Source organism: Danaus plexippus (assembly GCF_018135715.1).
Source record: "Danaus plexippus chromosome 18 unlocalized genomic scaffold, MEX_DaPlex mxdp_20, whole genome shotgun sequence".
Lineage (NCBI taxonomy): Eukaryota > Metazoa > Arthropoda > Insecta > Lepidoptera > Nymphalidae > Danaus > Danaus plexippus.
The window spans coordinates 1,250,931-1,395,109 of NW_026869853.1; the positions used below are offsets into that span (position 1 = coordinate 1,250,931).

Here is a 144,179-nt window from a genome sequence, read left to right on the forward strand (position 1 = left end):
TTGTTAATTTATTACGAAAAAGTAAAATCAATATTGAAATCAAAGATATCAAATCTTATTTTAAACTTATTATTATTAAAATTTTTATTCATAACATCTTAAAACCTCGAACCTTCAGTAAATAAATAAATTTTACCCGTTTAGAATTTTCTGATACCAAGTCTAAACTACACATAGTCTTATTATGTAGCAATTAAAACTTTAGTAGTTAACGCAATTTTAAACTCGTTTTACCTTAACAAATAATTTGAGAACAGTTTTGGGTTTATCAGAACATTGTATTTTTCGTCATTAAAAATTTAAAACTTTTTCCGATTCAAGGTTTTTTAATAGATTTGAAAAATGTATATTATTTTCACAATAAGAAGTTAATACATAAATCACAAGTTTTGAACATGACAAACAATGTAGCGCATCGATCTTTTTATTTAAATAATTAAGGTTTAAAATATGAATGGCATACAAAAGCCAAATTGAATCCTGCAAATTACGCTATCATTCATTTTAACAATATAATAGTTATTTATAGCGAAGTCATATTAACAAGTATCGTATGAAGATTATTGGTAGATAAAACTGAAAGCTGAAAATTTATTATTCCACTTATAAAATTATAACACCTGCATTTGTTCAATATTCAGTAAGCGACATGAGATGTACTTGGGCTTTAGAGTTCATCATCGCAATGTCACTCCACTTTTATTTATGAACCAGTAAACTTGGAAATATATTTTCCTCGCTGGCGGCCGCGTCCATTTCAGGTTAAGCCCCTTGGGCCCAGCTAGACGAGTCAAGTGTCATAAATTAAAAAATTGTTTTGTGAATAAAAAAAAGCAATACAAATATTAGGGGCATCTATTTATTTTAGTATTTAATCACACACAATTATTAAAGGCCTCCTTTGGGCAACTAAATATTTGTGATTTTAAATTGAATATATGTGATATGTGAGTCAAAAATAAAGAAGACTAGTTGTTGCTAAAGAATAAATTTGTAGAATATGTATGGTATAAAACTCGGTATAATATATTTTATTACGATTGAGTTTAACTACTTATTGTGAGATATATCTATAAGTGACTGAGAAGAAATAAGTACGTTATTATAATTTATGTCAAGATCATAATTATTATCAGTGAAACTATAAATATCCCATTAAACGGGGAAATGTTTCAGGATAGGTATTATCCGAATGATGTACTAAAATACCTAATTTAATGTCACTTTGATAACTTTTATCGCAGGTTTTCGCTTGACTTGTCGCGTTTTCGAACCATTAGTTTTATGTGGATTGCCACTGAGGAATTGCTTATTTATTATTCGAAATTTTATAGATTTGTCCCAATATCTGCACCCAATGTAAATAAGATCATTACGATAACAAATTACCCACCGCTAATGAGCCATTCATTAAAATTTAAAAATACTTTTTTTAATAAAATGAAAATGATTTTAAGTGGGGAAAGTCATCGCTTAGTTTAATTAGCAACTTATGTGGAGCAAGTGCAGTATATTTTGTTCGGCGTAGCGTGTTCCGTATTACTGCAGTGAAGTACTCACTGCTCTTGTACGAAACCAGAACAGGATAATTTTAACACAAATTGTATAAGTTGAAACCATATTTTTGTAAAGCTGTATATAAAATAAAACTGATAATAAAGATAGTAAAAGAAAAAAAAAAAGAAGAAACTGATCTTTAATTAAATTAATTCAAATTAAGAACTAATAAACGAATAACGATATATTCAAATGGCATTACTCACAAATTCATTCATATTGTAAGTGAAAAATATTTCAAAACAATTTACAGAGAACAAAACCTAAATATATCATATTATTAAAAAAATATATATATATTTTGTATTTTATTTTTGTGTCTATTTCCAATACAGATACAATTTTTCCAACTGTTAAAACACCTGTAAATTTATAACAGATAAATTTGAACACTAGTTTTTTTAAATGTCATACAAAAACAATAACTCAAAGTATAGATAATATGTAAATAACTTTGTTAACTGGAATCTTTATGCGTAAAAGCATTTTAATATGTAAAAATATTATAAAGATTCCATATCTGAGTTCAAGATTTTTTTAAACACCTCCACAATTACTACTGAATCCTATCCTTCCTTTGAAAGTGCTCGTTAGGTTCTCTATATCGAATTACTTTTTGTTCGTGCTCCTTTATTTATATAACAATGGTGTTTAAATATTTATTATTTTTATATCTTATTATATTTTTCTATAAATAACAATTCTCTGCTCCTATTACACGGTTTTAAACGTTAGCAATGAAAATTGTAAATTTTTGCAGTACACAGCTAAATTATTGACAAAAATTAAACAAGCGATATCGTATATAATTAGAATTCAATAAAATTTTAATTTTAAATTTCTGGATTATCAGGATTAATGATGTCTTCACTATAAATTTAATTAAATAAAAATATTTTTTATTTAAAAAAAATATACAGACAGACAATATGTACATAGTTATAATTGTGTATTGTGATATTATATAACCTAAAAGTAACTACAAAACATACTGATTGCAGTTATTTTTCTAGTGTTTGATATATTAACAATGTATTATAATAATTACTAATTTTGTCATTCCAACAAAATTTGAAAAAAAAATATATATATTTCAGCTTTAAATATTCACAATTATAAAAAAATATTTTTGACTTCTAATGAAAATGAAACTATATAACGTCATTAATCCAAAAAAATCTGATAGGAGCTACAAAGCATGTCTTTGTGTATATGAAAAACATAATAACTTAAACGCTATTACACAAAAAGATAAGGCCCTTATTTTTATATAAAAAGGACACTGTTATCATAACAAAGTCCCATCCGAACCTTTGTGAAAAGCCTGGTATGTTGTTAAATGTCTTAAATACGATAGTCAAGAAGGATCCAGTAAATTTAGGAAAATTTACTTATTTAATATTATACATAATAGAATATATGGTTATTTAAAATATACTCACTGGAGTGCTTCTAATATTTCCTGAACAAATGGGTCTCTAAACTTGTATCGTGTGCGCAGATATTTAATATTTTCTCTTAAATATATTTGAAGCGAGGCGGGTGGGAGATAGCTGTGATGAATGACTGTTTTGATACCCCACACGATTGTTTAGATAAAAGTATACGCTTCGAAAATTCAATTTTCAACTTACACGCGGTTTAAAATGCAACTTTATTGATACCCAACTCGTTATAAACTTTACACATTACGGTTTATTAAATTCTGGCTCAAATAATTTTTTCCGTCTTTTTATCGATAATTAAATCGATACCTATTCCGTGTAAACCAAATTATTTACAGATTTAAAATGTAATAAAAATTTTACAATTTTTCGTAAAAGTATTTATATATTAAAATATTGCATATAAATTTATATGCAATTTTTCTTTATACTATGATTTTACAAAAAAATTTTAACCCCATTTTTTTAATATACAATAAACTACTTCAAACAGTATATCTTAGAATCTATTTAGCAACGTATATTGCACTAGCAACATCCGTCGTTGCAGAGCCATAAACGTCGAATCAGCGGGCTTTAATGTCGACAAACGACTTCGGCACTCGATTTAGTAAGAACAAAGGCACTGTCGTCTACTTTTCTTTTGTGGACGGACGACAGTTCTCACTCTATTATCGACCTATTTATTCGCTCTAATGAGCCGCTTAATTTATTGCTCTCTTATTAATCTGATCTTAAATCGGTTGACATTTAAATTTATATATATAAGAGAGAAGAAAACTATATCTATAAGAATATTAGTTTAAATTTCTTAGATGTTGAGATTTCAGTGATTTTATATCGATATACATAATTTAATTATAATGATTACATCCGTAACACAATATTAATTTCGAATAAACAATATAAAATTCCCCACAGCATTGGTAGAATATTTCATATCATGTTTACTCTCATTAAACCGAGACCTCCTTAATGGAATTACGGTGAGGTTAAAAATGACATAACTGATCTGATGTGACGCAACTGGGTTACCGCTCGTTACAAGCTTTTTAACTCGGTCGTGCAGGTGACCGTTATATAAATTAAATATAAATCAATATTATTTCATTTTAATAAAATGTATACCCATATTGGATTCAGCCAAATAAAAAAGTTAAATTTATTTAAGTAAGTATCATAAAGAATTAAAGTTATTGAAAATAAAACACTATTTCGTTTCATTAATTTGTTTTCTCGATATATTCTCATACCGGTTATCTGTTACAGGTTATAAAAGCATAAAACTGTATTTAATTTTACTTATACAAAAATCTCTTTGGTTATTAAATAAATCGGACGGTGTATTTTCAAGCCACAATAGCTACTATGTTATTTTAAAATCTCCAAGTAAATAATGTTTAAATCAGGACTCATTCTCTCATGTAATCTCTCGTGATGATGAAATTTACATATCTTTACCTGATTTTGTAATTATTATCATTAATTAATTATATGTCTATGAATAATGTAGCTGTCGTAAAACTATTATACATTTCAAATAAGCCCTATACGTAATTTTTGCCGATTAAACTCTTTTATAAATTTGTATTCCATGATCGTTATTAATATGTTAACGAAAGGTAATTTTCTTTAAACTAACACACACACACACACATTCACATGCAAACATAGAAAAAACGTACACACAGGCAAGCAAAGAGTAGTTTCGTACTTAAATAATCCTCATTACATCGTTATGACATACACATTAATAACGTGAATAATTTTGGAGTTTAATCTAAGTACAATTTAACGCCTTCATTAAAATTATTATTAAAGTTTTCAATATTATTTCCTTTATCCATAAAAATTATGAAGTGACATAATACAGAGTAACTTTTGTATCTACGTGAAAGCTTTCCGCTCTGCGACACTCGCCTTCTAACCTGATTTCAAGGGAGCACAGACGTGCAAAAATGACTTTACTAGTATTATTCTGAGTATTTCCAAGTAACGTTGTAAATAACAATTATTCAAACCTGTATTCACTTTAAAGGATCTACAGGAGTACTATGGGTTCTAATATTTCTTTACAATTTTGCAAGTCAACTAGCTACTACTCTGCGCTCTATTAAATTTCATAATATATGCAGGCTCCCTCAAGATGTTTCTCTTAACCGTCCAAGTATCAATATTCATATAACAAACATGCAATGTGCATACATACAGCGAGAGTAAATAGAGGGAGCAAAACTATACAATATTCTGAGGGAAATATCATTTTATATGTATTATATATTACTGTAAAACCATTTACTTGATTAATTTAATAAAACGCTTACTATAATTGCTTAATAATGACAAAAGTACTCAATTTTTTTTATTTTAATCTGTCTGGTCTCAACTCTGTGCTGGTCGTAATCTGATTTGCAGTGTTTAATGTTCTTAACAAGTATGTTTCTCTACCCGAAACTTCGCTTTTCAAAATTAGCTCGATTACAAGATGCTAAAGTTTACAAGAGGGACATTATTGTAAGTATTCAGATTTATTTTCAATCCTTTCTCATTTCGTACAATTGTCAATCGTTTAAAATTTAGAGGTTGATCCAAATAATTTTACATAACATTTATGATTTCGCTAAAAACAATATGATACAATAATATGAAACAAAATATAATTTTCTAAATACATATAAAAGTGTCCTTAATAACAAGAGCATTTTTGAATGGAATGCTTATAAAAAATTCATAGTAATAAAGCTTCTGCTGTATCGTAGAAATGTAGCATCATTTAAAAGCTTCCTGTCGACTAAAGTTCATAACAACAGTACACAACCATTGCGTACAAACAAAGTTCATGAGTCACTTTTAGCGAGTATATTATTAACACTGAAATTTGAAAACGAATAAATGCTATATAAAACATTTTGTAAATTGTTTACACTTGTTTCATTCGCTTCCTTAATTAAGTCATGTTTGTGAATTTGTTCCCAGTCAAATCTGTTTTCAAATTATTTTAAGCATTTAATACTCGATTAATGTTTCAAAGGATACTATAATTGTATACAGCTGGTATTAAACAAAAATCGAAATAAATAAGATGAAATGCATTTACAAATGAAATATTCTTAAAAACATCATCCGTTATAATTAGTAAGCTAAAGTCATGATGTCAACACTCCTCACTATTCGCGCTGATTCAATAGGACAGTGATAGATTGACTCTCATAATAAATCCGTCTCTGTCTGTAACATTAAAAAAACATATAACTGTCCCGTTTCCCCGCATTGCTAATTAGTCACCTGCATTCGTTCGAACCATAGAGCCAGTGAGACTTTATCTAGACGGCGTGTTAATGCCACAAGATTGATGAATATCAGATGATATCAGAAATCGCCCTTATAAGTTGGTTTCGCTTCAAGGTACACATTAGTATAATTTATTATGATATAAATTTAAGTTCGCTTTTTATAATCTTAATCATTACATAATATAAAATATGAAACAGACTTTTGTTTATAAAGTCATAAATATGTTGATTTTAAAAAGATAAAATAAAATTTAAATTTACAGTATACGAAGTCATTATATGGTTGTAAACCGTTTAGAGTCTAAGCCTGAGCTAAACATGCACATTGCGGTCAGACCATAAAAGCCCTCTGTAATCCGACAATCGTTATGTTACATACTTTTGGATTTAGAATGTGATATGTGCAAGTTTATATCTTAAAAAAATGTTTACATTATGTATTTTTTTTATAACTAACATGATACGGTTTAAAATGATAGATTATATTTTTTTTCGGGTGTCTTTTGGAACTTTTGTTACTTCATCTACCTTTGAAAGATCACATTCATTGAAAACTTCACGTAAAAGCTTTTTCACTTTTTACAGTATAATTTTCTTTTAGATATTATATTTAGTTAAATATAAATAAAATAATTAACCAATTTGAAGGCGAGGAGATGTATAACTCAAAGAAAAGTGTGCAAATCCACCTCAGCGAACAACACATTCATATATTTCATTTTATGAAGTTAGTACGCCTACAAGTAGGTATTATTACTGTAGATCAAGATATCCTGGGCTTTAGAGTTTAATGTCAAAGAAACCTCCATCGTATATAATGACTTTTAGGACGTGCCAAATCTCAAACATATATACAAACATATACTTAATGAGGATAACGTAAGTTTTATATTTTATTATTCAAATATTATAAATTACTATATTATTTGTTAGGAAAATAATGTATAATGAGACAGCATTTACAATTTAAATTGGACACGCAATTGAGTCACATAAAAGACTTGATTTTTCGTAAATACACAAGTGCGTCACTTTGAATGAAATCAAGCTTGACGATTACAGAAGGTGAAAATAAATATTTTAGTCACGTTATGCTCGGTAACACGTCTCGTTACGCAGACATAAATACCGGATCTAATAAATTCACATACTTTTTTATTTTCATAATAAATCATACGAAAGACGAATCGAGAATTGCTTAAACATAATTTATTATTATGTTCTCGTACACGTATTTCATAATTTTCATTAATTTTACATAAAATTTAAGAGATGTTCCGTGTGGGGCTTAAATATGTTTTTGAAATGATACGTATAATTTAATGGAGGGTTGAATATGACATTATTTCTAACATTCTTTCACACTTAAATACTCAAAATTAGATTAGCATCAACCACACTATCTACTAATAATACACTAAATCTAACGCTCATAATAAAATGCTTACAAAACGTTATAATATGTTGAACAATTTATAACTCAACATATTTATTACAAATAACCATTGCTATACAATAGACTAATAAACTTAAACAAACTTAAACTTTGATTAAACTATGGTAAAAAGTTAAACGATTTGACCTTTGAAATCCGGTTTAAGATATTTTATGTTATATCTTTAGGATATTAATTTGTTTTTATAAATAACTTGGAATTATTGTTTTGAAATATCGATAAATATTTATTTCTACTACGTAGCAACAAGACAGATACATCATAGGGCTTCTATATTGATAATCAAATTATGAGCATTGCAAGTATATATATATATATATATATATATATATATCTTATTGGTCAACCAGCCTTTTGGCCAAAATATTATCTTGCGATCACAATGCTGCCGATATTAATACAGCTTATACTCAATTTCCTTAAAAGAACAAAGCATCTATTCTTATTTAATTGTCATGTTCATTAAAATTGACAATACACTTCTAAAAGTAATGTTGTTTTTAAAATTGGCATAATGAGTGAAACAATTGTGAGCTAATTTCACTTTTCATAATTTTATTTAAAATTACAAAATAATAAAATTTATTTACCAGTTATTAGTTTTATTAAATACCGAACACATTAAATTATTAAATAATCTATGACAAATGAAAATATATATGATTAAAGATATATTAAAATTTAACTTAACTGTAACTTTTACGAATGAATTAACAAATAAATGTTAGGGACTTAAACCAGTATAGTAAGAATTATCCGTAATTACCCTTTTGACGTTTGTATTAAATTGGTTCTATATTTAATTTATAACTAAATTACATTTAAATGTCTAGTATAGTAACTTAGTGTAACAAAAAGGAAAACTTTAAACGATTGTCATGTCCAGAAATTATAGCCGAGAAAAGCACCTTAATTTTTGTATTAAACGAACACATTCAGGATTGCTTTGTAAAAGGCAGTTTTATAACCTTAACAATATTTCGTATAAAATAGTCGGATGTCATTAACGTTATTTATGTGTGAGTTGTGTCGTCGACGTAACGTCGTCGAAACGATTACGTGACTTCAATGCAGAACGAGTTATAACAGCCACTTGCTATTGTCACTGATTGCTTTTTAGGTTTCCGTGGTGGCATATAATTTCACTTTATAGACTACGAGTAGAATCAAATACAAATAATACACATATTTAAAAAGAATTTTTCAATAAAATTCTACATTCGACTGTTGTATTTTTAAAAGTTATGATTAAATGGCTCGATAAAATTAAAAAAAGAAGTAACTTGTTTTTTTTTTTACTATTTCGTAACTTATTTATCTATGCAATAAAAATCTAACTTTTTGATATATAAATTGCATCAATACAACAAGGGTGGTGTGAGAATTACTAAGACTACAGTAGTGAAACGGACAGTTCGGAAAAATTGGGATTTAGTTTTGAAATTAGCTTGAAGTCTAATTTCACAAATTTGGCCGTGGCGAAGGTGGAAGTGGGAGCCATTGCGAGGATGTGGAGATTAAGTAATTCTTACTTACCCTTATGTATCCGTTTCCTTAGCAATTCACTGTCTTTGAGGTACCCGATATCTCGGCTTTGTCAATCACATTCATTTTGTGATCAGCTGACACAAGATTATATGTACACCTTTGTATCTCTGTCGCAACTGTTTTCGTTTTACCTGACTACGATTCATCAAAACCAGACGGAGAAAAATCACGAAATACGTCACCCGATTGCTCTTTGATTCCAATGCGAGATTTTCCTTTCAAAAACAAGAATCGAATTATTGACTGATATTTCTCTTGTCACGTTTTTCTAAAATTCACTGACGATCTCGTCGGTTAAATTTACACACCATTCACAGCTTATAAAAAAAAATCATCTTAACTGGGATAAAATTAGTATTAGTAGTTGTTGATATTAGAAGTTGATCTCGTCTGCCCGTGATCACGGTTGCTGAAAAGTAAGCGAAACGTCGGGAGTATGTAGTTTTTTACAAAAATAAATCACGCGTAGTTTAACCGAAAAATATTAGTTTCATTTAAATAAATAAAAGTCGCCAAAATCTTAGATCTCATTAAGTCTCTAAAAATTCAAATTACTTCAGAAAAACACACGTGAAAGTTTATGAATTATGACACATTATTTGTATGGTAAGAATTCCTCTCATTGGTCAACAAAAATTATTGAAATTTCTTTATTGGTATAAAATTAAACCGTTTCATCTCTATAGTCAGTATCATTAACCTAGATATGGTTGTATCATGCTTGCATACTTATGTTACCATAGAAACAATACAATAAAGCATACTAAATATTTAGTGTCTGTTTATATTGTATTAGTAGTAGTGTATTAGAATTTTTAGTAATGTCCTTTGTATATTATATTTCAAATAAATTTAATATTTTCATGTTTGAGACGATCAAGAAAATTATTGTTTTTTCATACTGGTTGGTCCCCACATTTCAGTTGCTGGACTATAGTTGCTCTTTTTTGAGTATTGTAAAGTAAAGAGACAATGAGGCAGATAAAGAAAACGAAAAAAGCAAGTGCTTTAGGTAAACGGACAAGGAAAACAACAGCAACATTTTACTAACCATAATGATATTATAAGAGTTCCCTTTCTTAATTCAAGGAAGGGAATCTTATAACATATTTCCACTTTAATATATACTGCATTTTCAAAGTTAAAGTGAATACATACATTCTGTATATTTGATTGTATTTACGACAAAAACCCAACACATCACTAGACACCAACATAATCTTAATGTCACAAAGGAAATATATGGGTTTGCGTTCTGATATCATTCCGTTCGTGTATTATGTTACTCATATTCGATTAAACTATACTATTATATTTAATTTAATGAAATAAATTAGTAGTAGTAATTTCCTGTTAATGTAAGCATGTTAGAATAGAATATTAGTGAGATAACTTAATTACGATGAGCTCATGCCCATGGTTAATAAAAACGAAACATCAACGGAATACTCAAATATTATAAAAAAATATATATCTCAAACAATTGATTATTTTGAACTCGATATTTGACTAATTTATAACTACTCCTTGATTACATTTTTGAACATATTATAATAATCTTATCACTTTTACATTTACTAATATTTACTATCGGACGAAAAAAATTGTATTTATTAAATAATAATCTGCTAAATAAGAAAAACATTTAAATATTATGATTCTATAGACAATGCTTATTTATAGTGGATTTAAATCATACCGATTTTGTTTTTATTTGCATTCTGTTTTTACGTTTACATTAATTTTATTATAAAATGTTTATTTGTGAGTGGTATCGTATTTATATTTTTAATATACAAAAAATGAACGTGGTTACCATATCTTAAATAGACTCCTCAAAATGTATCATTTTCAAGCAGGTAAAGGAAGTCACTTTTAACTATTTGTCACGTAATATGAAGCTACAAAAATTCATGAAATTGTAGTAGCTCGAGAATTTTGTGCTATTTATAACTCACGAGGAAGCCAGCGTGGAAGGAAGGCCAACCGCCGGCAATTTCTTCGTAAAAATAAATTCAAGAACTTGCCGGCGGTGATGTTTAATCTAGGATTTTTCTTTGAATTATGTTGGCTACTTTATAGTTGCAATAAGAAGAAATTGCTCAGTTTTCTTAGTTTTAAACCTTAAAACTGCTCTAAAATATCATATTATATTCTGAACGATTGTCTAGAGTTAAGTATTTAAATAAAACTATCAAATATAACTCAATATTTTCATTTTTATTTTTAATCCTATATTTTGATTACTTTTCAATAACCACCGTCACGTAAAGTCGATATAAAAGTGTTTGTTAGTTTGCGTTACCCATTTTTATAACCTTTTAATGAATTTTCAAAATTATTGTGCATTGCTGTGAATGCACATAGAATTTGCTAACTCTACCTTGAAGTCTTGCATTGTGGTCACGGAGTCTATTTTGGATAATGTATCATTGGCAGTAACGGTAAGTCATTGAAGTCAGGTTGTTTTTTTTTTTTAATTTAATCTTACTGAGTTATTATGGAAACGGCTGCCATTATTGAGCTTATCTGTAGATATAGACATTCGATGTCATGACATACTCTAATGAGTATTCACATATCGCTGACTTCAAATCTGTACTGATTATTGTAACAATAATTCTCATAGATGTATAAAGTATGACTATCTCAATCAGACTCACCATGTATAAAACTGCTGCTGACCCGGAATTAACTAACTCGCTTAATTTTAAGGAAATGTTTTTTTAGAGATCTTGGGTATTGCCTCGCAGTTTCACTATATTGATACATTATAATGTTGAACATTCAATAAGAGTCCAGCATTTCAAAAATCTTTGAATCCTTTTAAAAAATGTTTTGATATTAGTGACTACGTATCTAAGAGTATTGTGATTTAAAAACAATGTTTAAATAAATTTATATTCAAATAATATATATGTTTAACATATATTATACCATGAATATTTGTTTATATATTATTTTAATGATTTTTTTTTTATCATGTAAGATGCTTTTGATAAATATGTCAATAACAGCTAAAAAAGTTTTTAATCTTGATGTAGTATTACACGAACTTAGGTGGTTAATAAAGGCAAGTATTTTATTTTTAAGTTATGTTGCAAAAATTAATATGTATGTACTATCTTTAGTTCTTGAGAGCAAGCCAGGCGTGTTTTGTGAGGAAGAGTCTGGAGCGAGAAGTTAGATAAGGTATGGTGGTACTTTAATTACCCTTGCCCAATCCAAGATAGCCGCTGACGGTTTGGATCTGACCCTGCTCATAGGAATGTAAGGAAGTCCTGCTAGCCAACTAGCAGAAGTCGCGTAGAATATGTTGACGACAACGTTTTTTGGAGAAGGTAATCGTGGAAAAGGCCATGAGAAAAGATAATACCCCGCCGCCCCACAGAACAAGCGCCTGTGACGCCCTCTGAGAAATGCTACAGCTATGAAAGGATTTATCACTGTTCTTTCATCAACACAACTTTTTCTGCCACGGATGATGGGTCTTTGGATGCTTTGCCTTCCTCTTTAAAAAAATCAATCTCACTAATTTTCTTCTCATAAGTATAATGTGATTTAATAAATTTTTTTCATTATTGTTAAATGTAAAAAATAATATATACAATAATGAATGCAAAGTTTAACGTTTTAAATAAGAACAGTGAAACCGATCGCATTGTTTAGCAGTAATGCTCTAAAAAGAATTTGTATCTGAAAAAAAAAGCGGATGTCATTAGTATTATTTATGGGCGCACCCTGCTCATACCCTGTAGCAAGCTAACGACTTTAGAATGAATACGTGATTTCGATCTTAAGTGATAATATAATTTGTAGATGTAATTGAAAAATTTAATCTCCAATGATTTTAAGTTGAGGTTACAGGTTTTAGAGATATAAATATACTATAGGTACAACAGGTTTCACTGTAACAAAATTCAAGTATCTTTTTTATTTTCATAAACTTATTTTTATTTAAAGTGTATTATTAATAAGCATACAAATCCTTCAAAAGAAATTAAATTGCTGTTTTGTTAGAAAGATGGAATAAGATGTAAATATATAATTAGTGAGATAAGACAGGAGGAAAAAAGAGAAGAGCCCGTCTATCACTGTCTTATTAGCTAATCCTGTAAAGCGAACTTAATAAATCCGCAAGAAAATTGATTTCATGACTTTTACTTTTAATTTAGATGGATCAGTGATAGTTAAAACAAGTATTAAATAGATATGAATGTATGCATCGGAAAAAGATAAGACTTTATTTTGTGAAAATAAGGCTTACCTATAAAGTGAATATGTTATTATTTATTTATTTGAAAATGAACAAATAAAACAATATACAACAATTACTTCGCTTTAGATAATAATTTTCCATGAAGGGATTATCTTTGAAATAAATGTAAAAAACGCTTGCTGTGGAAACGATAATGCATTACTTTATATTTGATTTTAATTAATTACGTTAAACAGTATTTTATAAAAAAATATACCTCGCGTTTTCGCAACCATGATGCTATGAGGAAGCCTGAACAAATGTGTACCATAAAAGCTATTCGCTATTGTAAACAAGGTAAGAACTCATTAACCCATGTTAAAGTCTGTACGTGACTCTTTAGTAAATGGAAACTTTATAAGGTTCAAGTTAATTTATTAAAGTATTTTAGCTACTCCTCATTTTAAAATAAATATTTACAAGCCTTTCATAAATTGTACACCAACTTTTACTCTTGCACATTAAAAATATTGTGATAGATCATGTTTATTTTGAAAAATATAAATAAAATTAAGCCTAAAAGTTAAAAAAAATATAATTTTTAATTCTTATTATCATTCTAATTATCGTTAAAATTGAATTTATTATAAACAAGGCCGTTTGTTAGTACTTCTAAAAGATAAACCGAGGTTGCTAGAAAACAATTAAAACTTTACCTTGGAACTAATTTTGTAAGTGTTTTCTAAGGAGAAATTATAAACGCAGAAAGAAATATGTTAGGCATTATTTTTAAAGGGAACCGCCTATCAAATCACTCACCTGGTAAATAGGACGGAGATTGATTAACTACTTCATACAATTAAGATAATGATATGCACTCGTCCAACAATTCAATGACTAAGTTAGAAATGTTGATGTAGAAGGGGTTCTCATATAACCATGGTAATGGAAAAAGTTTTCTGCTGAAGTTTTACTGCTTAGATTATGCAACTACCTTTCCCATTCCACTAAAATTGTCCTTAAACAAAGCGACCTCTTACTAATTCTTAATCAGATAGATACGTGTTATCTTGAGAATTTGAATTTTTTTTTAGCACAAATAAACATTTTTGATCAATTCATTCTTCCTTAATGTTCTACTTAATACATACACATACTCGATACTCTTTATTTTATTCTTTTCAATGAACCAAAACCCATAAGCAAAGTTTAATTTGTTTTTAATTCTATGAACACAATCTTAACTCTAAAATTACATTATGCTTAAAATATTAACTCACTCCCTTTCTCCATTGTGTAAGCCGTCAGCTGCCAGGGTAGACAGACATACTAGACAAAGCCAGCATTCTAGTTTAATAAGTAAAGCTACCGGAGGTTGCAGGTTTGAATCCTGCTCGTGCCATAAAATTTATCTTTCTTTTTTAAAAATTCATGTATTAGCTGAACATTGCTTTAAAGTAACAAAAATAAAAATAAGAAATTTACATTGTATATAATAAAGTTTTTAATGTGTGCAAAGTTATAAAATAAAGATTAGGATTTTCGTAACAAAACCGATATGTCACTTCTGTATCTAAATTAGTCATCTTATACATTTTATAAAATGTCTAACTCATCAATTCAAGTCAGGGCATAATAACTTAAGTAGTAAAACTACCAAAAAGCGTTATACTGAAGGTTGCAGTTTCGATTTTTGCTCCTTACCAAAAAAAAAATATTTCAATTTTAATTAAACGTTTACTTCACATTTTTCTTAAAAGGACACAAATCGGGAATACGAAGTTGATTCAATCTTTTTTCCGAAAGGTTTCCTTTTGCGTTTTGTAAACATTCTGGGATATCTTGTTTAATATTCTATCTCAATTATAATATGTATACAACAAAGGTAGAATAATTCCTTTTTTTTTGTAATTTACTTTATATAGCATACTTATGCGTATTTTACATTAAAGATTTTTTTTTTTTTGAAAGAATTTTCACTATCAGCATCATTGACACTGGTTTCGCTATTCCTGTAGTACATTATGACATAAATAAATATTATACATAGAAAAATTTTACTATTGCATAAAACAAAAGTTATCATAATAGAAATAAAGTTCAATGACTGCAAAGTCTAGTAAAGTAGTATAGATGCAAATCTAAATATGAATAGGAAATTTAAGAATATATTAACATAATTTTGGTATGCATTGTAAGATATCTTAGTTTAAAAATCAGTGAATTTTCATTGTATACATAATTGTAACATCATCTTACAATGTGACGATACTTACCCATTGTAATCTGTACAAGTAATAAAACGTATCCGACAGTAAAATCCAAATAGCTGAACTATGGGGATTAAAAGCAGCTCAGGACCATTACCAGATGCGTTAAATTTAGTGTTCGGTTTTATCCCGGAACCGGCTGCAAAGTGAGATTAGATTGTCAAATGGTTTCTAAAAAGCAACTGCAAAATAAGTTTTAACCGTGCTCTAATGTGAAATTTATATTGGTTAAATAAAGTACATTTTACTGGACTTGCTATATCATAAAAATTATATACGAATATTGAGAATAGATAGGGATGAATGTAGAGATGTTTGCTGGTCTTTTACGAAAACCTTTTAAAATATATTATTTATGAAATGCTTAACTAATTTATCTTCCAAGTGAAATTGTGAAGTAAAATGTTTACTGATTTATAGATATCGACTTTAATACTAAATTCTATCAACAGCGTTCCTTGGATATGTATGAAGGATAGAAGAAATGTTAAAAGACAAGAGATCATTTACTTAACAAAAAATACTTAAATTTATGTACGGACCATAATCATAAATTTAGGTACCTCTGTGATGACAACTATTATAGTTATATGCTATTAAAAACTGCCTTAAATTGATATATGTCAATAAGAGCTTGTGCGCAGTTTTTGATACTCAATAACTCATTCGACACTTTTAATTAATTGAAATATTCGGATGAATTTCATATCGTATTTTGTGTTTCTCATTAACAATGAATGAATGTGCGTCAGCAAGGTTTGAAAAATGTAGAGTTTTACTTATCTATACAATACTTGAAATAAAATCATTCGGCTAAATTAGCAAATGAACAGAAATTCATGAGACCATCCAAAGCTTTTTTTTTTTGGTTTTTTCGTTAAAATATTTGGTCTACCAAAGGGTAATAACATGGGGTTGCTTGATGATATTTGTGACTGTATTAAAACTTAAAGTCTCTTTATAAAAACAGTTTTTAAAATTTCATACAAATTAAACATATATGGCCATCGAGAAACTATAAAACAATTTAAAATCTAAATTACAGACATGAGACAAACTGTAAATCAAAACAGATTGCTATGTATCAATAAAATATCTCTGAGTTTTAGGTCGAGCTGACGCCAAAGTGATTAAAAATCGTAGTTTACAAAATGACATGAATTTTATTTATCGGGTTGCACGCTAGAATTATAAAAATATGATTTATGAAAGGTATGTTACAAAAAACAAATTATACCTACTTATTTAATTCATATCAGTTCTTGGCATCTCATAATTTTTCCGACATTCATATGTTGGAGCATTTTAAATACGTCGCAGATAGGTAATTTTTATTTTATTGAAGCCACTAGCAAATTGGGTAGGGATGGAACGTGGTCGTGTACAGACAGCCAATATTTTTCATTACTATGCTAATTTCATTGTACCAATAAACGAGACGACCCGCGTTGCCGCAAAGAGGTTAGCTTTCACGAGCATTTTTACTATGTCCACTGAAAAATTTGAATTCGCTTTTCAAAAGGTCAGACTGGTTAATTTGAAATGCAACTGGGCCTTTTTTAGATTATCGCTACCACACTAGTCCGTTTGAAAAGCTAGAAATGAAAAACATTAGGCTATTAAAGTTAAATCGTGTAAGAAATGCAAAGAAAGAAAATGTTTTAAAATGACAAGCCTAAAAAGTACCTAAGATTTTCTACTTATTATTTCAAGTGCAAACACTAGGTTATTATAAATTTTCAATGTCTACTAAGACTATTTCTTAGTTTTTCTATATGTGATTTTACTGCTATCATTTCTTAGCCAAATGTTTTGGTTGAGTAGTACGGATAGTAAAATGTGTCTGAGCGATGTTACAGATCTTTCTAAGCTTTGTAAATGTGGACCTTGCATGGAGTTCCATCTTTAGTGCTATCTAGTTGCTGTGATCCTTGTTTAAAATTATTAATATAACCTAAAATCATGTCTGAGATTTTTAACGAGTACCATGTATTTATTTGTTTTGTAATATTAATATAATATTTTTTGCTCACCTAGACTATAATATGTTAGGATTAGAGAAACACGATGTTCAATTTGTTTAAATGGTTAATCCTTAAATGGATTTGATTTATTTATTTCTATTCACACTACCAAGAATACTGACAAACGAACCCAATATGTCAGGGTGCCTGACAAAATTGAATAAAGCTGTTCTATAGATCAATGTTAGAACGGTCAACAAGCTGATCCGTGAACGATTTTTATAATTTCTTTTTACAAACCTTGTTTGTGTATGTTTTATTGAATTTTTTGTAGTAATCTACTGATAATTGTTGCTGCGTATTTTAAGTGTTTGATTTTACTAGTAACAAGATATGAATAATAATTTTTGTTTCTTTTTTGATTTTATTTCTACTTTAATTTAGGGACTTTCATCGTTTGCATGTAAATTAGTCCTCTAAATCAAAATCAGAGGCAATATTTTTTTTTAATGTTTATATTTTTCACACGTAAAATATACCAACTATCCAATACAGCTTAAAAATTATAGATTAGTACCAAATTTATTGGTAAGAGACGTTGATTTGACAAGTAGCAATATTTCTCACAATTGTGAATATAAATTAAACGTTATTGTTATAATTATTTTATTTCCCTGATAAATAAATTTTATAAATTTAAAAACAGATCGTCGTCGAAAACTTTTTGCTCTACAAAATAATGATTGGAAAATTCAAAACAACGTCCAAAAACTGTCATATTTATGTAACATGGTCTCAAAATCGATAGAGTATGGATACTGGAACCTATCTGGAACTGGTAGTAGTGTCACGTACGCACCTTCTCTGACCGTGTGGGCCCCGAATGTTTGCTGGACTTTTTAGAACATTTTGCTAAATTGACCCTTTTCAAAACCAATTTATAGTAACATAACGTTACAATTAGGAATGGCAGTTGTGTATAGGGCGAATATTTCTCTTGTTTTCTCTTATGCAATATCAAATAATACACAAATTTTGTTATAAGTGGCCAAAAAATAATAATTCAAGGGCTTGTTTGTTTTTTTTTTTTAATTTATAACTTTTACTTTAAAAACTACTGTAGATAGATCTCTTAGAGAATATCAACAGTAAAAGCCAAAAAAAGTTACAACCTAATGTTATATTACAATTCAAGTCGCGCGCCCCACAGGGAAACAAAATCAGTAGTTCTGTTTTAGCTAACTATTTGATTACTAACTTCTGCTTTAACTACTATACCACTTTAAGTGCATATCAGTAAATGTATCTGTCCAGGTAACTCGTGAGCTTTCTAATGATAAGTTCATAACTCGTGATTATTTCTGTTTTATGTGTAAAAACGAAAAAAATATATTAAATTTTATTTCTTTGCCTAAAAAATTCATATTATAATGATAATTTTGAATCTATTTGTATACGTTACAGAAACCAAATTATGTTTAAACGTTATTAATTATAATTCAATAATCAAACTCAAATATCACAATAACATAGATATTTTATAGTTGATATTCTATTCAAAAACATAAGTCATAACAATTCGAAATTCCAATCATTTCCAGACACAATTGCATAGCACGTTGATCAAGCAAATATCCATCTTTGCATTTTCGTTCTGTGGAATATTAGAAAAGTTTTTCGATCGCTTGAATGGTACGGGCTTCGTGAGACACAAATATTGCAACGAAGGCAGGGATAATCTCTTGGCATTGAGCCAGTTCACAATATGTAAGCGCAGTTTTCAATAGAGCCGTTTAGGTATAGAATGGACCATGCCTAGACAATTAAGAGGTGCTGTGATTATCACATATTCTAGCAGAATACTACCTTATATGTGGCACGTGCCCTATTCACGCTATCTATTGCTACTATAAGGCTATAACCGTGGCATACTGAATCAAGATGTTCGGTATTGGTTATAGGCGATAATTTTTAACAACGATACTTGGTAAATATTTCATTTTTACTTGAGCAAAGGTACGTAAGCTGAAAAGAAACATTTGAAGTTGGTGCAGCATTTTGTATATTCGTAGTAGGTAATTCATTTGAAGTCAGTATATTTTTTTTGTCATAAGTTTGTAATGATAATAAAAAGGTACTTCAATAAATTTAACAAATTATTAGGTAACAAAAATAAAAAAATAGCGAGGAATTGATAACCTCCTCCTTTTTAAAGTCGGTTGAAAATCATTTCATACGCCCACAGTTTCCTAAACTTTACAATTGTGTGACCGGCAATATACAGTTTATCAAGCCAAACTGGGCCTTATACATTAGAGTATAAGAATAAACTTTTGTACATTATCTTATTTTCACATAAACCGTGCTCCTCACGACTATTAATCCACAGACCTTAGCCTTCCTTGTCTTGACAAGATATACAGGAAGTCATGAATCATTGCCAAACATTGTCGCTGTTGCATGGATACCGGATGTCAGCAAAATGCTTCATCATTCAGCTCCGTTAGTTCCTGCGGATATGAAGCCTGTATCGTCTTCGTCACTCTAATGGCCTCTTAGTGGCGTTTTTAGGAATACCAATGATGACTTTGTAGTTTGAAGCTCACCAGTCTATGATTGATACAAGTAGGTTAAATGTTCTGTTACTTTGTTTTTCATTAATTACATGAATTTTATCGTCTGTATGGCGTTTTATAAACTTCATGGTTCAGAGATTTTAATAAAAAACGCACATTTAATAACATTTTCATATTTTGTTAAGGTTATTTAACTTCAATAATTCGTAGGTTTAATAACCTGCTAGAGAATATTTTTTCTTTTGCATTTAACTTTTTACCATACTATTAAGATAACAAAGATTGTTTTTTATCCGTATACAATATGTGAACATGTTTTGATAAGAAGTTGGAAACAAAAAAGTGTTTGCAAATATTAAACAAGACTAGTTCAAATAAATTGATCTATTTTTTAATGTAAATTCTTAATCACTACTTTCCGCCACAGTCTTTAAAATGATGTCCTTAGGTTTTTTTTTAATCAAAAGTCGGGTAAATATACATTTATTTGAGTTACATCTGTGCATATTTAATTAAAAAAGGGAACTTAGCATCTTGAAACTACTTGCAAGCAATACTTGTTTGGAAAGGGAGTGTTACAGTTTTTGTAAATGAACTTTTTTATACAAATTATTGTTTGGTATATAATACTTAAAATTTTTCATCTTTCATGATATGCCACAACTGTTTTGAAGTTTTATATGGAACCGACGATTTCGGAGTTCCAGTTAATAATATAATAAATATTTTATTTCTATTAACTTTCCATTTAATTATCACCATTTTGAAGAAAATATTGTAAAAATACATAAAAACTTAAGCTTTTTCTTTTTACTTATTTTTTTTTATATTTTAAATATTCTAATTTATTCAAAACAACTTAGAAGACATTAATTATTATGTTTTGTAACTTATTTAGTTTCTTTGTAGGAACACTTTAAAAATAATAAAAGATGAATAAATAGTCACTTAATAATCAATCATAAGGAACATTCTATAAATACTTTAATTGAAACGTAAAGCAAATTATTACAGCAACAAATGATTTTGCAAGAAATTAATCACGAAACGTTGACAAGGGTACAATCGGTATTTGGACTGACCGTAACCCGTACAAAGCTATGAAACGATGTTGAGTAGAGTCACCTCGTCTTTGGGTAAATAGGATTCAAAACAAACAATTGTTAATTCAACAACAACACAGCTATTGTTCTAAGTTGTTTCCGATATTTAAAGGATAGTTATATATACGACAAGGAAAATTTATTTAACCTGTTCATTATAGAAATCGAAAATGTAGATTTAAAGTAATCTTTGTTAGAATCTTCTTTTTTCATCCCGATACTTATTACTTTTGCACATATTAAAATAAATATTGGAATAATTTTAAAACATACTGAATAATGACAAAAAAAAAATAATTTAACAAAAACTTTTTAAAGAAACATTCGAATGGTGGTTATTAATCAGAATATCTTTGAATTAGGACTGTCATTAATTGCTATAGTAATTGTAAATATAGTTATAGTAAAAATCAATCTATTATGGATTATTATATGTATTGTTTATTAACCTCAATAAATATTTGTAACAATAAAATTGTGTTACATCTGTTGTATTATTTTTTGCGGATCAATTTAGTTTGCTTATTGTTTTAGCCAAAGGATTTTGAATATAGTGATCAAACAGAGTAATTTACTACGAATATATATATATATTTGTGTTTAATTAACCGAATGGAAAAAAAATATTTTAATTTAAATGAAACTAACACACCTGGGACCCCCTCTTTAAAAATATAAAATCCTATGTCCGTGACCACACCGCAGGACCTCGCGACAACATAAGCGCATTCTGCCGGCGTCCAGAGCGGTACGCCAGAAAATTAAGAAATCGATGGCGGTAGATGATAAATAACAAGGACCGACTCACAGACATTCACATCTCGTCTGCTCGTTATCACGGTTACTGAAAAGTAACCGAAACGTCGGGATTATGTAATTTTAAAATAAAAAAATCCGCGTACAACCGAAATATATTAGTTTCATTTAAATTAATAAAACTCGCGAAAGTCTTAGATCTCATTAAATATACTTTAATTTTAAGTATAGTACGGTTTTTTCTAAGGAAGTCACAAAGTTACCCAATAAGTGAAGATCTAAGAAATGATGTAAAGTATAAAGGCGACAATTCTAGGAACATTTACCATTTCAAACCAGAATACTCGTTATAATTTGAAATATTTTTTTGACATCTCTATTTCCATCAAGCTTATTCGTATTTCGTACGAAATTCCCATTTTGTGGAGATGAAATAATAGTAAATAAATAAGGCCCGTTAATGAAATAAAAACAAAAATGTTTAAATTCTTATTTTGGTACATTCTAGATATGTATAAATTATTAAACAGATTGATAAATATTTTTCTTAGTACGTACTAATTAATTCTAAAATGATTAGAAAAAGTATCTAACCATTAAACTATTTAAACCATTAAATATACATAAACACAAACTAACATAACGACCGAAAACATAATCACCATTAGGGATTTAATAAAACTAGGCTGTAACCTACTAAAAAGTCAAACATCACACGCCAATTATGAGCTAAAATCTAATTATGAGCAAAGTCGTGACCATAAACGTGTGATTCAGTATCCCAAATGAGAATTTTACAACTATTACCACAGTATAAATCGTTACAACAAACATATCATAGATACAACGTCCATTATGAAACAAGATATGCACATAAACTTACACTAATTATCCCAAAGACACGTCGGAACTATTAGTCACTGTCAATTCTATTATACCAGCTATAACATGTATTGGTCATCGTATAATATCCGTTTGGAAACCTCTGTCTTGAATGATGTTGACACATCCATTCCTCATATATCTTGTGTGACTCAAGTTTCTTTTATGTAGTAAGTGTTTGAAAGGCGAAAATATATTATATTTCGTATAGTATGCGTTTAGGGATACTGATATTATAATATATTCTTAACTAAAGAAAACCTAAGCTTAACATCTGAGTACCACGAATGCATTAACCAAGACTTTAAACATTTTTTGTTTATGTTTCTATCCTTCCACTTTTATTATATTAAATATTCACAAAGATTCTCCAACTTAAACTACTTCAATGTAAACACTTTTTTTTTCATTTTTGTATTCTACTAAAAGTATTTACAAGGATTATTTATAGCAAATATTGACGTATTCATCACATGCATGGACTAAGCAAAAATATTTAGATATTCGTTTCTAACATTGCGTAATTTTAATTGAATAAAATGTTATTGCCGTGTGCAATAACTATTTCATGAAACACATTTTATATAGTATCAACATGTATGGTCAATAACAATTACTGATGTTTAACTGGTACATTATATCAAATAACATATCAACATTACGTTTGTGGTATTTACAGCATAATTTAATGTCACCAAATGTATTAAAGCAGTCTGTGAGCTAGAAAAATAAGATCACATATTTTGTCTGTGTTTTTTAAACATCAAAAGAAACTTGAAGGTAAACGGATTGCCAATAATACAAGCAAAATTATAAAATTTGTCTATAAATAAGCTAGGAGTTTACTTCCTGACTCATAATTTATATTGAGAGTCAAAATGTGTTAAAACAATCTAGAAAAGTTTTTTTATGTACTTTTAGGTAGCCATGTCAAAATAACTAATTTAGTGTCTAATGAGTGTCTACAAAATATGTAAACAAATTTCAAGACTATTATATCAGTTTTGAAATTACAGGAAACATTTTTCCCCTTATGAGCACTATTAGCGAAAACTGCAAGCTCAACATTTAGCTACCATTGCACATTCTGCGATAGTACTAATGATGCTTAACAGCCTTAAATGTTAGCAATAATAATAATTACGCGCTCTTTGATCTACATAATAATTATAATAATAGATGGTGTTTTTTTACCAAAATTAATGTCACTTCATGTTTGATCAAACTTTTGAGCAGTTAAATTTTTTAAAGAATATTTGAGGTTCTTTATTTTGACTCCTCTAACCCGTTTTTTCCACATTTAGCACGTAATAATAATTTAATTTTTTCTAATTAAATTGATTTCCGTCTATTAGATGTGGTATAAATAAAGGTCATATTCGAAGATTTGATATAACTATAAAAATAAAACAATTTTTTTTTATGACATCTTATAAGCGAATAGCACGTTTAATCACAACACATGTATGGAAAGAAATCTATTATTCATTTATGAGTACTCATAGCCATTGAGGAGAAGTCAATTATTATTTTCCACATTAAGGGCTGTTAAACGTTAGTAATACCATAGATGACAGTCCAACGATATGTAAGCAATAAGCTGACAGTATTTTAAAATAGTTCTCAAAAATAAAAAAAGTCCTGCAATTTAAAAACAGGAAAAATAATCCTCGAAATTTGTCTGTATATAATGACAGCACTCAATGAGCACTAAATTATTAATGCTAACACTCAGTTCTTCACATTACAACTAGCAATACAATACTAGCTTTATTACAGACAGATTTTTATATTAAGAAATCCATAGCCGAAAAATTAACCTGTGATACTTTAATATATCTTAATAGCAGTTATGAGTACGAAATTTATTTAGGTTGTCACTTTTGTTTTTCACTATTAGTTTCATAGTATACTCATTGCTTTATTATAAACTAGTGATAATGGATTCCAAAATTTTTTTTATTATTTTGAGTTGCTTCACGCTACAGGCATGAAAACTAGCAGTCCACTGCTAGCTAAGTTATAAAATAAGAGTTTTATAATTCTTGATTATATTATTAGAGCACTAAAAGTATAAGTGATAAATTTAGTGAATCCATTTCATCCCTCCCATTTCAACTAGTTAACAAACGTGCATTAAAGTGCCATCGCGGAAGATGCGTCATATTAGATTAATCGTGAAATCTTAAATGTCTGTTATAGAAAAAATATAATACTTTGGACATATTGGGACGCTAAAACAAGGAATCTGTTTTGGTTCATCTGCCTTTTTGAATTAGGGTTAATTTTATTTGGAATTGGATGAAAATTTTTCATCACCTCTGAGTTGCTTAAAAATAACTGTGTCTAAAATCATTGAAAAATTTATTTTAACTTACAGACCTCTACGTACACTTTTAAAAAACAACTGCGCAAGTTGAAAGTTGCTATATATATTATGTTTTATTTGCAAGTTTTAAATTTTTTGCAGTAATCTTTTGGCTTTTATTAAGGAACTTACTTTCTCTTTAAATCTTCTTTACATGTATTTATGTTATAGACAATATACTATTATTTTGCAATTCTCTCATTATATTGCCTTTAAATAAAGCATTGCATTTTTAATTATTATTTTAGATTTTACCCCACAATGTACATAAATATTGAAGAAAAATGTTAGGGCATAAAAGAATATGAAAGTATCGTTTGACAATTATTTAAGAATAATTAAAACTTTATAAATTCACTGGCTTTCTAAGAAAATTTTAATAAAGAAAAAACATTGTTTAAAACTATTTTATGTAGCTCTTGTTTTAAAGTGTTTTGCACTTTAAAGAAATTATTTCAATGAATAGTAAAATTTTCAATAAAACCACTTTTGTTTGTTATACGCAAAAGGTTGACTCTATGTATTTTTTTTTTCAAGTTTTAAAAATTTGTACTAAAATGTTTGTAGCACTTAAACTCCGTCGAAATAAAGTTATGACATCTGAAATTACCCTCGTTGAAAGAGTGAAGATAATAAGAATTGTAACGAATAATGAATACATAAATTATGTAACAGTTTATTTACATATCATATATGTACCTATGTTGGAGCACCATGCCCTATTTGCTTTTGAAAAATTGTGACGTCAGCAATGTCGTTACTACCACTATTATCCCCAGTCGGGTTATCGATTTTACAAATAAAGCACTCACACTGACTTGCAATACTTTATTTCAGACTTAAAGTGCAATTGTAATTAGATAAGCTTCCACCTGGATAGCTTTCACACTGCTGTGTGTCCATAAACAACATTTTCGAATATACGTGTTTTTTATGAAGTCAACGCGTTTACAAAATTTATTTTAAATAATAGGTTACGACCTTATTCATTCAAATAACCACAAATCATATCATAACTTTTTATAATTAATTATTAAATCATCCAATCTTTACATTGGAACTGAATTTTTTATACATAATATGATTATTAACATTGAATACAAATTGGTTACGATTTAAGTTAACGTTTTTCCTACATTTACAAAATGATATATCTTCACATATTAAAAATCACGATTTATTGTTTTTGAATACAATTCATTTAATGATAAAGTAATAATATATTATAAACATCATACAACGATCCCCTATAAACGGTTATAAATGCTATGGCTCCGAAATATATACTTTAAATTATTTTATTATTTATGTTGGTGATAAAGTTACCATATGTAACGTAATTTAACTTATTACATTCTATTATTTAAAAAGAGGTTAAATTATGTTATATTATTCATCTTGGCACACGTAATAAAAAGTCATAATAAAATCCCTAACAACAAACAAAGAAAATGGCAGTCTTTTGTCGAAGTGTAATTGGTAGAGAAAGGTGCACAGAAACGTTTCTAAGAAATACTTGGAATGGAATAAGTAGAGTTTCACTTCATATATCAGCAAAGATCAAAGAAGAAAATATTAAAACACTCATAGCTACGTCACTTTGTTTGTCAAACAAGAAATTCATCTTTGAAGGTTTACCTCTATGTGAAATAAAACTGTGTGTGTTCAGAACATGTTTTCACATTACATCTGCGAGCTTAAGACTGGCTACGTTTTAAACGCGCGATTAGTCAATAGCATAAAAATGTTTTGATTTAATACAAAACTGTCAGACCATAGTTCCATATTGATATACCATTATTGTTGCATTCTTTTCATGCATTGATATATATTAAAAAGTTATCAGTGAAAACTATTTACTTGAAGCAAATTATGTTACTGGAAGTAAAATATGAATGTGAAGCATCTCTAATTTCGATAAGTCTGAACAAATATTACACTCTTGGCAACTATATCAACATATATTAGGGTAGATTTGGAAAAAAAAATGTATATTTGTAATAAGTTACTCCTTATTTGCTTTTGATACCCTTTCACACGTGACCTGTTAAGACCCTTTTTATTACATTCAGACATCTATGACACACATTTAGTGATCTTGGGATTAATATAGTGAAATACGAAAAAAGGATCCTTTTTCGTGGGATTTTTATTGCAGACTTAAACCAAATACTTTGTTTAAGTTTTACTTATTAACTTCTGTGGTTTAATTGGGATAGTATTTTTTTATGTTATAGTCATTTGTATGAATTTAATTGATAGGACAATCACAAAACAAAGTACGATACTCAAGATAAAGTATATACTAAAACTTAAACGGAAACTTTTATCAAATATAAATTTTGTTTAACATTTAAGTAAAAATAAAAATATAACAAAAGTTGAATAGAAACGGCAGATTTAAACATATTTAACGTATCTTAATTGTAAATTTATCAAAATAAAAAGTCACTAGCACATATTTTTATGTATCTTATTTAACAACAATTAAATATAAAATGTTGTGACTACGTCACAAATATCTTTGTGGGAAATATTTTAATGATATGATATAATTATATTAGTTTTTTTTTTAATACAAACATAATAGATAAACTATACCGGTAATAACAAAAGGAAGCACCATAAACGATAACAACATTGCCACAATTAATTCAAACTAACTACCAGGGTAACATCAGAAACTAACTGCACGCTGTGTGAACTTAGAGTAACGAGTAATATAATGCTAAATTATAATTAGCAAACGTTTCCACTTCGCTCCCTGGGACGAACCTATTAGTCTTGAGGTTTACGACTTCAGAACTCATGCACCGATTTTAATAAAACTTATCCAACTTTAATTGTAATTACTTTGAGATTTCGAACATTTAATGAGAAATTTAATAGACAGGTTTAATTTTAGCACAATATGTTCCTACGTGATAAATAAAATGTTCATTGTGTTGATTATTTTAATAAAAAGACGTTATATTTAATTGTTCTTATTGCTGTGAAGTGCAGACGAGTGGAAGCCATTATGATAGGGAGGATATTTTAAAAGGCTTTTTATAATTGATCAGCTTCCGGGAAATATTTTTATAGCGAAAACTAAATAAGGTTATCATCAGACAGCTTCATATATGGTTTATTTCACGTAACTCAAAACTTAATAGAATTGGGATGCAATGTCCCATGGGAACTTCACGGTATTATGGAATCAATTATGGGCTTTTATTTTTCTATATCATAAGGGTCTTTTTTTACACAGACTACACACAGTGAAGAAAGGTTTCCTTGATATGTATTTAGATATTTTAAAGCGGAAATTAACAAAAATGAGCCAAAAGGTTAGTAACAATCAAACATATATATAAAAATTTTAGAATTATATACCGGTAGAATGGTCATGTTTATGACTTTTTAACGGAACTGTTTAGCTGGTGACAACAAAAGTAAAAAAACTATAAATTTTCTTATATCTACTCATATTATTAGATTGTCTGTAATATAACTTTCGCAAAAAAAATCTTTCGTTTTAATTGTCAGTGCGTTTGATTGTTCTGTTTTATATTTTATTCAAAATTATACCTTGGCAATAAAGAAGCCAAGTCTTCGATGGTTTCGTAACTTTTGTAACCTCTTTGTAACCTCTTGAGAATTGAGATTAATCTTTTTTACTATTCGAGTTGTTTATTCCTTCTTTGGTCTGTACTTCAGACGTGTGTTTAATTAAAAGTTTTATTTGACGTTCATATGCATCTCTTTAAGTTAATATGTAAGATAAATATACTCATAAGATACTTGATTTTTAATTAATGAATTTAACATAATTTGTGTGCCTTTGTTTTAAAACCACTTTAAGGATTTTTCTTTTTTATCCTCAAAATTTATATTTTTTTAAGAAGAGTTATTTGAAGCCGTATTTACCTTTTTATTAATTTATATTTTATATTATAAAATTTTTCAATTGTGAAGCGTTTTTTTAATTTATGTTTATTTGGAATTATGGGGCCAGTATCCTTACGGCATCGATTAACATGCAAATATTTCAACCACTTTATAATTATTTAAACATAAAAATTTTATTTTTACCCTATCATACCTAAAGTAAGATTTATGATAGTGGATTATTTTACAGCTTTTTTGTATTAGTATACGTAATATAATGACTACTATCATTACGTATATTTCTTTGTATACATTTTTATTCATAGTCTATTCATAAAACATACACATGTTTTAAAAGACATTAACTGAACTCCAATACTGTGATTTGGAAAATAATTACAAGTGGATTACGTCAAGTTCGTACTTGATTTAATCCGTCCTTAATACTGTATGATGGTTTCTAATCGATATTTAATGGACAATGAGAATTGATAGGAATCTAAATATAAACATCTTTTATAAATGATAATATAAAAATAGTGAATATTTTTTCTATTTTAATCTTGTTATTATGTATGTTATATTTAAGGTGGAACTCCAAAGCCCTCAAGCTCTAAGTTCCACGGCTGAATGAGCAAATTCGACGCACTGCGACAGTAAGGTGTTTCCCAATATTGTAGTGTTTATATTTGGAACTTTGTAACCATAGTAGGAATTCATATTCTTCTTTACTATATTTTATTTTCATAGAATGAACGGTTGTATAACATGATCTTATACATACCCAGCTAAATATGGGTATATTATAATTAAGATTACAATAGATATTAAACCAATATCTTACTTAATCATGAATAATTTTTGTAAGAAAGTAAGTGACTTTGGCATAAAAATTTGATTCCATCACCTAAATTAGAAAAAGGAAGCGAGACTAGCAAGTTGGCGCGTATTTATGGTACCCAATTATCACCCTGGCATTGATCCAGTGCAATTTTGGAACAAAACATGGCTTATTCTATTCTAACCGTATGGTATTTTTAAGTAACCTTCCCTCTCCATCGTTGCTCATAAATTACTATTCGACTAATGGTGTAATAAATTACCTACATACTAAATTTAGGTCAGCGTAATGTGGCAACTTTGGCTATTAGTACGCCTTCTAGTCTAAATATTAGGCGTCTAAACTGAAATAAGTATAAGACTTGACGCTGACTGTATTTTTAAAAGTAGCTAATATAGCTTTTATGAGTGGAGGTATAAAATATAATTGATATAATAAATAAAAACTCATATCCCATCATTTAGTGCATTCTGTGGTCAAATGTCTTACTCACACATTTGTATAAATCTATTTATCTGATATGTAAGATGTTTCATTGTAAGCAATATTGCATATTACAACCTTTAGAACATCAAAAGGATTTTAGAACCTAAGAGAATCACAAAGCGTTGATTTTCAAATCAAATTCATTGTAACCCATCCAATTCCAAGTCCTAACAGAAAATGGATATAGGTGACCGCAGCGGAAATCCCAACGAATACGGCGGGGTGTCAGCCCGGTTAACTAATTGGGTGTAGCGGGTCGGATGTGCGAACAAGGCAAATGAAGATTTATCATTCCTGCTACTTCTCCGGTCACCGGACCATTATATTTTTTGATTTCTAATATAATTCTAAAATTGTATACCGTGAGCACATCAGTATAATTCAACAAACATTTTAAAATGGGAAGTATTTTCCGGTTGTACGGAACCATAAGTCATAGTTAAAAAGTATATTTGATCGAGTAATGTTATTCCGGAGTACAATTTCATTAATTGCTTATACTTTCATCGAGATCTTCGTTCTTTATATTTCAATAATCTTTAATACTAAAGATAATTTCCTTTCATGGCAATATAATTTCGATATATGTATAAAATATGTAATTAAACAAAACAAAACCACTAAAACATTATACCTGCAAAGGTACTTGGATCTGAACCAAATTCTAAATAAGATAGTTTCATAGTGACGACGCTTGACCTGTTTTGTAAGAACTCACCACAGTTCGGCTGCCAATTGAAGTACTCAAAACTCATTATTTTATACCAGTAATTTGATATGTTAGACTTCTGCTAATGATTGTAGAAAAAGTTAGGATTTCTTTAGAGAATAGTAATTCCATGGCATCGTAAAGAACTTATACAGAAATCATACATTTAAATGTAATTTAAAAACGACTTTAAAAGTTGATAACTAATTTTATGCCATACAACTGTTCTCGTTTATCACAATCATTGTCTAAAAGTAAAACATAAAGTACTATTATGCAATACAGAGCTGAATTCATTGGACCAAATAATGCAGACAAATAGCAGCTGATTTTGTACCAATTAAACTGTGAACGAGATTATTAGCCAGAGCAATGATCAACAACATCGTATGTGGAAGTAAATTTACTGGTATTTCAACATGTATCATAATGTTACAGTAATTATATAATTATTTGAGTAGATCTCTTCCTTTTATTTAATTTCCTCTCTCCCGTTTTATTTGCTCTTGAGATGATGATGGGATAATGTAACCTTCGCGTGTTTCAGTAACTAGTACACTGAATGCAATAAAATGTAATAAAATCCACGTTTCTTTAAAATAACTTATCTTTAATCCTTAAAATTCCGAGAAACAGTTATTAAAACGTTATCCCTAAGTTTCCATATGATTTCAGAACAGAAGGTTCAACAAGAAAATTCTGTAGAAGAGCGTTTCACGGGCCACAAAATTTCCCGTGAAAACAGTCGTAAAAGGTTTTTATTACGGAAACATTCACCATTGATTCACGGTCCAAAATAATAAAAATACTGACTCAATCAACCCACCAAACTTTATAGGCTTTGTTGTAGTAAATTTATTGCATGGATAATAAAATAATGTTTCATTTACACCTCAGTCAAGTCTCGTCCGTGCTTAATACTTTATGAGCACGGGCACCGCTTTATGGACAGTTTTATACTTATTTATTGCTGTCATACAATGTGGGCGTTGTGTGATGGGTAATATTAATATAGAGATACACTTCAATTTGTCTGTGGGTAAAATCAGGATAAATTATTTATTAATTGTTGACATGTTCGTGATAAAGTAAGTTTTTGAATTTTTCATATAGAAAAATTACGCTGTCAAAAATTTTCAAAGTATTATTTTATTTGTAAGTTTCTTTTATATAAAAATCTATAAAATCTTTTCTTAGCAGTGCAAGTAAAGATAAATAGTTATAATCCGATTGCAACTTTTTACTAATGTGCCATATACCTTCCTCAGGTATACCTGTCAATGATTTGCATATTCTCTTGTCTTTGTCCAGACGATAAAGAGAAACTTAATTGTAGGCCCTTCTGACTCAGGCTCAATGAAAAATTACGAGATAGACGGGAAAGCACGGGGGAATGCTACACTCATTCTCAGCGTTGAGAAAAATACTCAAGCGCGTACGAAGACGTCGTAAGTTTTAATAAATGTGGACTGACGAACCTATTTGTAAATTTAAGCATTGTAACAAAAGTAATTTTTCCTTATTCTTTCCACCTTAAGACCGTGCCCTTAATTCGTCATATATTTTATGATATCTTTTTATAAATAAGACTAAATCTCTATAGGAAACAATTAGAATTTTATGTCTTCGCTAACTTAAAATAATTCACGAAAATCATATCATATAAAATAAAATAAAAATAATGGACTAATTGCCAATTAATTTATAGGAAATTTAATCTTTTGGTTTTACGTAATTTATTTACAAAAAATACCAAAATCTGTATGATGTTCTTTAAATATGTCTTCCTATGTATCTTTAGTAGAAGTAAGCAAAAACTGCTTATATGTTTTGTATTTATTTTCATGTTTAACGCAAAATTCATGTAATGAAACCCAGAGGTATAGCTATAAAGATAATTTGACAGCTATTTTTAGTCATATATAGTTGGTTGATATAACATAATATGGAAAGCACAAACATCAATTTATCAGTGCCACCTGTTTTGTATCATTTAACTATTTTATTTAATATTCATTAAATAAATTGAAAGTTACGAAATTTTTACATAAACATTAAGTCAACATATATTTTTTTTTGGTAAAATATCTCAAATTCTTGTTATTATTTATAATTTTACCTACTAAAAACATAATTCCAGTGGGTATCTGCAAAAAATATTTAATACCTTTGAAGTGTAGTTAGTACATAATAATTAATTATGAGACAAAAACTGTATGAAATCAAAGAGATGTTACATTAAATCATAAATTTAAAAACCTTGAATCTAATTAATAAAAAAATCAACTAAATTTACTTTTGGAAAATGTGGTTTTCTGAAATAAAAAACCATACTTCTCCTCAAGTCGTTAATAGAATATTAGCTGAGAGCAATCCTAATTGTTTAACTGGCCTGAGCATTATAGGATTGCCGTTCATTATTGCGCTGTCGGGATTTCCCTCAAGACCTGCATAACTCATATAGGTGATTAACCTCACTACATTAAATACGTTTACGGTAAATAAAAAATTCAATGAGTTATAACATAACATATATTTAAAAAATAGAATAAATGTATATTCAGAAACAATATTTTTTATGCCGATGCTATAATTTTGCATGCAAAATATACAATGATAACGCCCGGTAGGGCATAGCAGTTTATATGCAAAGCAATAGCAGAGTAAACGTTTAAAAAGAAACGAGCAATAAGCCGCCCAGTTAATCGAGCCGGGAGCACAAAAAGACCAAAGTTTATTTAAGTCAAGTTGATGGATACAAATTGGAAAAACCTCCTACATAAGGGCCCAGTTTAATATGAGCAAAGAATTTTCATTGAGGTTTCACTGGTACTAAATTCAAGCAACACAGACGTTTTAATTAAATATTTCAGTGGTTAACAATTATGTCCTATATCTACATATGTATATATATGAGTTAAATAGAATTTGGCAATGTTTTTTTCATGATTTGTGAGGAAATATATATTTGATAAAAACCTTTACGAATGCCTTGGTTTAATAAAAAAGTTTTTTTAATTACTTTGTTCATTACATGACACCGAAATAAAGTTATGGATTTTTACACTACTATATTATAAAGAAATTAAGCTTGTTATTTCAAGTAATAAATAATAATGACTAAAATGTGATATTTCGTTTTCAGTGTAAAGAAGAACTTATGCTACGAAATGACCTCGACAGTTTTGATGGCACTATTAACTAAATTGCCTTCATTGATGATGCGTGAATTGTAATGAATCATATTATTGCTGTCATGTAATTATGTGGATCGGATTGCTTCCGTAAATGGATATCGATAGGTACATTTACATTTCAATATTATTTTAATTAAATTGTTTTATGTAATAAAATACTATATATACTAATTAAAACCACGCAAGTAGTATGTCACCACTAGTAAATCGTAATTTTCATGTTTTGTTTATAACAAAGGTAGAATTAAAAAACAAGTTTCTTAATTAAACTTGATTTATTTTCCTCTTTATTTATAATATTTACAGTTAGTTTATCACAATTTTCACAGTCAATAAATATAATAACAAAAAATTACAAATTTGCCTAATTATTTTATAACATTATACACAACTCTCTGGACCTGGTATTTCCTCAGCAATGAGATGTTCTCGTCTGCTGAGCGTTGAGGTACTTATAGTTACTAGTTTGTTTGCCATTGTGCTCGAGGATGTCGACTGCAAAAAAATGTAAAACTGATTCACAGAATTTTTTTAAAGGTACACAGATAACACATTGGTAGGCTGCCGTAGTCAGTACTAAAAAAAAATATTTATGTGAATAGAATTCTATAGCCAAAACTTTTAAAGTTAACTGTACCATTTTGTCGGATATACTCGCTTGCTCTCGCGAATCGCTCTCACTTGTATGAAAAGTCCCATTTTTGACAGCGTCCACTCCACAATCTAAAGAGTTCCCATCTAAAAAATATATATGTTTATATTTACAGTTTTACTAAAGGCTGGCTTTCAATATTTAAAGAATATGTTAAACGTACTTATTTGTGTACGAGTTTAATGGGATGTAAAGAGTTTTTACTTTTGACACTTATAATATGATATTAAATAAAATTACACAAGCAATTTATTGCATGTTATTTAATATGCTTCATATTTGATAATAAAGACGTCTGTATGTAACATTTTTGTTCGGATAAATATATATCCTAGTAACTCTTACCAGGTTGTGGGTTAAGAATATCTGGTTGCGCCTGTTTGGGTGGTTTTAACGTATATGCTACCACATATTGTCTGCCATCAGAGTTAAGTTGAAGTTCCTGCGTTTGTTGCTTAGACGTTGCTCGAGCCCTTTCATCATAAAATATTAATTGATAATTTAAATGATAATTATATATACTGTTTCTGTAACTCACCTCTTCTTCCTGATAAACAAAATTGTAACTAAAGCACAGCTGGTACAAAATAAAATTGTCAAGATGATAGTCCAAAACGCTGTGCTAGACATACCCGACATCAAGCTTTGGCTTCCATCTAAAATAGGAATATCTTTAGGACTTATATTTAAGATATAAATATATAATGTATTAAGTGGCAAAGTATATTTAACGAAATAATTAGCCGGCACGAAACTAAAGAATACCTGTCCGTCGCTCCGGGTCTTGATAAGACAGGGCTTGAATTACAATTCGATCTGAGGCTCCTTTGTCGTTTTTAGAATGAACGGTGAGGCGCAACGCTTTCCCTCCCGACCATAGTACCTCAAGTGGCACTAGGAATACTACAACTCCGTCTAATTTAAAATGAAATGAAATTTCATATTCTAAACTTTTAACAAAATATCTAAGGAACTCTAAGGAACTAAGGAAATTTTTTTCCCAGCATATTAAGATTTAACTAAACTACAAATAGAAATACAAACTATTAGTCCAAAAATAATAAAATTATCTGTATTACAATCATTATTTGAAATAGATTTCTATTTCAAGGGTTGAGGATTATTTATTGATAACATTTAAGGTCATCAAAGTAATTTATATAAAATACAATGACATTCACAAGTAGTCGGAGTAATTATTATTATTGTAATGACGTATGGTATAAAACTCAATTTTAATAAAAAGTGAATTCATGATAAATCGAAGCAACACGGTTTGGTTCCGGCCAGCTAACGATGTAATTACTGCTGTATAATTAATGTTATTCAAGAAATAGCGAACATTTTAGAATTCAATTACATTATGAGCAAAAGTAAGATTTTATTATGATGATTTTCAATTATATTCAACTATAACTTTACCTTGAATGATATTTTTAAAATCTTATTTGATGTAACTGTATTTATAGACGGCATTAAACAAATTCCATTACTGGTATTTATGGATATCTTGTAATTTCAATACGTAACTACTTACAGTATGGGTAAATATTTGATAGCGTAAGTGACGTGTTTGCTACGGTGAGGCATAGTGTTTATATACGTAAGGGTAAATACTAGTAAATAGATGCTCTTCTGGTATTTGCATATTTATTCGGAGCTAATGTAGAAATTTTGCGTTTCTTTTATAGCAAAGAGCGCTGAAAATAGCCTTTAAGTTTACCGGATTTTGTTTAAATATAACAAGAACAATAATAAAAAGACCAGAAACGAGATACGAGAAAAATAAAACAAAAATTACTCTACAAAAATAAATCTTAAACATTGTTAAATTGCTTCAGAAGCAAAAACTTACTCGTCTCATTAGCAGTAATATTCAACCTTAAAACGCCAGAATGAGAGTCCAAAGCTTCCAAAACGACAAGTTGTGGTAGACCCCCATCGTATCCCGCGACACATTTGACAACAAGATAGTCAATAGCTTCTTCAATAGAGTCTTCGATCCAATTTGAATTGTTTCCAGTTGAAACTGTACAGTTTCTTGGTGGAGATGGTCTTGCTAAGGTTATGTAAAATTCTATTATATATAAATAGTTTATATATTATCTCAATCCTTAATCTCTCAATTGTGATAACAGCTTATTAATTCATAAATCAGCAACAGTTCTATTATGTAATTATTGAGTTTCTTACTAAACTTCTTTTACAAAATAATGATATTTAAAAGTACATTTTTGGGTAATGACATTTTAACTACATACAATTATTTCTTTGAATTTATTGATACGATAAGAATACAAGCATTGTTTAAAACTTTTATATAAACTAAGACAACATATTCCAGCTCGATCTAAGCTCATTTACCTGCCGGTACAATCTGAAAGACACAAGGCTGTGCCTGTTGACCGACACTGTTTGTTCCTCGACACGTGAGGGCGCCGTAGTCTCTTTCGCTCGCGGGTGTGTACCTTAATTCGCTGGTGCTGCCATTCAACGTACCTTCGTAAACCATGTGAAATAATTAGAACTGCTTTTATATTTATTCATATAGATTTGTTAGTAGCAAAAAAAATGTGAAGAATTAAAATATTCCCTTTCGATCGGTTTATTCATGTTAATTTGAGAAATTAATAATATGCCATTTCATAGAGCCAATTGAATATTCATTTATGAGAATGTAAAATTCTCACTAGAGCAAGATTATACAGTATATCAGATATAAATGAAACTACTACTTTTCTGATTACTACGCGTATTTTTATTATGTTCATCATATTTCACATCTCGTCTGCCCGTGATCACGGTTGCTGCAAAGTAACCGAAACGTCGGGAGTATGTAGTTTTTAAAATAATAAAAAACGCGTAGTAGTCCTAAAAAAAATATTAGTTTAATTTAAATAAATACTCTTCGATCTCAGTATATCACAATACTCGTGTAGCTTATAAGTTTCAAGGTTTGAATTACCGCTAAGAGATTAACTTTAACAAATAATAAAATAAATTACCATATCTTGCCGGTGATACATTGAAACTCTCTCCACTATTGTTAAATTGCCAAAGGAATACGACATCAGCTGGGTCGGCATTCACAGAACAACGGACTTGAAGAGACTCATCCAAAGCAGCTCCAACCACCCTAGGTGATGACATCCCACAGACAGGTGCATCTGAACATTAATCTTATATAAAATTTTCTAAGAGTCGGAGTTCAATAGTAGTTAGAGAGCACGAGTGTTCTCGAGAAACATAAGACTCCCAAGAGTATAAAATTCTATTTAGACCAGTTAGTTTTCTTTATAGAATATTATCCACTTTGTGAAATAGATTTATTTTATAATATATTGACTTCAATAAAGAATTTGTTTATTTTAATTTTATTATGTCAAAACTTAAATAGATTTCTTTTTATTAAAAATGATGATACTGTTGACGATGATATTTATAAAACCTTAATTGAGGTTGATGATGATATTTATAAAGCCTTCACCAATGTTTTCTACAAATCCGTCAGTTAAGAAGTGCATGAATTCTTTATTCTTATTTAGACAGGATAGCGGGCATAGCAAAAAATTGTTTTTAAAAATCGATATATGTATATATATATCTATATTATGACAAATGTATTAAATCAAAATAAGATAATATTAAGGTGCACCACTGTGGTAACTAACAAGTTTCTAAAACTGATATCTGTCTGTCCAAGTCTAAAAGGAAACCTTACACAATTACTTTGAATTGATATAATATGTTTCTAGAACACGATATGAAATGTTACTGAATTCAAAAGGAAATTTATTCTGGGTTAGCGAACTGGAACAAAGCTCTATGAATTAAAGTGGAGCCACAAAACAGCAGATTGCAAAGGTTGCAGAGTCGTAGTAATATTGGGCAATAATTTCGATGATTTACTACAGTACCGCCTTCAGAGCCAATTACTATGCGGCCGGTCCGGAAGGAACCGGTACGTCGATCCCAACCGCAATCATTTGAATACCTACCCGCAGACACATCAGTATTTATAGCCCTGTAATTCATATTCCGTAGTGACATTTTATTGTTACATGTCGTATCCGACGTTTGTTAGGATATGTAAATTGTGTGATTATACGGGATGCGGACTATGTTTTATGAGATAACGATTAACAAGGAAAATGTAAATTTTGAAATGTAAAATACAACTCCATTAACATACGTAACCGCCTTTTTGTTGAAAGTAAAATGTTATGGGCGTTAAAGTCGTGATATTAAAGTCATAAATACGAAAACGCCCAGTCTATATTTCTATCGTTGATTACACAGATTGAAACAAATGTTATTTGTATAACAGTGTTCAGTTCCCGAAACGTCTATTGTGACTTTTATATAATACTGCCTGGTAATTAAACTTCCGAATTCATATGAAAAGGAAAAAAAAATAAATGTTTCAATTATATAGGTCATATAAAAATCAATCTTGTTTTTAATCCTAGGTTCTCGCACACATTTTAATATATAGTCTTTCTCTCTTACTCACTTTAATAGGATTTTAATTACAATTTAAGAGTAGCAAACAAATTTTTAATAACTTTCGGTAGCCATAAGACCTTTATAGGTCAGGTCAAGTTTGAAGTTAATATCACGATCAATTGTTAACGTATGAATGTACCTTCATAAAGATATTATACGTCGACTTGTAATTAATTACGGCAAACTACCCTAAGGACTGGTATTAATTTAATTACGTCGGACTTATTTTTATCAGCGCTATGTAATATTGTTATTTATTTCCTTGAGATATCTTATCTTTATTTAAGGAACACAGTAAAGTGATATCATAATTGCTTTTATATGAATTCAACATCTATAATGGTATGAAACAAGAACTTTTAAGTATTTTAATAAACGCTTTTGATTTGATTTAACTGACAGTTTACAAGTTAATATTTTTCTACTTTCTCACAAAGGTAAATTTCTTTTTTAATGAACTAACTCTTTGTGATATTCTGTATGATTGGATAAAATTGAAAACATAAAAAGCAATTATACATATTTATATATGTATAGTTTAAATTGTACATTGTTATATATACGAGTATCTATACATGATAGTATCTACTTAATAACGACGGAATTAAAACAGATTTTACGTCGCTATATATTTTGAAAGACTTATGATTGCATAAAAAAAATATTTTCAAGGTAAACAGATTACAAAATTATGGTTGGTAAACAAGATTACGTTCATCAACTAAACGTACAATAAGATTTAAAAAATATATCCTTAAATAAAAAACGTGAAATCATGAAAAGTGACACAGTTACAAGAAAATCAAATAAAAATGGTAATGGAGTATTTCAAACGACTAATAAATGTGTTAAGCTTTACTAATATGAAGTGCCTCACATTGCACCCTTAGTAACACTGTCTCGCTAGAAGTTTCCCCCCTCGCATTCGCAGCCCTGCATGAATATTGGCCGGCTTCCCGTCGCGTCACTCTTTGTAAAACCAGCGAACGGGTGCTCAGGATTATACCAGATGTCATGTTCTGTGTCACCTGTCTGTCCTATGTTGGAAATCATTATGAATTAATTATGAAAATTGCGTTTTCAATGACTGCGTTTGCTTTTTTATCATAGCATGATTCTTTTAAAAATTGTTTTGTTTCACATAATTAGCTAAGCTGGTTAAATTAACATGACAAGAATATAATACGTCATAATAAAGTACCTTCTATTAAATGCATATAATAAATTTGTCGCAGATTTAAACTTCGATTGTACCTTCGTTGCAAAAGTAAAAAAAAAATATTTTAATGTAATTAATTATTTTTTGTATTTTTTAGCTGTAAGGTTTGTGTTTCTAATTCTAATATAACTTCAACTGTTCTTAATAGCGCAAGTCCCTGATCAATACTCACATTGTGATACCATGTTATTCTATGCTCCCGCGGGTTTGCTTTTACATTACATTCAAAGTATACATCATCGCCCTCCTTGATGTCATGAGGATTTAGTGTGCTGCCGAGTGTCAAAGACACCAAAGGGCTGTCTGCAGAATAAGAGAGGATGTTCATACAATATAATTTATATTTTATAAAAAATAAAAAAATTACCGAGGCTGGAAAAACGTATACACGTAATGTTAAGAGATTTTATTGTGTGAAAGACAACACTCAAGGAAACAGAATGGTGGAATGATTAAAAAAAAAACGAAATTCTATTAAAATATTTTTTATACATAATATACATTTATATTTATTTAATAAGTTAATGAAAGTGAAAAAAAAATATTTTTTTTCTTCAAACAGAAACTGTTATCTGCTTTAGAATCGTACTTAATTAATTATAGAAGTTGACTGCGCAGCATCATACCATCAAATTCACAATGCTCTATTGGGCACAATTACATGGGTGATGGTAACCACGTTTGACGTTCCTCTCTTTGGTCATACCGATTGCAACTACTGACCCGGATAAATTGAATCTTACATAGCACTAGTTTCTAGTTGACTAGCAAATATTTTAAGTGACTTGAAGTAGATTTGGTGACGTTAACCTATTTGAAAATTACATTTAGCTGTGAATGAGTAAGTTGATCGTATTGAAAAATTTAATTTTATTGTAGTTCAAAATTTATCAGAACTTTTAAATGAAACTAATATTTTTTGGATATACTTCGGGACACCGTAACCGTATTGGGACACCTTCGGGACCTCGGGACCTCAGGACACCGTAAGCGCATTCTGCTTGCATCCAGAGCGGTACGCCAGAAAATTAAGAAATCAATGGCGGTAGATGATAAATAACAGGACCAACTGACAAACATTCACTTCTCGTCTGCCCGTGATCACGGTCGCTGAAAAGTAACCGAAACGTCGGGAGTATGTAGTTTTAACAAAAAATAAAGCGTAGTATATCCCAAAAAATATTAGTTTCATTTAAATGAATAAAACTCGCGAAAGTCTTAGATCTCATTATTTATCAGAAATTTTATAAAGTGATAAATTTTATTCAGTCTTGTGGTATATTGGTAATTAACACTTGTTTACCGAAATTTCAAATCACAGTGAAGGCATTCTGTAATATATATCACTGTAATAATATACACTTTTATTTCAATTAATTTTTTAGGGATAATAAATAAGTTCTCTATTTTATTTAGATTCATGAACAAAGCTTCTTTGAGCGTACTTATCGTACTTAGCTTAGGTATATATATATGTATAAACATATATATATGTATAAACATATATATATGTATAAACAGAAGAACTATCGCATTTAAAACATCAGAAAATATTTTATTTAAAAGTAAGAAGCTATAATTATATTATTTGAAAAATTAATACTAACATACAACATTCAGTTTAAGTTGGTCGTCAATCGATTTGCTGGGAAGCGCAACATTTACAGCCACACATTTCACGATCAAGCCGTGATCTTCCGGCGTGGGAGTGAATACTAGTGTACTGACTGTCCATGTTTCATTTGAATGATCACTAACCTAAAAATGCCAATATTTATTTAAAAAAACTGAATTTAAAAAATAAAAAAATTATTAGAATGTCAGATTAATGAAAAACCACCAATTTTAAAATATCTGTCACCACAGAAAAGTGTCTGTATAAAATCTAGTATATATAAGAAGATTTACATACATGTATTATAAATAAAATTAATTAAAATTAGATTACCTTAATGCTTCATTTATAATAGATATATGAGCCATTAATTAACCCACCATAGTGTTTCAAAAACAAGTTTTAATTTTCAAAAACAACCCATTGAATTCTAAATATTATACATTTTACATCTTACTTCATTCTTCTCGAAGCTTCTGTTATCCTTGTACCAAGTTACTTCTGCTGGCGGGCGACTGCCTTCCGCCACACAACGTAACGTTGTCGTTGCACCCGCTAGCAATTTCTGTGGCCGGTTTAAAAGTGATACCGACAGTGGTGCCACTAAAAGTCCAATAATAACGTAATATTATGTCATTTTATATAGAGTACTCTTTTTTGTACAGGTTACATTAAATGTAATATATTTGATGCAGATTAGTTATTTATTTTAGTAACGGCGAATAATTTAGATTTTTTAAAAAGAAAAATGCCTATGCATGGTATTTTATTGCCCAACAAATTGTATTGTACACGCGTTTTATTTGAAACTATTTTTAATTGTTCTCGTTGGAAGCAGCCACCGACACAATGGACAAAATCCACTAAAGCAAAGTTCTATGTACCTTAAATTACTGTGTGAGATATAAAACATTTACTATGGTGACTATTTCATTACATACTATGTTTGGAATACATTTGAATTATATTATGTTAAAATAACATTTATCCAATATTTAATTCACAAAAATTATGTTTCTTATTTTATATAGTTTGATAACAATTTTATCTTTTTTTAAGGATATCCAAAATTTGAATTCTCTGATTTCAGTTACAAATAACATGTTTGAAACGCACTCAAAAAAAGTATTAAATAATCCTGACTAAAATATATCTTAATAAAATAACTTTCTTCAATGTAAATACACATGTTTTTTTACGAACAAAGTAAAAGAGCAGATTCTTATATTTTCTAACCTACTATAATTGACTTCCAAACAAGGAAACTTCATATAAGTACCATTGTTTATTTTCTTATTTCCATACTTACAATTCATCTCCAGCCTAACCGCTTTCTCTTGTGGGGGCACAAGATGTGTGTTGCCTGCTCTACATTTAAAAGTTTTATTTAGGTCTCCTCTCCTCACGTGCTGAAGCTCCAATCTATTTACAACCACGTGTGTGTCTGTCTTTTCGCCAATATACTGTGTTGCTGGAGTACCGTCTATCAGCCAAGATACTACTGGTTCTGGTTTTCCTATAAAGAAATTTAAAATATACACATTGTAAACAAAGGACCATTCGTAAAGTTTTATACCAATTATCTTGCAAGTAGGGCCCTATCTGTATACGTAAGAGTCGCAAGGTTGGCAATGTTCCAGGTAGGCAATGAGCGACTTTAGTCATAAGATGGGCTATTTAATAAAAGTATCTGGAAGTGTTCCCAGAAATGAAAGCATTTACACCACTGTGCTAGGCAATAATGAAATTTATTCCATTATAAAATACATACATTCAAAAAAGACATTAATCAAAATACTGTTATTACTAATTCTAATAAAGTTTCAGCTCTGTATAAAACAGCAGATTTAACTTTTATATAATATTTAGAATTAACTGACTCTACAAAAAAATCACATCCTACATCAAATTACTACATTAATTACTATAACATTCACTGTTAATTCTTAAGCACACAATCAAAGATAATCCTTCCAGAGTACAGTTAACATTTGACACATAACATCATTAATTCTAACAACTTTTATTATAAGGATGAGAATTGAAAAACACTGTTATCCTTTAAAAGTGGCCTACTATACTGGCGAGCAGCCAGCCGTCCACACTGCGGACTTTTCAATGAACTCATCGAAATGAAATATCTCTTCCAATGTTTCCATTAAAGAGTCAAACGTTAAAAAACTAGATGTGTGTTAATTTCCATTATCATACTAGGTGGCATCAGAGACATTATGATTCTATTTTTTTCCTTAAACTCTGATAAAAGCAAATATGAATACTTATGATGGATGTTATATGTGGAATTGTGTAATCTATCTTGGGAACGATATGTCACTATATATTAGTTTTATAACAACAGTAGTTACATTATCAGATCGATCAATAGCTCAGTCGTTAAAGTTGTAACATATTAAGTCGTATTGTGCACATAAACAATATTTCAAACGTCAAAAAGGTAATAGAAAATTTGACGAATGATTATCGCACTATAGCCGCATGCACTATTGTTGATTGCATTGTTTGCGATGAAATATGAATAAATTAAAAATTCATAACAACAAAGCATCCAATTTTACAATATTACTTTAATGGCTCACTTAAAATCAAAAATACTTCGTATTGAATTTTCAAAGCGCTTATAACAGGGGATCTATATAAATATGACATTCTCAGGGGATCCCATATAGGTATTATATTTTTAAGACATAAAATAAATTGTATTCATTAATGCATTTAGTACATTACCTCCACGAACTTCACAGATAAGTACAAGAGCTGATCCTTCTTCCACGGGCCCGAACACGCCAGAAATGTCACCGCCAGATTTATCATACAACAACATTTGGTGCGGCGGTACTATAAAACATTTTAAAATTATTACATATATCATTCAAGGGAAAATTAAAAGATTTATCTAATATTACTTGAAATATAGCTCTGAAGCATAAGTTACTTTAAATAGATAAGAGATATCAATGAAATATCAACTATACACAGTATATGAAGAACGAACGAAAGGCTTTGAGAAATGTATTCGAAATTTCAATGACGAATAAAATTACTTATTATTTATCAAAAATTATCTTCCTTGAAGGTTACTGTCAAAGAAAATATGATTTCTAATCGGCTTATGAGATATGAATGACTCGGTATATGTACTTTGACCAAATTTCTCTTGGAGTAAATTATATCATAATATAATATGCGTATTTAGAATACTTGCTAAGGACCAAATATAATTTAATTAGGGTGCGAGACGATCCATTGAACGATAAAAGCCCTAACAGAATTATTTAAATTCAGTTATGAAATGTCAAAATTGTCAATAGAAGATATTTGTATGGAAGAAATGAGATTACGTTTAAATTCAAAACAAATACCTGAGGGAAGGTAGTACGATAATTAATTTCATAAAATTAAAATCAATAATAATTACCTAATAATAATATAATATGATGTTAGGAATTCGGGTGAAAATTTCATACTACTGGGCCAAAATTTCATTTACATATTTTGCTTAGTCTCTACAGACTGTTGTCAAGATTTTTATTACTTCAATAATTAAGATACTTAATTAAGATACATAATTTTACTAAATGTAACTATGTAGCTAAAAATAATAAAAGTTGACAAAAATTTATTCATAAGATTTCGATTGATTTATTTACAAAGATCTTAACATTTTTCTTCTTTATTTGTAAAAAAAAGTTATGAAAAGTAAAATTCATGATATATACTTATATACTTGTCTGATTTATTATGTTGGTAACACCTGATTACACGTTCATTGTAAACGCAGTTTCTTTGCCTACAAAAGATTGCAAGCAAATTGCTTCTTTGTAGTACAAGCTTAATGGATTTGAATGGAATTGCACATATGGTATGCTGACTTTAAACGCTTTGTTCTTTTAAACGAAATTCGCCTCCCTTACCCCTTTGTTTCTGTTTAATAGGGTAATTTGTTGAAAAAAAAATGTCACATTTCTAAGAAATAGGCTACTAGGTGTCAAATTTTTCTAAGAAATGTGTTCCCATTTCATGTGACTGCTATGATATATACGCTTCATAGTGACAATTCACTTATTTAATAGTAGATTGTATAAACGTATTGCATGATTTTACCATCAGCATTATATTGATTTAAATAAAATTTTACATGACATAACACTTTTTAAAATTATAATATATATTTAATTTCTAGCACAAAAATTTTGAAACCAATGACTTTTGTTTAATGGATTGCACATTCATATTATCAACGGTGCGAAATATTATAGAAATGGTTTAATGAGTTATAGCAACCATACGTACCTCAAGTCACAAACTACTGAAGAGTTATATTAAAAAGTTAATAAAATTTGTTATAATATGAAGTGAGATATAATACATTTCTTACTACCCTTAGTAGATAAAGTCTTTTGTTTAAATTATTGCTATATGGTGGGTAAGAGCATTCAAATTTAAATGATATTAACTATTCGTAGTCTGAAAAGTCCTTACGACGTATTCTTTACATTACTAAAAATACATTTACAGCTATTTATTGTTACAAATGATAAATTTATAGATAATAAACAACTAAAAAGAGAAAAAGTGTTTATCTATTTAAATCTAATTTCCTCTTATATTCAATCTGTCTTCACCAGATTTTATCTATGTCATCGTTGGCGGTTTTTATCAACGTGGAGCTTAGAACCCGGGACGACAGACCATAATTAAAATGTCCGCGAAACGTCATTACCCGCCTGCCATGCCCCCATTCATCCATAATGACTAAATTGATTTCGTCTCGATTTTTATATTCCAGAATAATATTTTGCATTATTTTACAGTATTTTTTTTAAATAGCCCCTTACTATAGATATTATTATATCAATTTTATCATAAAAAATTAAATATTTATATAATTTTATCAATTGAATTAAATTAAACTTAAAATATTTAAATTATGTTGGTTTAATAGGTTAATTTTATGTGTAACACGTTGATTTATAAGCCAACAAATAGATAAATAGTAAGCATTTCAAAATCTAAAAGATACTCACCTATGACGATGAGTCGTATTTGAAAATTCCTCGTGGGAGAATTTTTAAAGTCAACTCTACACCGGTAGGTGCCTTCATCGTCCAATTGAACGGAACTCAAAGTTAGAGCTGCAGGTCGTGCTACTGTCACAAAATATGCTCGAGGTCCAAAAGCACCAGGATCTGACCATTGAAGGGCTTTATTGAATGATCTGCCCCTCACATCAAAGCTGAAAAATTTTTATTCAAGCATATGCCAATTACATTCTACGATGTAACTAGCTCTGAAATTTACGCTTCGATCACTAATTATGTTTGTGAAAAAAAATGTATATGAATTTGCAATTTTTTTAATGACACAAGGGGAATATTTTCTGATGGCAAGAAAAGCAATGAAATGGTTTAGATAAGTTTCAACAATTGATTTCAACAAAATTTTATTAGAATAAAAAAAATAATCAAAAATTATATTTATGTTACTTTAATTACCTAATGATTCAAAATGAAAAGCAGAGACATCAAATTTTTTAATATTTTTTGGAAATATCCAAACAAAACATTTTTATGTAAATAAAAGAGGTTGCAAACACAGTCACGTAGCTGTACCAGTTTAATAAAAGTGCGTAAATTGGCACATGGTCCGTTCTTTAATTTATTTTGTCGGCAAAATTTTTGAATAATATAAGAAAAGGCGACAGTGAAGTTTTTCAATTTCCGGACAAGGTACCTTCGCATTATCCGACTTTCATTCTAATTTATATAGCAAGAATCTCTGAGATGATTTGATTATATACCCTGCTGTTCGCAGGTAAATTTAACAATTTAAGTAGGCTTTTTATGAAGGCATTATCCCCGCAAAACGTTCGTTCCGCCAGCCGTTATTGTCGCGTAGATGCTTATAATTGCAATTTCGTGTAATCGGTCCCTCGGTAAACAGCTACTGTGATTATTTCAATTTTATTTAAATATGGCGCTTCAGTGTCTTGTGGCTTGTCCTTTTATAATATTATTTATAGCAAATTATTATTTCAGGTAAATAATATTTTACAGTAACTGAATTTATTTATAATACACATGTATATACTAATGTAAATTTTTATTATAGTTTATTCTTGAGACAACCGCAGATATGAGAAAGATTTTTTTATTACGAAATTGAGATACTGGATTGTAAGTACAATAAACCCAACAAAAGCAATAAACAAAAATCTACTGTATATAAAAAAAAATTATAGTTTTTGTTATTTCGTGTAAATTAAAATTAAATAATTATGATGTTTTGGAACAATAAGCCGCTGTATCTCATCAAAAAGTTAACCATGGAGTAGGCCTTCCTTGAAAATTTCTCGGCAAGTTATGAATAAATAATATAAATGATTTATCGTCTGCTTAACTTGTATCTTCATTAATTTTTAACCTACTTTCCGCAATTTCTTTTTCGTTATATAAAGAAAAAAAACCTTATTATTTTTTTCAGATTTCAATTTTGAATCAATGTTGATTATTGAATATTTTTTCTTAGACTAATTAATTATTTTCAATGAGGGTTCCCTTTTAAAAACATCGGAAGCTATTAGTTTGTTTCTATAGATTCTTGAGAGACGGTTCTTTGATCGTAAACATTTTGAGCCTCCAACAAAAGATAAGGATTTTTTTTACACAAAGGCTAATGGAACTCCTAAGTGCTTTCATGGGCTAATTTGATGTTTACGATCGAATGACGCTGCCCTGTCGGAACTTGATGACAATAAAAACCCAGCAAAGCAAGTGTGATCGCTAACGAGCTCGCGTGAAACGTCTTAAGTGCGTTTCGTTGTAAGTGTATTTTCTGAAAGCTAATTGGATCGACTAGACTCGGCTTCTGTTCATCCGTTTAAGGTGACGCCAACGGTTCATTAACATCGCCGTAACTGGCTTAGTTATTTAGTGAGAATATCTTCGAGCAATAAATTTGTCGTGAATTTGCGTTGCTCTACTAACTCTTAACTTTTTATAAACGTACCTTAAGTGTATGTGTAGAAGTAATGAGTTGTAATGTATTTTACAGTTTTATGTAAAAATAGAAAATAATGGCGAGTGTTATGTATAAATTGCAAAAGAATTGCACAATTTTAAGTTGCTTTTCAGAAACATACCTATAAATTGGTTTACCACCGCTTTTTCTAAACCAAAGTACCATATAAACCCTGTCCTCGTTGGTATCTGGCGTGAGGTCACACGGCAGAGATGCCGTGCGACCCAGTACTGCATCCACCTCAACTGTTGACACTGAAGGACAAACAAAAGGCTTTTTTAAGATTATTATACACAGTAACTATTTTATATCCAACTACTATCTAGTTCCATTTCTGCATAGGTTTATACAAATGAAATGTTAACAACGGTAAATTTTTGTAATAGTAATTAGTTATTGGAGTTTAATACCTAAACAAATTTGAAGTAAATGCGGAAATTAGAAGCAATTTCTCGTCAAAAGATAAAAATGTAACTGTAAGTATAAGACAGCGACGAAATATAAAAGTAATCCCTAGAGTAATACATTTATTCATTACGTAAGTAATTTAATGTTAACGGCGCGGCTGTAGGTCAGGAGCTACCAACCACATGCACTATATAATTTTTATAATACTTTCGTTACATAATTGAATAGATTTGGTAGGGTTCATTATTGTAGAGAATAGAAATAAAAGTTACATTAATATTCATAAAATTAAGATAAATTTTCTATGGAACAAAAACAAATAGGAATTAATTTCCAAAAATGACAGTTTAAATAATATGATATGACATACGTAATACAGCAAAAATTTTAACATCAAAATTACATCCATTATTATTCAAAATTTTTGGCTCTTATAAAAACAAAAAATGAGTCTCTCTGTAATACGTTCATTTTAGTCTTAACATTTATCTCGGCTTAGTTAATTGGACTCCTCTGTTTGTTCTCTATACATAATTTATTAGTGTCTTGCTGCAAATTCTTAAAGCAGAATGAATATTTTGCAACTTCAGCCTCAAATGGTAGTCTTTTGTATAATAGACAAAAATATTAAAGAATCTTCAATTGAATTAAGGATTTGTAATTGTAAACTTGACTTTGTTCATAAAACATGATAATTTTACTGTGACAAAATCAAAATGTCATAAATGATGACATTTTCTTTAAATGCTTAAGAATTATTTAAGAATCTTACATACAATAAAATAAACTTCTTGTTAAGTGTAAAATCTCAATATATACATATGTATGTATTGAGATTTTACACTTAACAAGATATTATATATAGGTATTAAGTATTTGATTTGTGATAATTTCTTTAAAAGGAAAAACGAAATTTTGAAAACTTTAATAACCATAACCTCGAGTAACTATGTTTACGGAAAGGTTATGACTGATAAACAGGAGAACCATCCCAGCAAATTAAATTAAAACTAAAACTTCATAGCTTTGTTGCAAGTTTGGTTTTAATCAAATCGTGGTTATTAATGACACTTTTCACACGGGTCTCCTTGATGTTCCAATCCGTGATGTGACATTTAGCAATGTGTTTACAAATGTGACACCATTACTCGACACACCTATGTAGCTGTTCTTAATAGATATAAAGAATTTATCCTGAGGTAAACTGCTGTCTTTCCTTCCTGTAGGGTTAACAAATTTTGCTCTAGCTTAGACTTGGGATCAATAAATTTTTTGGGCAGTTGCCCAAAGTAAAGTATCGAGATTACCTTAATAACTAATACCAGTAGAAGATCGTCGCATTTCGAGGAAACTTATGTTCTTGCTTTGCAACCCATTTTATTCCTCTTACCCCAGAACTGGGTTTATGTTACCCCATAATTGTGCTGTCATTTCCATAACTACGAGCTTCCTCTAATATCAGGTTGTTGATGCCCGGCAAAAATAGTGCTGCAGATAAAAAGAACCAATAGGTTGTACGCCACTTGTACAGACAAACAACAATTAACAAGTCCTCGGAGACTTTGACATCTCAGGCAATCTAAAATCCAGGCTTCTTGTGGTAGCGGTTGCTACAAGGTTACCGAAACGTCGGGAGTATGTAGTTTTTAAAATAATAAAATATGCGTAGTAACCCGAAAATATTAGTTTCATTTAAATGAATACTTGTAAATTCTTAGATCTCATTATGATACAGACTAGATTATGAAGTTTTAGGTCAATTTTACATTTAAGCTTACTAAAGCCTAAATAAGTGGACGGTTAAGTGTTTGACTTTAAAAATTGTTACGTTATATTGTAATAGAAATTGTAACATTATGCTATTAGTAGACATTATAGAAATTTATGATGTGACACAATAAAAAACTAATTTCAAATATATTGGAGTCGGTACTCATCAATCACGTCACATTCAACTTGTTAAAATGTAACAACTTTCAAATTGAGGAAAGTGACATGAAATTGACAGGAAAATCTTCAATACACTTGAAAGCTTTGTTCTCGAACATGTCTGCTTACAAATCGTGTTACTTCGTTATTTGAAAAGAAATGTCATGATACGAGATGACTCAATGTCAATTATCTTGTCTCTTTAAAAGGGATTATGAATTAATAAAATGATTATTTATTAAACCTCTACATTACATAGCTGCTACAGAAGCACCATCTTGAATAAATTCTAATATTTCTAGACGTAGTAAAAATATGATTAGCACTATAGGTATATTATTATACCTTAGCACTATTTATACCTTATACAAATATCTAACCACTATAAAAAGTTCAACAATGTACCACACTAGTGCACCTTGAAAACATCTGTATAATAACAGAAATGAAGGTGTATGAATAATTCATAGCAAGCGATCAATATAATAGTACCCTTGCAGTTTGAACTTTAAAGCATTTATAGACATTCTACAGACTTTGACTAAATGATAGTTTCTTTGAAATATTGCTTTACCACGTTTATGTTAAAATTCTTTACTTACAGCTTTTTTAAACATAGTATCTCAGCATGTGTCGGGAAATGGCATTTAATGATAAAAACAAAGGAAAAGTTGTGAGACATAGTTGAAACAAAGGAAAAGTTGTGAGACATAGTTGAACAGAGGAAAAAAGTTGACATTCAGGATAAGAAAAAATAAAATATTACTTATATCAAAAACTAAACGTTCTAGTAGAAAATCAAAAATATACATATTACACAATTTGAAAATTTATAATAATTTTCACAATTTGAAATGCTTGCCTTTTCAATAAATCGAATTATTGTTCAAACTTATAAATATAATTAGCCAAGTTCGTCATACTCTCAACTCTATAGTATAAGTCAATTTTATTTTGGATTACACATTAGATTCCTCTTATAACGGTAACGTAAATATTTAAAAGAAAAACAATAATGGCAAATAATATTAAAAGTAATCTGCAATTTATTTAATTTCAATAAACTGTATTTTTCTTATAATAAGTTATATATAATCGTGATAATATTGTTTTAAATATTTAACATACATTCGTTTCATAACAACTTCTATTGATGTAAATAAAGCAAAGTTAGTAAATAGTAACCTAATAGACATCAAATATACAAAGGTGCTTATTATGAAATATGTTACTCGCATTATTGTGGCGAGTTGCGGCATCGTACCGGGCAGCTTGGAACTACTTTGATCACGCGATCGTCGATCGTTTAAAGGCCTAAAAGTGGTAAGAATAAAAAGACAAAAATATTTTTCACTTCCTTATAAATGTAATAGTATTAAAATTCTTTATTATATATATCGTATTATTAATTACTGTTTTCTATTGCTTTTATTTCTTTTTATTACAATCATTCATATATTTCAAGGTTGATATAAATTTTTGATAAAAAAGGCTTTAGAGTCAAAAAAATTTGGTAAATATTATTGTAAGTATACACACACAAAGGATTTCCTTAAGAAGTATTAAAATAATAAATATTTATGTATATTAATGTATACATGCATATATATTAATCCCAGCTATATATAATACAATTCATATTCATTTCATACATACACACCCATCTAATGAATAATTTAAACATTTATGAAATTACGGATTACTAATTAGAGCTTTGAAGATTTTCAGATTATAAGCTTTTGATAAGGTTGTTCCAAGGTTTGCTTTATGTAATATGAAAAAATTAGAGTAGGACACAGTACTATGAGAGGAAATATTTAATATGATACTCTCAGTGAGCGATAGGTTTAAATTACAATATTTATTATTATTTCAAAACACTAATAAAAATTAATAATTTTAGAACTAAGGTATAAAGAAGAATTACAACATACTATTATACATACATACAAACTTGAATGTATATATATTTTTTGTACAAAATAGGATAAAAAAATCTAAATCATGAATAGAAGGGTAATAATAAGATCTAAGACTTTCGAGTTTTATTCATTTAAATGAAACTAATATTTTTCGGATATACTAAGCTTTATTTTTTGTTAAAACTACATACTCCCGACCTTTTGGTTACTTTTTAGCAACCGTCATCACGGGCAGACGAGATGTGAATGTCTGTCAGTTGGTCCTGTTGTTTATCATCTACCGCCATCGATTTCTTAATTTTCTGGCGTACCGCTCTGGATGCTGGCAGAACCTATCCAGTTAGTTACCGTTTGCAAATCTTTGTTACAGAGAGTCCAACACCTTTGTGATGGTGACCACCGAAAGGCCGAGCTACAGCATGTAAGACATTCTCTCACCATCAACAAACTGCTCATGCCTCAATCGTTCACATCTCGTCTGCCCGTGATCACGGTTGCTGAAAAGTAACCGAAACGTCGGGGGTATGTAGTTTTTTACAAAAATAAAGCACGCGTAGTAAATCCGAAAATATTTATTTCATTTAAAGAAGGGTAATGTTTCTTCGACTCCATGTAGGTATGTATATTTCTTTCCTCCAAAACTGTAACGGCTTTATGTATTTAAGTATTTTTATATCGCGATATTTCTCAAGCAGGAATCAAAATCAACACAAAAACAAAATTAAGAATTTTTGGGGCAAAAAGTATTGGAATCAGAATAAAAATTTTTTATCAGTGTGTACGAATTAATATACTCGTACATTTCCTATTCCAACTGGACATATTATATGTTATAATATGTAATAAATCACAAAAAAAATAATTAAATATGTCTTTCTAACTTATTAGCGTTGCAATGAATTAATAAAAAGGACTAATATTTACGCTTTTGGGATTTTTATTTTGTTTTCACTACACGGTTATTTTTTCTGTTAGTGATTGGTTATCAATGTCAAAAAATTCATTACTTTTAACGTTAAAACTATAAATTAATTGGCTATGTATATTGCCTATTAATCTGTTATAATAATGAAATCTAAATAAGTATAAGGATGCACTAATCAAGGTAAGCAAAACCGAAAAAGCTGTCATGAAATTATATGATTTTCCATTTTATATAATTATTTTTTCCTATTATTTTTTTAATAAGTGTTCCAAAAAGTGTTAAGAAGAAGAGCGTGAAAGACGCTTTCGATGGAATTAATCAATGGAATAAGTATTACACCAATAATAATTTATTGAGCAAAGAATTCCATTAAAACTATTAATATTTTTAGATAATAAAACATTGAGTTCACTATATTTCGGAAATCTGTACCAATTTATTACAAATATTGCACGAAAATTTTAACTGTTCCATTTGATTTTTATATTATTTTATTCTTTTATAGTTTCCAAGAAGTGTTCAATTGAAACATTCGAGATTTTAATTTCCAAATTTACAGAAATTGAGAAAATGATATAATATTAATATTTACAAATTAATTAATATACATTTTTTAAATATATTTAAAGAAATTGAATCACTGATCATATTAATAGCTAATTCCAAATAACAATAGTAAAGAGAATATCAAAGGCTCGTCTGTTTATAAATTGCTCCAGCTTTCAATACGGTGATAACCAGACTGGCGTGACATCCGAAATCGATTACGATTCAAATCCATCTCACGGAATCGAAATCGGTTCGGCATCCGCGAGGGAACAGCACTCCCATTGGACACGTGACTTGCATTCAATCATCGAACAATATTTATATTTTGGCTATAATTGAACTACAAAGTTCAGTTTTATCATAAATCCGAGTATGCTATATGAGCTAATAATACAGTCCAATATACACTAATAGTTAATATAACGCAATATCCAACTAACAACTCATTAAACGGTAATTATTTATTAATTTAGTAAGGAAGCATTTATAATTGATTGGTAAATGTTTACACATGAGTAATTTTATCACGCTTAAGCGTAATAATCTAAAATTAACAATGCCATATCAAAATATCAAGGAAATACTGCCATTTTATATTAAGTAGCTGTATAAAAGCGGAGTTTTACAATAGGATTTATTTTATGAATAAACTATGATAATAATTCCTTAAATCTGATATTATTTCACAAGAAAAGGTATTAAGGTAGTAAATGCTCTTAACGTCTGAAGCTCTTAAGTTCGAAACAAGGCCTTACGTACAAAAGCATAGCGTGACTGGAGTTTATTCATAAAAATAGCATTACGTTTACAACAAAAGTTCTATTGAGTTACGAACTTGTTAGAGGTACTTTCTTTTTGCTATAAAAATAAGAAATTCTTCGTATGTTTCATGTATAATAAGATTGACGAAGTTCTAATATTGTTGTGTATTATTATTGTCGAATTTATAAAATTTTAAGAACATTAAACATCCTCGTCTGAAATAGTTTTATGTTCAGTGGGCGATAAATATTAAGTAAATAAAATCGACTAACAATATTTCAACAATATCAAACACTCAAATATAGATGAACAAAGGAGAAGAACAAGAGAAAAAAAATACTGGAGTAATATTACGATTCGTTTATAGAAATCAAATAAATACACTGTTATACTCAATTTGTTTTATCTTGACTGTTTTCAATGTTGCCTTTAATGGAAGTCCTCTTTGAAAAGGCTGTTTCTGTAATGATTTGGCCTCTTGAAAGGCGTAGAAGGATTTTTGAAATGTTTGAATCTTAAACCTTTCTAATCTAACATTAATTAAGGTACCGTATAAAGGTTTTATTACACACAAATTAACAGAGTAATGTAATGTTTAGTAGTAATGTAAAGAGATTATTTGCACATTAAAGCATTAAATACAAACAATCAATATTTCCTTAATTGAAATTAAACATTAACTTATTCATTTGCTTAATAACACGTGACGAATCGACATTTCATCTATACTCCATTAAGTCCTAGAGAAACTTATAGGTGTAGTTTCAGAGCTCGTTAAGAGCTGACAAGCTCAGGTAGAGCATGGTTCGTTAGTGATGTGACGCGAATAGTCGCCACCATATCGATCTTTCGAATTTGCTTGACTAAATTATGGGTTGCGAGGAAATTTATTAGGTAGGTAGTAAAAATCACATATTTTTTTAAAATTGGTTAATAATACTTTGTTCAATAACGCTATTTGTTCAAATCCTACAGTTGATAAGTGAATTAAAAAGTACCCAAACGATTTTAATATAAATAGTATTAATTTGTCTCTTTGGTTTTTAAAGGGAAAGATGACCACTTAAATATTAATTCACCAAAATGATTATTAAGTTAAGAAATAGTTAATTTGATGAAACTGCTAGCTCGGCCTCCCTTACAGAAATGATTGAAGTTTTAGAAGGAAAAATAATAAAATTAGAACTATAATTTAAGCTTGTTTTGTCTTTATGTCTATTGTAATGAAATATCGTAAATGTATACTATAATATCTATTATTAAATGTGCCCCAAACAAATGTTTGAACAGTCAAATTAGACGAAGACAAAGTCAGTGTGTCATTCACATGCTTATTACATTACTATTGTGTGCGAAGTTTATGAATGAAAAACACAAAACTGTTTGCTTTATTTGGCAATACAAATACTTGGTAACTCTTGGTGATATAAAGAGTAAAATTTTTGTGTCAGCTGACGGCATTCTTCATGTTATTGCACGGATTTTAAATGTACACATATTTTTTTACGCATCACAAAGCGTAAATTTTTACAGAATAGTCCAATTTCGATATCTGTTTTATTCAAAAAGTTACACTTCAAAATTTATCCCAAATAAATCTAACTTAAAAAAATTCATCTCGAATTGATGTAAAACAAGTCCTGAGTTACTGTTTAACTGCTGATTGCTGTGTATATTTAACCAAGCATAACTTTAAACCAAGTAGTCTTATTTAGATTTTTTTTTACTTCGAGGTATATCGAAAATTTGGAGCAATATAAATTTAGAAAAAAAAAAATCCGTTTTCGGGAAAAAAAATCGTTTTTTTTTAACTTATAGCACTTAGTAAATTAGTTTCAGAAGAATTAGAAATAAAAGCATACATGTAAAAAAATAACGAAACGAAAAATCAATTTTCGTTTCAATCTTCAAAATAAAGTATAAAAAAATAATTTAAGTAATTTTCACCTTATACTTATATATTAATGTTGATGTCAGTTAATATTGATTTCAAAGTATGTTTCGTATACTTTTTTTATCCTTAATCATGTTATCAGTCAGAACTTAAAGGTTTCCATGTATTAAGAAACAAAAAAATAAGCCACAATTTAAATTATCTCACTTGTGAATCAGATTGAAATTTTTTAAAAGAAATTAAGAGCGGATATTTCATATTATATGGGTATGTTAAATTATAAAAGTCATAAATAATAATTGATTAACATCATTATATATATAAAAACATAAGCATTTATAAAACCAAATATATGATGAATAACATTGGAAAATGTTTTCATTAAACCTATTTAAATTTTAACATTTCAAATTAAAACAGCAGTGCTCGACCATGTTAATTATTTTGTTCTCAATTTAAGAGCATAAATAATAAATAGGCTTGACCATATATTATTTGGTTACAAGTTTGGACCCTCGTCTGTCACGCTGATGTCATGCCTTTCACAATTAGGCGGTGTACTGCTTATGCGCTTAAACGGCTATTTAATTACTCGGTTGAATCTTTATAATTGTATTATTTAACTCTAAAATATTAGGATTACAATTTAATATATATTATTGGTATAATTGGCGGTCGTTTTTCAACTAACTGAAAACTAATTTCGTTGATAAAATATGATACATACATAAAATTATACTTCATATGATATTAATTGAAATAAAAGACATACAAATCCATAACATGCCATTCATAACCTTTCAACATAATTTAAGTAGCTCGAGATAAGTTGTAATAAGTGAAATATTCAATCCTAACATGAATTTGAATGAATATCACAATAAATAAATATTTAGATGAATAAAAAATAGTTTGGAGAATTTGAGAGATAATTCGTGTGATAATATGACTTACAATCTTTTTCTATTAACTTCATTTACATGGGCCTAAGTTACTTTTAACAAAACAACTATTATTCTTAGTTCCCTCGAGAATTACACCTCTACATTATTATGTTGTATACGCATCGTAAATATTAATTAAAACATTCAGTAAATAGCAGTAACAAACATTTTCCAGCCATCGACGATTACAAACCTTCGCGTTATATTTAAGTTGGCCATAAATAATAATATATGTCGGCGCAATAGTATTCATACTCGTTTATAAGGGATAGTTGTTGAATAGGAATTTCATTCATTTTAGAGGGTAGATGTGCTATAATCAATGTCATGGTGTACATGTTTTTTTTAACAATGCTATTTGTTGTGTGGATCGTTTAATGATTTGTATTAAAGAACTATAAATATTAATTTGTATCGTGATTTAAAAAATGTGAAGATAAGTCATTCTGTATGTTTTTGTAAAACTGGAATTTAAATAGTTATCAATTTGCAATCAATATTATTTAATCATATTTTTATAATCGCTTCAGTTGGAATAAATAGTTTGGGTGATTTAATAAATCATTACAAAAACCTATATTATGATTTGTAATTATTGAAATGACTCAGATTATTGATCGTAAGTTAAAATTTAGTAATAGAAAGAGTAAATGTATTGACTTCATAAAAAATATGTGTATTCGAAAATGTTGTTTATGGAGACACAGTAGTGTAAAAGCTATCCAGGTGGAAGTTATTTAATTATAAGTGCAAGTTAAGTCTGAAATAAAGTAGTGCAAGTGAGTGTGAGTGCTTTATTTTTATAATGGATAAGCCGACTGTTGAAAATAGTGATAGCAGCATTGCTGACGTCAGAGTACCAAAAACTCAAGCTGGACATGGTCCTTTGACATATATAAGGTATGTATTTTCATGAAATTCTATTATTTGAAATAACTTGCTTTTACGGAAATGTGAAAATTAGATAAAAAAACAACAGCAAAACAAATTAAAAATTAATTTCCTTTATTTTATATCAGCTGACTAAAAACTATTACAAACTAAAAAGGAAAAAACACAATGGAACGTCCGTGTGATACTTATTTATCATTATTTATTAAGTGAAATCTGCTGACGTTACCAGAAATATAATTGTAACTCTTAAATATTAAACAGAGATTTCCTTCACCTATCCACTCTCAGTTCCTTTCCATACAAAGCCCAAATTTGAAATTATGATTTCCGTTGCAAGCTACAATTTCCAATCTTAAAACATTTAAATTGATGCAAACCTGTCCTCATAATGCTTTTGAATTCAGGTTACCACAAGAGGAAAATACTGTCAGTGTTAAAAGTATGCATTGAAATTTTCATTCTGCTTAAATTATGTGGTAGCATTTTTTTTTAAATATGCAGTAATACTCGTACGTAATTCTCATATGAGTGACTTTAAAACATTTTTATTTCCAATCATAGTTGGCGGATGTGTTCCGGTAATTGGGAAAATAAAAGAAAATAGATATCGCTCTGATTTTGCATTGTTTCGTAGTTTATTGCTTTTGGTTTCAATGCTTTGGGAAAAATACCTTCATAATCGTTAAAAGCTTCAGTTGTTATAAACATGCGGGGTAAGGTAAATTTAAATAAAATTATCGTTTTTCTTCGCAAAGAAAGAGATCTACAGAAGAATGTTTTACTTTTGGTTGGTATTTTATATTTTTCAGATAATCTCAAATTTCATAGAAAAACTTGGTAACCGTGAAACAGAAATGGAATAAATATAAAATGAAATAATATTTAAATTTATAAAACGTATGTATGCTCTTAATTTTTTTCCATTAGTTTATGTTATGAATGCGTATTGGTAATAATATATGTATGCATTGTAACCTAAGATTAATTAGATAAAATTGATAATCCTGTCAATTGGATTTTTTGGTGCATTTCTAAAAAAAAAGAAAATGGAAATAAGAAATTTTTATTTGTAATTTAATGGATTAAAATTATAGAGGACTTAAAACACAATATGAATTTTAATAGATTTTCGTTTATTGGTATCAACATATATTACTTTACTAATTACGACGTTATCTATTTTTGAACTGATAATACCAGGTTGTAAACATATGTATGATATATATGTATACATATATTTGACAAATTATGAAATATATTGTCAATAATGTACAAATATAGTTTATTAATAACAATTGCAGTAATGATTAATAAAAATAATAATTAAGGTTAAGAATAAAAGTGATAAGAAAATATATGAAACATTAAAGCACTCTGACTAATACTCGTACTTCTTATTGATTAGGTACGTTAAATTTAAAAAAATATATTGAATTGAAAGTTTAAAGTTGATGATAAAAGTGAGAATAATTATATATAGTGTACCTAAATTTTTATTTCAAACATAATAAATACATTTTTATACGTAATTTCATATAAAAATACCTACGTTTCTTCGTATGTTTTTTCGAAAACTTAAACTCAAATAAATATTGTTACATTAATCTTTGCTTTGGATACAACGTTCATTTTAATTATAATCAAAACATAGTTACGGTGCCTTTCCCCACTATGTTCCGAGTAATTAATTTACGTGTTCTAAGACTTGGTAAATTGCAGCAAATGAAAATTAATACTGAATTAAATATGTATGGAAGGTTCAATTTCATTGTTTTATAACAAAGTTACTGTGATAAAAGTATTTGGATGTTTCAAAATGTTTTTTTTTTATTGCATTATTTATTTTATAAACAATTAATTATAATTTTAACAATACTGACTTCTAGAGACCTTTTAAATCCATATCATGTCAAACTAATGACCAATTTTTGATTCCATTATGTATTTATTTTAAGTATATAATGGAATCAAATATATATATCATATTGTGAATTGTTTGAATATTATATTATAATTATATTATCTCACTTAAAATAAATACATAATGGAATTAAAAATTGGTCATTATTATACATGCATATATATAATTATATGTATATATATATATATATATATATATATATGCAAATAACTCGAAAACTATAAGCCTCCTTTGTGGATTAGTCATACCTTCATAAGTTTTATGGATGTTTAACAATAATATTTTAATTTAATATTTTGCAAGACGTAATATTTTAGATATAAGCAACATAACTATACTAGTGTTTTGTAAACTTCTATTTGACAACCACTTAAATAGCGATATCGATATTATAAGACTTTTCCTTTCTCTTTAATATGTATTTCTTAAGACAAAATAATATTGTTGACATATTTTGTACCTTTTAGGGGACGCGGAACAGTTATGCTCACAAAAAAAAATATACTCAATGTGTTCTAAAATTATTTGAGAAACAAAAATTTGGTAGCAACATTATTTACGAATATGAAATCAGCATTCGAATGTGCCTTGATTTTAAAAACGGTCCGCGATAAAATTCACAAAAAGAGACGAAACACAAACAGTCATGTATGTACAGATGATTAAACCAATAAAAAATACAACGAATAAGTATTATATCGGTTGGACACGGGATGTGGATAAATGAATTCCCCCAGAGGTAATAAAAGCAATGTGGCTGTGTAAAAACTTGGACAAAAATAATTCTGTTCATATTGCATGTGACGTAGATTGATGTGATAATAAAAGGGATGGCTATATTCTCTTCTCTCTTTAACCACACCCAGTTTATATTTTAAAAAGTGAATTAATAATGGCATAAAATCCGACTATAAAATTTAGAATAGTTTTGTTTGGGGATGGATAAAATAACAATATTGTTGTTCATTTAATTTTATTATAATATTTTGTAATAATTATTATAAAATCGAGGAATTCATTGTTACCTTACATATTTAGTAAATGTCACTCGTTTATGTACAATTCGCGAAAGTTTTGTGGAAACTGGTCTGTAAATCCTGTTGTTTATGAGAACATTCTGCACTAGGATATCATACTTGTTGTGCCACCTGAGGCACGAGTTATGCACCTAATATATTATCTATCACACAGTAATGGTACACTATCAGTTTTTAAAAAGATCCACTTTAAGTTGTTACGTTATATTCTGCTATATTTTATAAGAACTTTTCCAAATTATATAAAGCTTGTTTTTGTGTATTCCGAATTGAAATAATATTAATATGTAAGAAATAACAAACTATTAATAGAGACTAAAGTTACTTAAATTTTTTAGTAACCTTGTTTTAAGTCTTTTTAATAAGTTTTGAATATAAAATCTTATGATTTTTAATTACACCTAGCCTAGTTTCATTACTAAGAACTGTGTAAAAATTTCATTTCTATTAACGCGAAAAAGTTAGATGATTTATATTGTCTGTAGTTCATGTCGCGAAGCGAAATTACAAAGTTTTGCGAGAAAATTTCTAAAATTCTAAAGCGCCGCCTTTCCGTCGCCTGTTTTCTCTACCGTTGTCTAAAACTGTTGAATTTGTGAAGCGAGTGTAACTTTGCACGGCCTTAAATTTCTCAACTTCGCCTTTCTTCAATAAAGTTACGGTGCTTTATCTTCTCTCAACAAGGTATTGTTGACAATGAAATATAAGTCAAACACGTAAGAAAATTATTTTTGAGTAAAAAACAACATATGATACGGTATCTAAAAAGCAGTAAATATTTTTTCACTTAAATACTCTTTTCTTACCTAGCGTATCTTATATTAAATTCCTAATAAATGAAAACCTCATCTTCTTTTGAAATCGATTAATAACAAGATTACATAATTTGTCTTCGGACATTGAAGATCAAACATAATACATCTTAAGTATTATCACTACTTAGTGTGTATTAAAATATGTACGTCTGATTGTGTTTTTGATTATGTATTTTTTTAATACAACATAGTGTATATTGTATAACAACCGACTTCCAAAAAGGAGGAAGTGATTAATCTGTCTGTATTTTTTATGTTTGTTACCTAATAACTTTCAACTGGGTTAAGCGATTAAATCCTTTTTATTTGATAGCTAGTGCTTTCCTTGTATTGCCATTTCGTTTTGATCTAGTTCAGACAATGACAACTATGAGAAAAACATATAAATCTAAAATTAGCATTTAGTATGTCTGCGACAAATGGCCGAGTAATTTCAATACATATATTTACCATTATGTATGCCTACAGATTTTAAGGATTTCCTCAATTGTCTCAGGATTCCATAATCAGGTCTTATTGTAATCATCATGGGACCATTTGAGAAGTCTACCCTTATAAATAAATAAATCGAAATCGGTTGGCGTTGAAGTTAATCTAGTTCACTGGACCAAGCTGGAATGGGACTACAAGGGAAGCACCAACTTTCAAATAAAAAAATAAAAAATAAAATCGCTTCACCCAGTCGAAATTTATTAGGTAACAAACATTAAAAAAATACAAACAAATTGATAACCTCCTTAATTTTTTGAAGTCGTTTGAAATAAAATGTACATTGTGATGTATTAAAAAGATAATAATCAAAAACACAAACAGACGTACATATTTTTCATACATTATCTCTAATAAGGTAAATAACCAAAATTTACATAATTCACAAGCTCGTTAGTTAAAACCAAAGCATTAATGGAACCATGCAAATTAGATAAGCATTAATAAGCATTTTCCTTTATAATAGAATGGAGTGTTCATACACTCGGAAATCCAATTAGTATTCGATACAAGCCATTCCGCGAAGTTTGACTTTAGTTTCACCAACAATTAGTTGCCGAGGCTGTGTTGGTTGCACAATTCAATGGGATGATGAATTGGTTAAAGCTATGGAACTAAGCTTCAGAACGATGTTTTGTTCACAAGTCTCTCGAAATACGTAATGAGGGGGCATCTGTGAAATGCAATGGCTTGGACTGAAAATGAGCTTTGACCTATTACATGTTACGTAATAAAGGGTTTTGTGTAGCAGGTTTAATAGACTTTAACGTAGTATACTATTACTTGATATGCTCACAATATCACAAATAACTTCGGCCCCTTTTTGATATTTTGAAATTAATTTTTCATTATATGCATGCATGTTTTACATACATATGTATATAATTTTCGATTTGAAACAAGATAAAAAACCTTTTTTAAAATATAGGTTTTTGTCATAAACACTGGAAATGTGATCAGAGACTGTCTCTTAATAAAAAAAAATGTATATGTAGTGTATTATATGCGACTATCATATAAAATAACAACAACAGTATATAAAATCAAAAGTGCTGATACATCGACAAAGTTAAATGAGAAATTCAGCTTAAAATGTATAATGTACTGTGTTTATTACTCATATTCGCTTTTTGCAAAATATTTCCCATTATTGGCTCACGTCCTAGGAATTTAATGTAACGTTTCATGGTGATGGTACATAGTTTCTCTTCATCTTAAGATTTATCAGATTGTATAATATCTATTAAGGAATTCCTTGCCTTGTATAAGAAAACCGGGGCAAGAGTAAATAGTTTAAAATACTTTAAAACGAGGCAAAGTTATAAACAAAAATATTATTAAATTGTAAATAATTAATTTTTTTATATTATTTTCAAAGGAAAGTAGGCAATGATTCTATAGTTTTTTTTTTTTTTTGTGATAATTTAACTTATAATAAAAAGAAATACATAAGTCTCAGTAATAATATTAAAAATTATTGGATAAATAAGTTGTTTCAAAATGTACGTTTATAATTGAAAGTCGAGCACGCAATATGTTTCGAAATGTTATACAAAAATTTGGTATCTGACTCGATTGCATAAGTTTACCTGATGGAGGTAGCACCGTCGTCCATGGACATCCACAACATAGATTTACGGATGGGTTGTGACCCTCGATTAGGGAAGTGGGGGAGGAAAAAGTGGGAAAGGGAGGGAAAAGGGAAGGGGCAGGAAAGGTTGGGAAAAGAGCAAAGGCAACCGTTTCTCTCACTTACCGGACGAAACACAGCCATAAAAAACTACTTCACGCCGATCTTCTGTGAGAGGGTGGTACTTCCCCGGTCGAGCCAGCCCATGTTCGAGCTGCAGTAACTTGACCACAGCTAGACTCTACCACCTACATACAGGTGACTAAACAACAAATAAAAACAAAATCTCTCCATCCCCGCAATTTTAATACTTGGATTGTTATAAAAAAACTACCTAACCTTTAGTTTAGACCCCTTTAGATTTTTTCACATGCTACAAGTTTTTTATTATTTGAAAACAATGTATACACACCCGACGTTAATATTGTTTTTTACATATTTACAATAATGTCGTGGGCTATATACATTCTAATAAAATAATTTGTTTTTATATAAAATTGTATAAAAATATTTCTTTTTTTTTTAATAGAATTATTTTTTATTTATACAATTAATGAATTATACACCATTGAAGTAAAGGGTTTAAAAAATAGAAATTAGAATTAAATGTTAGATTATTTAACAACTACAGACGATTCATCCTTTACAAACTAGAAAAAGCTTTTATAACACTTTAATCGTGGTCAATAAATCATTATTTTACTTTTAAAACTGAGTTACTCATGAAACTTATACATAGTAAAATATTAATATCTCATTTGTTCCCAAACTCAGCTTCTATAACAAACAACTTCAAAATTTAATCTTTTGCCTATCCACAATTTCACGTTAAGAATGTCGTTGCTCTACGACTGTATTTTGTTTTTTTTGGGTAAGTCAAATAATATTAAAGAGTCGTACTCGGAAGGCTCTAAATCCAAAAGAAGACCTTAAAACATACAGTTGTATGAATTTAATAAATGTTTTAATATTTAAGTTAAAGGACTATGGTTGTTTTTACCGCGTAGACATCTTTGAATTCTAAAGTGTTTCAGAACCTTAACTTTTGGTGATAGCAAGGTATTAGGTAGGTTATTTCACTTGAACTAAATATTTTTTCATTTCCCATAGACCCCGTGTCATAGTCCCAGACGACCCGCCGCTTTCTTTCATAAATCATTTTGGTAGCGCAAAATATTACTAAAATAATATATATGAACTTAAATTTTTGCATATACAATTACTTTTTATCTATATTTAATTCCTTTGCACTGATATTAATGAAGCTCTACAATAGTTTAATTCAAAAGAACGGCCCTTATAAAAAACTCTTGTTGATTACCAATTTGTGAGTAAACTTTTTTTGTAACACTCTTCGATAACTTTGTTACAAATTTAAAAACCTTACGTAAACAGTATACTTTGACACATAAAAAATATTACAAAAACACAACTTCACTGAAAAGTCCTCAATTCAAAACACACTGTAAACACTTCAAACAACTAACAAACAAGAAGGAAATACTCAAAAACCTAATCTACTGCAAACTGTCGTTAATAAAACTTCTTCAAACTTTCCTCAGGGTGAGATAATATTTTTCGTCGAAAAAACAAACATTTCGCTCAGGGAAACTTGAAACGCTTTGCACGCACCCAAGATCATAATACCTTGATAACTCTTGACAACCCTTGGTAATGTACTATGACGCATAAAAGTGTAAGCCCATTTGGCCTCGTAACAAAATTTACGCTAGTCTAGCATCACATGTTTTTAAGTTGATGTACTTCTCTTAGCACTCTGAAAAAGAGGCTTCTAATACAAGTTTATCGCTTGGACTGCTTCTTTAAAACTCACGTACGCCATATAAAGAGTTTTGAAACAGTGTGTAAAAGAATTGCATACTATATAAACATTCTTTTATTCGCAGGTATAACCGTGATTTGGGGTATACGTTAGTTTCTATAGAGCACTCAGCATGATAAGGCATATTGTGACTTGTAAATATTTAAAAATAAACAAAATTAAATGATTACAACCATTAAATTGAACAATTAAAAAAATATTTTTAATAAGTATTTTGTGATTGGAACTGTGATTTATAATTGCATGTAAAAATGTAACCACTTCTGCGATAATTAACATCAATGACTAGTTATGAAATCAAGCTTTTATATATTATGTTAATCTTGAATGAAGTCATTTGTAAAAAAAAAATATTACGAATATTATTTAAGGAAAGACATGTTAAAAGATTGAAATTTTTGGTGTACAATAAATAGAATTTTGAAAAATGCGTTATAGATACGATTCGATTAGAATTGATAAATAAGAATTGAAAAATAAGACATAATATAGATAAAATAATTTCAAGTAAGTAAAGATTAAAAAAATGAATACTTGTTATAACGCCAATTTCCAAAAATTTATCAAATCTCATAATAACGATCATTGGAAATATATTGGTAGGACTTTGAAGATCCGTGAAATAAAATCTGAAACCAGTTTCTAGCTAAAATTTATTGACTGTTACAACATTATAATTTTTAATAGTCACCCATGCCACTTGTGAAATTAAAACAATTCGTTGTTTTGCTGGATGTTATATAGTATAGTATAGTATATCTATAATATAAAAATGTATGTACTTAAAAATATGTGTAAAGTTATAAACAAATAAAAACTTGTTCATACATTTTATTACAATACCGCTGTCTGATACTCGTATGGAATACAAAGATATTCTATTTATTATGTGCTGCGGTAGCCTAACTTTATGCTTTTTGTTTCCTTCTTTGTGGAAGAAGTTGCATTTATTCCTTCTGATACTTTTGAAATTTACTTTGATTATATTCAGTACGCGTTCGAAAACTGCATAGCCTCGGTTCCTGTTCATATATATATGGACGTTTGATTTTGTATCCACACCAACTTGAACTAAAAAGCATTGCTTTCCCGGCTTCCCTCGAAAAACTCTGAATGACTCAGTACATTGAAGTAAAACAGTACAAAATTGTCAGCACGGTTATTAAAAAGTTTGTTGTATTGCTGTTATTAATTTCCTTAGAAAAAATGACAAAAGTTTTTCTATTATTTTTTTAAATATTTCACAAGTAGATATACATACATATGTATAAACATACTTCATAGTATATTTTTTAAATAGTAATTGTTCCTAAATGTAAAAAACAAAATAAACTAAAACAAGAAACATACATTTACAACTCTTGATTTTCATTAAACTCTCAATATAAAGTAATATGCGTGCCCGACTATTACGACATAGTTTAGTAGATTTTATTACAGCATATGCACTCCTTAATTATTCTCAGTTCTACCGTCAATTAAGATGAAAGGCTTTGAGCATTTGATGCAAGAGTGGCAGGTTCATAGGATGGGATATGCAATTAGGAGCTCGAAATACCTTTACAGTCCGTCCTTGATACTTGCCACCTGTGTCAGCTTAGGGTCATAAGGACCCTTCTGTTATACGGAACGTGTTGACAGCTCTATATTACAACAGCTTAGATAGATGACGTGCGCTGAAAGCGATTAAATCTATAATAATAAATTATTAGAAACATTTCTGTTACTATAATATTGACATTTATATCATATAAATATTTTGATTCTGATTTAAAAAATATGGCAAGAAAAAATATCACAAGCAACATTTTATGTTTATTTATTTATTTATTTATTATAAACTTAATTTTAATTTATCACAAAATCATAAATACGATTAGCTTTACTTTATAAACGTATCTAATAAAGACCAAAGCATGTTTTACTGATTGAAAATATAATGGTATTTGAATTGTATTTACAATCCATGTAAAAATTTCAAATAGATCTTGCCGATATCACAGAAAACATGATTGGACGTACGAGAGTAAACAATTTTACTATCGAAATTTCGAAGAGTCACTCAGTTTTTATTGATATCTTGAGCGTCCGTTTACTTTTCATTACAGATAGAAGTTTGTTTGCAAATATTTTCAGACGTTCACCAACACTTAACTACATATAACTACGACTCGATCAAAAGTTTTAAAAAGATATACAAGCCTGTAAATTCAAAGAAACCTGCAAAATTTAACAGTCAAATATTTTGTTACGAAATTCTTATATTTCAAAACTGCTTTAAGTTAAGCGTACTTCAAAAAAACACGGATCAAATATCTTTGTGATATATAAATTAGGAAACCAATTTCATCTTCCTTGAAAAAGATACACATCATGTCAAAAAATCCTGTAAAATATGTAATTTTTAAAGAAATAGATTTAAATATTACCATAAAAAATACAAAAATATTAAAAATATTTAAAGAAATGAGTCCTATTTTATTTTAATTAAAAGTATTTAAGTTTGTATAATATGAAACTAGTTTTAGACAGCGGTTCTATTCCCATGCTTGAAGTTTTAAATGACGCTGCCCTTTTTTTCAACGTTTAATAATATCTGGATACAACTTTTGAGTACCAAAATTTCATAAAAAGTAGCTCACTTTCTAAATAACACAAAGAGAACATTCCAACAGAGTCTCGTATTTATTGTTAGTAAAAAATGAATATCTGAAAAGCCCTTTAAAATTTATTACAATATTTATTATATAGTTATTTTATCACTAAGAAAATATGTATATTTTTTTGTTTCCAAATAAGTTAGAAAACTAAAAAAAGTATGATATTAAAATTTTAAGTTAAAAAAAAGTCCAAAGACCTATTATTTACCACGCAAAATACTGAAAATTGGGGGTGTAAGTCCAGTTCTTCTGCTTATTCTTGATAAAATTTCGTTGTGAAAGTTATTTGAGATAGTAACATTTGTTGGTATTTTTTGAACATAATAGTATTTTTAATATTATATATAGATTAAAACGTTTTACGGTCAATGATTATTGCTGTCTGATATATGTAAGAAAGTCAGGTGAATTTTGTGTGAGGTTAATTTTGTGACGTCATTCATAATGCAACAGAACGGTATATCCAATATCATTAGTTACCGTTACAATATTTCTACAATATAAATATGTAATAAAAGGGATTCCTAAGATTTGCTCGTCAACCATATCCATCAAATACTAACAAGTCTAAGTAAAGTAAAAATAGAAAACAATTACTGAATTTTAATACGACAAAAGTAAAATATTTTTTTCTTAATTTTTACTATCTTGCTACTACTAATACTTTTGTAAGCATTTGAATAAATTAAATAGCTATATGTTATTGATTTTAACTATTAAAATTTTGAAACAAAAAAAGTAAATACGAGTACTTAAAAGCAGCTTTTATATAGTTTATTTAATAATATTAAAAGGTTGTTTCTTAAAGAGGTGTTTAATTGGGTATCTGGAATAGATTTAAAAAAGGTACGCAAAGTTATATAATAGATATTATTTGGAGTGGCATCGGAAAAAAAACCTCTGAGGAATTGGAGTAGTGAATAAATAATTAAAATTTTTATTTATATATCACTCAGAACTCATTACGTATAAGTGCTATAAAGGTTTTATCCTGAAGAAAGGTTTTACTAAAATTTATATCATCAATATAGAAAAGACAATGAATAATTAATTGGCACCAAACTAATAACGGCTCTTTTGGAGGTTTAATAAAGGCTCATCAGAGTGTTCAGTCTTCTGTTAGTAATTGGAGACGCGTATGCCTTTTGAGGCTCGGAAAACTCAGTAAAACTACTTTAATACAGTTTAATTAAACAAAAATAACAAAAATGCTATTAATTGTATTATTTCACTGAAAACGTATATGCCCCGAGAATATTTAATTTTTCTCGACACACTTTTTAATAAAACAACGCCAATATAAAATGTATGTACCATGGATCCCTTACATTGGATGCCCTTATTATAATAAAATCCATTAGACAACTTTCCATTATGCTCTTGTTGCTTGGTCAGAATTTTATGACTAGGCGCAATGTCATCGTAACTTCTTATTAAACCGTCGGGGTCGCACCGTCTTACTCCTAATTGATATAGAGAGTTGCCATGCTAGTTCACTATTTTTGTTTTTGTGTAAAATACTTTGCTGCCCTTTGTATTATTGTGAGTAAAATTGTTGCCTTAAGCCAAAAATCGTGCGATAAGATAGTATTAGAAAAATGATAAATAAAATCAAATAGGGTAAAAAAAAATTACTGTGAACATTTATATACACAAAGAATGAAGTAAAAGTTATCAAGATTATTTTAAAATTATTTGATTTGTGAAATAATTATAAATTTTCTCTTCCTCTCGAAAAAATCTATTAAATTATTAGAAAATTACACGTGAAAAATTATGAAATAAATTTTTTAATTATGAACTCCAAAAACATAATATGGATAAAAGGATGAAAAGATAAATTAAGGGAAATCATAAAAATATAAAAGGGCAATCATTTTTCATCCAACTTTCGGTCTTATTCGTCAAAAGTAAAGTTCATATAACCGAGTGAATTTAATATAACGGCTTACCGCATAACGAAAGATCGCTTGAAACCAAGCAAAGCAGCAAAGCGACGGAAGAAAAATGAATGATTACAGCAAAAAGGGCTATCAAAACGAATGATAAACGAGCTTAATCTGAGCCCCATCCTTGTTTTATTACCGTTGGACGATTGTAAAAACGTATTAGTGGGCGGTTCTATTATGTAATCGGGATATCTAGGAGCTCTTTTTATACCCGGCTGGACATTTTGGTTAATTTATGAAACCATTATAGTTATAAACTAAATCGGCAGGAAAAGTTTTTGTCCTCATTTAAGTGCCTAATGATTTAGATGACCTTTCTATAAAAATTAATTAATAATTAATTAATCTTGTTCCGATATCGACAAAACGACTTATTTTATTTAGTTACTATAATCATAAGTTTCATTTGTGTAGTAGTATTGAAATAAAGTAACTTAAAATATTAAAAATTTAAGTTAAATGTAGACTTCATTTCTAAAAAAGAGCCTTTTTTAAAGTTAATTCTTTTTTATAACCATTTGTGAATATGTGAAGCTTTACATTTATTAGTGTTATTATAATTTAATTCACTATCTACACAAAACCAATGTTTGAAAATAATATTTAAGGCTCAGATTATGAAACATAAAAAAACTCTTCCGATAAATTGCTTGCACACTCTTAATATCCATTTTTGTTTCCTTAAGAACAGTTTTTTATTTTTTATAGCATGTTTATCAAAAAATAATAATTATTCATGTCCATTTTATTTACTATTTTCATAAAATGATAACATCAAAACAAGTTTTTAATCAACATTTAACTAAAACTTGCCGGACCTTACCGTCAAATTACTCGTTCCTATATATTTGCAGACTCATCAAATACGAACCAACTGTACCCTTTATACAACATGAGCATACTCACTAAAGCAACTGATGAATGTTTACCAAATTATAATCATATATTCATAAAGCGTTGTTTGTATTTAGTCTGGCGAGTTGTATTATATGAGAAATGAAGAAATATTATACGTTTATAACGTTTTTTTTTTTTACTGTAACAGAAATGTTTAGAGATGTTATAATTGAAATACCATAATATTATATTTTTCTATTCATTTTTCACTGACGAGAAGCTGACGGCTATTGAAAATGAAATGAATTAAATAAATATTTTGGAAAACGATTTGTGGGTAAAATGTCCTTATTTTATGACGAAAAAATTGTCTTCCTTTTACAATAATGTTTTTTTTATTCTTTTTCAAACCACTTTCCTGCATATAATTCTAGTATACTATAATTTGAGTATCGCTATTGAATCGAGAGCTCGTATGTATCACAAGAATCGGAGTAGGAAATATACAAGTCTCCTGTTTTATTGGATATCCAATGGGCATATGCCCCTATTTTAACATCACTGTGAAAAAATCAAGTTCAAAATATTTAAGCATAACCATTTATTATCGTATATTAGTATAGAATTTAAAAATTAATTTTAAATTAATAAGATTACCATAAAGTTAAAGTTTACATATCTATTATCGAATCTTATACAATCGTAATTTTAATAAAATATATTGATATATTTTAACTGGAGAAATTTACATAAAGTTATTTTACAGTTGAAACATTGTACTTAATATTAGTGAGTATATTTTAACTACATAGTTTTTATTAGCTGTAGATATGACTTCAGCTCTTTTGAATTTTATTAAATAATGAATGTCAAGAGATGTCAGAAAGGCGAGGTTAGCAGAAGGATCCCCTCATTAAAAGGTCTAGGGTTTCTTGCTCCCTTAAACTGGGAGACAAGAGGATTCAAGTGTCTTGACAGTCTGTAAGCAACAATAGGCTAGCTCTGTTTTATGTAAGCGAATTGAAATAGTGCCTTCTGAACGACTACTTTTATAGGTCCATCTGGACCTAATATATGGAAAAACATAATGCCTAAACTGTAACGTCTTTCAAATGTAAAGAATACTTTTTGCAATATATTATGTTAGACAAGATAACATTTCAGAATAAATTTCAATCATCAAATAAAGTTATCCATTTGATCGTCATCCTTTTGCGGGTAGGTACAATAATCATAACGAATAGTAAGACTGTTCCGACAGTCGTCCGCATGGTTGTGAGCAAGTATTGTGTAATTGATGGTGTTCAATATTGTACAATGGATGGTTTATTCATGCCAGGTTTGCGTGTGCGTCAGTCTAGTATCTGTCAAAAACGTTATTCCACATCGTCACATTGACATATCCGCTACTTTAATATTTTATATAATATATTTATGTTTGCATTATAATGCAAAATTAACAGAATCTTCCAACATTTATTACATTAGTAATGTATAAAAAGTAAATACTTTTTAACCTAAAATGTTAATTAATCATAGGCCTTTAAAGATTTAAAATATTAAAGGCTTAGATATTTTAAACATTAAAGAATCAGGTTTTGGTAGCAAATCCTTGTTAAATAAAATTTTCTTTATGGCTTCCGAGTCGAATATTTTAACTGGAATAATTTTATCGTTCCGCCTACATTTGCGAAAATCTCATTAAAGTTCTTCATTATAACCGCAGTTATTATTTGTATGACTTACAAAGTAAAATTTATGCAGCACAACAATTTGTTTGCGATTTCGTTTTCATAGAGATAAATATGTAAGGAGACGGTGTTTTTTGGGAAATCTTCATGTTTAGAGATTCTTTTATCTAATAGTCATGAATATTAATATTTTATAAAAAAAATCAAGCTGCAAAATAGGACAAATTTATAGTCTTTCATTTACAGAGTCAGAATTAAGAACTATATTTTGACAAGTGAGGCGTTGATACGAGAACCTTAGTTTACCGTCTGAAGAGAAGTGATTCCGCGTATATCTACAAAAGCGTTACATTAAAAAGCTTGGACTCGTTAAACAAAATATATTGACAAAGCCAATAAATAATAATAAATTCGCTAGATACAATGCTAGTTGTACAAAATAAATTGACTCTAAGGCGTTGTGGTACTCAATAGCCGACTAGTAGTCCTATTCTGAAACCAAACACAGGGACAAAGCACTCAGTGTGCACAGTCCTTTTCTGGATATCCTTATTCCTTTCATTTCCTTGACCTCCATTGACACTAAATAACCAACCGACCGGACACTTTTTGTCTTACTTTTGACTTCTATAGTGTTTAGGCTACGTAAAAGACAGTGATGAGATCATACATAATGAAAATAACAAGAGCTGCCATTATAGAGCCTCTTCACAATTTTGTTTATTATGTTAATTAATCAAATTTAGTTTGCTCTATTTTTTCACGTGTATTATACTGACGCATTGATTTCAATTACTGAATAAAAAACCAATTGAAAATATTTATATCAGCAAAAAAAATCTCGTTTGGTCTCGGTTCCCTACCGCCGGAATAATGTGGAGTGAAACGCTATTTGGCGAAGCTTGTCGTACTTAGAGTACTAGTTGCTTCGTTGCCAGCTGATTCGTACGTTGAGTCGACAATAATATAAATGTTGCTATTTTACACGTTGAGCTCATTAGGTTGCTTTTATATTTGTTTTTGTCAAATTTTCAATTGTAATTAAAACATTTCTTTGACGTTATACTTAGTTAAAAACTATTGAGTTCTTTAATTTATTGCCTGCGAGAATTGTTTGAAAGTGAAAATAAAATTCTTTTTGACTATGTAAACTAATTGGTTTTTGCATTGTTTTGTTAGAAACCTAATATTTTAATGAATCACAACAACATCTAATATTATATTTTGAATTTGATGCTCACATGATTTTCATTTCTTACAACGAAGCCCAATTTTTACCTATAGCTGGCCACTTACTTAATTAAAGGTAACTCCATCCTAGACCGTGCATTCAAAATCCACGATTATATAATTTAAGATTAATTCGTTCACTGTAATTCGGAAATCAAATCATAAAAAGTATTTCTTTTCAAGAGAAAACGGTTATTCAAACATAATATAACAGTAATATGTAAGGTTTAGCAGAAATGAAAAATAAATTTCGTAAATAGGCATGACACGTCCCATGAGCGTTGAGTGAAATGTTTTATAGTACATACCGCTACGTGGCGTTCGTGGCATCTGGACAGAAGTGCTCCCAATGATTTAGTGTTTTCATTTCAATACACTTTATTTAACAGTGCATTTGCGTTCAGTGACCGGATTTATATTTTATTGAGGTGTTTGATAACGTTTTAATATAATATTACGACATTAAAAGCATGCAATTATTTTCCAAGGATCGCTTATAATATGGTGAGAATTTTTTCTTCATAATAGTATAGTATAACTACTTAAAAAAACGAATGTTTTTAAAAAGTAGGTAGCCGTCCTTGGAAAGATTTATAAGATAAATTTCAAAGGAGTTTTGAAGCGCTATAAGCAAAATTAGGAAAAAATGTCTAATAATCATAATTTGTTAATATAACACCAGGTATAAATGATATAATATAAGAAAATAATACCTTTGGTCAAACGGAACAAAAATTTCTTTAAGTTGATGCTAGTTAAACAATAATACTAGACAGTTTTAAGATACGAAAAGAAACATTTGTTTTCTCTTTGATCCCTAAATTGAATTTATTTCCTGTGAAGAAAGTATTTAAACAACTTTTGCGGTCCTTGTTGCAATCTTATACTTAATAACTTTAATAATGTTATAAAAAAATCAGTAGCTTTACTTGATTTCAAAGACAGTTACAGTTCCTTGTAATAGATATATATATATATATATTAAATAATATAAATGTTATTTGATTTAAAATGTTATAAATAAATAGTTATATACATTTTTGTAATGTAAGAGTATTTACACGAAGCTGGAGTATTTTCTGGCACCTCACGATGTATCATTTCTTAAACATTTTGGACAAAAGATAGCGAGCTCGTTTATCAATCCAGTTTTCACGCTTCACTTCATAATAACGTACGTGTGTAGAATAAATACAATCAATAAACATGAACTTATCTTATAAGTGCCTACTTTTATTTATTTTCGTTCTATTCTAATTAAAGTGCTTTCAAAACTTTTGTAAACTATCTTAAAAAAAAAATATACACAAATTGTTCATAAACTTTACCTTTCCGTCAAAATAAACACATAAAATATAATACAACAAAAATATTTTCTAAACTCAATTTAATATAGCCATGCTAAGATAATATTTTTAAAAATAATATTCATAGAAATAATATTATTTGATGGTTATGATTAAATTTTCGTTTGCCCGACAATAATATACCAAATAGCCTCTATATTAATTATAATATAGAATGAGAGGGCTGAAGATCCTTACACTGAAACCTAGAATGTATTCTTATATAGCTAATGTTCAAATCACGTGCGAGTTAGCAGTTATCACTGATCATATGAACTAAGCTCAGTATGAGGTTAATTAAATAAATATTAACTGAAATGAAACACAACAACCTATTAGACGTTCCAAAGAACAGATCTAAGTACTTCTAGTACTTTAAACCACATAGAAACTAGAGCTGAAAAAATAAAAGAAAAGTATGTTTTACTTTTTATAAAATAAGCATACAAAATCTCCTTAGCAATAAAACAACTAATCCACAAACATTTTAAGGGTAAATAAGAAAATTGTTAACAAGTTGGGCGAATCACAAACATTATCTTTATTCCTTAAATCATCGCTGTTGTTATCAGCGTAATAAATAACCGAGCGGCGTATTATCTGAGAGTGTAATCGGTGATGTACGTTATTCCCTCGGTTAAATACAGTACCCTTAAAAATATTTGTTCTACTCTCCGCAAATAATGGACGCTGCCATGTTATTGTATGCAAAAAGGGTTATAAAATTAAAATTGCTAAGTGTTCTATATATCAATTCTATTGGTTTTTTATTGTCAATGCATTAGATATTTATAGTGTTAATTTGTCAATGCATTAGATATTTATAGTGTTAATTTCGAAGAGACCTTAGTATGAAGTACATATAATATATATTATATTAAAATTTAGTATATATAACATAAAACAGAAATTAAACATGTAATATCCATAAATTTTTATATACATTCTAAATATCTCTTTTATAATGTGTCTCCAAATGACCTGTTTTTGACAAGGCTTAAACGTTTCTAGTTTAGAACACATTTGATAAGCCGAGAAAAAACAAACAAACAAAAATGAATGTAAATATATTTGTCAATAAGAAACGGAGATCCGCATATTGATTTACTTAAAATTTACCACCATATTAACGAAATGTCAAATACCAATTTATATAAAATAAAAATATTTTCAACAACAACTTAAGGTTCCGTGAACTTAAAAATGTAAAGAATTGCTACGTATTACAATAATAACTTAAAAATTGTGTGATAAATGCATGTTATAAAAATATCCCAGTAGTTTCCATATCCGAGCAGTCTATGGCTCCGACCGCGAAGAAGAAGTTTAAGACTAAAATAATACATAATAATTCAAGGAAATGTGCGGTCGGTGAAATAATTATAAAAGTTAGTTAAAAAAGTATGAGATATGTGAACTCGTCCTTTAATTTCCACATTTATAATATTATTTGGATTAGAGGGATATGCAAAAACTAAAATATAAATTTTATCAAAATACGTATGAGATCTTTTTGATGACACACTGTTACGGATACAAAAACATTTAGACTTTTTATGCGTTCCGAATGATGCACGCACATCACCAATAAACGGAAATGATGGAATCGTAAAAGGGTTAGATATATTGATTCGTATTGACAATGTCTGTATTCAAAACACTTTATAGATGAGACACCCCTGAGCAAGGAACGTAAACAATTTACATAATATGATATTATCACCCACTGTCAAGATATTTGGTGTAACGTTTGCTCACAAATACTCGTATCTTAAAAATGTATTGGCGCCATGGGGAAACATGGCGCTATTCACGATATCAATTCCACAAAATTGAATCATCTCAGCATGCGTCGTGTATTTATTTTGAAGACTTGTATTTTCATTGTGATCAATTTTAGTTTTCATATACTTGTCTTACGAGTACGTTTATAATACAATTGATATGAATCATTTTTATAAAAAATAATTTAAAGAGTACAATAAAAACCGTTTCTATAAATGAAATCAATATAAAATTACTATTTTATATTGATTTCATAAGACATTCATTCATAAGACTTTGCTATAAGACTTTCATGTTTAACTTTACATCGAACCTTTTAAATTAAAAAAACAAACTCAAACTTTAAAAATCTCTAGAGCTATAATTATAAATAGTAAATGAAATGCGTTCTTAACTATAACCCTTAGTGGTCCAGAATATAATTATCAGCCTAAAGACTCTTCTATTCTAAATTTTTTCCTTACAAAAGAGCTTTGTCGTAACTTCACTTTGTTCTCGGCTGTCCGTCCGCACAAAGCGGGCGTTGCACAAATAATTATGTGCATACAATTATTTTCTAAGCGTTTGAACCACCATAATTTGAATATAATTAAAAATGTAGCCCTATATCAATAGCACACCTGGAATGTAAACATGAAGAATACATTTAATTTGCATTAATTAATTATTTACGTTATGTTGTTACCAGTATTGCAATTTCTACGCTTACCTCATTTCCTTTACACAGCCAAAGCTGCTATTTTTTAATGGAAAGTTGGGAATTCATGAGTTTATTACATTTATTTTTAGATAAACCATCGGACAGTGCACTTGCTAGTACCAGTCAGTGGATAAGGGAATACGGTCCGGATAGTATCAGACCAATTATATGTAATATCATTAAATGAAAAAATATTACAGATCCAAAAATTAAAGAATGGTATAAAAAGTTGATTGAGTAGTAAAAGCTAATTACTTTTTTGGTTGGATATACTGTTTCTAGGTTACAGCAATAATTTATAGAAGTCATAAAAACCAGAGGGCCTTGAGGTAACAAAATTGTTATTAATATACTAATAATCTTGAGGGTTCATCTATTCATCCATTTGTCTGAAGCAACACTTTAGAGTCAAACACGTACACGGACCATTATGGTATACCAACTCATTTACGTCTGACCGATTTATTGTTACAGATCTAGGTCAGGCTAAATTCAAAAAAAATTTCATATTACCCAATGTTATCTAGGGCACCTTACTGGTATTCGAAATCTCATGAAATTAATAATTTCTCACCTTCCTGTTCATATAAGCTAAAAATACATGATATAAATAATTCAAATTAATATAATTCGCTATTTACGAGGTAAAAATAATTTCATATATCATTCTCGACTAATGCCAATATCGGTAAAGTTCTTTAATATTAAGATTAATTTAAATATAGTTCTAGCAGTAAAAGTAAACAATTAAATTACTTCGGTTGTAAATAATTAAAAAAATTAATCACAGCCACTTCGACTCAATTATTACCCATTACACGAAAACAACTTTAAAGAAACGATCTTATCAGCTCCTTGTGAAAGTAAAATAGCGTAAAATATTTTTTCATAATGGGTTTATTAATTGTAAGGATTTTATTTGGATTTTTTTAAAGAATGATTTCATTTACTCACTATATTTTGCATTAACATGAAAATGCAGATATACAGAACATTTTTCATCATTGAACAATCAAGACGCAAATCAGCACTGATTTTTGTCAAAGCCAGCTCCTCGAACCCGTCTCTCATTGTGTTCTTGTATTAACGACCAACACACAAAAGAGCTCGCTCATATATCAAACTAACGTCACTCCAATGTCTTCCTTCCTCGACGTAACACCCGCAAGAAATTACTCTTTTTTATTGAGACCCACCCCTAGGAAAATTACGACGCGTAAGATTCATGATTGTATTCGGTCTTTTATTTCCTTACGTATGACTTATTTGTCATTTATAAATTTTATTTGTATGTATTATATTACCCATATCAAAAAATATTTGTGTCATATGAATAATTGTATAATCTTACAACCTATTTTGAATGAAGGAAAGGAAAATTAGTGTTTTGGAAATATAAATTATACTTTAAAAATACGAAACAAATGATTTAATACAAGACTTTTCTTTTAAGGTCGCACTATTTTTATGCTATTGTTGTAATTAATTGCAAACGCGGTGACAGATAACCTTCCATTAAGTGATTAAATAGTGCAGCGAGCAACAATTTTTATTTATAAAGTTAGAAATATCGTAGGAATTTTATTTAATTCATATTTATTGACAAAAAAATTAACGGATATCGAATTAACATCTAAAAGATTAAATTATTTCATTACTCTGAGTACAAAAATGTACTGTCAATAAAAAGTCAATCTTTGAGTAAAGCTAAAACAAATTGATTAGCTCCAGTGGACCAAACAAAGACGGAATGTTATTGTTTCTGCCATTTAAGAAATATTTCTTTCCCCTCTGGGTTAGAAAGTTTACTCAAAGTTCGCTAATGACTTCTTTTTGAAATCGAAATTTTCCGGGTTATTCGAGACTTTGCTATCAGTTTAACAGCAGTCAAGTCTTTTATTGTTTCGAAAACTTTTACGCTAATCGTTTTCGTGCGTCTAATATTAGAAATTTGTAAAATGATGGAACGACAAATTTCACCCTTTCACTGCATTATTATAGCGTCATTGTTTTCATTTCATTTACTTTACAGTAACCGTAACATTAGCAAGGCGAAACCAGAGTATTATTATTTTTTTATTTGAAATTATACAATCGCTGCCGAACTTAGAAAACCTTATTTATTTTTTAATAAGCTACATTAAAGTTGTATATGTCACTTATTCTTCTCTGATAGGTATATTATTTTATACGTGGTCCTTTCGAGAATTTAATACCAAATTTAATATAATCAATCAAACAAAAATCTTTTCTCTATAATTTTGTATTGTTATATTTCATATTTTAGGTAACAAAAACGTTTACGTTGTATATATATATATATATATATATCCTCTATTCTATCAATAATCACGTTAATGAGGCTTAGTTATTGATAAACTTAACAGTATTAATTTGCTCAATGTGGCTTCCTGTTATTTAACTTACATATTCCATACCGCCTGGTATGTAGTAATTTATTCATTATTCAATAATTCAGTACATTTCTTTATTACAATCAAGGAATTGTCTTGTTTTTAACTGTGTTGATGACTTAGATATAAATTTGAAGGATTTATTATCATCTTCAATGTAACAAGTAATCTCTTCGAAAATCAACGAGTATCATGGTTAGCAACAAAAAGAATTTCTATTTCAGACCCACATTAGGTGCCATCTAAACAGAGATTATCGAGGAGTCACAAAGGACACAAAAGGCAGTTTATCAAAGCACGTTTGACTGGATATCTTCCTTTCACAACTTCACCAACTGAGCTTTAACCAAACTTGGCCTACCGAAACCCCTACATGCTTTTGTACTGATCGCAACAAAAGCACAGAAGACGAAAAATATGTTTTGTTTTATAAAATGTTTTAAATAATTATAGTATTTGAGATAGCTTGTTTTTGAAGGTATATAACATAATTTTAAGCTACTTTTTGGAATTAACCAAATAAGATACAAAGCAAGGTCATAAACGACATCATTTGAATTGATTAGGCTTCAGCTCGAACATAAAATAAAAAGGTAAAAATTATTTTAGGCTGACTTCTAAAAACTATTAAAATATTCTTCAAATATGTACTTATGAAATATGTTAACTATTTACTTAACAGTAAAAACTAGTGAATGTATCAATAAATATTGTAAAATATCAAAGAGTTATTATTTATTAGAAAATCAGTTAATGACATTTAATTGCATGTCAATGATTGTTTGCATTGAGTTTTTAATTTACCAAAGCTTTCAAACATTTTAATTGGTTTTTCAAGTCTGATATCCAGTGAAATTGTATTGCATAATTGAGATGCAGATGGGTGGCGTCGACGAGATGAAATCGCTTCATGAATCCTCAAAGAGTACTTAATAAGGGTTTCAAGAAGAAATTAATGAGCTGAAACGAATAGACGATTCTCAGGTCATATCAATGTATTGTAAACTACGATAATTAAATTGATTTTTTAGTTTTATTACTTTATAAATTTTAAACTAATTTTGTTTATATGATTGCTTTTGTTACCTCTGATTTTCTTAATTTTATGTGAAAATTTGTCTTGTTGATATTCATATTTATAAAGAAAAAGATACACATTTTAATAGGAATAAATTTGTTACAAATACAAATTTTACATAAAACTGAAGTTTATGCCTTCGTTCGAACTTACCTAGAGGGGATTCATTTTCTTTGTTTTGATAGAATTTTATTCTTTATTATTATATATATATATATTTATATATTTTATCTAACCTCACATTTAACTTGACGTGGTTACATAATTCGACAAGAATAGAATAAAAACGATTTACGCAACGTTAAAAAAGTAACATCAAGTATCTCAATTAGTAATATTTGATCTCAAGTAGTATTTGATAGTAAGTAGTAAGTAATACTATCTTTTTAAAATACACAGTCAAGTCTAATATTTAAAGTATTATTTGCAAAAAACTTTTAAATAAAATTGCAAATTTGTTTCATATCAAATTTCAGATTTAATGATTTCAAATAAAAACACGTTGTAAAAGGGAACAGACTAACATTATTTTCAAAAACCTTTCGTTTTTTAGTACAGCATTAATTTAATTTTATGCGCTTTATTAAAAACAATTTCATATTTTTATAGTTTAGTCTAGACTCTAGGTAGTAATAACCTTATTTTAAAAACATTATTTTTTAAAAACCAACTTTTGAGGTTAAACGTTGATTGACTTAGCAAAACAGAACTAGTTTTTTATATTGTTAAAATATTGCTTCATAAAATGGATTAATAAAACTTAAGAGGAATGAATTAATTAAACTTAAAAGTTAAATACAAAAGTAACGAAAATAAAAAAGATTTATCGTATAATAATCCAACTGAAGAACATGTTTTCCACAAGAAAAAAACTTAACAAGTGAATCGCACCTGCGTAAGTGGGTTTCCTTCCGTACTTTTGAGTACTTTTTAATTTAGTAACATTCAAGGAGTCTTATTTTTGCATCTAATGAAGAACGAACAACGGAACACATAGTAAGAGGCAAACGTTACTTATACACATTATTCTGCTTTCATTTACGCTTTAGTTAATTTTGCCGCCTTAGGTACTGAAATATTAGAAAAAATTTCTGATCTCTAAAAGGTGCAACTGAATCTGTAGTAACAATCCATATGTTATATTCCTTTACTTCGAATCATTTTAAACATGCTGTATTATTAACATATATTTTATATTATAAGCATCTGTGTCTCAATGGCTTAAAGTTAAACATAACTATGAAAATTAATTTTCTTCATTGAAACACAATCGCATAAACATTTCAAAAATATAAAATATACTATTGTTTATGTTCTGTATCAAGCGCCAAGTATAAACATTCAATAAAGCCGATGTATAAAATTCCAGCTAGCCGGTTGGACCTCCCACAAACCGCATTGTAACTCCGTAGTGTATAATTTTGTGTGTATACTCCGTGTGAAATGTACTCGCGAATGGACAATTACGGTAAACGGTCCATTTCTCTCTGCTACATAGCGTGCATGTGTGATGCATCACATCCACGCATTTAACACACTTTTGGACTTTTTTATCTCCGTGAAATGGCGTGGACTGAAATTGCTTCACGGATTTCATCCCCGTAAATATGACTACAATGTATTTTGGCAACAACATCTACGAAAATATCATGTTTTTATGTATACTATAAATATGAAATATTCTACTATGTCTTCTGGTTTTGATACAATTTTTGATAAGTAAAAATTCACAAAATTTGATTACTTATACCTAGCAAAATAGGTTTAAGAACAACAACCAATGAATCTATTAAAACTTTTATCAAAAATATATCGCCTTAAGAAATATTAACAGAAGATAATAACATTTAAAATATTTAATTACAATGAACTATCCAATTACTTAATTTCGAAAACACAACTTCAAATCTCGGAGCTTTTATTCATTTATGACTTCTTGAGGGTGCTCTAGTACAACCCTCCGTCTCAAGAAAATACTCTCAAAATTTTAAGTCTACTAGCAGATTACGCTTTGAATTACCAATCAGCGAGAGGGTCAGGTCATTGATAGAATATTATTAAAACATTTATAGTAATAAAAATTTCTATTAATTTATTCAATGGGTTCAAAAGATTTAGCTTCTTATTATGATGCGAAACTACTTAATTACTTTCAAGGATTAAGAGTGTAAGCTATGTTAATCAAGCATTTTTTATGAATAATCCTTTGGAAACAACATGCATTCTTGTAATATTGATTGATAAGTCCAACATATGAATTTATGAGGGGGTACGTTAATTATTCCGTATAATTAAAATCATACATAGCTTGCATAGCACAAGTAATAAAACGATGTGAACAGGAATGACCACAAAGCTATAGTTCTGGACATGGCGGCTAAAAATCTAAAAGCACAATAAACAAAAAGTCAATTCTTAACTTTTATTGCGTTTCTTGTTCGGTTTTTATTATTTTATACCTCAAGTTTCTACTATTACAGTATTTTAATCACAAAATCCTTATAAATATTAAAAAAATATTAATTATGACCTCAAACGAAAAATATGTGTGATACGAAAAACGATGTCTAAAAAAATTTCAAACCGTTTCTTCAGTTCTATAACCGCACCAGTTTACAACCGGATACTATTTACAGAGTATTTGTAAAATATTCATAAAATTAACTTATATAAAGGGGAAATTAACAAAAGGGTATTAAGGAAAAATGTTCATGGTTTTAATGTATTAATTTTATTAAAAATTAAAAGTTTTTTAATGAAATCATCTACTGAAATGTCTAAATTAAACTCTTTTCAATCTTCGGAAATTGTATGTATATTGGAAGTCTATATTTAATTAAAAATTTTCCAAAGAAAATGTATTTAATAAATGTTTATATTTTATCAAGACAAGACGTAGAGATAAAACAATTAAGCTCATTATTTATGTAAATTTTATTTCAGAGCAACACATTTTGAAATAAGTGCTTATAATTAACATTTCAAAGCTAACAGAACCAAGGCAACCGAGAGCCCTTGAGCAAGTGACCGTATTTTTATTTACTAATTTAACTATTATGAGACTATCAGCTTGAGCAATGAAGATAAATTATAGAAAACCTCAGGGCAATGAATTCTAATATCAAGTTCACTGGAAAAGCTCAACGTAAAATACCTTAATATTTGTTCTTCCTTTAAATTTACACCTATGCTCATGCACGTTTTAAAAGTCATAAATAAAAATTTCTTGAACATTGTTGTGCGTGTATAACTAGATTTATCTCGCAGTTTCGCCCGCGTTGTTGAATTTTAATGTATAGCTCTCCCCTGTTTTTAAATTTATAGTAGAAAGAACAACTTACATATATATAAAATTCCACCACTGAAGCTACCTTAATAAATTCAATTCTAATTATATCAGAAATATTTTTTAAATAACAACCAGAAGTACAAGCGTTCACTTTATGATTATGAGTAAAAGTATAGGATGTCTCACAGAATTGTTTAATATGATTTTAGCTTACAAATGTGATCTTCTTTTTCTAAATTGTAAAAAAAAACTTCATACAGGGATAGTTTACTTTCTTTATTATTTACTTATAAATAAAAGCTTTACATTCATTTAACTTAAATTTTTTGGTATTCTTTTTAGAACGGGGCTTCTGAAATCAACGTTCGCAATAAAATGCGCTCTACTTAAAATACTTCGAGGACAAGGTTTCCACGTTTCTATGACTATAAAAGTAATGAATTCTATTTAATTATAGTTCGTTGCTTCTCTAATGATAATCCACGGAGTACATTTTAATTTAATTTTATTATAGTGCATTTTTGTTCATCGTTTTGTTTAATGTTTATTTCGTAACCCATCAATGACGGGCAATTTACTAGCCCATCTAAAGTTCAGAGGTTATAAGAGAGTCACTTTCTTGCTACTGCCCCTCAAATACCTGTTCTCTTTTCTGTTAAAAATGCCAATATTTTCTTTCGACAAAAACGTTAGCAGGGAGTTTATTCCATAGAGTTAGTGTTAGCAGGAAAAAAATCTTTGAACCGCGGTGTACTCCCATTGGGGAGCCAAGGTGTGTGATTGGACTACCTGTCCATGGCCAGCAATGTGATGATAAAAGGAAGCTATTGGAAGTATGTACACATGCGCGTTTACAGTTTGTAGGCGAAACAGACAGCCAAAACTTCTACTTTAACTTAATTATTAAGTACTGAGTGTGAGCTGAATTATTAAATATTCCTCTTATAATTATAAAAAATCAAATATTTTAATTTTCAATAATTGCTGTATAGCTTATCTTAAAATCTGTTGAATATTTATGTTACTAAGATAATTTATTTTATTCATAGGAAAAAAACACCTTTTGTCTAAGACGTCCAAATTCTTGAAGTAAAAAGCAATTTTTTTATTGTTCCTGATATTTTTGGGAACTTATACGTGAATGATAAAACGTCACGTTTTATTTAATCAAGAACCACTAACTAAATTTCAGTTTATTATTTATTTTGAATTAATCTTAAACGATTTAATAACTCTCTTAATGGTCAGCATTAATTAAGTTAAAAAAAAACTCTAAATTTAAAACAAACTTAACCTTAAAAATATTTAAAAGTTGAACACTTTTATTAAAAAAATGATAAAGAAATTTAAAGGCCAGCCACTGAGTTTTAATATAAATTCAAAATATCCACATAACGGAAAGCCGCTTGGAATAATTTGGTGTAGACTTTTTAATCACTTCAGTGCTGCTGGTTGATAAGTTATGGAGATTTATTTTCAACTAGCTTCCATCCGTAGCTTTACCAAGCCTTCAGATTTTTATTTACAAAATTTCTGAATCAGTAAAAAAGTGTGAGTACAAATTAGTATTGAATTAAGAACACCCAGTGCGGTTAATTCATTTATAACTCTTATAATTTAATTACAATTTTATAAACAAATAAAATATTTATAAAAAAAAAATCGTGCAGCTGTAAAAGAAGATATCTATTCTTATCCCTGTGTATCTATATTTTATTATTCGTTATTATTCATAACTTGATTTGAATGATTTTGATGATTCCAAGAAGTGTAGTAAAAAATTACATGAATTGGTAAGTTTTCTCCTAACTTAAAACTCTGCGCAATATTACGACACATCAAACAGGCCTCTGGAGTGACGGGTAACAAAACGCAGCGACCCCTATCGACACCGCAACATATTTCAAAAACCACCTCTGCCTCTATTTTGTCGCAGTGTCATTTATAACATAAAATAAAATGCTTAGCCGTTCACTCGCTAGCTACATTGTATGGAACACATTTTTGCCATGTTCCTATTTCTAAAAGCAATTTTGAGTGAGACTGTTTTAATGAGAGCCGAACTTGCTACCGTTAGAACAGAACTAAATTTGAAATATATTTTTATTGAATTTTTTTTATTGTTTTACAATATTTTTTTCTGTATTTACAACTATGAAAAAATGAATAAATAGAAATAATATTAATAAAAACATTGATTTTACGAGTATGTCATTCTTAGAATAAACAAATAGATATTTGAGTATTGGTTGATATTTCTAAGTACAATTAAAAGTATTTATCCATAACCGTTTATCTTGCGGTTAACTGGCACCTGACGTGTTCGATATTTAGTTATGTTCCCGAAACTTTCTTATCCTCTTTCTCTCAGTAACTTCTTAATAAACCTAATTGGTGACCTGTGGTGAGCCGTCACAGACGCACGCTGCTTAGTTGGAGAGTTATAGCATATTGCTATAGTAAAATCATAATCGTATATGTAGTGACTGCGTCCCAAAAATATACAAAAGTATTTTTTCATTCATTTCATGATCCAATTTAAATTTTTGGTATTGTGTTGTTTTAGTTAACCTATCTACCATTTTACAAGTAATATTAAGCTATCCTTCTAAATAATATATAATATCAACAACTTTACCAAAATTTTGCTTTTGATGAATTCAGCAATGTATTACCATATGGTAATGAGTATTTTTATGAATGCGACAATGACAATGAAGAGGGCGATACGTGAGCATCAGTTGGATGGTTGGTTCTGACCTTGACAATCGAGAATCTGACACATCTAATAAAAAATTCAATATTTATCGAAAGAACCACGACGTTTCGTCTAGTATATTTTAAATACTTATGGCACTTATGCAGAAAACCAAGCCCTATATACCCTTTACATATATAATGTGTGCAAGAATATAAAAAAATATTGCTTTTGTGTCTTAATATTAAGTTTACTAGCTTGGCTAACTTATGAATTACTGAATTTTGTTTTAACAAGTAGAAAAAATGCATGCATTGTAATTTTTTCGTCTGATATTCGAATGTTTGACACACCTATACCTATTACCAATACCTTCATTTAGTGAGCTAGACTTAAGTAATTATTTTTGAAATTAATATTAAAAAACTAGGTCATACCGACCGTTGGTGGTATGGACCATGTGATTATACTGAAGCAAATGTGTAATTAATTTACGCCGGTTAAGCTCACGTATTTTCAGCAAACAAATATGTGGTACTTAACCACAGCGAATCTATGCTGCCAACTTTATACAACTGCCACCGAAACTTGCAATATATTCAAAATAATCATTTGGGTTTTGCTCAGCGTTTGTTGGATTAATTTTTAATTAAGTCTTAAATTTTAATCAAAATTTGAACAGGTTCTGTAAATATTACGCAAGTTGTTTGGTGAATTAATTCTCCTTAAACATTAGCTTTTTTTGTATTGTGCGTGTAATTTTGAAAGGCGTGTTTATAAAACGTTTTAAAATATCAACACTTAATTGAAAATCTTTCTGGAAAACCTGGATAAATTTTCTCAAAAATAGATTCAAAAAGACCATTAGAACAAACTGTTTTGAATTTTTATAATTTTTTTTTTCTTATCAGTTTCTATAAAAGCTATAGGATTAAGACTTCTCCTAATAATATAGATAAACTGCGTGTAAACTTATGACCATAATTTATTTTATACTGCTTTAGCTTGAAATTTAGTTAAATAAAGTATATATATCTGAAGCCTTAGTTCAGCTAGAACTCATTTTATTTCATATCCTGAATATACTAGATCTGTTCTCAGTTGTTTACTTGAAGTGTCTGCAACCGATTTTTTCATGTAAAATTAATATTTTTTTTATTTCAACTTCATCTTTCTTAATAAATTGCGAGATAAAATATTCCTATTTGAGGAATTGTTTTTACTAACGCCATGCATCGTTATATCTTGTAAACACAACATTTTAAGTGTTTTAGTGAAAAATATTACCATTTGTTTATTGATTAGAGATAAATATAAATAAATGTTACATTATATTTAACATATTAGAGCTGTATTTTATATTTCTTAAAGCTGTAAGAGCACTTTAAGTTAATGATTAGTGTTAAAGATTTGACATCTTTTATCATAAAGTTTTAAATGTAATATATATGTCTTTATTTTTGATATCGTAGTTAAGTATGGTGTGTCATTTGATTTAAATGCTATTCTTATTATTTTTTATATGTTAAACTTTTATATAAATTGCTATGGTTATGCGTATGTTTGTCAGAAATACCTCCAATGATAAAAACGCCGTGGAAATAGCAATCAAAACGTACAAAAGTTGACAAGCAATATCCAGGAAGACAGAAACAGCAAAGAAAGTTTGAGACGTGACTACGAAGTTAAACTCCTTCCAAATATGTTATTAAAAAAGTTTATAATATCAGGTGACAGCCGATATAAATAGATTGATATTCACAACACGATTGCTACAATCTTGGTCATAACTATGAGTTCTCATAATGACTTGTCCGAGTAGACAACATCAGTTGCTCTCATAACCATTAGTCTAGATTTAAGAATTAAAATTTTGATAATATGTTTTGTTTTTACCCATTAGTGAAAAGATTAAAAATAATTACTTAAAAAGTATATATAAATATATTTTTTTCATGCAAGTCCAGAGCTAATCTTTAAGGCTGTGCTACTAACAATATTAAAATATGAGTCAAAGTAAGATATAAAAATGCTTCATGGTAAATATTAGGCAACAAAAGGAAAAGATTCATTTATATCTTTACTCGAGACAGAAAAGAGAAAAGGTATTCCGTAAAAACGAATTTTATGTTGATTCACAACAAAAATCCTGTTTGTAACTTTAGCGGCTACATCCAGTTACAGGAAAGATTTTTTCAAACTAAATAGAAATTAAAAGAAGACTCAAAAACAAATTTATTAAAGTCTATATCATTTTAAAATCATCCATGACTATTATGTTAACTTTAAAAAAAACTTAAAAATAGATAGTGATGAGAATTATATTCTTTTTGACTAGAGATGTCAATTAGGTAGATTTCTTTTTTTATAATCATTGAATTAACTTATATGCATTACGTTGTGGGCCTTGAAATACGTTTAGAAGCTTTGGTGTATCAATAATTCCCTGGATACAGACACTACCTCTCGTAGAATACCTTTTTCAGCTGTGAGAATAATTGGAATGCGTAAGATGTCTTTTCAGCCAGAGCGCCTGCTACAAACACAAAATTTCTATTGTCAAATCTTATTTACTCACCAAATACTCAATACTCTGGGTGCTGGTAGATACCAAGTTGAGTAAATGGTTTTTTCTGGGGGTTATTGATATGGACATGAATGACAACAAGAAAACCCGATAATTCAAATATATAAAAATTCCTTCTTCTGGGTATCAACTTTGATACTTCTCAACCCTGGTAGTTTTTCAAGGAAACTTTAATGCCTACTATTAAGTTTAGTGTTTAAGCTTAAACAGAATTTTGAGATGACTTTTAATGTCACCCAACGAGTAAAGGAAGCTACTATTGTCTAAATTTTTAATAGAAAACAGTTTCAACGAGTACTAAAAATTTGTTCATTGGCCATAATGACTACCTTCGAGCTTATTTTACCCAGCAAGATGCTTGAAAAGATAAAGCTCCGGATGTATAAAAAGAATAACTTTAACTATGAAAGAGAAATTTGATTTCAAATGCATTAACTGTTACGTCGCGGAACTATCTGCTACATTTTTTGGAAGTGAAATTTTTGATACCAAGCTAGATTTATCGAAAAAAATTTTTGCCAAGTGTCAATATTCAATCTGGCTAAATCTGGTGAGGTATCGAAATATTTCGTTTAGCCTCTTTCCACTCTAAAATACATGTCTTGGCCACAACCATCGCGTAGCAGTGATATTATCTAACTTTCTTAAGTTTCCTCTATGATAGTGGTCCTCTTTACTCATTCACAAAGACGTAGTAGTCTGGGAAGTCTTGAACGGACAAAGCTAGTAGACGGTATTTTTTTTCCTAATGGTATGCCAACCATAATATTAAGCGAAAGCTTTGGCTCCTATTTCAATTTTATTCTACTGCCACTCTCTCCAATGAGAAAAATTGGGCCTAAATCTTAAAAGCTGCCCGAAAGCACCTACTCCTGATTTAAAGAGGGAGCTGTGATTTTCCGCTCCTCATACAGAAATTTCAATGACATCTCTACTCTGTAAGGAATTAAAATGACACTTTATTTCAAACCTAAAAAACAACGATCTTCTCAGTTACTGAAAATATGGAATCTTCTAGTACAAGTCAGACATCCTTGTGGGAGAAAGTTCCGGTGAATAACGATAAAGTTCTCTCAATTTCATCTTACAATTTGAAAGATGTCCTTAGGGTCTGACGTGACAGCCTTTTTGGAATGGTTTTAAATTATGATGTGTTCTCTGTTCTGATTGAGAAATTAAATCTAGAATCTAATTGAGAAAGCAAATCTAGAATGATAAGGAGTCAAATGATAGTTAAACGCTATCTATAGGATAAAATATTCACTATAACGTTAGCCCTTCATCAGATTTATATCTTTAAAAGACAGTTAAACTTGCAGCAAATCCTCAGTGGGAACTAACTTTTACGGGGGCAGGAATAACAGGAAACAAATTCTCGCCATATTTGTAAAAAGCGAAAACAGTTACGTGTGATAATATGTATTTAAAATGTGTTTTTTTCGGGACTTACTTCGAAGTTGTCCAGTTGATTGGTGCAACATCAGCGTTACTAGGTTTTTATGAAACGACAACGATAACCGTTCAACTCAAGAACCAGTGAACTGAGATTATTCTAGACTGGAGATTACATAACGGGATACGAACCTCTTGTAAATACGATTTGCAAATATCCTTATACAAGCTAAAACAGACGAACTGATATGATATCTAACGAAAAATTATGAGAAGGATGCTGCTGGAGTGGTTATCGTTTGATATAGTATATTCAATCAGGTCTTCTCATCGGCCATGCTACAAAGATAGAAGACGAAAATTTTATACGTACGTACTAAACTATGTAACTTGTAACTATATATGTGTGTGTGTGTGGACTGTACGTACGTATTTATGTATTTAAACGTGGTTGCTTACAGTGAATCTTGTTCATTAGTTGGAATCCCTTCGAAGGAGAGATAGAAGAAAAAATTGAAAGACCAAGTTCAGTAGAATATAAGAGTGGCAGAGAGACTATTTTCAACAGTGAACTTATGGTGGCTGAAGTTACTTGGTCTTCAGTTGGCACTAGGCCAAATGATGACAATCTTTTCAAGAAGTTTGAATTCTTGGGAAAATGAACAATAATCCATTTTTAGGCTATATGCTATATACTATTTAGGCTATATGCTATGCTTTAAGTGCGACGACTGAATGTAGAAATTCCGTAACGAAAATAAACCTAACACCCCCACTTCGACCGCCATAGCGATGCGGCGTTGAAGGCCGAGCATCGTCTAACGTCGTTTCAGGCCGGTAGACTTCGGCACGGTGTTTGCACGATGTTTGTTGACGTATGCTTGTAGACTAGTTGCTTATTGCTTATGGCTGATTCCGTCTCTTTTAGATACAATGCTAGATAAGACAGCGTGCGTCTTGGTCGTATCCATGACTCAGATCACGACGAGTGGAACTTTAATGTGTTAATGGTGGTAAAATTTAAACCTGCTAACAGAATTGTGAATAAATAAAATAAATAAATAATTGTAATTGTAAAAGTAGATGAAAATGCTATGCAATAGCTCGCCCTTGGCAGTCATCGAGTCACACGCGTCTTTTTTTACACTTAAATGATGCAGTAGGACAGTGAAACCTTCGATATTTGATTGTTATTATCAGAAATTTTATTCATGACACAATTTTTTACTTGATAAATGATGAGCCTATTTGTTTCCACAGTTAAAATTAAAAAACATTTGGAGGTTAATTCAACAAATAAATTTATATGTACATTGACACTTGAAAAAGTCTTGGCAAGAGAAAGAATTTGGCGTAATGCCAGATAGGAAGCGGCACGATCAAGGATTGATCTCTTTTAAAACAGAAATGCAAAGTTTCGATGTTCGAAACCGATAGTAGCTCCCAAATGAAAATGTAAATTGTTCTACTGCTTCGTTGTACACAAACTTGTTTTTCAGTATTTCTGGCAAATATACAACTTTGAGCAGAATTACTTGTGGCATAAAAAACATTATATTTATTAGAAATAACGCTCCTAAGCTATATTAATTAGCAAACTGAAAATTAATGTAAATGTATCCTACATTATATGATCAATCCGTAAATAGATGTAATATAAACAACTAAACTATTTTAGAAATGTAGGTTGTCATTTATTTGCAATTAATTTAATTATCTTTATGCGATATCATAATAAGCCTAATATAATAGGCTTTACATATATATGTTACCATATTATAATGTAAAGTTAAATGATGTCACATAAAGATATTAATGTTTGTTTTTACTTATTTATTCTTGCATAAACCAAAAGCGCAAGTGTAAAGCACATGAATGTAATTAATGAAATGAAATATAATCAAGTAAGAATTTAAAGTCAAACCGAGCTCACCTGGAAGTGGTGCACAGCGTTGAATAATAAACGAGCTTCTTAAATATGTCCTCCCGGAATATTGTAGACATAAAGTTACGTTTAAAAAGAATTTAACTGAACTGGATACATATAAATCTGAATGTTTTTAAATACGAACGTATAAAATCTCTAGAGATATAAACAGATGTATGAAATACTTTAAAAAATATTTGTTATGAAATATTATAAAGGATATTGACAAGTTAAATCAAAATATCTGTTTTATTTAAATGGTTTCCATTTAATAAGACTTTTTTTATTGAAATCAATTTACTTTATAATATCAAATAACTTAGGTTTTATTTGTAATGTATATATAATTTCTATTCAAGTAACTTGTAACTAGTTGTTAAATTTTTTAAATTACTCACCTAAATCTTCAGCATCTTCACTCCACTCGCCGGTTCCAGATACAATCACTGCTGATATCACAATTAATATGATGTTTTTTATCACTAACTTCATTATCCAATTTTTTACTTTTGTCTCTTGTTGCCACATTATCGAAATTACTTTGCACTTTATTTCCTACATTACTTTTAACAACCCCATCAAATGACAAATTGTCTTTGATTCATTAATATTTGTAGCTCTTACTTAACTGTTGCTGTTGATATAATAACCTTATAAGTATCCACATAATCCAATATGTATCTGTATGTCCAGTTACTTTTATAATTTTCTAAGTTCCAGTAGAAGATTCCTTATCTATTGTTGATTTTTCCAGCTTCTTTTCATCGTGTTAAGTTTAATAATATTTTAGGTACAATAACATTATAAATAACTAAATAAATATTAAATAACTGATAACCTATATGTAAAGAGATTTGATGTATTTTATATTTAATCTTATATAGTATTGTTTCAACAATTCATTATTGCAAGATTAATTTAGATTTGAAATTACAAGTCAGTAGGTACTTCCCAGCATATATTCATAGATTTTGTCGTAATTTTTTACGATTCAGTGTGTAATGTTCATTTATTCATAAACGTTTTAGAATACAGGGCTTCACAAAGCATTGCTTTATAATGTTGTTATAAGTCAAAGAACTAAGACAGCGCTGTAATGTGTAGTAATACGCACGAGTGGTCCCGGTCTCAGTAAATATTCCGATGAATAATTCAGGACTCTTTTAGCTAGGACGCGTCGGACACCTGAAACAAAGTAAAGACCCTCGTTTATTTAAATATTTAGAATTGTCCCAATTATATGTATATATCTCTTTCGGTTTACGTTTAAACGAAAATAAACATAAAATTAAATTATTTAGTGATGACAAAACGTTGCTTTATATGATTGAACTTCCGTATATGACGTACAAATAAACCATTATAGAAGATCAGGGATTATGTAAATGAGCTATGAAGCGTTCACCCCGTTTTCTATTTTATTACGTTTCTATTATTTCTGAAGCATTTTATTTCAAATGTTTGTAATAACTACAGCAAAAACCTATCCACAGCTCCACAACAATGTAGGGGTTGTACAAGATCCCTTATTGCCCTGTGATAATAAAATACATTTTCCGTAATCGGTGTTTATATAAATTTAATACTTATGCTTTACATATGGAAAACCAATAGACAATAAATAGTATCGTCATAATAGCATTTTTCCTTAACCCTTATATCTTATATATCGTAAATATTTTTGTGAGAGTTGTAATTGTTAATCAATATAATTTTGCCTTACGCTCTCCTAGGAGTCAATAACCCCCCCCTTCCCCACCCAAACATAAAAGCAAATCATACGCTGCTGCTTTAAGTGTTCCTACTGTAAAAGGTTTTGTATGCTATAATTCACGAACAGACAAAAAAATTACAAAAGGTAGGCTTGACATCAGTGTCGATTTATTTTTTCCTCTGTTATCAAAAATAAATAAAATATTCAACACATTGTTTGATATTGTCGTTATAAAAAACAACTTTTAAAAAAGCCTTCATCATTCAACCTGAATTATTATATAGATGAGTTATTTCAATAATATCTTATTTGGGATCCGAGTTAAAAATGGATTTTATCTCTGAGGCTCAAAATTAAAATAATTTTATTGGATTAAAATAAGAAGTTTTAATATACACCAATTTTTATATGGACTTGTTAAATAAACTCTCGGGTGATTTCTTCATTATTAATAGTCACAAAGACAATCTTTCTAACATCAAATTCGTAATCAACAATCAGTTTTATTATTTGATATAACTTATCGAAACTAATTCTTGAAAAATGAAACTAATATTTTTCGGATAAACTACGCGGATTTTTATGATTTAAAAACTACATAATCCCGACGTTTCGGTTACTTTTCAGCAACCGTGATCACGGGCAGACGAGATGTCACATCTCAAGTTTATCCGAAAAATATTAGTTTCATTTAAATGAATAAAACTCGCGAAAATATTAGATCTCATTAATTCTTGAAAAAGCTTGAATATAAATATATAATTGTATTAGTAAAAATTTAATCTGTAAGTTGTTTAGTAGATAAAATACAGAATTTTGGAAATACGAAAATTGTATTTCAGGAAATACTTTTGAAGAAATTATTAGGGAACTGAAAGAAAAATTAGGGATTTTTTTTTATTTGATTATCAGTGATAGGTAATTGTTTATGTAAATATCAATGTTAATCTTTAACAAAGATAACCATAAGAGATATAGATATAGATTTTTCTTGTTTTTAATACGGTAATGCCATGGAACGTGACAAATCTTCACCTGTTTTGTATTATGTTGTCGCCTATATGATAGCTGCAACAAAAAAACAAATAATAATCTTGAACCTTTCTGTGTTTTGAATGCCAATTCAAGATCGTACGAAGGGTTCTATATAATTTTGAAAACATTAACCGAAATGTTTTATGTTTAGTTAAACATTTCTTTGTATAGGATAAATTAACACGTATATATATGTATATATAATGTATATATATAATAGATGTGCACATATCTAAACTGTATTATGTGTCAGCTGCACACTTCTTAACCATTTTAAAAATAACTATATTTCTCATAATTTTTAGGGTATCTAACAGAAACTGCTTATAAAGATAAGAACTCTCTTTGAACGCTGGTTTTATATTGTTTCTTTGTATTATTTTAAGGTAGTACAGCGAAGATTTTATTATTTTAAACACCCTTTAATTCAAAATGAAGTGAAAGTGATAATTTGTTATAGTGAATGATAATATTGTTTAAAACTCTTATTTATAAAAAATATGTATATAACCTTATAGATGCTGTAATTTATTAAGAAAAAAAAACATGAATTTATTTAATTTACTTTAATAAAGAATAAAATGGCACCCATCAACGAAGCATTCTGATTGCTTTTTCTTATCTTCTCATTGGAATTTCAATACGTACAAAACAACAAGAACTTTTCATAAAAATGTTCATAAAAAAGCTTCCAAGACGTTATTGACTAAAGTCAGAGAACTAGAAAGGGAGTAAATGCATAACGGCTACATTTTTCTCTGCGATTCATCGTATTAACGGAAAGGTGCTTTATATTTTTTTTTAAGAAAAATTCTCTGAGAAAAATTTAACAAAAGCTTTCAAGAAGCAAATCCTTCATCAAAGAAGCTCAACGACCCGAAGCGAGTGTCGAAGCGCTAATATAGTTTAGGAGACAGTGCCTGTATCGCACGCTTTTAAGAAAGATCTTACGTGACGGTTTTGCAGAATATCGTTTGAAATTGCCATATAAAGAAAATACTCTTACTCGAGACTTTGTTATTGAAGTCGTGACTATAATAATTACTGCTATGCTTTATATAGACGTAATTAAGTTTCGGCACGTGATCTTTCTCATGGAGCCCCAATGTAATCAAAAGAAACATGTTAGAAGATGGTTGGGATGTTAAGGATAACATATTTATTTTATTTCCCTTTTTATAGAAAAAAATTTTTTTAGATCAACAGTATTTCTGTAGGATATAAAAATAAAGATCGTATTAATATTTTATCTTATTGCACTACTCACGTATACTAACGATGTTATCTAAAAAATAGTGGAAATACTTTTTCCTTTAGGTTTTCGACCTATTTTAAAGTGTTTTACGATATTGGCTTTATTTAATATTATAGAATAAGTAGGTTTAGCTAATCTACACCTTAAAAAATCACAAGAAAGTTAACTGTCACTTAATAAAATATAATAAATCTAATACAAAAATATGAATAAAATTTAAAAGAAAGATGCGACGGTATTTACATTGGAAAGAAATTAATGGGTATACGTACGGTAAATAAAAATTAATTGTTTTAGAACACAAAGGAAAAAGGTCATATTAAAGATTCAATTGCTATTATAAATTTATATTATTTATGGACCGTATCAAATCACTAATTACTGGACCATAAAATTACAGCATTACCATTAAAAGATCAATGTAGGGGTGAAATGCCAAATACTAACCTATTTAAATAAATTATAGACCAATACTGCATTCCCAACACTTAAGTCTTCACAAATCACGTTAGCAATTCTACGAAGTTTCACTCTCGTGGGAATATGTCAGCAATGTACACACGTACATTCAAGTCCGCGGATCGCGGTCGACTGGCTGTTGGCTGTTACCTTGCGCCCGCTACCTTTGGTAGGCGGCACTACCCCCAGGTAGACTCGGCTACATATTAATTACTGAGATCCAAATTAGCGCATTGACCGTAACGAACTTCTCATTAAAGCTTTCAAAATGGTTTTGTGATAATAAATTTGTTTTATATGTTTGTAGAGATGATTGTTTCTTTCATTTTAATGTTCCTTTGTTTTATTAATTTTATATTCGCTACAGCAAACTGTAAAAGGATTTTTACGATTTTTTTTTAATTTGCGTACATACGTAAATAATACAAATATTACTAATTAATGTAATCATCAAAAAAGAAAATCAGTGAAGCAATGGGGTGAGGTTATTTTATAATAATACGAATAAGTTAAATGAATAATAAAGTAGAAAAGAAGATTTAGTTGATATTTAGCTCATTAAAGTGTACTTAAATAAAATGAGAAATAAATATTCAATTTAATCACATCTGTCCGACTCTTGACGATATAATTGCAAGTATATCTCGTAAAATGTTACATTTCATAAGTGTAAATAAAGGCGTCAGGGCATAGTTGGATAAATATAAAAACCAATGACAAATATTTTTTTATGAAATGTATTTGCAGACAAAAACAAATTCCCATCAGTATTTTTTCAGCAGAGCACACATTTTGAATTATATAAATTATATAAATGAAACAACACAAATAAATACGTATATAGAATTCTTTTTATATTTGATCTTTTTTATTTGAACCTGCGTGTATATACAATGTTTTGTTGTTTTCAGGTATAGTTAGTAAAGTTCTAGATGCTCAGCCTCTGTAAGATATAACAATATTTTATAAATGTTAAGCATTCCAGTCTTAAAATCCACTAAATGTTCTACGACTAAGTGACAATTGTATTAACGGCGGACCTATTACATAAGTGTGAATTTTATCTATTATATAAGCAAAATGAAATAGATATCCTATGTATGTAAAGTATGGAGGGTTAAAAGATAAGAAAAAAATAATAAGAGTTCCTATTGAGGACAATTAAAATAAACAGAATTCACTTGTTGGTTCAAGTCTGAAACTGTATTTCCAGATTTCACGAGAAATCTCATGTTTTACACGGCCAACGTTTCTTGTATAAAAACTGATTATTATAATTAAAAAATATCACAAAACATGAACCATTGAATACCTTGTCACAAAGTAGATCTACACACATAAACACCACTAGTAATAAACAGGACATAATATTTTTTGAAACGGACCTCTAGGAAATTTAATTAACCGTATACTATATTAGAATTGCATTCCTTTTTTTAAAATTTCGATTGAATAGTGCTTAAATGTAATTCCACTCATTGGTAGATGTTATAGAAATGTAGGTATCAATTGGTAGATGGGAATGAACAAAATATATCTGTAACAACCTATTCACCTTTATCTTGAATACTCGTAAATAATGATTGTTAGGAAACATAGACACGTATTACTTTGTTTGGATGCTAGAAAGATGTTTAATGAGAACAATGAAATAAACAGTAAACCCTCGAATCTGAAGTGAAGAGAATATAGAAATTAAAGAGTGCAATTCCTGCACACACTTCCAAAAGTGTATCCTGGCTTGAGACTGGCTACTCTATGCCTGTGTTAAGGCTGGCTTAATTAAGTTTAACAAATTGTGTTCACTTAAAAGATAAATTTTGAAAAGATGGAGTTACGTTAAATGGACACATGGTGAAAGACACGCTTGAATTTTGATGGAGTTCAATTTTACAAGATTTTAGATTTTACAGGACTGCTTGAATTATGAAATTAACATGACCTTCCTTTCCAATTTCCCCATGAGTGCATTGATACGTCTCCTCAACTATGCTGTCATCTGCGTAACCAAAACACCTTATAATAGAAGCAGCAAATAAAATTTAAAAATTAATGCAGCAACCTCTTCGTTTACCCTTATTGGCTCTGATAAACAGCCAATAATTAATACTCATATAGTAAATTCCTTCATAAAGTCAGAAATCTAGACAATCAGACCAAAACATATTATGTCATAGCTAGAAAGTTTTTGAGACCGTGTCAACAGCTTTCGAGGCGTCACGTGAATCCATGAGATCTTTACTGTTGTTCTCAAGAGTTGTCTTCCATAAAAATGTACGAAATGTAAGAATGTATGAAATGAGCAGTGTTATTTGTTCTTTTGCCGTATTGGTTATTGTCTCATTGGGTTTATAAAGAAGAGGTAGTGAGGATTTGCAAAAGTTTGTTTCATAAGCATTGACTAGGAACCAAAAAGCTCTACCGCCGGAAGGTTGAGCACAGAGCTTTGAGAGAAGCTTTCTTTAGCGTCCCCTTGTTGGACTTGACGGCTTAGGAGACTTCAATGGTGTATCTGTTATAAACAGAAATTTCTATATATAACATTATTTTTTAAATTTATATATAGTGCAAGGAATATTTTTAACTTCCATGGCATTCTGTAGAGAGAACGAAGTCAGAAACGATAATTTTTGTGTAATATTTCATACCAATAACTGCACTAACTTTATATTATTTTAACATTTTATGATAACAAGTATTGTGTCTACATTTTTTTAAGTTCAGAAGAAATTAATTATGAAGAACTTAAAAGACATGTTAACCTAACTTGAAAACAAATTAACAGATTATACTAAATACGTACAACAATTCGAACAAACAACAATGATTGCTTCTATATGCGTTGATAAGTATCTCAATAATGTATAATTTTTTTTCATGTATCTTCCATGTAAAGGCAGGGATTCGTTACATTTTTATTTTATGTACAGATATCCGACCATTGAAAAGAATGAGAGCGATACATCCCCACATATTACTCCATTAATAGCGCAGGGACAGTACGGGTATTTTGCGTTTGCCCCTTAATCAGTGCTGGATTAATTCTTATAAACAAATATTTATATTTTACCATTAAACCACTTTGTATTTGGAGTTAGAGAGTTAGTTGTTTTACATAAAATTTATTTGAAGAATACTGTATTGATAAACCAAAAAGTAAGTGTTCTTTGAGTTTATATAATTCATACATTTTAAAATGTATAGTAGATTGTTTAATGTGACCTTAACCGTGAGAGTTTAAACGTGTATTATTCTTAAAAGTAAAAAAAAAATACTTTTTAATTATATTAGTGTAATCCCGCTATAAAATTACTTAAGAACGTAACATTACATATTTAGACATAATAGATTGTACCGAGTTATGAGCACGTACAAATCAATTGTTCCCTGTTAATGCATTGTGTTGAGCGATTTTCAAGCACTTGCTTGTATTCATGCAAGCATTTCCCAGTATAATAATTTTGTATGAATATAAATTATTTGTTTGTTCTATATTAACAAGGTAAACTTAAACGCTTTGTGTTTCGCAGTGTTACTCTCATTCCCTTCTGATTAAAAGCCAGGCGTACAGAGGAATATTTGATATTACTGTAAAGTACTTAGAATTTCAGAAATATTTAAATGACTACATACATACCTATTAAATAATTTTCAATATAATTATAACAAATCAGCCTCCTTTTTTCCCGATATTACATATGTTTCGATCGGTTCTGTTATATTTTTCCAGTAAATGATTTCCCCTGCTTTTCATTTAATAAATCACTGTCTTATGTTTAAAACATGGTACTGATTTTACCTTACAATCACAATTCCATAACATATCTTGATAGTGAGCAATATAACAATTCATTGTGGAGATTTGAAGAAACATTACAAAATGAAACATATTTTTAATATTACTTAACACTTTTTCCCAACTTTATTCTTGTGTTAATATTAATACAATCCTTTAAAAATCAATGACTGTTACCCTTCGTCATTAAAGTCTAAACTTATATAGATGAAAGATTTTGTAATTATTGTTGTCGATAGAACTCGTATCTATTACATAGTCGATAAATTATTTCGTTACACTAAAATGGACAACATATTATGTTTTCATCATAATTAAAGGTAAAAAAGAACAAAAAAATATATAAAAGAGCACCTTATCGCTGATGAACGATTAATGAACGATTTCTCCTGGTTACGTTTTGTTTAAAGGACATATACAGGATGATGTGGGTTGTAACGAATGTATACACAAAAATAAATACTATTATTCACCTAAAAATAATATGGATAAAATTTTTATCGTTTATTTACATAATATAAATATACACGAATGCTTAGAAACCTTAGACTACAGGAAAGATACCTAATTATGGATACATATATTGGAGTAAAATAGCAGACTTTTACCCTGATCTTGAAAGATATCACGGAAGTAATTTTTTAGAGATAAAGGTAAGGGATCAGTAAGTTGCGTAAATTTCGCGATAAAAGAATGTGCATAATTTTCACCAAGCTCTGTTGGTTAAATCTAAACAAGGCATTAACTAACAAAACTCCAATAATAAAGGGAATTATTAAATGACACGTTAAATGACAGCTACCAAATTATTCGTTCTTGTTATAAGACCACCAAATTAAAGTTATAGCTTTAATTCGGCATGTTTGTACACTTTATCCTTTGATGATATAGATCCCTCGATACGTCACTTGTTAGTGAATGTGAACAAATATTATATATCGTTGATTGCATAGAAATTGGCACACAAAAAACTTTCTTTTCAGTTTACTAGGTGTAACCTGTCAAAAATGTGCTGTCAATTTAGTGGCATAATTGTGTTCTAGTGATGAAAAGAGTAAGTACCTAATTTGCAATGTCATAGAAAAGCCGGGGTCAAAATTTTCATCAGATGAAAAGTAATTTCAATTCCCCTTTTTAATAAACAAACAATACACCTTTTTAATAAAAATACAATTAAATAGTCGAAAATGACAACACAGATTCTGTTACTACAAAAAGTCAGGGGTGAGATTGGACAGTTGAGTTTTGACAATACAATAGATTAACAGTCCGTTAGCCATTTGACGGACATGTGGAGCAGGAATTAATATTAATGCCTTGTTAAGACATTTAAACAGACATTAGTGCGTTGGGAGGACGCTCGATACATCTAACAGTCCATCATATGTCTTAACAAGACATTATTTATTTAACATTGATTGGTGAAAATGGATCTAAATGCATTACTGAACTGTATTAAAAAACCTAGCTCACATATATATACATATATATATAAAGTATATGTTGCTAGCACGACAATATACATAGGTTTGGGGCCTTTTCCTTAAATTTTTTAAAAATAATTCAATATAATTGTTCATAATAAGCCGTAGATATTTTTATTTTACGTATATATTTACATTTATGCATTTATTTTGTTACAGTTTTTATGCCTAGTATATATTAAAAAGGACATCAAATAGTTCTCCTGGAATTTAACAATGAAAAGTAAATTAATTATAAAATGTGGTTAGATCTTTTGCAACGTTATAACACATCTTAATAATTAAACCTATTTCAGTGTTTGATACGGTGAATAATGTTGTGATACTTTTCTTAGAAGTTTTAGCTCAGTTGACTTTGAAATTCCCTACAGTAAATTGATTTGTAACATTTTGGAAAAAAGTTCATTAAACGAACATGCAATTTAAATCTTTTATAAGATCATAAAAGTTAAGAACAGAACGCATAAAAATGGTTCAAAATAAATCTTAGACTGTCCGTGTACAATAGATTTAAATTTATGATTTTCTCCAGCACCATAAGTCCCCATATATTCAAAACGACAATCTTGATCATGTATTTTGCCATGATAAATGCAATCAAATACTCATCTGGTATAAATCATCTTGACTAACGTTTTAATAAAATTGACTCGAATAATAGTTTTATATAATTTTTTTATATTTTTAAGATTTTAATGTATGTTTATCAATTCTAAGATAATAATATAGCCTATGTGATATAGTTTATTCGACAATCATCTTGGTGCAAGTTAAAGTATATACTTATAATACTAGTCACAATTAGTAATCACGGGAATTAGATAATCAAACAGTGAATAAAATTTTATCAAATCCGTTATAAGTTTAAATTGGAGTAGCAAACGTCATTTGTTTTTTATTGCCTTTTAGGTTGGTAAGTTTCTCAGGAAACGAAGGGTGACAAAGTGTATTGAGTTTTGTATTGAGTTAGGCAAAGAATTTTGAGCAATATAACAAAAATACTTTTCAATGGGCTCATTATTTTCTTGAAATGGAAGTAAAACGCAGACACAAAACTCTTAAAATTATGGTCAGTTGTCTATTATTTTATAAATTATATTAGCGAGTGATTGATGTTTCTATGAAATTAGTTTTTGTTTCTTACCATCAATACATATTTTCATGATAGCCGAACATTAATGAACTTAAAACTGAAAAAGTTCTATATTTAATTAAATACAAATAAAACATTTAGACATAATAATTAAAACGATCAGAGCAGTCTTAAATATTAATATATAAAAGACCTATTTGGAAGGCTTATGCTTAGAAACTTAAAAAAAAGACTTCAGGATTTTTAAACCAAAATTTTAATCTAAAAGATCTATAATAATACATTGAGTACCGCATTAATAATAATATTCAGAACATTCATATTTTACATCAGACAAATATACTGATTGTTTTGATTTAAAATAAATACTAAATATAAAAGAAAATGTCTTTTTCATTACGATACATTTCAAGTAATATTGTATTTTTATGACATAAGCTAAGTTAATACTCTGTATTTTTATTAAAATCTAACAATAGAAGCCTAAAAGTAACGAGCTTAACAGAAATCCTTTGACAGTATTATTTTATTTCATTATCAAAGAGAATTTATAAATTTGTTAAACTAACTAAATAAAAATGTATTTTTTGTAAACATTTAAGTTTCACCACAAGTGTTTTTTAATATATATATATATATATATATATATATATATATATATATATAATATTAATATAAAAATGATTTGTGTATGTGTTTGAAAGTTCTATAAAATAAAATATAAATAAAACGAGCAAAATTAACGAAATTTTTTAAGTTTATAATTTATTAAACCTACTTATGAACATACGCAAGGTCTGAAAGGTGAAACGTTGTGACTCATACGTAGTTTATTTCACAGACAAGTTTGATCAGTATAAAACAACGCAGCATGAAATTTGAGTATGTCGATAACGGAAGGAGTGAAGATTAACCTCGGCACGAAGTGCTCATAAACATTTTAGGCCATCGATAAGAGAGTTTGGTCTCATAAAGGGGAGAATAGTACAGTCACTATTAATAAATAATTAATTAAATTATTGCCATCTTATTGGTATTTAATGATATTTTATCTTGAACGATTTTCATTTTGATTAATTTATTACAAAATTTTATTAAATAACATTTATATTAAATCTATTCACAATTTTTTTGTTTTATACAAATGTAAAATACATTTCAGATATTATTTTTATTCATAATGGTAAAGGCGGAAACAAAAATAGTTATTCTATTTTTGTAAAGGAAAATTAAGCATAATAAAATTTACGGGTTAGTGGTTCCTGAACCTTAAATATTCTGTTTTTTCCTTGAATGGCCTTATCATTATTAATCTTTTATCGTTTATTACCCCAATTCGGTGAAATACTCTTGGAGGTTTTTAGTTTTTACCGTATTTACATACATCATTACATATTATATGTGTTTTGATGTAAATTTTAACAATATTTGTCTTATCAAATTGTATATATAGAATCATTTTCCCTAGGTTAATAAAGCATTATTATAATGTTAAAGAAATAATCGTTATTTTATTTTAATTTATAGGTAAGGGCTGCTGGAATGGTCTTCACCTCGGCCGGAATGCACAGGTACGAGTATGTGGCATTTAAAAAACATTAAAAGATTTCTTAATTGAATCCTGGAGTAAAAAGGTATCATTAAAATTTTTATATAAATTAAATACTTTAAACATACAAATGTTTATCTCGAAAGATGAAATTCAAATTGCATTGAATTAGTATTGTAAAAATTTGGTTAGCAGAAAAAAATTAAATACCACGTATATCTACAAAATAAATGGACTGATATTAGCGTATACAATTGATTATTACGATTATATTTAATATGACCAAAGTTATTTGTTATTAAATATGTTATTCTTACAAGAATTACTTAATTTTAAATACAGCTATAATTAATTTTGCTATAATTAATATAATTAATAGCTATAATTAATTTTAATCATATTATTATTGAAGATATCGCAATGAACTCAAAGGCAAATTTATAACTTAAATTATTTTCATAAAGTTTAAAATTTAAATAAACAAGTGATGCAATTATCAGCACTTACTTTATATAGGTGGGTTTTAGTCTAACTTAGTCAAAATTTTTTATCATAAAAAATAATCAGTTCATATTTTGATTTGAATTATTGTATGAAGGTATAATGATTTAAAATCCCAGCGTTAAAATGTTGATTTTTTCAATAAATTAATCACTATCAATAAAAAAATGAGTATGTGCCCCGACAATAGTTCAAATTAAATATTGGAAAATAAAAATTATTAATAAATTTCTATAAATTTTCATTGATTATTTGTAGGAAGAGTTAGAGCATTCGTAAAAGTTTTTGAAATTTATCACCGATTTTTTTTCCGGTTTTAAAATGATCCTTTAAAATTTAAATGGTCATGTAAGGGTAAAAAATTATAATAAGTTTAGTGAATAACCCGTGCAATCCATAACTTGGTTACGTTGAAAAAAATTAAATTCGTACACAAAAAGTTAGCTGAAATAAATACTGATGCTTTATCGCGAAAAAATATTTTTATTAAGTTTTGCGCAATTCACATGTAACTTGATCTTTTTCTAAGATGTACAAATTAGTAACATGAATTGTCAATATGCTTTTTTTATTCTTCAACACGACCAGTTTTATTAAAGATTATTGAAAAGTTGCAAAAAAAAACTTAGTTTCGTTTTTTTCTTCTTCTTCTATTACTTTATATTTTTCCATTTCTTAAAATTTTATTATTATTTATAACAATGTAATAACAACGCACTTCTATTTTCTACAAAAGCTAAAACTATGAAGGTGATTAATTTAGAAAATATTGTCAAACGGCTTCGTCACATTGTAACCACACTCGAATAAGTTGTTGTTATTTCATCATTGATAAAAAGAAGGTCCAATATCAAAGAACCTTAAAAGGTATCGTGGAAAAATTACCAATAAAAAAATAAAATAAAATATCTAAAGTATTTTCAACATAGTTTATTACAAAAATATAAAAAAAATATATCGTATGAAATATCTTGAATATTTTAATATTTCATTTTAACCATTCTTTACCGTTTAAACAAAATATTATTATTTTAAATAATAATAATACAATGCGTACAATAATATTGTTTTGTTTTTATTAAGAAAAATCACAAAATTCTATCATAAGATATTTTTTGTAAAAAGTTTTAAAAGTATCCGTCGATATCACAATGGGTAGTGAAACATTACCAATCAATGAGTGCATCAACTTTAACAAAATGAAGATTCCTTCTAACACAAAACTGATAAAAGCAAGTTTTTAAGACAAAATGACAATTAATATCCAAAAAAACATTGTTCGATTATGTTAAGAGTTCACATTGACCCAAGTCGATAAATATTTTTGTTAATTTTCTCCAACATAAGAAAGCTTTCAGAATCTACCTTATATTTACGAAACGTATTCTTTACATATTTTGATACTTAAATACTGAAATGAATAACTACTGAAAATGATACATATTCGTAAGGTAACGCAAACTTGTAGTAAGGGTAGAGTAATAATCAAAAGAGAAAAAAGACTGTAAAATTACTGTCCGTTAGGTCTTTTGGCTCTTGCTGTCGGTGACTGAATTGGACATAAGTAAGAAAATGTTATTAAAATTTAAAAACCGCACACGCTCATGGACACGCCCATGCGCACATACACGCAGGCGTACGAGCACGTTGCTAATAATTTAAGGAGATTTTTTAAATACTATATACTATCTTTGATATAAACAATTGTATCGGCGTAAAAAAAAGTTATTTGTATCGTGAAGTTTAAAATTTTTGGTAATTAAAAAAAAACAGTGATATGTTTGTCTCAATCTTACCTTGTCACTTTAGTAACATATAAATGTATAACTTCAATCGTCAAAAACAAAATGAATTAAGAATATATGAAAGGAAAAAAATATATACTTGTTTTTAGTTATTAACTTAATACATTTTTTCTTAAAAGAAATTTTCTCAGAATATAAAATATTACGATATTATTGGAAATATGGCAAGTCAAAAGTTCAAAAGATTCCTTATAAGAAGCTTAATTGAAGTTGGTGTCGTCAAATATTGACACTCATTTGAATCTTAGACGAATTAGGTAAATATCTTCACAAGAAATTATTTTTATTTCGAATAATAATAGATAAAAATTGTTATTTCATGCCTATTTTCGGGCTTATACGTTCAAAAAAGGTCAGTAACAACAAAACTTAATCATTGTTTCTTTATGATATTAACTACATAAAGAGTAATAAAAAAAGGGTTTAATATGAAAATAAAGGGGCGACGATCACTACTGCCCATCAAGTAGGCCGTCTGCTCGTTTGCCACCTTTCGCAAAAAAAAAACTCTATTAAAATGTTATTTATTTAACTATATTGAAGTCAATTTCCTTGAAAGGATAGTTCCTATTTATTACCAATTATTATAAAATAAAAACAATAAACACTATTGTGTTGTATGCTTAACCGTTCCCCTTAGGTCACCGTTCAATATTAAAGAGGCTGTCGGACATTAAAACGTTCGAATGAATTTATGAACTATAACTACAGAAAAAATATTTTGCTAAAATATTCTTCACCGAAAATCGTCAGAAGGGCATCAACAAGATGTACATATACTAAATATGTAAGGAATTGCTGTCTGTACATGGACGATTTATGGGCCTTTTGTAGCGTTATGTGGCTCTGTTCTGTGTTACAATCCTAGCAGCTTACATGATTTTATGTCCAATGGTTCGCTAATTCTACTCTTATGTATAAATATTAAGAATCATTATTTTTTTATTTAGTAGATTATGTTTAATATCAAAACTAAGGTGGTTTTTTCTAAAATAAATTACAAGATATATCGTAAAGATGCTTCCCAGCGTCACTATTTCATACGTAAACAATTTCAGGTATAGCCACATTAATTTATAAAATTACTATTCTCAATTGAGAATGGTAGTACACATCATTATATCAGTATATACATATATATGAGTGTGCGTATACAAAATTATTGTTATGTATTTTTCCAATTCGTTATAACTAGTTACATATATAGAAACAAACTAAATCCTCAGTCTTCGTAAATATTTTATTCTACATGATCACATTAAGCTTAAACTCATAATTTTATACATGTAGCTAAACTAAATGCCAACTAGTCACAACGGCGTTTTATTTGTGTCACTTTAGATTATGTTTTCAAAAAGAAACTAATTTAGCTGATATTCAATCGTGGATATTTAAAAAAAAAACGCCTATAGCAATTTGATTTTGAAGAGGATTATGTCCTAACACTTAGTTTTTGGTTGTCAGTCAAAGGACATGAGGCTAATGGAGGTCTTTAGTGTTTACTGGTTCTTAATCCTAGACAACTTAACTGTTTTCATTGTAACATAGTTACTAACCTTCGTCAACTGGACTACATCAAATATATATCATTGCACATATCAATATAATGAGGTCCACAGATATATAGTTCGGATTTGATTCAGTGACGTTTGGTCATCCTGCAAAGCTTTGATGGACATAAATAGCATATTTTACGCACAAAGTCACTGTTTGTATTCTTTATCTCAACCAGGGCTCAATAAGTTGATCCACTTTATTTAATACAAAACACACTAAAAATAAGTCAAAATCACTGCTGGTAAACCTATCTATTATTTCCTCCAAAATATCTTCAGTTTCTGATTCTGACCCTTAAGTTTCATGTGGGGTATCATTCCTATAAACTAACCCAAACCACTAATATGAATGACCTTCATTCTTTTATAAATCCATTTTGAACAAATATTGATGAAATATACCAAAATTATTACTATAAATAAATATGTCCGTGTACACATGACATTAACGCAAAAAATTACTTGAAGATATAAATGATGTGTAAAATCAGACGTTGCATTACTAAAATATATTATTATTGAATATTTTTTATCAATGCTAGTTACTTATAAAAGAAAGAAACATATTACTTAAATATATACGAGTATATATATAAACATCAATATTTATGCCAATCAAAAAACTCCCGTCGTTACTAATCTTTCGTTGAGAGGATGACGCTAAGGCAAAAACTTTTTATTTAGTTAATGTATGACCTTAAACTCACACGGTGTATTAAAAAAGCGCCATAAGAAGGTAAACAAAGAGACAAGATGCAGGAATTGGAACAAAGAAGTAGTTAGTCGTCGAGCGGTCTAAGATTTGCTTATTAAGGGTTAAAATAAAATTCATCTTACAGTACCGGAGGATTCCAAAGACTAGATAAGTTTCGAGAAGTCAAGGGTTTTGATCAGAATACATAAGATAAGAGACTGCACATGGCCCCAAAGGAGCAGGGTCGACTCAGGATTATTAGTGACTCAAAGTGCGGAGTTCACATTAAACATGTGGCGAGTCGAGGAACGTCTCAGCATGGTACCTTCTGTCGGTAGCGCGCTGTCTAATCACAATGAGACCGGAACCTAGTCAACAGCCATCCACCACAACAATATTGGTATAGAAAAACATTAGTCATGTATTTGAATATAATATTCTTCTTTTCATTTTCTTCATTGTTTTAATAATATACCTATTTGTAGTTGCATTTAGATTATAAGCATATAAAGAAACGAGTATATGTAGCAATATTATAGGAAATAATATTAATGACAGATTTTTTCGCATATTTTTGACAAAATTTTTGTTTATGTTCAACTGTTCTGTAAATATGATACGATAAAAGTAAAATTAGACTTGAACATTACGATTTTGTATATCAGAAACCTGAAATTAAAAGCTCTGGCCTTCATTATCACCTTGAACATGTAATAGATGTATATAATGCAATTAACACTAAGTACCTTTTACAAATCTATTTTGCAAGCGGAATTCAAAATGCTTACACATATATGCTGGCCTCCAGATCCGGCTCTTGGCGACTTCCTTTTCTCGTTTCATTTTGCAGGATCACATCAAAAGTAAGGAACTTGAAGATAACGAGATGATAGCCGTTGTAGAAGCATTTTATATTTGTATGGAAAGTGTTTCAAAAATTTAATATTATTAACATCAAAGACCAGGTATATTCTTTCATTAAAATTGTTATATATTTTTTTTTTGTTTTAAACTGTGATAATAACAATTTTATTATTTTACATGCAAATAATTTAACTAATATATTTTTAAACACATAATTATAAAATATAATTATTTATAATAACCGGTAAAATATTATGAAGTAATTATATTTGAATTAATTCCGAAAAATTCGTGTGAGACACTGCCGAATGGCTTATTCAAAGATTTATTGCCTATATTTATTGTACAATATTCTATATTCAAGCGTAAAAATAAACAGTGAGTCACTTCATCAAACAGCGTACCTACTAACTGACTAAAATCAAATGCAAAAAATTCCAGAGTGGAAATGTATTAGTTACTTACTAATTATATGAATATAAAATTACATGGATAGTTTTAACATTATAAAATTTACTTTTACCTTAGAAATAAATTGTCTCTGGCCATTTAAAAACATTGCCTTATAAATCATTATAAAGAAAATATTAAAAAAAAAAAATAAGCTTCATACCAAAAATGTTATACTAAGGTGCAAATATTTAAAATGCGCAATTATTTCTCTACATTTTTAAAGAAACGTATAGTATGTACTAAAAATGTATCCCCACAAAATTAGTAGCAACGTAATAAATATACTCGAGACATCTGAAGTCCAGTCACATTCTATTACTACCCAGACAGACTAAGAATTTATCTCGACATACATATGTGTTATTGCACCTAAAAGTCATTACAAATAAGTTAATGAATAATGAGCTAAAATAAAAATTATGACTGCGTTTTTCCAAGACCTACAAATTCTTATAAAATCATTATAAACAGAAATATTTTTTATTTTGTTTATAGGTATAAATAGACTATCTGGTTAAGTATTGTAAAAAAGGCCTTAAGGCTTTCGGAAATTTCGAAATCCTTGGTTATGCCTCTAACTTTAATAAATTTGGAGTAATATCCAGGTTACACGTTTCACCGATACACGCTTTCTTATTAGTTTTATAGATTAAAATTTAAATATATTAACAATAAAATTAATATAAAGTATTTTTTGTGTTGCCAAGTGTAAAAAAAAACCTACACTTCATTATTTTGAGCATCCTATTTACTGAGCTTTTTAATTAAATAAGTTCATTAATCATATTAAACGAATCCGTCCAGATCATTAACAGATTTATAAATTTCACGTCTAATATATAAATGCAGACATTTTAATTTTAATTTTAATGTATGCGTTCCATCAAATTATCAGTTTATATGAATAAGAACCCTTTTAAGGTTTAGAAAATCTGACGCACCCGATATGTACGATAATACCCGTCATAAAAACGACCAGATTAATTTTACTAAAAACACGTATGACATGGACGCTATCGATATCTGAGTAAGACCTTGCGATAGCCTTTTTATATTTTTATTCCACTCGCTCGAACAACCGATGAAATGGTATACATTATATTGGTCTATTTTTTTATTTTTATCACCTAAGCTTTGAAACTCAATAGGTCTCTTTGAAGCTCGAGTAAATCCCTATTTTGCTTCCTGGTATCCCCTACCGTTACCAAAATCTCTCAATATTTAGCTTTATTTAACATTGGGAACATATACTATAGAGTAAATTTTTATTAAATTAGCTTTCTTAATTATTTAAGTTAAAAAAAAAAAGATTTTTCTTCGAATGCGCTGATATTACAACTTGTACCTTAGTAACATTCCTCAATTTATTGCCTAACGTTGAATATTCTAACAGCTGTTTTCTAGGTAATAATAATCACAGACTGTCGTATTATATTTTAAGTCTAGCTTTCAATTTATTCAGAAACATTATTTACTATAAAATTAGCCTTTGCTTTTTGCACCACTAACCCGGAAGTCCTTTTCGGAAACAAATTTCGGAAACTTATTTCCTTAACATTTCTTCGCAAAAGAACAATAAGCAAAGCTGAACTGACATTTCAGTATATCATATATCAAAGGAATATATGGAGGTCTATATTTATAGTAATATAATTAACTCTTATACATTTGACAAATGATGAGGTTTATGTACGAAATAAATCCTTGAAGCAATTAAATTTAAATAAATTATAATTTCAATAGCGCGATGGCGGGTGTTTGTCTAATACCTGGGATCACCACATGAAGAATTTAAAATTTTAGACCTGTGACCACACTACCAGACCTCAAAATATAGCATATCCGTGGTTACTTACTACTAAAATCGAAGCGCGTCCTATAAAATGTAGTATAATAAATATCACAGCATATTCGACAACCATAGTTTGACGAAAAAGTTATTAGACGTATAGATCATAAATAAAATAAAAAAAATAACAAAATACGCGTAGTAATCCAAATAATATTAGATTCATTTAAATCAATACTAGCGAAAGTCTTAGATCTCAAAAAATAACATTACCCTTAATATATAGCTTTAAAGTACTAAGAAATTATTTAACTATTTGAGCAAGTCAACAACATTTAAGCTTTTAACAGAAGGCCACAAAATGATTATGAGATAATTGATTTTCTATTACGAGTAACCACTGTTTTATGCTTGCTACATAATTAAATTCTACGAAACAGTTTGCAAGACAGAGAGGGTTATAAAGAAATTTTCTTGAATACTGTACCAAAATCTTTTAATTTATCCCGGTCCTGCAGCATCATGTTACAAAGGTTTTAATTTTTCACAAGAATTCTTTAAGTAATACAATGTTGTAGTTGAACTTTACCGGCAACAATACAATGAATAATGACTTTAAAACAAAGTCAAAATTTTAGAGAAACTTTCATATCTTACTCGCAGCACTTGATCTTTTTGGTTTTGTGTTATAAAATTAATATTATGTCAAGACAAAACCTAAAATTTTAATTTATATCTATGGCAATTAATTAGGACAAAAATGTACTTTGTAGGAACATGCAATGATATCTGCATGTCCTTCTGGCCATAAGCGTAACAAAAATTTATGTTAATTTACTGCTATACTAAGTTATGTAAATTTACTATTATACTTCTATATTACTTGTTATTTTAAAAATAACAACTTTCTACAACTAAAAACAGATATATCTAAAAGATGTAGGGGATTTGGGAACAATTTGCTCATATTTTTAAATAAGGGATTTTTTTTTTCTTTTCACAATTGTAAAAAGTTACTCGAATAAACATAATAACGAAATATTTACAAATGTTTTAATCGTTTATATATACGTATATTTTTTTTGTAAAATATATTTTGAAATATAAAATATAAGATTTTGAATTTAAATATAATCAGAGGTGAGATCCGTGAACATAATGGAAATGAATTTTCATATGAACAGTTTGATAATTTAGTCTCTCAAATATTTTTTTCAGATTTATGTTAAATTCCTAGTTTAAATTTTTGCTTTTGACAATCAAATTTTCGTTGGACGGAAACACAGAAAACACATAAACGTATGTGCACTTGAAAATGAAAGAAGCCCAACGCTTCGTCTGTATGCGAAGTGCTACAATTAAAGAATGAACCGCTCTGCGTGTCCGGTCATCCGACGGTAAAAAGACACGTCTGTGTTTTGGTGGATCTCAATTTCACAAGATTGTCATCATCTTTATCTGAGACTGCCTGAGATATGAAATTAACTTAAATTACTATAGGGCTCTCTTTTCAACCATATTTGATCTCGACTGGCTCTAGAGCTTGACTCTCTTCGAGTGAACGTGAGACGTAAAGTGAAATTGCAAAAGCTAGACCGTTTTTCTCTAGAAAAGCCCTCTCAGATACTCCGCCACTTTAGTATTAGTATGACTATGACTGTACACAGCTAACAATGCACTGAAATTCAAACTAAACGTGAATATAAAATATCAGTTTAATCGGTTGAAGATAATTGCTTAAAAATTTAGTTTCAAGCTTCAAACCCAATTGACATATTTACAAACATACAATCTTGGCAAATTTTTAAAGAATGAAATTGTTTGTATTTTTTGTTTTTGTACTTTTTAGTGTATAAACTGATGCTTTTTCCCGATTGGAGACTCATCATTTTCATCACTGCCCTCTGGTGTCTCATGATTCAACTATAGGACAAGGTTGCAAATGTACTATAGTGTTTACTATTAGTGTTTTTATTAAGTCATTTTCAGTATAACGTCCCATAATATTTTCGTTTTATTATGTTTTATTATGCTTAAATTGGTAACTATAATTGTCGTAGTGCATCTTTCAGAAGATTCTTGAATACATTTATAATATTACTTAATATTTTATTTATTAATAATTAGTAGTATTAATTAGTTAGCTTTAAAAATAAACAACTCTTTCGATTGATTGCCATCGTCGCAAAAAACATTTTAGGTTTCTTTTTTAATTACATATATTTTTTTTGGTCCAGTTTGTCCAGTATGCATTAGCAAAATTTTATTTATATTTGATTAACAAAATATAAGCAAAAGCTATTTCAGACAAAATTAAATGTCGAATAACTTTTAAACTACAACTTAACGAGAAAACTTTTGTCTTTATTGTCTATGGAACCGTCATTGAGATTTCATTACTCTAAAGTATGGTCCGTTTAAAGTAATCTCACGTAGAGTTTGTTACAGACTCGACAAATATAATTTCTGCCGATTTTTACACTTTGAATTTATGAAATATTATGCTGTAAATAATAAATAAGAAAAAAATTGTCGGTACATTGGTGACAATTGGATTTTTTTTTATTTATCTCCAGTAAATGTTTAATTAACAATAATTCTAAATATACATAAGTTGACCAAAAGTTATATATTAGTATCATATAGTATTACACAACAGGTTACAACAGGTTTTTAAAATATTTCATGAAATAAATGCTTCAATTTAATCTTTTTCTATAACAGTCTATATTGATGTAAAACAATAGGGTTTTCGCTATCTGTATAGTCGTAAATAAATTATGTTTTGTTATTAAAACTTTTTAATTTTGAAATGTAAATGATTAGATGTATATGCATACATTAAGTGCTTGTAACATAAATAGTTATAATTTTAGGAAGCTCAAGGCTTTAACAAACTGTTTCAATTATGTAAGCAAGCATTAAAGTGTGGTTTGTTTTAATGGGACGTAAATAATCCTTGAGATACTAATGTTTTGATGCACGACTCTTAATAGCCCTTAGAAATATATTTTATATTAAATGTTAGAACATTACTTTTAGTAAAATAATAATTTAATACACTTAATATAAATAATATTTTGAATTTGTAATTTATAAAGATTTTTGATTACAATTACATATTTTTATTTATTTATTACGGAACGTTTCGTGCAAATAATAGTACTAGTATTGATATATTGAAATAGATATATATTATGAAACTAGAGTTTCATCTTGTATAAAGCTGTTAAAATTGATAGGTTAAATCCCTAGAAGATCACATCAAGGAAAAGGGAAGCTAGATGACGAAATCTCTAATATGAGAACGAAACGGGAAAAATTGAGTTATGATAATAACCTATGCTGTAAAAAGAACCTACTTCATTATAATTATAACTTTTAGCACTCTCGTAAACAAAAAAGTTGCCTAGCGATATTCTTTGCTGATAGCATGGGCGGACGAATGAAAACTTTTTGAGTTAAAATACCACTGTTATTTAGTATTTTGAACACAAAAATATCTACATAGTAATTCCATTAAAATAATGAAATATGAATTGAAATATTAAAAAATTATACAAAAAAGGAATTACTTCTTGGACAAAGCAAATCGTGTGAGCCATGTATTAAATAAAAGTGATAAATATCAGTTTCAAAAACTCTTTTTATAGTTAAGCAGTTAAGATGATAATATTTTTTATAATTTTTTTTTTAAGATTATATTCTTAGAATATTTGATACTAGAAACATATTTTTTTTGTGACGGTAATAGCGACACTTGATGTTGCTTAACGTATAAAAAACAAAATATTATAAAAGCTCTTTCAAGTCTTTATGCATAATCAACTGAGTCGTTCATAAATTTGCGATGTTGAGGATACGTTGCGCTTTTACCTGAATTACAATATAGCTATATCGATTCAGAATGCAATATTGGAGGACGCCCCTGGACCATACATTAAAAAGTTCTCTTTGCTGAACAAAGCGTGTAACACCGTGTGGCACGCTGTTGCAGTCTATTCAGTATCCAGGGTTATTTACAGGCTTATAGAATTTTGCTTTTCAAAGGACTGCGAAATGAAATATATCGAGATGTCAGTACCATAAATGTTTATATCTGCCCTTATGTAAAATAGGGTGTTCTTGATATTGATATACGTTTTTTCGTGGTCAACTTAAGATTTAACTAAACGACTTGAAATGCTCATTTACAGAAAGTAGTTCCGTTGTGCTACTTTCTTTATCCCTCTGCGCTGTCACCCTCATAATATTGTAATGGTTCCCATTTTGAAGAAGAATTGTTCTCACTGTCCTCTTAGTAAATCATATTTATGAAGTTTACCATTATGTTTTAATTTCGGGTACTTCCAGGTACAAAATCTGTAGTCTGATGTCATTCTTATCTTGGATCCTTTCTATAGAAGTTTTTAAAATATATTGGAGTGATTATCCTTTATGAAAGCTCCATAACATAATGAATTCTTTTATATTTTTCTTTGATAATTTGAAAACACTACTCAAATTACTAGTTTGAATTAACTTTTAGATTATACAAAAACATTCCGTATTGCATTATAATATTAAATTTCTACATTATCTATATTTTTTTTCATCTTACTACCTATTTCTATTTTTATATATTAGAGAGGCTTTCATTGCAATAGATGGGACAGTTAACTAAAAGGTCAATAACACTAGAGACACGAAATCTCTCAGCATTCCATGGATTCATTGTGCGGGTGCCGGGTCCATAACGTTGCAGGGAGGGGAGCTTCAACAGTGCCTGGGACTTGCGACCCAGGTGTAGGTTTAAGGGGCCCCTATTTAACGCTCGTTAGACGCTCAACTCCACTGTCCAAGCTCCTCTCTCTACCTTTATAAATTTGAAACGAACCTACTAGAGCTGCCTTCGAAGTACGTTCAAAGAATAAATTGTAATAGTTCTGGACAGGCCCAAGTCTTTTAGTAGGTTGTAGTGAGATTTAGCTGTTATACCTCTCGCTCTCACTTCTACCGCGTACAAATCCCCGAAGAACCTATTTTGAGTGAGTTCGTAATATTTATTGACCTTTATGGCATGTTCTTTGGGGATCTTGGTTTCCTAAGGAACCGTAAGCTCTATTAGTACAACGCGCTTTAAAATTAGCGAATATAAAAATATGTCCGGTCTGGAGGCCGACGCACAAATATCCTTGGGATTTTATATTGCTTCTCATACGTATCCATCATTATAGTCCGATACGAATCCGCTTTAATAATAGAGTAAAGCTTGACGTTTGATTTTGTAACCCTAGTGCCTTCTCTCACAAAACCTATTGCTCGTTGGTTTGTGGTTATTTCTTTTTGCGCTCTTGCTACCGATAGACTAACCGCTTCACGTATGATTTCTAAAACCTTATCGTGACGACGCGAGTACTGACCGCTATCTGGGAGTACTCTACATCCAACCAGCAAATGCTTAGCAGTTCCAACTGCCTCCCCGCAGATGTAGCAAGTTTTTTCGATACCTTTGAACCATCTTACTAAATTACTCCGATCTGGGAGAGTCATCTGGAACGCATTGAAATAAAATTTTTGCAGTGTTGGCGACCAACCATGAATTAAAGTGCGTCATTTTAGTGCTAATTGTATTCTAAAATGTCTTATGTATAGCCACTCATTCTGTAATTCTAAGCTCATTGCATGGTTCTTATATTTAGAATTCTCGTCTTGCCGAATAAAGTACTTTAATATATCTTTCGCCTTCTTACTTGATCCTAACCCTACTCTTTCACTTTGTGCCCCAATCATAAACTGTTCGTGGAATTGAAGTCTCGATTCTAGCTCTAGGGCATCTTTATCTTTTAGGGGTGATGTAATAACGTTATCCTGGAATTTCCCCAGGACATGTCTCTTCGAAACTCTTAGGTGTTTATAGATCCAAGCTATATTTAAGTAATATTTTTATCAAAAAGTAAAAGTAAGAAAGTGTTACAATAAAAACAAATAAATTAATTTAAAATTTATGTTGGCTCCGTGTGAGAGAATATAAATTCGTACTTGTGTATAAACGTTTGTTAGCTATAATAATCAATTTTAGGTTAATAACTTTTTTAGCATAAGTATTGCGCTAATACTTGAATTAAAATTACAACAAAAAAATATACAACTCAAAAAGCAACGGGAACGAGATTTTTAGGGGTTGCAATTTTGAATCCTGCTTTTCATTTTATACTCAACATAATTTGACACAAAATATGCCAGCATTTTAAGTGACATAATAAACACTAGAACATATTTTAATCATAGGTTAAGTAAATTCTCAGAGATATTTTTATTTATTTATAGTTTTATTATTTCGCCTTTTCTCATAAACTTATTCACATTAAAAGCAACTCTTACGGTTTAGCTTTCAAATCAAGGAACAATAGTTACAAATTGAAGCAAAATATTTCGGTTATTAAACGGGCGTGCACCGATGCAGCTACAAGAGCGACTTAAATAAATTATAAAGCAATATAAAAAATATATAAAATACTCTTTTCAGTAGTAGAGACTTTTCATTACGATATATAACCTTATCTCATGGTTCAGTAAAAATAGTTGTATTTAATAAGATTGTATTGAAATTAATATTAAAAACATTTGTTTTATCTACAACAGCAGGTGAAGATGAATTAGTAAAGAAAAAGTGTTAGTTTTGCCGGTAAAATTAAATTAATAATTTTTCTCTTTTTTTATTTAGTATAAACCTTACGTGATAAAATATTATTGTTTGATTTATCTTGACAATCAGGGTTTGTAACATCCAAGAAGAGAGTTAACCATTAAAAAAAAAAGTTCAAGAAATAAGATTTACAATCTGATTTACAGAATATCTACAAACAAACAAACCAAGTATTTATCGCATTAAAGCTGCTTGTAAGAAAAATATCAAACATTAATAAATATATTTTGTCATTATTTTTTGTAGTATTGGGTTGTTATTTTTATCTGACACAATAAGCTACTCAGATACTTGGAAACTATAACTGTTAGTTCTGAATTACACTTAGACATTAAAAATATGTAGTGTTGCTAATAGACACATATTTAGCGTAGCCAAAATTAGATTTCAAAAACAACAAAACAAAAGGTTTACAGAAATTTCAGTGGTTACCCTAAATTCGAATAGTTTTCAAACATCAAATGAGAAATTTAAATTAATTTTTGAATAGTTATCTGACCTGACCCAATCTTATTAATAAAACATGTTTCAGACAACTATTGTTTTAAATCTTATATATTTTGTTCAAGCTTATAATTTTTTTTATGTAACATAGACGCAAACGAGAAGAAGGTCTACCTTCTAGATTAGGTTTTTTGTTATTTATGAAACTTTACCTTATGAGTAATCTCAGACTTTAAAAAAAAATGTATATTTTTCTTCACACATGTTCGCAATTAAGCACACGTCAAAGTGTCCATATTGCAAATAGAATGTTAAACCTGTTTGATTTACTATTACCTTTAAGAAATATAACCGTAATATTATATTTACACCTACACAATTTATTATTCGCATAAAAGAGTTTGAAAATACTAAGAAAACAAAAAGTTTCGACGATAAAAAATTACCAGACTAAAAAATAGCAAAATCTTCGCAGTTTGACAATTCAGAATTCATCTCATTTAATGACACGAAGAAATAAAAATATTATGATTAAACTATAATAAAAACATTAACAAACATGAAATAGAAAACAAAATTTCAAAAATTAAATCAAATCTACTGTAATAAGATTAAAACTGTAAATTCATTAAAATTAATATCGCTTCTATAGAAAAAGTTATTGCGTTCACTGCTAATCCTATTATAAGCTGCGATATTATTACATAAGCTTAAAGCTGTTTAATTTATTCATGAAATTTGTCGCATCTCCTAAAATTCACTAACAAAAGAATGACTAATGGTGCTGGAGAGAAAGAAACAAAGTTACTGAACGAATAACTTTGGAGGGCGTAAATCATTATCTTACAAGTACCTAGCTACGGAAAAGTTACAAAATACTACGTTGTGCAATTCAATTATAAAATTTATGTTTCAAATTTTTATTCAGCTGATTCCGCAATTGTTTTCAGGTTTCGTTTGAGTTATGAATTTATTTAATTAGTGGGATAATGCCTTTTTCATTTCTACTTCTATGTTTATTTTATTTAAATGTGATTAATATACATGCTTTAATTTTTATACCGAATTTGAGATTTTTTCTTAACACTTAGAATTTCTGTAACTTCAGTTTTCTTACTTATCACGCAGTACATACTCCTTTCGTACTAGCGTAGCTTGGGTTCTACGAACTCATACATCGTAAGTAGCGCTGGCGTCCTTTTAATATCCATACCATTTGCATTCGCGATAGCTGTTATTTCAATTAATTTATAATGCAGTTAACACTTTTAACGCTTTATTAATATATGTATATATATATATATATATATATATTTATTAATAAACACAATGCATTTGTTTTGATTATACACTTTGTCATTACTGTACAGAAACTGTCATGAGCATTATAGTTGTTTTGAATGCATCCAAAGCTTCATTTACTACTACATACAATATCAAGAACGGTCGATACTCGTCGATCATAATTGATTGATTGTTAGATAGATTAGAAATAAGGAATCTTCATGGATTGATGATATTATGTATACGTGTGTGTCGAATTCAGTATAGTGTGAGGAATGTTTTTGTTAATATTTTAATGTAGTGCTTTTACTTAAATCTCTAGAATATTCTGAAAGATTTCTCGATACGCATTCTTTTTTATACAAAAGTACGTGGAAAAATGCATTACGCCTACCCATCTGCAGCTGTGAGTGGGCAAATAATGACGTCATGATTACAATTAGCTTGCTGGCACATAACATAAACTAAACTTTGTAAATTGTATATATTAACTGAATCTAAATTAAATTACATTTAAGTTAACGGATAGCATAGAAAAATATAATTATATTATTTGTTTAAAAGTTTTTGAAGTTGAATTTTCAACATTAAAGAGGGTTTGAAGATAGTCCTAAAATGATATGAAGTCTTTGGTCTTTGTTTTAATTTCAAGAATTAAATGGAACGCCTAATAATTTGATTGATACTTCAAATTAATGGGAACAGACTTTGAGTCTTGTCTTGAGACTTTGAGTATTACAGATATTATAATATAAATGCTTAACCGATCTTACAGTTTTTTTCTTGCATGGCGATATGATGTTGACTGCTTCATAACAACCAACTATCATATACATATTATATTAATTTAACTATATCCTTTAACATTTTCTGGGTCTGGAATTACTTTGCTAATAATTTTGGTGTGATATGATGTGTCTGCCGAAGTTAAATATGAATGTGGTTTAGTCTACCTTACAGTTATTTTACTGAGTACTTAAAACATCGTAGCTCTCCAATAGTATCACATTTTGATGATCATTATCTTTTTTACTTTTTTAACTTAGATAATATACTCTCATATTGCTGTTGGGACAGTTGTATGATTTCCAGGGACATAGTAATCATTTTGAAATCTTCATCTTCCGCCTAGTGTCGAACTAGAAAGTACTAAAAAAAGCAAGGTTACTTTAAAGAAAAACATACAAATGCCATTGTATCTTGTATTTTTTCATGCATGTATTTTGGATCTCCTTTAAATAATGAGTTCAACCCCAATATTTGAACTAATTTAGTTAGTTTTCTGTCTTATATATGACAATTTCATATTTATTGTATTTATAAGGAACCTAATTTATTGTAGTATTAATGGATGCTTAAGTACTAATAACTGTTGTTCTGCATGCTTTGCGATTTATTGATTAGTTTTGGTTTCACACTTGTAAATTTTCTTAATCTTAGACGCGCTTCTTTTGTTTTGTGATACAATAAAAGGGAGAAAATTGCCAATCAGATGATATCCTGAACTCGTAAATTGAGTTGGGGAAATAAGAACTGTCTACAATCTCTTTAGTTTCAAAATTATGTGATATGTAAACAGCATTTGTACTTTCTAATTCAGTGGATATATTTGCATGGACAGGATGAAGATTTATTATTAAATTATTTTTATAAAAAATAAAATTTCCTCAAGACATAAGACTAAAACGGCTATAAACCTTTATAAAAAAACATACATGGAAATATGCAAATAAACTTTCTTCATTACCCAAAAAGGCATTAAAAAAAATGTTAATCTCTTTTGGTTATAATGAGCTTACAAAAACCTGACATTGTTACTACTTAGGCATACTTTTGAATATTATCTCTTTATAATGAAACATCGAGACTTCTTAAGTACATTATAAAAAACTTTCCTCCTGTTTTGCGGAAATGAAATGTTTGTTGACGTTTTGACATGTATAGGGGAAAGTAACGAAACAAAATTGAGGTGAAATGAATTAAATTACAAGAAAATCCGTTGTATTAAAATAATAGATAAAATATAAACTTTGGATACTGAGTTTAATACTGTTGATAGTTATAATTATCATTGTTAGCCTGTATTTATATTGTATGGAACTATAGTTATGATAATTTTTATTCAGTCGAAAAGCGTTATTTTTTTTTGTGTACTCATCTTCTGCGTTCTTTTTTCTATTTATCTTACTTTTTTCTTTGAATGTTGTTGTTATCTGGACTGTTATTAAAAAAAAATCCTAATTTGTCATTATGATTTGCAATAAATAGTCCACCACATTATCAGTATATTATTATGTTAGAATGTTTTAATTATATTCTATAATATATAAAAACCGGTGTCAGAGGCAAGTGATATTAATTATTAATTTTTCTACATAATATATCAAAATACATGTACTGAAAAATGAATATAGTTCGCTCGGTAACGTAACTACTAAAATTTTATCAGAGTGACTTATATTCAAACAAACCTTTATAAGGGACGTATTAAAGTCATAATTCTTCGTTAATAAATGTGCAGTTATAAAAGTAAAGAGATGGAGTCAAAGCTTTGAGCCGAGCTCGGTAATAAGTGGCATCGTATCAGATGATAATATTAAAGCATATTTAAATTTACGTTTGTGACTCGACAACTATACCAAAGTTGTTTGCTAGAAGAAAAAGACTTGTTATTAGCCAACTCTCAAAAGAAAATTCAACCGTACTTTTAGTATAGTTACATATATATTTGTTAGGATTTGTTTTTTAATATTTTTGTGAAATGTTCTACTTGAAGTGTCATATAAAGAAAAAAAAATAATATTATACTGCTTAGTAACAGCGCTTTACTTGAAAACAAATTAATTCAAACTTAAGCACAGCAGTACGACAGTCAGTTTATCGAGATTTTATAGCATGAACTGAAACGAAATGTATGGGACACTCAAATGGGTGTTTATTTTCAGGTGAAATAATATTTTTCAATTATTAATGAAATCTAACAATTATCACTATTCATTTATATATATCATTATTGTGGTAAAACCTATAACGATATTAAAATTTTTAAATACTTCAAACATACTAATAATTCATTTAATTTATTAGATGAAGTTGTATAATTTTTTGGAAAAGGAATTGATGATAATAAAACTTGTTGTAAAAATCTTATTTTACAATTATGAGATCTGAGACTTTCTCAAGTATCCATTTAAATAAAACTGATATTTTGGATTTTGATACGCGTTTTTTATTATTTTAAAGTAGTACGGACGGGATGAAAATGTCGACCAACCAACTGACAGTCACTTATATCTCGTGTGCCTGTGACCACGGTTGCTGCAAAGTAACTGAAACTTCAGTAATATGTAGTTTAAAAAAAATAAACATGAAATAAAAGCTCAAGAATAAAGCAACTCTCGCAGCAATGGATAGTTCAGTCGATGTATTAATATAATTTTATAGATGTCATTTTCTTGATTGTCAGTGTTCTCAATAATGCTAGCTCTTGTTCTTGATATGTAACGGTGTTAAACTGTGCCAAAAAAAAAACGTCGCGCCGTAGAAATTCTCCTTATTTTTAAATAGGGTTAAAAGTAGGTCATTATAATTTGGAATTTTTTTATGTAGAAATGTAAATTTAATGAAAGTAAATAGAAATTATAGAAGACAAAATCTAGGTATCTTCAGGTCAATAACCATAATTAAAAGAGAAATCAAATTTGTCAAAATTTATTTCAGATGATAATTTAATAAACCTATCAGAATTAAAACGAGGCACAACATCACTGAAACCGTAAGCTTTTCAACTTTAGTGTGACATAGTCTATTTTTCAGTATATATTCACACCAGATAAACATATTGTGGAATAAACTTTTAGCTTAAAAAAATATGAGAAAATATTTAAGTAATTTATTCTACCAATAGTTTTATTCATTCTAAAACTTTTTTTAACAAAAGGATAGAAATATGAAAATATACATATATTGTAATAGCTACTATTTTTAATGATATATGTATCTTTTGTGTTATATGTTATAATATTATTATAATTTTTTGACCAAATTATCGCACGAATCAAATAGAACTGTATTATTGAGATAATTTTAAATAAGCAAATAATGTCTTTAGATTATAATATCAATGAAATAACTTGTCAGCACACCTTCAACTTTGTTTAAAATATATATTTTATATAGAAGCAAATTAATAATTGTTGCTGCCTAACATATTATTTTCTTATATCTCGGTTTTCTTTAAGCATTGCTTATTGAATGATTAAATATTTGTTGTTGCAATAATTAAATTATTTTTGCAACTAAATTTTTTATAACGTAGTAACAATCATTTTGGAAAAGATAGTATGGTGTTTATTATATGTCAATAAATAAGACATGAATTTAATGGGAGTACTTTTTTTGTAGAAAGGGTGGTATAAAGGGTGGAACTGAATATATATCTACATTATACGCACGATGTAAATAGTATCCCTGTTACTCGGAATATTTGACCGTATTTAAGTCAATATTTATATTCGTTTCAAATAGTATGCACAGGATGTTTCCAGTAGATTGAAGCCAGCAGAATCTCTCAAACATTTAAGATGAATTTATTTTAAACTATCATTAGATGAAATTTAAATAAAACTAAAATTTTCGGATGTACAAATGAAAATGAAATTCTTCATATCGTCTGCCCGTGATCATGTTTGCTGCAAAGGAAATGAAATATCTGAGTAAATATTTTTGAAATAATAAGAAACGCGTAGTATATCAAAAAAACTTAGTTTTATTTAAACGAATACCCGCGAAAATCTTATCTATATCAATGGATAAAAATTTTAGAAATATTACATTTTTTTGATTCGTGTAATTGAAATTTTATATATTTTTAGATGCACTGCGAATATTCGGAAGACTATTTATTGAAATAAATTATTATTCTTAATAGGACCATAAGGTTATACCGATCAACTAAAGTTATATTTTAAAGCTCCTTTTGTTTTAAAATTTCAAAATCAATTACCTTGAATGCAGGACGGCAGTTATTTAAAGAAAAAATATATCACGAAACGGTGGCCACGGTATGGCACCTAGATCACCAGATTTAAGCCCGTGTGACTTTTTTTTATGGGGATACCTAAAATCTGTCGTATACAAAAGCAATCCGGGCACTGTGGCAGAACTCAAAGGAAATATACGCGCCGAAGTCAGCAAGATTCCTCCGTTGCTATGTAAACGCGTTTTCAAGAATATGCGTGTTAGACTCGAAGAGTACGTTAGACTTTTTGGGCCACCATTTAGAGAGCGTAGTCTTTTTATTAAATAAAATTCGCATTAGTGTTTTACAACTTACAAAGAACCTTTTTTTATATTAAAGCTGTAGTTTTTTTGACAATATTCTAAACACTGAAATCTGCAGCTGGACACACTCTATTTTGAAACTGTCATTTCCCAACCACATAGGTATTGGTTGTGACCACTTCTCTAATATCTCTTGCGTAATTGATTCGAATTCACATTAATAAAAAATGTGGACACAAATAATTATCCTCAATGAAACTTTAAAAGTTCCTTAAAAATCCGGATTTGTTTAGAATACACTAAACCCACTTCCAGTCTAGTAAAGAAAATATTTTAAGTATTTCAATTCGAAGTTATAAGTAAAATAATCTTAATACATGTATTTTTGAAACGATAATACGTGTTATAGCTATATAAAACATTAATTATTATTTATAAAGCATTAGGCCTACTATTTATTAGGTCTATATATATATATATTTCATCTATGTATTCTAGTGAATGAGAAACATGATATCGATATCTTTCGTTCAAGTTTTCTGTCATTGGAAGATAATATTAGGTGATTGATAATATATTTATCATCAGAAACTTGAAGTAATACATTTATAATTAAAACTTACAATATATTCAATTGAATAAATTTTTATTTGGCTTTTATGTACGCATACTTTTTTTTAGAAGTATAAATAAGTGTTTTTCTTTTATTTTGAGGAGGTTTTTTATTTCATTATGTATATGGAACATAGCTCCTCAGGAAATTGTGGTTCACAAACACTATGAAGACTTCGTAAATCCTATTACTGAGGAAGTTAGAGACGCTATTTTAGACCTGTCTGTGTAATACTTAGAGTATAAGGAATGATAAATAAAGACTAGACTTAAGGTTTTTGCGGACACCTGCTGTCAAGAATTTCGTTTATGAATTGGGAAATTTATTCAAGAAAGCGTTGAGTAATTTTCAATATATCAATAAAATATATATAAATATCCCTACTAATATTAGTAATGCGAAAGTAACTCTGTCTGTTTGATGATGAATTTTGGTATAAAAATATATGGAACCCGGAAAATATTTTTTTTCGAGTTGACAGTAGCTGTTAGCCCTATTGGCTTTTACAGAGTTACCGATAGGGGTGGGCGGCCCGATGGGACCTACTTGTTTCATTCGGGCCCGAAGGGCCCGACGGAGGTATACACCCGTCCCAAGGGTGCCTCTAAGAGGCCGGACCTCGGCTTAGGATATCGTTGAAGTAGAGGTTGAAATCGGATATTGGATTACATGACGTCCCCCGATGGCGGAACGCCGGAGCGACGTGTTGGAAGCGGGACCTCGTCTTCGCCGGCGAGGGCGGTGTGTTAGTGTAATGATATCTTGTGTGTCTTGAGGACTTTTATGTCTGTACTGTCGGTCATATATTTACTGTCAGGGTCTAGGAGGGGTGTCTGGGACGCCTAATCTTAAATGCTAATTGCCATTGGCTTTGAACGCTCCCATGGCACTCAACATGCCCGCGTGCTGGCACGTTGCCAGCATGCGGGCTTGAGGATTGCTATCGGTGGCCATCAGCTTGGCGGCGAATGTCTGCACCTCTGCGGGGTCTATAAGACTCGCGAAGTCACAGACTAGTTGCAAGTCAGCTGCGAGGCCGATTGCCGGTGTTTGCGCGGGTGCCTGAGGGGCCTGTGTTGCCTTAGGGGCCTGGGTTGCCTGTGGGGCCATGGGCACCTTAGGGGCCTGGGGTGCTGTCTGTTCGTTTATAAACCTAGGCCTATGCCAGGCGTTATTTGCAGGATGGGCAGCAGGGATGGGAGCCGGCTCCTGGGCTTTGTAGGGTTTCCGCCCAGCTTTCGCCCAGTGCGGCGCTTTGGGACATCCGCGAAAGTTCGCGGGATGACCCTGCTGGCCGAACAAGACGCAGCTAGGCGGCTCCTCCGTAGGCGCGACCCTGCTGCAGTCGGAATGTACCATGGTCGCCTAGGCACTTTACGCAGCGCGGGCTTGCGTAGCAGAACCTCTGCGAATGGCCATATAATTGGCATCGATGGCATTGCCCCGGGACGCCGCGGTTTTCGGGGGCTCAACTTCCAAGCCCGACAATCGGCAAATGGATATTATGTTGTAGATTTTCTTACCTTCCGGGGTAGGAGGTAAGTGTACTAAAACCATATCGAATGGTTTTTTGTTGGGCCTGTGCATGCGATGCACTTCCAACACCGGCAAATTTTGGGACTGAAGGTCCTCTTTAATGATTTCAGCTGGTATCTCCGCGAGGAGACCCTTGATAACTACTGTAAGTCTACGCTCCTCCGGGAGGGCGTAGGTGTGGAATTCAATGTTACTCTTCCGTAACATCGCGGTCAGGGCACGGTGGTCGTCTGGAGTGGCTGTAGAGACCTTGATCCCTACTGCTGTATTCCGGGCTGACATAAAAATAATATTCTTGTCGTTTAATAACCTGGAAATATCTTTCCAGCTTTTTTTTGTTCTAATATAGAGCGGCGGCGGGTAGTTAGATTTTGATAAGTTATTGTTCGCGGTCGGTCGGGCTCTACCCGCAGCTGCGCGAGCAGGTGCGGACACAGATGTGCCCACAGGTGCAGACACAGGTGTACCCGCAGGTGCGCACGCAGCTGCGCCGGCAGCTGCGGGTGACATCACTACTTTCTTGACGGTCGTCGGCGCCTTCAGCGACTTTGCCGCCTTCCTCTTTCCCGATTTAGATACAACGGGCCTGGACCCGTCGTTGTCCTCCTCGGCGTCAGAGGTCAGCGAAGAAGTCTCCGATGACTCGTTTTCGGAACATTCCATGTCGGATGGAATGCGGCGTTGTGGGCAGCCTGGTGAAGCCAGGCTGTCCGTGTCGAAAGAGGCCATCCTCAATGGCTTACAAAGGTCGGTGTAGGCGTGGTAAATGTTTGGGACGTTGTCTTCGAGGAACTGTAGTAGTTCCTCGAATCGCATTTTGTAGTTGTCGCCCATGATGGACGACGGTACGGGGAGTGTCCTCCCTGCCTTGACAGGGAGGTGTGTGGACTGTTAGAAAGTACGTAAACTAAGTCCTGCTCTTAGGTAACAGGGTTGTATCTACTTCCCTATCGACTGTAATACCTGGCGGCAGAACAACGGTGACTATGCGACGGTGGCAGCTACCCTCTTCGGAGTCTGCTGATCAACGCCGGACACGTTGATCTTCTAACCTCTTCTATCACTTTTTCACTTTTGACACTATCAATCAGCATCGGGATACTGTAGCACACGTCTGCACCGTGCGTTGGTCGGACTCGCTCAGAACCCGGAAAAAGCACATGGCTATATTTGTTAGACTAGGAGGCGGGGTGGATGCGGTGCTGCTGGCGCGCAGTAAGCAGGGAATGGAAGACAACATTACTAACTACCTATGACTTACCTATAACGTTTTATGATATTGTTTGTCTGTTGGATCGTTTTAGTTTAGCATTAATTTATTTTGTCGAGATTATCGTGATTAGTTTAATATAACCACTTCTTTATTATCTTTTGAGCGTCCATATATATCATCCTAATCATCAGCCTATCAGAGCCCACTGCTGAGTAAAGGCCTCTCCTCACATGAAAAAGGTTAGAGCATTAATCACCACGCTTGCACAAGACGGGTTGGCGATTTCAATCTTATAATTTGAAATTATAAGACCAGGTTTCCTCACGATGTTTTCCTTCACCGTCGTTCAGTGGTGTCTAATTAACCTTTAACCTCCAGGCCACCACAATATTAATATCATATCTATATCTAGATCATATCCTATATATATATACGAGTTTACATACAGTTTTGTTTAATTTTTAAAAAAGGTACAAATTAGCAAGTAAATTCCATTAGTAGTAGTATGTATCCATCATAGAACGCTTAGATAGTTTTTGTCAGATTTATTTAGGTCAATTACATAAGTAGGTAAATACATAGTTAGTAGGTCATATTATTTTTATTAGTTTAGCAATTCTAAAAACTGATTCATTTCTTGCTTTTGTGCGTGCGCGTAGTATGTATCTATGTACTTAATTTTTTTTCATTGTTTAAATTAATTGCATATCTTGTGGTCTTACTTGTGTTGATATTGAACGAAAATCAGCTTTAGTTTCATACTGATTACCTTTTGTTATCCATACTATATAATATTATAAATGCGAAAGTAACTCTGTCCGTCTGTCTGTCTGTTACTCAATCACGCCTAAACTACTGACAGATTTGCATGAAATTCGGTATGGAGATATTTTGATATCCGAGAAAGGACATAGGCTACTTTTTGGCCCGGGAAAATGACGCATTCCCATGGGAAAATTCAGGTGGGCCAATCGCTTTTACGCCTAAACTACTGAACAGATTTAAATGAAATTTGGTCAAGAGATAGTTTGTGACTTAAGAAAGGACATGAGTTACTTATGACTGCCGAAAAAAAAACGCAATCCCATGGGAAAAAATTACTTTTCTGGCCAAGGAACGAGAAACAAAAAACATCGTATATAAAAATGTATTGCGGTAACCTATCTTCTTTTTAAAATGTATTAACTTAACCTAACCTATGAAAATCACACTCAATAAGCACTCATCCTATCTGGAACAATTCAAACATGCGTACAAAAAAAGTACAGCTCAGGTTTTTTCATACTACTACCCAAAAAAAAACTATATAATGCGGACGAAGTCCCGGGCAAAAACTAGTAAAAGAATAAACGTATGTTAATTTAGGTTTAGACTACTTATAGTCGTTCTAATTTAGTGTTCTTCTTTTTATATTTGTGTTTATTTGATTTTTGTGCAAATTTTTAGAATTTATTATAAGATAGCTAGGTTAGGAAATAGTATTTAAATGAAAAAATATTTTTTAATTTATAGTGCCTGTCTTTCTATGTTATTTTTGAAGTCGGTTTTTATTTTTGCTTAAAAATAATTTGATTTCTAGGGCTACTTTAATTCAAAACCAAAATGTTCCTATCCTTTTAGTAAGCTTTTAGATTCTTTATTTAAATAAATAGGCTAATAGGTAATTTCCAAACTTGAGAGACTCTTTCTGGAAGACCTACACTAAAGCTGGTCTTGGTTAACATTATTGTTCGCATTTAAATTGTACTTAATATATAACATAATATGAATATAACATAATATGGACGTAACTTAATTGACGCTTCTTTATTGTTATGTAATTGGTAAGTGGTTAATAAATGTTCATTGTTTATTACAATTTCAGTATTTTAAATTTCCCTTTGAATATCAATATACACTTTCCTGTTTGCAACCATATAACTTTAACCTCAAAATATTCGTACGTACAATACATGTAAAACATATGAGTACACATATATGTATATATAGTACATATCCGTTGCTGGTTAAGTTTATGTTTATTCTTCGGTATGAACTGATATGATAATAATAAATGGTTTAATTAAAATAATTTTTGGTAGTTTCTTTTGATTTTCTTGACTTTCTTTATTTAGGGTTTAATATTATTTGTTTGTTTTTTAATAAGAATACTCGGAAACACAATTATTACTGAACCGCCTGTTATGATACTCAATTTTATTACCTTTTAAAATTTAAATCGTAAGTTTAGATAAAAAATATTTTTATAATAAAGTAATAGATTACGTTTCTTAAATTTTATTGATTTATTTTGCAGATTTGTTTTATATTTAGTCGTTCTTATGCAACATATAAATAAAGTGTGACAGATATCTTCGATAAGAAAGATTTCAGATAAGAATCTTGACTCAAAAAATATTTGTGTGATTCATTTATTTCGTCAGGCTACTAGGTCGTCTTAAACTGTTTATCATTTAAAATATAAAATTACTTCCGTTTCTTCACCTATCCACTGATAGTGAATAGGTGAAAAAACTTTGTGAATATAGATGAAAAGACATTTCTTTTGAATAAATATCTTGGATTTGAAAAAAAAAATAGAATAAAATTCATCGAGTAGTTAAAAAAAAGTACAGAGACTTATAAACATAATTCAGGAAATTAATTTTCTATTTGTTTTAAAAAACTAACCAATATATACATATTGTATTTTTTACATTTGTAAGTTGTATTTAAAAAAAGTTTATATAAATAAATTTTTCATTTCACACTTAATTTTTCACACTAAATTCGAGAAAAAATCTTTATGGACATTGGTTTTCCAAAATATTGCAATAGAGAAATTATATGTTTATATTCTAATATTAATAGATGAACTTGTCATCACACTTACAACTTTAAATGTTTTTAATACTTTAAATAGGAACAAATTTCTAATTTCTGAATATTATATAATTTTAAGTAAGTTCTCTTTTAGAACCGCTTGTTGAGTTAATGTTAAACCCAGTAATACATATAATTTTAAAAGTATACACACAATGGAGTTTGAAAAAAGATTTTATAGAGTCATGTATACGTATCTGACACCGGACACAAATGAGAGAGATATTATATGTCTCGCTATACCTCGTGAGGTCGAAATCACGGTACATACAAATAAATACATGACATGCAAATTGCACATACTATCTCAATTACTCGGAATGCTTAACATTATTTTAGTTGAAATTTATATTCGATGCCAACAATACGCATAGAATGTTTCAAGTAGAATGAAAATAATCTGACAATTAATTTTACGTTAAATTTAATTAATTAAATAATACTAAAGAACCACAATATATTATTAAATGGTAATCCTATTTAATGTCGAATTAAACTTTGATATGTTTTTGATTAAAATTATTTAATCATTTTTTAAATAATCTGCAATTAACAGAGAATTAAAGCAATTGTATTAGCTTTATCTGTCTTTATAGTTATGGTTAATAATTGAAAAAGATATTGCTTGTCTGTAATGTCGGTTCCCGGACAATAGTTGTGGCGGATAAGCTATTAAGGAAAAAGATGAAAATTGCATACTTTTATCAATGAAATTAAATTGAGGTTTTATTATTATAAAAAATAACATAAACAGCGCTTGTTCAGCGCTCTCGCTTGCACGTTTAGAACAGGCAGTATATGATAAAAAATCATGATTTTTCGTGCATTCAACCGGATTTCGTCGTTTTGTAAGCCGTTATCGTAATAAAAACAAATATGGCAATCAAAATCATTTTAAAATTTCTCTTTTAGCCATTTACAGTGGCGCGTCCCGAAAAATATGAGTAACTTTAAGACATTTCTTAAAACATAAGACTTTTGATTACGTCATGATGTTACTACGCGGAGTAGTATATCCGAAAATATATTAGTTTCATTTAAATGAATAATACTCGCGAAATTCTAGATCTCATTATGATGTTACAGCACCTATAGTGCCGGGAATGGACGTGGTAATATTGAATTGTAAACCAACTGGTCATACATAAGTGCATGTTCAGTTCATCATTATAATTTTAATTTTCAAATTTTCCTATTAAGAATCCAACTAACACAAAAATTATGTATTTTTTATTAGTGTAAAAATTGTGGATCTTTCTTCCAAATATTTACATGTCCTTAAAGTAAAAAGGTTTGTTCGGGTGAAATATTAAATAATACAGAAGAAAAAGATTCTTTAAATCCCAGTGGCATAGCATAGCCAAAAACTTGAGATTCTTACGAAATTCAGAGCCGCAGTCATTTAGACAAAAGCATAATATAAACAATTAATTTTGTTGTTGGTTAAATTTGGAGATAAATAGGATATAAGAAATTGTGAATATTAAATCTAGATGTGGACAAAAATCTTTCAAATAGTTGAGGTAAGGTAACTTTCAATTTTGGTCTTATTTTAGGTGAAATACGTCATAAAACAAGCCAAATGAAACGAGAAATAGCGATAGATTTTTTTTATAAAAATCGGGTGGATCTCTTTGTTAAACGTTTACCGAACCATGAATTTAAACTGTTTGGAATTTGGCATGAATCTAAAATATAGCAAAAGAACTACCTCTGTCGTTATTTCTTGTTAATAACAAATGGATTGAACAATCTCTCACTGTTTACGTTGTTATATTTTGGCAAGCTATATATCTTTTATTTAAAAATTCTATATCTTTAGTTTCGGTTAATAACTAAGGAGGCCCATATTCAACAAGCTTAACACAATTTTTTTTCTTTTTTTTAATAATAAAATTATTTCGCAATTTACTTCTTTTTATCTATATACGTGCTTTATTAACGCATTATCTTTAATTATTTGCGTATAATATAAATTAATTTTAGCTATTTCTTAAGCGAGTAAGATGCCAGAGTGATATGACATAATTTACGTTCACATACACTAAACCTTAACTTTTCATCTGCTTTGAATATAAAACTTACCTGGTGACGTAAATTAATTTTGTATGGCTGATTATTTTACATGCTTTTTATAATATAATTCTAGAGTAGCGTCATAAGTGTTACATGCTTTCTATGAACTGAAATTTGTGCCCGTGCGGGGGAGCCGCTCGAAAAAATTTTTTTTCTTTACATTACAGATTTTTTTAATACTAAGGTAATTGTTACAATTAAACCTATTAAGGTATCTGTTAATATTTTTTATTTCGTTATTATGGTGAAAACATCCTAACCATAAATAATTCAGCAGAAAGAATGAGCCCTAATTATACAGATGCGTCTCAGCCTAAAATCTTTAAACATTTCTGTAGTCCTTATTGCTTTGGATATAATATTTTATTAACTATTTCAAGAAAACAAACTTCAATATGTAATTTAATCATTTAAAATATAAATTATTTTAAAATGATACAAATAGAAATAATTCAAACATAAATATAAAAAAATCTTTAATATTTATATATATGTATATTATAATCACAGTAACCATCGTCAAAATCATTTAAATTTTTATTGTAAATCTTATATTCCTCCATTAAATGGTCTGCGTTTATCTTTTATTTTTCTAGAAGCTGAGATCATAGTAAATCTAATTCAAAAAGCCAGCAAGTGCTCGTAAAATTTTGTTAAATTGCTGTAGCTTTGCTTATTTTCGGTTCTTACAAATAACCATAAATTCGAGACATAATTTTTCATATTGGAGATATGTTTTAATGTATCTAGTTTTGACTAAAAATCAAAATACAAGACCAAGGAATGTGTCAAAACGACTATATAATAAGTAGTACATTTAATGCTTACAAAATATTTTATATAAAAAAAAACTTATTGACTAATATGGGAACCTTATCTGTTACAGCTAAAAAGGCTGCAGCTTAATAGACGTTTTTTCATTCACCTGAAAGGTTTTTTTTGTTTATTTGTTATGCGAATCATGTAACATTGAACTGGAAGATATAAAAAGATTAATCCCATATCCGCGACCACACCGCAAGACCGCAAGACACAGTAAGAGCATTCTGCATGCATATAGAGCGGTATGCTAAGAAATTAAAAAGCCGTTGGCGGTATATGACAAATAAGAAGACCAACCGACAGATATTTCCATCTCGTCTGCCCGTGATCACGGCTAAAACAAAGGAACCGATACACCGGGATTATGTAGTTCGTAAAATAATAAAAGAACCTTAGTTTTAATTATGACTACCCGCGAAAATCTTATATATTCAAATGATATTTTCAATTAAAAATATGTAGGTAAAAAAGTTTAAAAGTTCAAAATTATATGGAGAACAATATTATTTATACAAGAACTTTTATTCAAACATTTTTATCCTGTAATATCTGTTTAAACTCTTCTACTTTGTATTTCCAATATATGAAAACAGGTTCCCGTTGGTAAGAAAAGCTTGGTTGGAATTTCTCATACCTCAAGTATAGCGTAAATAGCTCCAAAAGATTATCTCACTCTTCCTGTGGAATAGTTTTTATGAAATATTTACAGTGCTACCCAACGGTGACAATGACTAACTTATATTCTATATCTCTTATACTCTTTATTCGTCTGTTACTTTTTGCAGTATTTTTAAATATAAATATTATATTAAAACGACGGATATACTACATAAATTTATGTTCTCTAGACACGTTCTCGACTTACTTCTCTTAGATTGCGAAGACGTTAAACGTTAAACAATGAAAGATATAAAATAAATTAAATAACAAAGTGAAAGCAAAAAACGACTCTCCATTAATATTGGCATTTCTATATTATTAACTGAAGTTGTACTGACGCATTGATCACAATAGTTCCCGTCAGTATAAACGTTAGTTTATTAATGACATTATTCGTGGGTATAACACTGATTGATAAGCGACGTGCCAACTATAATTGGAATAATTATTTTACTCCCATTTTTCAAATTAAACATTAGGTCGGAAGTTTTATTAAAATAATCAAGAAGTAGTTTACTTTTACATGTTTATTTTTATTTTTATTTTTTATATAATTAAACTGTGATAAATATATCATGGATAAGAATGATTTCAGGTATGGCCTCTGACTTATAGATCCTTCTGAATGATTCATTGAAGTGTTTAGGATGATTGACATACTTTTTAAATTTACAGGATATAGTTTGTTCACCGGATTTCGTCTAATAGACTGCGGCATGGTGAAATATTTAAAACTTATACCTTGGTTTTGCGAAATGAAATTAATTGATATTTTTCATTCAAACCCAGCCTTTAAATTACTTTTGTATGATTAAATTCGAAGCTTTACAAATATCTAAATACCGATTTAAATATGTTATCTTTTATAAGTAAGAAAATCAAGTATCAAGTTCATGCAAATTTATTTGTAATTCCAAACTGATATAATTTGTTTACTCCTTTGTTACGTACGCGCTACATATTATAAAATAAATGAACATCGCCGGGTCAACATCGTTGTATAGATAAAATATCTTATAACGAGTGACGCTGCTGACTCCGCGGAACGAACACCAAGCCGTGTGAACCAGAGGATTCCTGATACCACACAAGCTATGGAATGGCATTGCTATCCTAACATCGGGGCAATCATGTAGTCTTAGGTATGGGTTATAAGTTTTAATATGTAATTTTTATTATAATATACATATAAGTATATTTCGTAGGTTTCCTGGAACCTCCGGTTGCCACCTTATATAATTCCTTTTCATTCCTATTGTAATATAATAAACGTATCCTATCCTACCACAGTAATATCAATGGATTTTTCACTTTTTTTAAAGTAAAAAAAAAAAAAATATACATACGTTAGATGTCCTGTAAAAAATGCAATGAGCTAAGAAAATGCAGAGCGTGTGGTTGGTATATAATGTTCCTTTGAATCGAAAAGGTTGATGAAATGTTTTTTTTATATGCAATACAAAAAGGATACACAGAATGTTTCTAGCATGACAAATATAATGTTGATTTTTTAAATATTATCATTAAATAATAATAATATTCTTCGTCTTTTTAACTTGCTAATTTGAGACGCAATTGGGTTCTATTATTATATAAAACGCATATTCATGTTTAAATCTGAAACATACACTTCAGATTATCGTAATGAATATTTGTGATATATCTGTTCTGAGCCTACATCGATTTTTAGGAATAACGTTTTATTTATAAGTCTCTTTTTATTTATTCAAATTCGCTTAACTAATTTGTGATTATGGATTTAATTGGTTATCATGAATAAATATTTAGGTATTTATTTTGGGCTTCACTAAATAATTAGTCTAGTAAAATTTATTTTACCTATATGAAAAAATGGCATTTTACTATAAACCGTAACTGCATATTTCCAATAAATTGGACATTGGTTCTGCCGACCTATCACTTGACAACCTTCAATTAATAGTCACGAAACTGAAAATGTTACTTTTATTTTATTGATTTACACTACATCGTTAAATATTTTTTTTAAACAAGTTCCGTGAATGGCGAAGGACTTAAAAAAGTTTGTATATAATTATAAATTAAATTTTATCAACAGGCAATCATTTAGACTATCATACACGCACTGATTCTATTATACTAGTAGAAGCAAACACAAAATAAATAAATATAGTGTCTAATAAACAATATTTGTTTTTTTTTTTTCAATTACTCACATAAACTAGTGAGAAGAGATTATCCTATGTGCATGTTTTTAGTCACACGATTGGACTCAACGAAGCGACGTGAGTTTTTATTTTGGCGGTCTTATTTATCCTTTAGGCCTAGCTTGTGATGTACTTAAGTTATATACAGTAAAGAATAATGTGACTAACTAATTTTTAATCTTTATATATTTTCTATAGCATTTTATTTTTCTTTATTATTATTAAGTATTTTGAATTTTTTTTGGATTTTTTATTTGATTACATATAAAGAATATAAATTTATTGATGTATGCCGTTTCCCTTGTCGAAAAACAATCGTATGATACAGCAGAATTTGCTACAACCTGCATCATAACTTAGAAGTTTTCTGTACTTTAAACTAAGTTTTTAATACAACGAATCACGCATCTATATTTTAACATGAATGATGGATGAAGGATGAATTTGTCATAGATAAATTTTATTAACTCTCTTACGCATCAATCTTATAAAACTCAATGAATTAGACGCAGCATCTACGTTTATTCTTTTATTTATACCAAACTAATTGAAAAAAAAATACTGTATTGTGTCGGCGTCAATGAAAAAAAAATATTAATTAATATAAAATTAATTATCATTCAACTGATTCGTAAATCTCGGCGTTTATTATTCGAAATAAGTCAATTGATTTATGAATTAATTTAACATTTTTAAGTTAATGTTTAAAATGTATTATTCGAAATAAATTCATAATTAGTCATTTGATTTGTAAATAAAATTAAATAAATATCAAATTACTATTGATTATAAATAATAATTTTAGTTTCATTTATAAGTAAACGACTCGGACGTCATCATCCAATCAGTAAATCAGGTGGGTTGTGAAGAGAGGCGACGGCTTACATATAAGCAAGGCGAATCGACGATGGGGCAGACTTTTTTCATATATACGTCGACTCTCTGTCCGTCGTGTGCGACCTGTGTAGACCTTTTTCTTTTTAAAGCGGTGAAAGGTTTTATAACTACCTCTCCGTCTAGGGGATACGGAGAATCTTATGTGGGATTCACGGGCCAGAATGGCCCATGCTACCCACTAAAACACCAGCGGTCACTCTTCTCACCGCCTGGTGGATCGACGCGGGAATCGCTCAAGGCATGCATCTGCGACGATCCGGCGGCAGGCCGCGAACGGCCACCTAACCCGAGGGCTCACTCCACGTGACAAGGAGCGCCCCCCAGCCTAGCGGGCTTGCTTAATCGCGAGAGGGTTAACCCCTTACGCCGGTTCTGTTACGCACGTCCGCGCTGCGTAAAGTGCCTAGGCGACCATGCTACAGCCGACTGCAGCAGGGTCTCGCCTAAGGAGGAGCTGCCTAGCTGCGTCTTGTGCGGCCAGCAGGGTCATCACGCGAACTTTCGCGGATGTCCCAAAGCGCCGCACTGGGCGAAAGTTGGGCGGCACCCCAATAAAGCCCGGGAGCCGGCTTTGTTACGCCTGGCAAAGGCCTTGCGTTACAAGTGAACCGACCGCCCTTCAGTCACCCCAGGCCCCCAAGACACCAGAATCCCCTAAGGCAACCCAGGCCCCTAAGGCCACACAGGCCCGTCAGGCACCCGCGCAAACACCGGCAATCGGCCTCGCAGCTGACTTGCAACTAGTCTGTGACTTCGCGAGTCTTATAGACCCCGCAGAGGTGCAGACATTCGCCGCCAAGCTGATGGCCACCGATAGCAATCCTCAGGCCCGCATGCTGGCAACGTGCCAGCACGGCAATGGCAATTAGTTAGTTTGGATTAGGCGTCCCAGACACTCCTCCTGGACCCTGACAAATAACATATGACCGACAGTACAAACATAAATGTCCTCAAGACACACAAAGACAACATTCACACTAACACACCGCCTTCGCTGGCGGGTCCCATTTCTTACACGTCTTTCTGGCGTTCTGCCGTCGGGGGGGCGTCATGCAATCCCATCTTCCGATGCCATCCTCCACTTCAACGACGTCCCAAGCCGAGGTTCGGCCTCTTAGAGACACCCTTGGGACGGGAGTATCCCTCCGTCTGGCTCTTCGGGCTCGAATTAAACGGATAGATCCCATCGGGCCGCCCACCCCTCCCGGTGACGCTGTAAAAGCCAATAGGGCTAACAGCTAAAGTCAAGTCGAAAAAAAAACGATGTGGCAGTAGTGGTTCGACAGCCGTCCTGTTTACAACTCATAATTGTGGTCAAGGGATCCGCCTGAACTATCTACTTATTTTAACAAGTATAACAAAATGGAGGATAATTCTCACAACCGTGTGACTTCAGAGCCATCTAACTCGCCCATACTCCAACCGGGAGCCGACATATATAAAGTAATTTAATAATATTAAAATACGAATTCTCTATTTGACTTTAAAATTGATACACTCATTTAGCACTTACAACGTCGTTACTCTTATAAATTTAAATATACATGCATATGTAAACTATTTCTTTCACGCAAGTTTCTTTGTTATTAAATAACTATTTTATATTAAACACGCGAATTTTCAAATATTACGTCGTTAACCATTGTTTAAAATGGTAACCCTATAAATAATATTTGTAAGTTTTCTACCATGTATTTTGATACATCAATATTACAATAATTTTTAATAAGCATGTCAGAAATATCCATGAACTGTTATGAAATTTTTAATCTAACGTAATCTTGTGACCTTTACACTATTAAACTATTTCAATAAAAAAAGATCTTTCGGAATATTAAACGCAAAAATTTTAGAAGCGGAGCAATCTTTTATCAATAAATTCAATTATTGGCTCTATAATCAAAACAACAGGAGAGCTTTCATAAGCTTTCCCTGCCTTCTAAGCAAGCGGTACGTATAGCTGGCTGACATGTTCTCGAAAAAAAAGGCTGAATTTCTTTCCATACTTTTTGTTACAATAGTTTTAGATAAGGAAAACTGTCTCATTACAAATTGTTACAGAGATTATTACTCTTATTAAATAAAATTTATTGGCGACGTCGATTTCAATTCAATCATCAATTCTTGTAAAAGCTCAAAGAAGTTAGAAAATATTCATTATTAGACGTAGTGAAGTCATCCTTGAATTAATTAACAATATTAATAAATAATTAATCCATTGCAATATATAATTATCTAAAATCTTTTTTATAGTAAGTGTGGGTAAACGAGTTATAATCTGTAAAACATTTAGATAGAGTAACATACTTGTTTCATTTCTCAACTTTTAATAAAATAATTTTAATTTAACACTTCGAACAATATAATAAATAAATTATTTATTTTCATACACACGGGTGGAAAAATTCTTCTAATATCTGAAGTAGCTAATATTTTTCCATAATTTTGGACTCATTCTTATGAGAGACACATAC

The 144,179-nt window shown here is 29.3% G+C and overlaps 2 protein-coding genes across 4 annotated transcripts; both read right to left on the minus strand.

Moving 5' to 3' along the window:
- Window positions 1-34,775: 34,775 nt before the first annotated feature.
- LOC116772985 (synaptogenesis protein syg-2-like) lies at window positions 34,776-99,681 on the minus strand. 3 transcript variants are annotated; one of them, XM_032665327.2, is made up of 19 exons: window positions 99,546-99,681; window positions 96,209-96,279; window positions 95,493-95,728; window positions 49,671-49,803; window positions 47,557-47,765; window positions 45,257-45,367; window positions 43,821-44,027; window positions 42,969-43,114; window positions 42,504-42,654; window positions 41,069-41,199; window positions 40,555-40,714; window positions 38,177-38,338; window positions 37,536-37,670; window positions 37,027-37,230; window positions 35,937-36,086; window positions 35,710-35,827; window positions 35,517-35,644; window positions 35,157-35,257; window positions 34,776-35,014 (listed from the first exon to the last, which is right to left on the minus strand). In XM_032665327.2, the coding sequence occupies exons 3-19, from the start codon at window positions 95,620-95,622 to the stop codon at window positions 34,901-34,903; spliced, it is 2,490 nt and encodes an 829-aa protein (XP_032521218.2). In that variant the 5' UTR covers window positions 95,623-95,728; window positions 96,209-96,279; window positions 99,546-99,681; the 3' UTR covers window positions 34,776-34,900. The 3 variants fall into 3 exon arrangements, with proteins under 3 accessions (XP_032521218.2, XP_061384515.1, XP_061384516.1); XM_061528531.1 differs by having other exon boundaries at window positions 95,493-96,279; XM_061528532.1 differs by lacking the exons at window positions 42,504-42,654; window positions 42,969-43,114 and having other exon boundaries at window positions 95,493-96,279.
- A 30,627-nt stretch (window positions 99,682-130,308) lies between these two features.
- Window positions 130,309-130,812, minus strand: LOC133320366 (uncharacterized). The gene has a single exon (XM_061528551.1). It carries the CDS (start codon window positions 130,810-130,812, stop codon window positions 130,309-130,311), a length of 504 nt encoding a protein of 167 aa, XP_061384535.1.
- Window positions 130,813-144,179: the final 13,367 nt, after the last annotated feature.

Excerpts from the sequence above, each read along its gene's own strand:
- LOC116772985 (XM_032665327.2), bottom strand. The coding sequence starts at position 95,622 with ATGTGGCAACAAGAGACAAAAGTAAAAAATTGGATAATGAAGTTAGTG. Across the intron at positions 44,028-45,256 it reads TATCTGTGAAGTTCGTGGAG|GAAAACCAGAACCAGTAGTA; the intron begins GTAATGTACTAA and ends ATTTCTTTATAG. Across the intron at positions 41,200-42,503 it reads ACTTAAACTGAATGTTGTAT|ACAGCCCTTTGGTGTCTTTG; the intron begins GTTAGTATTAAT and ends CTTATTCTGCAG.
- LOC133320366 (XM_061528551.1), bottom strand. The coding sequence starts at position 130,812 with ATGGTACATTCCGACTGCAGCAGGGTCGCGCCTACGGAGGAGCCGCCT.